This window comes from Doryrhamphus excisus, linkage group LG3, assembly GCF_037039965.1.
Source record: "Doryrhamphus excisus strain RoL-2023G ecotype Guam linkage group LG3, RoL_Dexc_Guam_v1.1, whole genome shotgun sequence".
NCBI classification, from domain to species: Eukaryota; Metazoa; Chordata; class Actinopteri; order Syngnathiformes; family Syngnathidae; genus Doryrhamphus; species Doryrhamphus excisus.
The window spans coordinates 9,455,266-9,599,444 of NC_136359.1; the positions used below are offsets into that span (position 1 = coordinate 9,455,266).

Genomic DNA, 144,179 nt, shown 5'->3' on the forward strand with positions numbered 1-144,179 from the left:
AATATTATGAGCCTAGTATTGTGATACGTATCGTATCGCCAGATTCTTGCCAATACACACCCCTACTGTTATGTCACACAATAATATCCTAAACACAGTGTAACATGCCATGGGCATTGACATTGTAGTGCTGTTGAGGAGGTGTAGGCTGCAACCATGCCAAAATAACATCAGCAAAACTTAGCTATTCTCCCAACAAGCAGGTTGGGCATAGGTATCTATTAGATTGGAGACCATTATTTCATAAAATATTGCCTTTTCAGTAGGTTTACTGTCACAAAATATAAGGGCATAAACAATGTCACATTTATTCGCAATGTTGAAATGTTTAGCAGCTTTTTGTCACGGCTGTGCATGTCTTTGTTGCGGTGCGACCCCAGGATGCAGAGAGCAGGACCAAATAGCAGGTAAATAATATTTATTTTTGCTGTAATAGCAGCGGCAGAAAAGGCAACTTGACTTGCTGGCGGACAAACGATAATAATCCCACACCGGGAGAGGCACACACCTGAACTAAATAGCCAAATACAAATTAGGGACAGGTGTGGATGAGAGAGGCAACCAAGGAAGACAGGAAGTGAAATACAAAATAAGAGTCCACAAAAGGGAAACCATAGCCCAGACAGAGAACATAAACAACTGTCACACACAAACCCGCACAGGGCGTGACAGTACACCCCCCTCAAGGACGGATCCCAGACGTCCGAAACAGTTCAGAGGGAAGGGTGGTGGGGGGACCGGAGGTGGGTCGCCGACGGGACCCTTCAGGGGGCCGGCCGGGGCGGCAGGCCCGGCGGAGCCAGCAAGACCCCTCCACGTGATGGAGGGAATGGTTGGGTCGGTAAACACCCTCCGGCCAAGGTAAGGTAGGTGTCCTCAGGGGGGCGCCCTGGGTGCAAAACCAGGGCTCCGGCCGAAAGTCTAGAGGCCGTCCGGCCCCGACGCGGAGACGGCAAAGAAGCAGGCGTCCGGTCCCGACGCGAAGAAGCAGGCGTCCGGTCCCGACGCGAAGAAGCAGGCGTCCGGTCCCGACGCGAAGAAGCAGGCGTCCGGTCCCGACGCGAAGAAGCAGGCGTCCGGTCCCGACGCGAAGAAGCAGGCGTCCGGTCCCGACGCGAAGAAGCAGGCGTCCGGTCCCGACGCGAAGAAGCAGGCGTCCGGTCCCGACGCGAAGAAGCAGGCGTCCGGTCCCGACGCGCCGACGGCGAAGCAGCAGACGTCCGACCCTGACGCGCCGACGGCGAAGCAGCAGACGTCCGACCCTGACGCGCCGACGGCGAAGCAGCAGACGTCCGACCCTGACGCGCCGACGGCGAAGCAGCAGGCGTCCGACCCTGACGCGCCGACGGCGAAGCAGCAGGCGTCGTCCCTGCCAGAGCCTGTCCATCTGCTCCAGCAAGCCCTGCTGCTCGTCCTGCAGGTGGAGTGGGCTGTGCCTCCTCACTCCCCTAGCAGGTGGCGCCATCCTCCCCTTCCATCGGCGGGCTGGGCTGTGCTTCCACCGTAGCCCAGCAGGTGGTACTAGCCCCCCCTCTCGAAGGCGGATCCCAGACGCCGTAATCCGAGGGAGCCGAAACCAGGGCAGGGAGGAGGGAGGCTTGGAGGAGGGTCACTGGCTCCTCCAGGTCAGCAGTCCTGGCCACAGCCACTTGTTCGGGCCTGAAGCTGCGCGGCTTGGGCACGGGCGGGATCAGGGACGCCGCGCAGCTTGGCATGGGAGCCGGGTCTTGAGAACCCCTCGGGCTGCGCGGCTTGGGCATGGGCGGAATCCGAGACACCTGAAGGGTGTCGGGCCTGAAGCTGCGCGGCTTGGGAACTGGCGGAATCTGTGAGGCCACGCAGCTTGGCACGGGAGCCGGGTCTTGGAACCCCCTGGGGCTGCGTGGCTTGGGAACTGGAGGAATCTGTGAAGCCACGCAGCTTGGCACGGGAGCCGGGTCTAGCGAACATCTGGGGCTGCGTGGCTTGGGAACTGGAGGAAACTGTGAGGCCACGCAGCTTGGCACGGGAGCCGGGTCTTGGAAACCCCAGGGGCTGCGTGGCTTGGGAACTGGAAGAATCCGGGGAGCCTCGCCACTTGCCACGGGAGCCGTCAGGGAACGCCCGACGGGCTGTGACTCGGCAACAGCGAGAGGGTAGTGCTGTGCAGTGGCGTGACATGGCGAGGCGGAAGAGGGCGGCCATACCTCTTGGCGACGTGCCATGCGCCGGCGACGCCGCCGCGTCGGAGGGTGTGCAGCGGGTACCGGGAACACCGACGCCATGGGCACTAGGGTGCCGTCCGGCCCCCACACCATGGTCTCTAGTTCCTCTGGGGTGTACCTGGCACACTCCTGCTCCATCGCCTTAAAAAACTGCCGGGTCCATTCGTCGAACTCCGCGAAGTCGTCGTCGGATTCGTCGACACCGGCAGGGCATGAGGGCGGGTGCACCTTCGCTTGGAGTGGAGGGGAGGACGAGCTTGGCTTCGCTCTGTGGCGCCGCGGCTTGCGTCGGCGTCGCGGAGGCTTTGGCGTGTCCTCGGCGGGTCCGGGATACAGCCACGCCGTAGCGACGAACGTGTCGTCCGGACCGCGCACCAAGTCCTCCATCTCCCACGGCGGTATCGCCATCTCTTCATCCTCCATGGCCTTGAGGAGCTGCCAGGTCCGAAAGTCGCTCTCCGCGAGGTCGTCGTCATATGGTGGGATTATTCTGTCACGGCTGTGCATGTCTTTGTTGCGGTGCGACCCCAGGATGCAGAGAGCAGGACCAAATAGCAGGTAAATAATATTTATTTTTGCTGTAATAGCAGCGGCAGAAACGATAATAATCCCACACCGGGAGAGGCACACACCTGAACTAAATAGCCAAATACAAATTAGGGACAGGTGTGGATGAGAGAGGCAACCAAGGAAGACAGGAAGTGAAATACAAAATAAGAGTCCACAAAAGGGAAACCATAGCCCAGACAGAGAACATAAACAACTGTCACACACAAACCCGCACAGGGCGTGACACTTTTAACAGTACAGCAGCACTTCCTGTATAAATTTTGCTAAAATGTCAGCTTTACAAGCTGCCATGCCTGCTGTGTAGTCTGTGTTGTGGTAAAGACACATGGCATTATCAGTCAAAGGCATACTAACTATAGATTTGAGGTCCATTTTATACCATTTTATTTTACCATTTTATTTGCATGTTTATTTGCCTTAAGGCAAGGCAACTATTTGATGATGGTGTTTTTTTTTTATTTAGTATCACAAAAGTGCATAAAGGATGCCACCTATTTCTGTGTATATTCGTTCAGCAGCAACACAACCGAATGAGATCTTTATGTCACTGCATCCATCTTTGAAAGGAAACCAATTTGCATCAGCGTGCACAACAACAGAGGGAGATGAATCCACAACAATAGAGAGCATGGTTTTGAGACCTTGAGAAGAGCTGCTAGCATTATGCGATGTGTGCTCGCTGGAGAGTGAGGGAGGGAGAACAGCGTGACCGTTAAAGAAAATACAGGGGGCGGCCATTGTAATGTGAATTCAATGTCTACAAAATTGTTTTTGTATGTTTGTGTGTTGCTTAATTTCAGTGCGAAGTAAATGCAGACGCAGCCACCTGCAAGCAGGGCTTGAAGATGATATTGTGGCTTACACACCATATCATAATAATAATAATAATCATGAATTATACAGTATATTACAATATATAACATGATGACAAGCCGTGGTACAACAAAATTGTACGTAATAATTATAATGAAAACAACAGCACTTTTTGTACAGGAATCAAGGAAATTAATTCAATATGAATTTTAGCTATGATCAAGGAAACCATGGGAGTTGCTATATATACAGCTCTTAAATTAAACTCTTATGAGCTATTTTTGGGCTGCACGACAGTGGAGTGGGTAGACCTCACAGCTAGGAGACCCGAGTTCAATCCCACCCTCGGCCATCTCTATGTGGAGTTTGTATGTTCTCCCCATGCATGTGTGAGTTTTCTCCGGGTACTCCGGTTTCCTCCCACATTCCAAAAACATGCTAATTAATTGGTGACTCCAAATTGTCCATAGGTATGAATGTGAGTGTGAATGGTTGTTTGTCTATATGTGCCCTGTGATTGGCTGGCGACCAGTCCTGGGTGTACCCCGCCTCTCGCCCGAAGACAGCTGGGATAGGCTCCAGCAACCCCGTGACCCTCATGAGGATAAGCGGTAGAAAATGAATGAATTAATGAATGAATGAGCTATTTTTGTGATCATCATTATATTTGTCCAAACAAATGTATCTTTAGTTGAACCAGGCGTTAAAATGGATCAATAAACTGTAGAAACAAGGGTGGTTTGTTCATCTAACGCACACAGAACAATAAACAACTTCATGCTGTCGACCACCTTTCTTCTGCACTGTACTTAGAGCTTCGAGCACATTACGTTACAGTGTTTGCCGCTAGTGTATTCAAGCCTTTTTACATTTTTGTTCCTGTACCCCCTACGGCAGTCTGCACACCCCAAGGGGCTAAAGGATACTCAACCCTATTTGTGTGTAGGTGTATTTCCTCACGTCAATTAGCGCTAATGGCGCCCTATGCCAAGCAGCTTGGGAGCGCTGGAAGTGGTTCAAGTGAGGGAGATGTTTTCAGATTATTTTTATTCTTTCATTGCGGTCATGTGATTCTTGGAGTAAGAATTGATACGGCCTCTGAAAGCTTTTTACAGTAATGGCGAAATGTAGGGCTCTAATCGTCCCGGCATTAACTCCATGGCAACAGAAACCCCACATACTGTATATGGTGGAAAGACAATACGAGTGGGCTATAATTGAGATCAGTGGCAGGGAAAGTAGTTTTCCCTAGATGGAGCATATCATCTGAAGTAAAAGACTAGTTTGTGGTCTACTGAGGAGAGCGAGTTCTCCCCCAAAGGAGCTTATTATCCACATATAGACACATCACTTCCCTTCAACGACATGGAGGACTGGCTACGCTAGAGCTCACACATGCACAGTCAGTGAAAGCAGACTCACTACAGAGTTGTCAGCACCCTGCTAATCTAAGATGATGAAGTGTCGATGGCAGTGTGGTGTGGGTGTGTGGTACAGTACACCAGTGTGTTCATAGTTCTCTATGTGAGTCTTGGTACATTTTGTAAGGGCTGTTTTCCAGGATGTTTTCCATGTCGGTTCAAATAGACCTCAAACGACTTCCGCTGGAATGTCAGATGCAGACTTTTATAGCTTCTCCCGGAAAGGATGTTTGGACTAGTGACCTTGATAGTGACCTCTGCAGCAAGGACGAAGCAGGTTCTTTTCTAAGTCGGTCGCTGAAAATGATTTTCCCATATGGATAGTTACAATCCATTCAAGATGCCCTTGGTTTGTGTTTCCTGCAAAAATCTCCCTCATTTAGACTTTTTCACATTGACTGCGCACATTTCAGCCAAATCTCCTCTGGACGGAAAACAGGATCTCCTATTACCCACGTAAGGTGTGGGAATATTCGGTGTAAATAATGGTAATGAATAGGATTTATTCATAGTTGTTAGGAGGAAACTATCCAGGGTAACAATGGAATGCACCAAGGACTGGCTTTAAACAGTATTTGGAACAAATGTGCATATAAACAAAGCCAGTCATGGAAACTTTGCTGGAGCGTTTTGTTTATCATTGTTTTGCTCCTTTAAATGTATTCATTTATTTTTTTAAACTATTGTGGATACAAGTTAGTTTTCATGGGTTATGCCTTGGACTTGGCTTTAATGACTTGGCTTCAGTGTAGAAGGCATGGGTCAAGACCAGAGAGTATCTCTTATGTTCTTATGTTTGAGAACTTTGCTTGGGTTCTGGGAAGACACATGTTTGAGAACAAGGATCCAGTCTTGTCTATAGAGTCTTGGCTTGCCCTAAAACAAGGGGCTCAGTCTATAAGAACTTGACTTGGCTTCCAGTTTGAGACAAGGAATTTAATCTGTAAGGACATTACTTTTAAAGACTTTTCAATGGTTCTTGGAGGAAACAGAGGTTGAAAGCCAGGGGTTGGCTTGGGGAGTCCTTGAAACCAGTTGTTACATATTTTACTTTGGGTACTTGGCTTACCATCTGGAAGGACACAGGCAAGACTGAGGGTTCAGTCTTTAAAAACCTGACTGGAAGGACTTGGCTTGCAGCCTTGAATGACACATGTTTTGAAATGAGAGGTTCAGTTTTGAAGGACGGAGGATTAAGACCAATTGTTCAGTATGTAAGAATTTGACCTCACTTACTTTTTTGGAATTCTGTGAAGAAACCAGTTTGAGATAAAGGGGTCATTCTGAAGAACTCATTATATGGCCTTGATCCACACAGATTTAAGACAAGGTATTCAGTCCAACTCTTCTTTAAGGACTTAACTAGCTGTCTTAAAGGACATGGGTTTAAAACCAAAAGTTCACTCAGTCTGAAATAATTTGAAGTTAAGGACTTTTCTTGGTTCTGGTAGGAAACATGTTTGAGACCAATGGCCCAGCCTTGAAGAACTAGTTTTAACAGATTTGATTTGTGGCCCAGAATAATACGCGTTTGTGGCCAGGGTTTCAGTCTGCAAGGACTTGACTCCTAAATACTTGGCTTGGACAATCCTTGAAACCAGGGGATCAGTCTGTAAGAACTTTTCTGTACAATCTTACTTCAGGAACTGGACTGACACAGATTTGAGACCAGGAGTTCAGCTTTCAAGAACCTCAAATACTTGGCTTTTGGACTGGAAGAACAGTTTTGTAACTTTGGGTTGAGTCATTCCATTCCGTAATAATTTGGCTTGTGTTGTGAAGATATACAGGGTTGAGACCCATGGTTTAGTCTGTTAGAACTTAAATGACTTGGCTTGCAGTCTAGAAGGACAAATGTTTGAGATCAGGGGTCCAGTCTGGAAGAACTTGTCTGTACAAACTTACTTTGTGGACTGGAATGACACCGTTTGAGAACAGGAGTTGGGCTGTCAAGAAGCTTGTGTTGTGAAGGTACACAGGGGTGAGAGCGATGGTTTAGTCTGTTAGACATTCAATGATTTGGCTTGCATTTTAGAAGGACAAATGTTACAGATAAGGGGTTCAGTCTGGAAGAACTTTGGTAACTTGTGGATTGAAGGGACGCGTGATTCAGACCTGCGGTTCAATCGGTTAAAAACTTGATTTGGTTTGGGAAGTGTCAAGAGTTTGAGACCAGCTATGGACCCATTATGGAACAGTGAGGAAAGAAAAATGGTGTCCGTCCTCTGTCTTCACGTAGAAATCTTTCAGTTCTTACTGCTGCACACCACCTGTGAAGCTCAATAAGCAGGTGTAGAAAATGTATGAATGGACGATTCATGCCTCCTGCTGCACTACCCTTGATTTAGCAGCTCATTGAGCATAGGGAGTATGTTAAAGTAGCATTCTCCATTCTCCAAAGACCTTCACTGGTTCCCTCTTCTTGTGCTTAGAACGTCTCCAGTCTCCTCGGCTTAGTCGGACCATCAGTCTCAATTAAGCAACTCTCTCCACTTGTTTCACTGGAAATGCAGCGTATTTAATTGGTGCTGTCCCAGCACTACGGGGTTACCTCGCACTAAGCAGCACAATATAGAAATAAACGACGTAAAAGGCCCATTATCTAAGGTAGGGCATTTAAATCCTCACAGCTTTTGCGCCCATGATGATAATAAAAACAACGCGATGTGAATTTTTGGACTAAATCTGCAGTAATGGTGCACATAAAGTAAGGGTTGAAGACTAGGATTGGATGGACTGTTTGTGATTATAGCCCACACAGTCAGCTCAGCCTCACACATGTTAAAGCCATTCATTGCCAAAGTCGTACTGCTTTCCATCATGTGTCGTCATTTCGGTTTTTTAACGCCTTCCGATTAAAAAACAAGTTCTTTCATTTTATTGTGCAGTGAGCTCCATGGAGGTCTTTACTGCTTTCAATTAGGTGAACATAGCAATAAGAACCCTTCTTATTTTTATTACTGCCGTCTTATTTCACCAATTTAGTCATAGTAACACATAAAGTGTAATGTAAAAATCAAAGCTATGTAATGATGATACTTGTCCAGTGATGTAAGTCAGATCAATGATGTGCTTTAACCGGATTTTGCTCGGAAAAAAAAGATGTCTCAAGACCGAAGTGGAATATCATTTATGGTTATTACACTTTGTAAAGCACTTTTAAAACAGTACGTTAAAAGTGGAGTGCAGATACATCACCCAGACCTTCCCAGCTCAAAGGTAGAAGACTTAGTTATACAAATTAAGTCAGGCCAAGTAACATTTATTTTCCTCTTTTGTCACATTGCAGATAAATAATATGGTAAAAGTGCATTGCTTTCCAAGGGAGGAATAAGGGTAAAATCAATAAGACTATTAAAATTCAGGGAATGAGCATTATTTAGTGGCAGACATGAACATAAGTCATCCACCCTTTGGGACTGACGCCAGATGATATCACAGCGACTCTAGAGCATCAGCATTATAAAGCATCATGAGCTCATTTGGCTTGTGTTTTTTTTGTTGTTACGAGAGAGAAGGCAACTTTTCTCATTATTACATCTTCAATGTAAAATTTGCTTCCACGTAATCCACTTCACACATTACATTTACTTTCAATTCATGAGTACAGTTACAGTGCGACATGATGGAAAAAAACATGCGCACATTATACATGAAGTGAACCCCTCCCATTTCAAACACGGCTTAGTTATCTGTCTCCATTTCATAGAAGCATACCGGTTTTATCCTTGATGCATTCAGCCGAACCTGGGTTCGATTCTCCGCTTGGGCATTTGTGTGATGACGTAACTGCACAATTTAAGAAATCATGTTTGGTGTAGTTATAAGCCGTAAAACAACAGCCACAAGGGGGCAGAAGTGCTTTTAATAACACCTCGGCCTGCATCGTTCTTATGTAATAAAGCACTCCACAGGAAGGGAAGTCAAAAAGCATGGAGCTGTGTAGCATGCACAAGGTGAAGCATCGACGGGAATTTTTAATGCTTGTTCTGTACAGGAAAACTGTAAATAGCTCATGGTGTTATATTTGTAAATAAATTGTTATCCATGCACACACCCTCATCATGGAAAACATACTAAAAAATGCATAAACACAAGCGTAAACACGCCATGGTCCTCCATGGAAAAACGTGCCTTCACTTTTGTGAGTTCTTCAAGTTTGGAGTTTTGCTCTCACGTTATTGCACTTTACTTGTGGAATGTATTGCAGCCTTTTCGTGGAGGTGAGCACCTGCCCGTACAAAGCATATCTGACTGTACACATCCACACTGTCATCACTCTGTGCTAACCACACACACTTATAAGCCACATTCCAGGTGGGTCACTGAATTTAATATTCTGCTTCTGGTCGCTCGGGTCTCTTTTGTCCTTGACCCCCGGTGCTACTGGCGGTCACCTCTCACGGGGGGGCGGCCTGACTGGCATGTTTATACCTACACAGGACACACATAGGTCTCCTAGATAGTGCTAGGTAACAGCTACATTGGTCTCATTATTTAGTACCAGTTGTGAAAATTACACAATGGCTGAACTTTTTGTATAATTTTCTACAAAGTGAGATTGTAAATCCTTTCAACCAGGTAGTTAATAAACAAAATGCGTTGATATTTTATTGCTGTAGCATGCTGACATGACTAATTTGACATCAGGGCGGCATTTCTAGAGGTGCACAGCATAAACGTTGTGTAATGTAATTGTAGCTCACACACAAAACAGTGACGCTTGTCAAGGAAACATCTGTTCTTTCTGATCCCATCCTTGCATCCCAGGCCGTCAATGACTAAAATAGTTATACTCATGGAAAACAATACATTTTATGAAAGGTAATTGGATTATTGTGGCAACAACTCGCGGTGACTAAATGAATCACATTGTATTTAATAGTGCCGGATTGAATACCAAAATCAGGATGCTGACTCTTCTAACCTTTGATATTTTAGGACTCGGCCTCTGCGGGCTATAGTGGGGTTCTTGTCAAGCAGACCAAAATGTCATGATCAGCAAAATGGACATTCATGTATGAGTAGGGCACATGTTATCTGTGTATTTATACTATGGTAATGGTAATGGTTTTATTTCATTTGAACATGCATCAGATTACAATTGAATGCATCACATAATCAGTTCACAGTTCCACATGTCCAAAAGGAGTAGGAAGAAGCAAAGCTTATTAATTCCTACCCCTCCATCTGGTACTTTTACAATCAGTAACTGTTACATTTGTTCACTTCCTGCTTTCCTAATATAGTTCTAAGATTTTTTTTCTTTTTCTTTTTTTTTGTCACGTACCGAAGTTCGAGGTGATATGACCATCCAATGACATAATGGGTACCATAGTAACTGTCAATATAGTGATATGTATAGCACATCATGACTGGTTCAAGACTCTTCATCCTTGTATTTAGCAAACATCAACTGCTTGTATTGTTTCTTGAATTGGCTCATCGTTGTGCATTGTTTGAGGGTCTTACTCAATCCATTCCATAGTTTGATTCCACATACTGAAATGCTATGGCTTTTTAATGTAGTCCTAGCATATAAGTGTTTCAAATTTAGTAGGGCTGTCAAACATGTCAATGAGAATGACTTTGGTCACGCGCCACTTTGCGGTTCAAGCTTCATCGTATCAAAAACATATTAATGAATAAATAATGATATTTTATGCATATGGACACATTTTTAGCAAAATTGGGTACTTAAAACTGGCATTCAGAAGATGCATTCAAAGAAGCTGTGAATGTAGTATTCTACACTGGTAACTAAGTGACAGCAATGTTACTTTATTGCAGGTTTGCAGGGACAAAATCCCTACAAATAAGAACACAGGCTTCTGTTTAGCTTTAATCCATGCCAAGCTAAAACTCCTGTCAGCTAAGGAACACATTTATAGAACCAGTGTTATTTATTGGCCTTATTGTGTCTACTTTAATGGGTAATAATAAAAGTGCAAAGGTGAATGTAGGGGTGTTAGTTCATGTCCGGAGGGCTCTAATAATGTTACAATAGCTCTAACTATGAAAATATCCCATTTATAAACAAGGAATATAATTAAAGAAGTATAATTTAACAGCAAATGTAGCTCCGATATGTGAGGTGATGATGCGATACCTCAAGTAGAAGAAGAATAAATGTCTGTCCATAGCAGCCTAATTAGCTTGGCTTTCTTTTACTGCCACTTCAGAATAATGACATGACATAGTACCAACCACTCGGTTAATTGTAATTGTTACGGCTTAATTTGGACATTCCTATAATAGATCTCCAATTGCTTCTTCATGGAGCTATCAATTTAAAGATCCATGCTAATATATAATTATAAGACTATCCATTCAAGTAGATCATTTGAAGCGTTACACAGAAAGCGGGATTGCTGTGCATTACAAACGATGGCTTAGTTCATGATTAGGAATTTGTGGAACGTTATGACAAGGCTTAAGAGCCCCGATGAAAAGATGCTCTCAGTGTCAGTCGACTCGTGCATTAAATTTAATTGCTAATCTTACAGCTCATCTTTTATGAAGAGACACCGAGGGCTCCTCATCTGTTCAGCAACGCACCATGGTGAAAGTTTGTCTCTTTTGGAGATTTGAAGTGTCAAACAGAGGGACATTATTGTGTACGATGGAGATGGAGTCAACGTTTTCGGTTGTGTTGATTTTATGTCATGCAGAGTGTCAGGTTAGAAAAGGTGCAATCACCGGATACGATCCTTCACTTAAGCAACACAATGAAATACGACGCTATCGACGACAACAAGGCTAGTGCACCCCCGTGTATGTGGTAGGGAAATGAAAGAAATGGCAGGGCTAGCAAAGTGAGATATTGTCAGCAAAGACGAGTGTTAATTCAGAAAATGAGATTAAAGTTATGGCAAACTTCATGAATAATGCAGCCGACATTAATTTCTCCTGGAAGTGAAGTGTAAAACATTGCGAGCGCTCTCTCCGCTCCACTCTCCACTCTCTGCATTTCATTCCCACTCGCTAATGATGGATGCCGCTGAAAAGTAAACTAATTAAAACAGAAAAGAGAAATTAATCGCGACAATATTTCTTTCCATCACCATCATAATGGGGAGAGTGTCCTACTATTTTTGCCATCAGAACGATTAAAGGCATAAATCAAAGCTGGCGAAGGCAAAAAGGAGAAAGTTGTTGTTCTGTCAGAATGACAAAATCATTAGAATGTAATTGATAACCTTCAGGGCAAAGACTTTACAGTGATGTAGTGTCGCTATGTCATTGTAATAACCCTCTTATTGCTTTTGTGCCTCATTCATTTGATGGCGACTGGCAGGAATTACTTTACTTTGATTAGTCACACTTATTATGAATAGAAAGAACACCTTTGGACACAACTGAGGTTTTGTCCTCCAGAGCAGACACGTTCAAGTGTTTTGACGATAATACACAGCAATAAGACGGATACCTTTTTTTAATGGCTGCATTAAAAGCATTGTAAAAACGAGTGACTTTCAGTAATCCCTAGTTTGTCGCTGTTAATAGGTGAAGTAAGATTCCTTATTTACTAAAGAAAAATTGTCATAGCACATAGACAAACTCTTTACGACCTTCTAAACACATTAGTGTTATGTTATTACATGAACACGCATATAGTCACCTTTACACTCCATCCATCCATTCATTTCCTATGCTGCTTATCCTCACTAGGGTTGTGGGGGGATGCTGGAACCTATCCCAGCTGACTCTGGGCAAGAGGTGGTGGGGGAATGTGATTGGCTGGACTGGCACCAGCAAATCACATTCACACCGATGGACAATTTAGAGTCGCCAATTACATGCCGGAGGTTATGTTAGCTAGGCATGGTTTATAGCTCATTGAATTTTACAGTAACTATATTGACACCTAGTGACCAGTGTAAAACAAATAACCGTCCTTGAATGCATGAACTGAAGAAACAAGGGCGGTCTAATTTATTAATTGTAAATAAAGTGTATTTGTAAAAAAATAAATAAATTTCCAACACTGTACAAAAATCTTGTTTACAATGAAAAAAAAGTTTTCCCATCATGCATTGTGTCTGAGCAACACATTCATTGAGTGGCTGCAATGATGTCAGCCTCCCTCTGGCTCCATCTAGTGGACAGAGGCAGCATCGCTGCACCATCCATCCATTTTCTATGCTGCTTGTCCGCCAATTAAATGTTATAAAATGATAGTTTTCATGTGAAACTGATATTGGCACATGTTTGTATATCATAAGGTTTCCTTTTTTTCCTGATGCCCTCCCGTTTACAGTTCTGCATATTTTAACTTTCATGTTTAAAAAAAGCCATGAAAGATAAAAGGTGTGAAAAATAAACAGGAGGGAGTCGGGCAAAGAAGGAAACTGCATAAAAAACAAAAGAAGGTTGACAGGTATGAGCTCCATGTGGAAGACTTTTGCATGTTAAGTTGCTGTGCGATGAGTTTAGTGTTTTTTGTAAGATAAAACCCTGTGTCTGACCGTTATATTGAGTAATGACCTCCTACAATACAAGCTCATGGTGAGTTTTTTCATTGGTCATGTTTGGCTGCCTGGTCCTCAAGGACTCTTGTGTGTCACGTGGTTCTGTCTGCGGGTCGGTTTACAGACTAACATTAATCGTTTTCACTCAGTGATCCATTCCTGTCTGAATGTAACCGTTACAACAATATTTAATATTTTAACACAACGGGAATCGGCCATATCAAAGATTTTTTAAATAACAAAAAGTAAGTTTTAATGCTTGTAGAAGTACGACTGAGCCCCTGCTTGCAGCAGACTTTATTAATGACATTTTGGCTCTCAATCAGCGGTCTCTTTTGGGTGTTGGATCAGTTTCCTGAGTGCAAATTAGCTGTCAGTTCAAACCATGAAACCCTCATCCTTGTTGAATATTGAGTGCAACACGTCCACCACAGTGTGAATGAATGTGTAAAAACATGCCGAGAGATCACACAGCATCTTTAGCACGTATGCTGCAGTCATGCTGACTATTTTTCTCTCTTTTACTTAACACTTGATGATAACGCTAAGAAGTGATTCTCGGCAACAATCCCCATGTTCTTCTTCCCGGGGCTGCTGCCATCTCTCTCAATCCCTGCATGGTGTTTCCTTCAAGGTGATATTTGTAGTGGCATCACATTTTTTAGTAATCCTCCTCTGGATTGGCTGCAGCTCGTCATCTCTCAGCCCTGAATGTCAGCATGTGAGAAGCATGGGTAAAATGCACTAACCTGTAAGAAACATCGTGCCCAAGGAAGTCTGGGTATTGATTGAAAGCAAAGGAACAAATAGTAATAGAACTCATCATAAATAAATTGCAAAATGCATACTGAATCAATGTGATCGGTATCGGATCATGGATGATCAGTATCGGAATCAGCAGCATAAAACCCTGATCTGAGGATCCCTAGTTGCAATAGTAATCCTGGAGGATTATGGACCATAATATGGATTATGGACCATTTTAACATTCATTCATTCATTCATTTTCTACCGCTTATTCTCACGAGGGTCGCGGGAGCCTATCCCAGCTGTCTTCGGGCGAGAGGCAGGGTACACCCTAGACTGCCAATCACAGGGCACATATAGACAAACAACCATTCACACTCACATTCATACCTATGGACAATTTGGAGTCGCCAATTAACCTAGCATGTTTTTGGAATGTGGGAGGAAACCGGAGTACCCGGAGAAAACCCACGCATGCACAAGGAGAACAACTCCTCACAGAGATGGCCGAGGGTGGGATTGAACTCCTAGCTGTGAGGTCACTATCTTAACACTTAAACTCAAAATAGCCTGGAATAAGTGAATTCCGTGATGTAGGTAAAACCCCTTTACCGTACACTTCATATACTTTTCTCATAGAGACATGAACAATTTCTCACATTCCTCTCTTGTTTAAACACTCAAAAACCTCCGACCTACATTGCTGGACACAGAAATGATTAACTCATCATTAACTCATTTTTCTAAAGCCGTCCCTCTCGGTTTTTGATCATTCTGACTGATTTTTTATTGTTTTGTCGAGCTATATAGACTTTCTATATAGACACAGTATATTCCAAACGAAAGATTTGATTCTCATCTTTCATCAGGAAAACAACATTTGTTGCTATCTTTTTCCGTTCTTTAGTAATCAGCAGTAGAACACAGGCAAGCAAATTAGCAGTTCTCAACAAAAAGGGCTTTTTGTGAAGAAAGATTTCAAGCATAACTTTCGCTTTGATACAAATTTAAATGTCTAAACAACGAGGCCTCAGCATAAACAAGACAATAAAAGAACATTTATTTTTTTACAAATATGAACTGTTTACATTTTTCATACTGTGCGTAACGCACTGCAGCGGTTTTGTGTCCTTGTTAGAACATATTGCCCCTTTTGTTGTATTTTACCCATATACAGTATGTCTACGTATGTACTATTTTCCTCCTCCTTCTGTAATTAGCGCCCTACAGCCACAACTTCTTCTTACTCGCCCCAACTTTTGGGTGCGACTGCGTTGTTTGGGGATAAAACTTGCAAATACACAGCACAGTCACACTGGTTGCGGACATTTATGGAAATGGAACACTGTACTGCACAGGAAGGCACAGAGATTGATTGACAATAGTCTTACCCAATCAGGACGCACAAAACACCCCACGTTCATATGCTGTATATTAAAAAAAGCACAAAAATATTCTGCAAAAGGTGAACCGCCATGTATTACATTTTGTTTTAATTTTAAGCATTTCCCAAATTTATCCTGAAAATTTACCAGAAAGTGCCAAATGATTGCAGTTTCCATCCCCCTTGATATGTTTTTTTTTTTAGCTTTTTTTTCCAACTCTGTCATGATGTCTCCTTCAAATAATCATACATTCTGACCTTGAATTATGTCCTGACTGTAAAATATACCTTGCTTATGGGTTATTTCTGGCGCGATAAGCACCCTCCCCCCGCAATAAATACCAGGTTGACGAAGTTGATATGGCTTGGAGGCCTTTTAAATATTACACCCCTTCCCAAGCCTACCACCAGTGCTATCACTTGAATATCTATTCATAAATAGGGGCGGCATACTGTTATGTGTAATTTATGACCTTTTCACACCACTGGAGCGATGAAGTGAAGACATCATGCAGAACCGTCAGTCAAACCAAGCGTTTGCATGGAAACACAACTGAACGCGACTAAAAAAAAAAAAAAAAAAAAAATTGCTTGAAAGAGAACCTTGATGTGTCCTTTTCAGAATGGCACAGAGGAGCACTCTGGCTCCTTCATTGTGATCATAATTTGATGGTACATGGAGGAGACATCTTGACATCAAGCTATGATTTGCAGCCACGTAATGACTGGCAGCACATTGGTTGTCTTTCCACACACACCTGCATCTCCACAACTCCCAGCAGGAAGAACAACTTGAGGCTAATTGGCTCATCATGTCGAGTGTCTTCTTGCATAAAGCGAGTCTTCCAAAGCCTCCACATTTTAGGAAAGTCATCGGAGAGCTTCGCTTCCTGTGTGTCATTTGGGCGTTAAAAAAAAAAAAAAACACAAGTATGCTCCATCCTCGCCTGGAAGAAGATGCACTTGTACCCCTTTAGTGTTATTTTAATCAGCCCTTCCTTCCACTTTTAATGCACCTCCCTAAAAGATTAGCATCGCTGGGGTCCAAGTGGCTTACCAGGGGGCCGTCATCCCCCTTTACTTTGGCCCTCTAGGTGAGATGGCTCTCAGTCTAATTAGTAGAGATAATGGACGGTGACGCTAAATAGCGCTGATGGGGTCCAGCAGAAGGTTATTAGGTGTCCTCATTAGCGGCCCAGCAAAGGGAAAGTCTTATTCTGATCCTGATGGATGGACGCTGGCCCTCTTAAGTCTGTCTTAGGAGACCTGTGGATGGCTTGGCATCAATACTGAAACACGTGTGTGTGTGTGTGTGTGTGTGTGTGTGTGTCCACGCTAAGACATAATGATGACTGAGTGTCACAGGAGTTTGTTCATTCTCTCGATTAGGTGGAATCTTTTGCTGATGAGCATTTGATTTAATGGCCTAACAGACGCCAGCACATGCTTTCAATCACCATATATATTAGCATCAGTGGCGTTTTTATGCTGGAAACAATTTGCGGGGTGTCAACCACTTAGTGGGGCTAGGATAAAGAGCATTCTTTCTCTATTTTGAATCCCAATTCCAGTAATAGTATTTATTATTTCTCTCATAAAAGTACAAAAACATTTTTGTATCATAACATTGTAAATGTATTCTTTGTTTTATGTTTCCCATATTCTCACTTTTTTCCTTTACTTTTTCAATTTTATGCAATTTTTTTTAATATTACTTTTCTGTTACTGTTCTTTTTTCCCCATTTTTGCTGTAGTTTTTTCAGTTTACGTGTGAAAAATGGCAATAATAAATTATATAGTATACATACTATAAATCGTATACTATAAATAATACTGATTACGACTACCATGTGAAGTTTTGGAGTGAAAAATATAACAGCAATAACAAATACTATTACTACGATCACTACAAAACTGAAAAAAAACAACAAAAATGCAAAAAAAACCCTGTATTTATTTTTATAAATACTAAATATTAAGAGAAAAAAACAGCATAACATTGAAAGATTAATAAGTAATACATAATAGTATCAAATCATATGGTAATAAAGTTCAAAGAAAAAAAATATCCAAGAAGGAATTTGAAATATTTGGGAAAAAAACAGCAACAAAGTGTAATCTATCACTGATATCACAAAGCTGAGATTGCGGTTGTTGCTTTTCTTAAAATGCAGATATAAAAATCTACCTATGTACATGGGTTGGTTTTACAATAGTATGTAAAAGTGGCCCCCGCATTCTTTGATTTTTCAGATATGGCCCTCAGTGGTTTGGACACCTCTTGTACTTGACTGGTGGAATGGGAGCTTTTCCATTCATTACCCAGAATAATACATCCCTGAATAAAAGTATTACAGTGTAAAAAAAACCCCATCATAAATCACCATGGTAATGTTTTTCTATTTTATTGTATTACTCATAGATGCTCAGACACGTGTATATACAAATACAGATACTTTTTTTTTAAATCAATTTTTCCGTTGTTTATATACTGTAAAAGAGCAGGTTTGGAAATTGTTGCCCACCGATGACAAAGTAGGCCAGGGTACAAAGAGGAAGGACAGCGTGGGATGTGATGTGGTGGATGCGACACAATCACGAGAAGACTAAAATGAACCAGGGCCACACGGCCTGGCGGTATGCTTTGACCCCTGCTTATTGTGGAGGAAGGGAGTCCGGGATTGTTCTTAAATGAGCAACATGGAGGCCAGATAGGAGGAGGGTTGAGGGTTATTAAAAAAGGGGCTAAGAGAAGTGAAGGGCTTGTTTTGTTTGACCTGTAAAAGCACAATGGCGGAGAGCGTCTAAGGCATGGGAAACGCTCTCGGCTGCCAAAAAAGAGGGGAGTCGCTTCCCATTTACGGCGGCAGCACCACATGAGAAACACACACACACACCAAAGTCACGCTTTTGTAAAACTCACGTCCATGTATGCACTCCCTCTGTATGCACTCCTCCAAAGAGCAAAGTAGAGAGTCAAGTCTTTCTCAAGGAATAAAAAAAAACAACATGGCCGTACCCCACTGCAACATCACAATGTTTGGTGTTTTTGTACAGCACTTACAAGGCTCTGTGACATCACTCCGATTCCAGGGATGCAAAATAATGCACAATATGAGCTAAAAAAACAAAACAACCTAAAACACTGTAAAGAAAATAAGCAAAACACCCCCCCCCCCCGTACATGTCATTAAGTTCATGCGCATGCCACATCATGAAACTGTCCACTTCTTGTCTCATGCTTCCCCACGCTAAAGGCAAAAAAAAAAAAAAGGCGTCCAAGAAAGTCCAAAGCATCCTCCTGAAGAAGGCGTAGGTTGTGGTCTGTCCAATGGCATGTGTGTAGAGCTCCGACGTCGAAATATTAGCTTCATTTGGGCATTGAGGATTGCAGCACAATGCATTGTTTCAAAGCACTCAACAAAACCCAGAGATATTACCAGATTCTATTTTTCTTTCTTTTTTTTTCTAGAAAAAGACATAACCAAATTAATACTTTAATATCAAACACTATTTACAACAAGGAGTCCTCCCTAATAATAATAATAATAATAATAGTCTTAATCATCATCATCATCATAACAGTAACAATTATACAGTTTTAACAATTATTTTTTTTTCTTTTGTCCTCCAGAAGGTACAAAACAGACGCGAGAAGCTACCACTACATGTTTGATGGTTGAATACCTCAGGATACACAGTATCCACTTTTTAAAGTTGATCCTCATTTCCCAGGTTAGGCTGTGTACGCAATAAAACGCGGTGATCGAAGCAAAAACCAACTTAAGTAAGAGGCAGAGAGTCAACTTGAAGCTGGTTTTGCGATAATAAGGTCTGTTGATCTGCCGAGAAGCCTTCATTCGGATTATTCAATAAATGGTCTGCAAAGCCACACAGACAGCGCTACAAAAAAAAAAAAAACACAAAAAAACCCAACAACAACGACAAATGGCAAAGATAAAGGCGGTTTTGCATGGGGAGGAAGGCAGACACATTACGAAGGAGTATTAGGGCCACCTCGAGAAGAAACAAAAAAAAGTACAATTATGAGAATAAAGTTGTAATGTTACAAGAAAAATGTCGCAATAATAAAAATAATGATGCTGATTGCAGGATTGATAACTTGTAGGCGTCTTAAATATGAACTTGAAGTGGACTATGATGAGAAAAGTCAGTTATAGTCACAATCACAAGGAAAAAGCATTTTTTCCTGTACAAAATGTCAGAATATTACAGAAACTGTTTTAATATTTTGGGAATAAAGAGAATAAAGTTCTAAATGTAAAAATATTACAAAAATTAAGTCCTAATTTATTTTTTTGAGAAAGATGCAACTGTTTTTCTTGTCATGTCTTGGAAAAAGCACCACTTTATTAGACATTTTTATTAAAAAATACAACCTTCAATAATATAGATATTTTTCCCAGAACATTACAACTTATTCTTATGTTGTTATGACAGCATAAGATATTTGTCCTATGTAGTGTGGCTCTAACACGCCTTCGTACTTCAACACACTTTTGTGATTCTTCCAGAATTGATGTTAAAATTGCAATTATGGATTTTTCTCCACGCTCTTCTACCTCACGTGTCTCCGGACCCCTCCCTTGGAATTCCATTTATTTCATTCACCACTTCACTCAAACAGCAAGGTCATTGGTGCCTTAAAAACCCCCCATGGATGAAATCTACACCCCTACTCATGAGACCCTCCTCCCTTGCCCCCTTCCCCCTTCCTTCAAGGCTTCCGCTGTCTATTTTTAATACCAGAAATAACTCCCCCTTGCCGCAACATGGGGTCCGCATGCCTGTCATTTTGAACCTCATTAAAGAGTCACTTAAACCAGTAACACTAGGAGGCCCAGGCTGGACATACGTTTTTTTTGTTAGCACACAGGTCTCTGACAGGAAGTTGTTTCATTGGGAGGATTCTTGGTATTGAAGTTGAAGCCGAATGAAGATGACCGTCCTTACACAGGGACGATATCATTGATTGTAAGTGCTATTGAAGCAAGTAAACACAACAATGCCTCAGTGCTGTAGAAGCTGCTGCTATTAGTCTTCTCTTCGTTCTCTATCATTATGGCGTTAAGTTCAAATCTTTGGATTTGAATATGCAAGCTGGCAAGGAGAAGGACTGCCAGAACAAAGCAGAGTTCTTTGTCCAGCTCGCTAAACACAAAATGAGTGTGACCGCCGCCGTGAAATTGCGACTTCTAAAAGACATCGATCCCCTGTCTCCAGGTGGGAGTTTGAATTTCTCCGTTTTATGAACGTAAACGGCTCGCTTTTTATTTTTCACTAGTGACAGGCATAATAATCAATTTGTCGATGAACTGATTGCTGAGTGTCCTATCCATTGGGTGTGGGTGAGTTAGTGTCAGCTACATCCACCCGATGGCAACTCCTCTTCAGTAGGAGAACTGTCATGGAAGCAGGAGTTCAGAACATTCAGGGAGAAACAATATTAAAAAATCGATTTCACTCAACAGCTGATCCTCCACCATCTTACTGAGTGCCGTGGGGATCAGAAGGTTAAAGTGCAGGCCGCATACAATCCCCTCCCCCCCGCTGTGGTTTCCTGCTTCAACCAAGGGTGGCCAACCTCCAGCCAAGAGCCGTATACGGACCGCAAGAGCAATTGATCTGGCCCGACATGCAATTCTAAAAACACAAGAACTGTCATAAAAAGCCCCCACCCGCCCCCTCCCAAATAATAAAAATGTGCTCAATCTTTGCACAATGAACGACTTGGATGGCACCCTGACTTCAATTAATTACACTTCTTTTGTCATCTCTCATTTGCTGGATCGATAATCCCGACACAGCTGCTTCTTGCAACGTCTCAAGACAGCTAGCTACTTGTTTATGTACAAGTCCTTCCCTAAGCGCTACAGTCTTCACTTTCCTACTGCTACTGAACACAACTTGGTAAGAATTGTAGAGACTTGAGTCCGTATCTGTGTGTGTACTGCAATGATGAACCATGACGCTGTTAAGGGAAAAACACCAAGTGTCAAAAGTAAAAAAACAACAGGATTTGGCATCTTAGGTTTGCAACAAAAAAAGGGGCGCCATATCCCCCGCTTTTCTCCCCCACCACTCACATCTTTAAAACTTTGTCAGGGGGCGGAGGTGACAGAGATTCCTTGGGATGTCCAATCAAGCAAACACCTGCAAAATCCCGCCCCCCCTTTCTTTGCAACCTCGGGCAGATTCATTCAGGCCACGCTGGGTGTAATAAATGTGCCCCTCCGGGACAGGCGGGGGCGCTATAAGAGTGCTGCCAGGCAGAGCAGCAGTGACGCCACAAGTTGACTCGATATCGGCAGGCGCGGAGATGCGTTCGTTTCCTCGCTTCGGGAGGGCTCGGCTGGTTCGTGGCTTGTGTCGTCTAAAAGATTGTAAAAGGAAAAAGCAACAGGGTGTAAAAATACATTTCAATATCACAAGCAGAACAAACCAATCAAGCGTTTAGTTGTTTAAAGCTTTTCTCTAGGGATTACTGGTACACATTAATGGCTTTATTAGACATTTGGTGGATTAGTGGAGTCTGAGTTGCCATATGAACTTGAGTTGCTATATAACACTGTTATTCTCCCTGCTAAGTGGACACCTCCTATGAGCCGGGGAAAGAAGCTGGACCATGCAAAGGGTTCGTTAAAGCAGACATAACAAAGCTTTAGAGCAGAAATGTGTGTTGCGGGGCATAGCTAATGTTTTAATAAGCTTCTTTAGGCAAGCGTAGTGGAGGAATGAGGCATGCAAGGATAGGAGAGGATAGCAAGGAGAGGAAGGTGGTCATCAGTCACGTCCGCATGTTGTCTTGACATATCCATATGCAATGCAGCTATCAACCAAGGTCAGAATTAATCATTAGGGTTTGCAGTTTGCATCATATTAAGGCTTTATTAGTGTTTTTATTTTTGTAGGGAAACTTAGCAAAATCTATCATCTAAAATGTAACACATAAGCACGTTTCTGCTATAGTAAACAATCAACAAACTATGGCGGGTCTAGCTGTGCTTGGTAGGTCGTGTACCACTGTGTGGAGGGTGCCAACAATGCTAAGGTTGTTTCGGCTACCGGGCACCGCACCAAACTCTATCAACTGGTGGAAGACTCTCAAGGCTGTTTCCCTGAAAAGTGGAAAAAATCTGAAATTCCACACCTTCCATGTCAAATGAAAAAATCTGACAACGGCAACTACAAGACTAAATAAAGTACTGCAGTTGGCTGCACGGTGATGGGTGGTTAGCACGCAGGCCTCGCAGCTAGGAGACCCGAGTTCAATTCCACCCTCTCTGTGTGGAGTTTGCATGTTCTCCTGCATGTGTTGGTTTTCTCCGGGTACTCCGGTTTCCTCCCACATTCCAAAAACATGCTAGGTTAATTGGTGACTCCAAATTATCCATAGGTATGAATGTGAGTGTGAATGGTTGTTTGTCTATATGTGCCCTGTGATTGGCTGGCCACCAGTCCAGAGTGTACCCCGCCTCTCGCCCCAAGACAGCTGGGATAGACTCCAGCGACCCTCATGAGGATAAGCGGTAGAAAATGAATGAATGAATGAATATACTGTAGTTTCAGTTTTGTTCAGAACATTTCAAGGAACACACTTATGTGTTGAACACACTTCAACACTTATTACTGTAAGTGTGATATCGTGTTTGATGCGAAGAAGAAGAAACATGTGGAGAGGCGTACGAGCAGCGTGAGTAAATGAGCATCATGCGGGGCTGTGAGAGGAGAAGACAAGACAAATGAATGAAGTAGAATCAAAAAACAAAAAGCAGGAAGCCATACTAACCTCGTGGTTCTAACGTATTGTCTACTTTGTCGTTTACATCAAAAACACGGTCATGTACACCTATAGTTCTCACACAGCTGTCTACAAACAGAAGATAGGGAGAGTGAAATCATCATTATTAGATGTACATAAACGCCAGATAGACATTTGAAGGCCCCCTCTCAGCCCCTGTCAAGCAACAAAGCTCATGGCAACAATCAGATGATGTTTTGTCCTGTTTGTGTGTGTGTGTGCGTGTTTTTAATAAACATCTTCTTAGCGAGTAGCAGCACTTTGTGAGACAAATGAAAGCGGCATGTCGGCACAGTGAGCACAAGCCTCATCTCAGACACAAATTGTCGACTTCAACGGGATCCGTTTACAAAGCCTCGCACAGCACTTACTTGATGGTCGGACGAAAACTTTCAGCTTCAGGCAGGTTTTCTTCCCGTTCTCAGCCACGGTGGAGGCTGAAAAATACATGCAAAGTGGAAGAGGGGATTATGGAAGTGCATGATACGTCACACGCACACTAGGTAAAAAGAAATACATACATACAAACTAACCATAGTACTTAAAAGGGACATATTATGCTTATTTTTCGACCCTTTGTATGGAGTTATGGACCTATAGAGCAGCTACACACAATAACTCGAACAGGCATCGTTTTAGATCTTCCAGAATCTGCACCTATTCCAGCTGTATTTCCTTTCATTTGTACTTCCTGCCAAAACAATCTGTTTTAATTTATTCCACCGGGCATGCCCACTCCTTTTGAAACAGAACCCTTCCTTCAGGGCTAACTTCCAAATCTTTATCTGAAACTTTGGCATGGTTTAACACGAGAATACAGCATTCTAACTACATTTATAGGTCAGAAAAGTGGAAAAAGCATAATCGGTCCCCTTTAAAACTAAAATACCTTAAACAGTATAAGACATGTTGCTATTAATAGTACAACTTTATAATAATATCTTCATCCTTGATTAATAGCTATGTAATACAATTTTTACATTATTTTTTAGAAACTAACTAACTCCTTGTAATATGAAAAATGTATTATAATTAAATCATGAGTTAAATCTTACAAATTTATTATAATTAAATGATGACTTACATCTTGTACTATTACAACTTAATTATTGGAAAATTAAGCCTTTTTTTCTTTTAATATGAAAATGTTTATGAAAAAATGAAAAATTTAATATGAAAACTCCTAAAAAAATTGTTATTTTAATCTTGTAAAGTTAGTACGTTTTACTGCAATATTTTTTCCCGTTTTTTCCCGTATCAAATGTATAATATTTTAATAATTCTTTAATAATTCTAAAAAAACATTTTTTTCTGAAACGTTCTCCGTCAAATGTTGACTTTATTTTATGAATTATTTTTATGTTATTTATTCTGGTAAAATTCTGACTGTGAAATTACAACTCTATTAGTTATTTAATATAATTAATATAATAAAGAAAGCAAAGTTTTGAACCAGCGGTTCATTTAGACAACAAAAAAGTATTTAATTATTGTTCAAAAATTTAAAAAAAATGCATCCAAAATCCAGATAAGTAAAAATTTAATAAATAATAAAAAAAACTAGTGATTTTTTTCTGTCCAGTATAGTACAGTACGTAATGCAAGTATGTGTAAATTGCTGAGCTGTGACAAGAGGCTGTATGAAATGCTCTTAAAATCCCTTCTGTGATTCTGTGATTCTGTGTGTGTGTGTGTGTGTGTGTGTGTGTGCGTGTCGTCCACTAATGGTCATGCAGTGAGGCACCAGGTGTTGTCTCCTGTAAGATGAGGATGGGGGGGATCAAACACATGTCAGTCGGAGAGCGGCGAGGGCACAATGTGTGCATCCATCACGATGAAGGATAGTAAAAATACACAACAGTGCTTTGTGTCAGGACCTTGCATTAAACACACACAAAAATCAGTGCGCTGATGAAGAATTCTTTCAGTTCCTGATGCTTATGGGTAAAAATCTCCTGCTGATTTGCACATTTCTAATTTAATAGAAGATCTTGCAGACGTTTCGTATCAAACGATTTCTATAAATTTCCACAGCTCATCAAGCCTCCTCCTCGCTGGCTTTATCCCTCACCACCGCTCTGTTAGCGTTAATGTTGCCGCTACATCAGCTTTTATCTGCTCCTCGGTCACGTGTCAGCATGCACGGGAGGTGAATGGAGTTCAAGATGCTTTTTTTTCCCCACAGTACACAGCCGGTAAGGCGAGGCCTGATTATCGTTATTTCTGCAGCCGACGACACGCTAATGAACCTTGAGATCCTTCCACTGTTGCACACGATAGGTAACGAACATGCACACACGCCAAGCCTCCAGATGTCTTATCTTCATCATCATCACCATCGTCGTTGTTGAGTCATGGCCATCGACACGAGCTACTTAGGGACAGCAGCTGCTCATGAGAAAGAAGTATGGCGGCGGCGAAAAGGTTCCAGAGCATGTGTAGGAGTCTCTGTCATGATAGTGCAAGGAAGCTGCTGCCTTATTTATATAACACATATTCTTCAGTTAATATGTTACAAAAACATAACAAGAGGGCTCTTTAAATGATCCATGCATGAGGTGAAAACGTCCCACAAAGTTGGAAGCATACAATTGTTTAAAAGGTCTTAAAAAAGATGGAGAATTAAGGTGGAAGGTGCAATCGGTAATGTGCATACAATTGATTTGTCCATAACAGCTTGATATGATTCAATGAAATATATTCTCCCAAAATGTTAAGATATTCCATTAATTATTATTCCATTAAAAGTGGTAAAATAATATTTAAACAATATTCTTCTTATATTCAATATAGGTTGTATGTTACTAGTTATAGCATTACAAGTATAATACTATTTTTAAATATTTATTTAAATGCAACTTTTTTTTACAATATATTCTATAATTATATTTAAATATTTGATTTAAACCATTTATATGATGTACTGAATTTCATTTGATTGATTATATAGAACTACTTTGAAATGCAAATGTATACATCTTTTTGCTTATTAAATGATATAGAATTGTTTTTATTCAAATAGATAATTCATTATATTTGCTAAATTATGATATTAAACAAAGCCACAAAATATATTAAAATATGAATACAATAATTTGATTATTTCCTATACAGTAAATGGGGGCAAGCCGCTCTTGGCTTTGATTCAGGGATTGTGGGAAAAGTCCACTTGCTAAGCCCGGATGTGCGGCTGTCTGGGATGCTCCACATGACTGGGATGTGTTGTTGCCTCTACAAAGGAAAGATGACGCTTTGGCTCCACATGCCTGTCTTGTTAGCGGAACCTCATACTCTGATGAGGATCCGTCCGCCCTGAGCCCAAACGGCCCAGTGCCTGAGCCTGTTTATTTTGGATTAACATGCTGCACAGGGCCGGCTTATTGTTCTTGTGGGCTCTAACATCAACACCTGCTATTCTGGTTCCCATCAGGCCCAAAAGCCTCTACCATCAATCCGTCCAGAATGAGCTTTGAGGAACACAAGCCCTGGAATGGTGTCTCAGAGATGGGCAGGAGGAGGGAAGAAAGGGGGTGGGTCGGTATGGATGCTGGATCGGGTTACTTCTTGAAGCCCATAGCTGGTAATGGCCGCTCCCTGCAGTACGCTGCATTATGCATCAGCATTAAGGCAAATGGAATGAAGCAGAATCCAATTACGGCAGAACAAACAGGTGGGCTCAAAGCGGCTTAGGTGCTGTATTGTTTCAATCACACACACCAAGCCAAGCCTTATTGCATCTGTAATGTTATCTGGAAAACACATTTCCTTGACCAGTCCTTTGGAAATTCAACCAGACACTCTTCTGCACTGGTTGGAAACCCAAAAGGTTGCACTAATTCCATTCAGAGGAATCATTTTCTACATCGAGACTAATAACGCTAAAAATTAGCCTTTTGAATTTTTCACAGGCTTTGCTAGCGTTAGCGATGACAACTAATGTCGACATTTACACATAATTCCACATCAGGCATCTGCAGTTCTTTAGGGTGTGGCACCAACGTGAACACGGTAGGAGTTCTGACTAAAACTGAAATAATCAAACTGGTTTTACTTCTGTTTTTCTTAATTTACCACATGAAATGGCCACATTTCCCCAAACAGCTTCCACTCTCATAAACGTCATGCCTCAGGAAGAGTTCACCTCGAATAGTTCCTTCGGGTCTTCCTACCCGTTTTTGAACTACAAGGATTTAAAGAATATATCCGCTTTTTTGGTTTTTGCATATAAACTTTTTTCTTACATTTTTTCTGTTTTCTTTATAGCATGTTTGAAAAAGATCAAATGATTATAATTTATTACTTTGAATTAATGGTTAAATTAATTAAGTAATGGTGCCTGCTCTGGCTGAAATGATGTCCCCTCTGCCTCCCACCGGTGGACAGAGGCAACATTGCTGTAGCTTCCATTCATTTTCTATGCCACTTGTCCTGCTTTGAATGTTTTGCTTGGATACCATGCATTATGGGAAAATGTTAAAATTGTTTTTTTTTAAGTTATATTAGTATATATATTTTGTTTTGAGTGTTAAGCTGCTGTCTGAGTATTTTAGTGTTCTTTGTCAGATGACACCATGAGTCACACTGTTGTACTGAGTAATGACTTCCTGCAATTTCCAATGAGTTGACAAGCTTGTCATGATTTCACTGATAGCTTGTACGTTTTCTCACTGACTCGCGAGTGGTACCGTATTTAAAGTATGGTACCAGTACTTTAAATATTAGTTGGAATTATACAGTACAGTGAGACGCCAGGAGATTTGAGCCAGAAATTAGCTGCATTGCCATATACGCCACAGGTTCGAAGTGTCGAAATGTCGCCTCAGAAATTAAAGTATTCTATTCATAGGGGCCATATCCTACATGCCACCGTGCCATGTAGGATGAATTGTGACCATGTCAGTCAAAACACATTGCTGTTATGTTTGTAAGAATGGCATTTTTCTGCTGAAGCTCTTTTGATAGTTGGCATAGTGCGGGTTAAAGAGAACAATGCGGAACATTCCGAATCGGCTGGCTGTGCCAGCTCACAGGAGAAAGAACAGCATGTTGGTTTTGGCTTTGAAAAAATGCCGGGTTGTTGTTTAGGAACTGCAGATTCCAGGAGTCTGGGTTTAAATAAACCAGTGTCCAAGAGAGAGCACCAATACACACAAGATGTTTCCTTGCAGACTTCTTTTTTCTGTACATTTCCATTTACTAATGAGATAGTTTGCTGGTAGAACCACAAGCTGATTCTCTCTCTCTCTCTCATACTGTAGCTCCAAGTACAGATGATCACCTTGAATCTACATGCATACTTGTGCTTGTCTGCAAGCTGTGCAAAAGAAGGAAGATGGAAGAACTTCCACAGTGCTGAGGCCCATTAAGCAGATGCTACTTGCGGTGAACGCACAATAGGAGGGGAATGATGAAGTAGGCAAAATAAAAGGACTTGGAGTTAGGCAGCTGTGGAAACATGAACGTCTCCCAACATCTTGTAGCTTCTGGCAAACCAAAGTTATCACTTGAGCTGCTGTTGACAAGGTGAAGAGGTCAAGCCAATAACAAGGGAGAAAGAAACGAAAGGAGAATAAACCCCAAACTTGTAGAGGAGGCACTTTTTAAGGAATTATCATATCCCACCAGAGTAAGTTAGGGATAGAGGTCACAATTTTAGTAAGCTCTTCTTCAAATTTTGTATTTTTGATACAAATTATTATTTCCAGTGCAACCTCAGTTAGCATCCGCCCTTTTTTTTGGTACAAAATTCACGCCAGCCTAGAATCATATTAAAAATAAGGGTTCGTTTGGGGATCAAAGCAAGAAAACTACTGATTTTAGAGGCATCTGAGTCTTATCAAATATTTGTCATAAAATGTGGCAGTTTCTAGCGCCCTCGTAATTTTAAAGCAATGCTCAGACCAAAGCATAATATGTAGACTCTTGACTCGCGGGACTGATTGATTTGACAAAGTTGACGGGGGACCAGACTACATATTTTATACATATAATTCAGTCCACCTGGAATTACTGTATCTGTGAAAGTGTCATGCAATCTGCTTATATGTGCTTGTGTCCCTTTTTTCAGAAGCACTGAAAAATACGGACGGGCCGTATTTAAACAGCTAGCAGGCCGGATGTGGCCCCTGGGCCGTAATTTGACCATCACTGGTCCAAACAGAGCTCCTTCAACACATTCACGCTTTCATATTCAAATCACAATAAATACCCCTGTGATGATTTACATGCATGAGATGGAGTTGGAACTTCTGAAAGCATCCAGGACACAATAAATCCCAGCAATAATGCTTCATCGCTGCTCTTAAGTCTACCATAGCCAAGAATCAAAATATTGTTGTTGTGGCTGAATGTGCAAGACTGTGCAAGTGTGCATCGATAAGTATGATGACTAACAACAATTTTATGGGAAATAAGCAATAAGCAACTTATTGCATGTGTGTCTATGGTTGTGTTTGAGGTGAAGAGGAAAGAATGAACATGATATCTGCGGTAGAACACCCGTCTGTCCCTCCATCTATCAGAATTATAATAATGTACTCCAGACAGCATGCATCTGCGTTCATACGTCACCTGTATACGGCATGCAGCACAAGCAGACGTGCGTGAAGTTTTGAATCACATAACTAACATGCTGTCATCTCACTCGTGAATGCCAATGACAGCCTTGATTCTTCATGTGAATAGATGACACTCAGGTTCCATTCTTTGTGTTGCCAATGGAACGGTGACTGCTCTTTGTCACTATTAGCCAGCCTCCTACAGTGCTAACAAAACAGACTCTCCACAGATTGACAGTAATTTGCATGGCAAATCGCCTATAAACCGGAATTCCCTCATATAAATATTGAGAAATGAATTATAATACTTACAAAATACAATTTAAATTATGCCGGATGTGATAACAATCCCATGCAAATCTGCCCTCTAGTGGCTATAAGAAGTATAAGGATGGATTTAGATCTGATTGGACACTAAGTTTGAGGTAGTGTCTTGGCATCATTGCTTTTCCATGTAATTAGTCCAAAAAAAATCCTATATCAAACATGCAGTGCAGATGAATGTCTGATGGCAGCTGTGTGATAATTTAAATATTTCCAGGTTTCAGTGTGTGTTATTGGTATTAATAGTCAGCCCGTCTGATGTTGCATTTTGCATATCAGCTTGCCGCTTTTTCAAACTAATTAACATCTTGGAAAATGCCATTTTGTATTATGGTACAATAGTAAAAAGTGTTTACACTACACATAAAAGAGATTTGGTAGTTAAGGATTGAGGATGTTGCAGCATGATGCAACCAAAATAACAAGCGTGTGGTGAAATAAAAAACCCCATTAAAGTGTCAAAACAGCACCTCCTTAAGAGGTCCTTGACATGATTCCTCAACTTTGCTTAAAAAATGTTCTACATTGTTTGTAAGTATGTTCTACATTGTTCAAAACACTTCTCGTGGTAGATTGTTAAGGTCATTAAAATAGCAGTCATGCCAAAATGTTGTGTTGCTGCTGGATGTTAATGGTATCCGAGTTATACTATAAGTTTGTTTTCTTTTCCAAGACAACAATGGATGAGGCAAGTTCACAGAACGAGAGACAGATGGACGCTCACATCAGTTCCGTCCTTTGCAATGACTTTTTCCACTGACGACTTCTTTAAGGGAACACCTTAACAAGAAGCATTTGTCTTAAAGTACAGTAGAAACACATTTAGAAAAACAAAACTAATCTGCCAGTACACAGGAAGGAAGAGAGTAAGTCATGTCTTGTTTACATAATGTCTTCTAAACGCTATTCCACAATAACAACAAGGCTGCAAAGCGTTATACATTGTTATAGAAACATCTTTTTAGAACTAACTGCCTACTGTGGTAGGCAGCGGTGACAACGGCGAATCAACTTGAGGCCACATGTATGGCCATTAAGACTCCCGTAAGTTGATTAAATAGCCGATTTAAAATAATAATTAATAAAAGGATAAGCAATTTTAGAGTAATTTCCGCTGACCATTCTGTGCTTAAAGGGATGTTCGGATTTTGTATATATGAAGATGTATGACTTTCCCATCAGCAGTGTAGTGCATCAACCGTGACCTATGCCCCTTTTCGTCCCGTGAGCTGAGCTCTGGTCAGTTTTTGGTGTTTAAGAAAGTAGTTCCGGCGAGTTGGTGGGGTCACTTTAGCTCTGCGGTTGTCATCCACGCATGTAAACACTCTGAAACACATTGTTGATGCACTATACTGCTGATGGGGATGTCATACAACATCACCTCAAAAAATCCCAACTCTCCCTTCAAGGCATATTTTCAAACACACCTCTCAAGTGTACCTAATGTTGTGACTTGTGAGTGTCAGCACCTGACCACATCATGTAGCTTCTCAACTGGGCTCACTTATCTGCTGCTGTGGTATTGGATTCCTGCCCCCTTTTCAGATTAAAATAACTCAAATACAAGATTGTGTCCATAAACATGCTTGCATCAGCATTCTGGGAAGATGGCTTTCACTTAAACCGCCGCAGCTCTGTGATCTCTGAACTGAGAAGTGCTCCTGCTGTCCTCGCTTATCTGGCTTGTCTGTCTAAGAATCTCAGTCACCCACTAATGCTGCCTTTTGCTGGAGTGCCAATGTTGTATGCACTAGTACTGTATGTACGTCATTTTGATCATTTTTATGATTACGTTACTAATTATGTTTAAAATTGACTACTGATTTGGAGCATTTATTGCGAGCTCCGCAGATAAATCATCACATTTTGCTCCATATTTGGTATGTTTACAATTTTGTATAGTGCCACAAACAGGTTTACCCACGACACATAGAAATATAAATGTTGCATAAAAATACACCTGTCATGAAGTGTGCAGTTTATTTTTCAAGTAACGCAGCTGGGATGGCAGCACCCTAAAGCACCCCCGCGACCCTGAATGAATGAATGAATGAATGATGAAGGCTTACTAAGCAGTTTTTTTTTGTCAGATACAATTTGTTAGCTACAGAGAAAGACAGTCAATAAAACATTTCAATAAAAATTGTAAATATAATATGTTTTGGGCATTTTTGCTGAATTTCAAGGCCGACAGAATATTGTGTTTTAGGACTACCTAAACATTGAAACTATGTAAAGAAACTTTAGACCCTATTCTTTCATCAGAAAAAAAGAGTTTGTTTCTAGCCTTTTTAGGTCTTTATGAATCAGCACTAGTACATAAGGTGGTTTCAGTGAAAACACCAGATTTTGACCGAAAAACAGAGAAAATGAGCTTTTTCTGCAGAGAAGCAAATCCAAGCAGAACGGCGACATCCATCTTTTAGTTTTAGCGACATCTCAAACATCGGAACAGATTTAGTATATAACACAAAACTTAACACAAAATAATCATCTCTTTCCAGATGTTTGCATGTGTTTGAAATATGTACAGATTACCTATTTATAGAAGAACAACAACGGCCTCACCAACATGTCCCATCCTTTGCGACACCCACAGATTCACAGCCAGACAAAGTCTGTGCCAGTGTAAACTGCATGTACTTTTGTCTCTGCTGGATTTGTCACCATTTCCCTCTGTCTGCGGGCATTTCTGCAACTTCTGTCTTCTTTTCATATCCAAGCTGTTGCTGCCGATCGGAGGAAAATAAAACTGTTGCCCCCTGCTGGGACAGAAATATATTGCCTACAAGTCTGAAATTCAGACACAAAATGTGATCTGAAGCTCCCGTGTTGGTGTGACATCACAGTAATTCAACTTTAGAGCTTATTCTTACGTTCAAATGTATGAACTTTCCTATCTTCAATGAAGATAAGCGGTGCTGATTGGAATATGTATTTAGAACATTCATTCAAAAAAGAAAACACATGAAATGTTTGCGGGCGGCACGGCGGTCTAGTAGTTAGCGCGCAGACCTCACAGCTAGGAGACCAGGGTTCAATTCCCACCCTCGGCCATCTCTGTGTGGAGTTTGCATGTTCTCCCCGTGCATGCGTGGGTTTTCTCCGGGTAGTCCGGTTTCCTCCCACATTCCAAAAACATGCTAGGTTAATTGGCGACTCCAAATTGTCCATAGGTATGAATGTGAGTGTGAATGGTTGTTTGTCTATATGTGCCCTGTGATTGGCTGGCGACCAGTCCAGGGTGTACCCCGCCTCTCGCCCGAAGACAGCTGGGATAGGCTCCAGCACCCCCGCGACCCTTGTGAGGAAAAAGCGGTAGAAAATGAATGAATGAATGAAATGTTTGCAAAGTAGCCTGGTATTAAACAAATAAAAGAGGATGACCTCCATCTGACTACATTCTCAATGTCCTGCTAGAGTTGATTAATCTCTCTTGTTTATCGCTGCAGAGAAAGACATGTCTTATTTAATTTCTTCAGATGCAACAAAAATCACTTCTCAAAATCTTGCAGCCAATTGGAGGGGCAGAAAAACATCATTAAGAAGCGCTTTGACGTCTTAATTCTAATCCACAAACGAGAGAGCAAATCAATCATGCCACTGACAATACATTTTTCATCGGTGTGTTATGAGAGAGGAGAAAAGGACGATATTCTGATATGAAGACCGTTTATGCATGCATAGATTACATGTATGCATTCGACTTCAAATGAAGACCAGCGGGTTAGTACGTGAGGAATTATTGATTGAAATCTAAGCAGCAGTCAGTAGACATAATGTATGCCATGAACGCTTTAGATGAGCTTGTTTTCACTTCTATACGCGAGGCCAGCATTTATGGCTAATGTCTGCCTTGTGCATTCAAGTAAAGCGACCTCTACTTCAGGACACATTGATATTTGTGTCTACTGCAGCTGTGTGCGGCTAATGATGCATACAATTTTCTCTGTTAGCTAAGCCAAGTTACATGATGCACTCGTACAATGTCGGCAAATACGCAACAAGGTCTCGGTGTAACTGCCTATCATGGCTTTCATAATGGGAATGTGAGCAACATTAGTACTGGATCATAAGATGAGGCTTGAAGGGGTGATGCTTGTTGGTAAATTGGAAAGATACGTAGGTCATTGATTATGCCACTATGTGCCAATCACATAGATTGGACTCCAATAGGTGGACTCCTAGCATTACATTACTGTCTAAAGTTGATGTGCATAAACCATATACGGTAAACCCTCATTAACGTGGTCAATTGGCTCCAAAACTGACCGTGATAAGTGAATCTCCGCAAAGTAGGATTCCTTATTTCTTAGTGAAATATTTTCACAGAAAACATTTTTACGACCTTCTAAATATGGTTTTTAACATTATTAGAGACATGAAATAACACCCATATAGTCACCTTCACATTTGTTTTACCCAATGTGGTAGATAAGAGTAAATAATACTACTAATAATAACTTGATGGAGTGAAGTTTGGAAATTCTGTATTGTTAACTGTATTGTTACTTAATTGTTACTTAATATTGTTACTTAACTTACTTAATTGTCGGGTTGATTCCGGTTCAGATTTTCATTTTGATTTTGTTCCTAAGGATTCTCAAGTCTGATGCTTTTACAGGGTAATAAAATTTGCACGGCAGAAGCCCTTCAACTTGAATATAAATGTGATTCACGTTTCTTTTTACAGGACTACACTTTTACAGAAGATGTTGAAAAGGAGTATACTACTTTGTTTGCTGCCTCAATGTTGGTGTAAGGTAGTTTTTTTCATCACATGTAAACAGGATATAGCCCAAAGCTTATTTTGAAGGCTAGAAGTGTGTAGTGTGGGTTGAGAAGGTCCTTTGATAACCGAGCTAACAGAGACTGTGCAAATGAATTCCTTGATTGTGACTGCTTAAAGCAAGCCCAACGTAGCGCATCAGAGACAAGATACTATGTTATTTCTGCGGCATGAATGTGTGAACATCAATCACTTTGGTCGTGAACCATTCTTTGCATGATGCCATTGTGTTGCAAATGTTGAAGTTCAGCCAAACGTCTTCTTCTTTTTGATATTGGTATGTCTTCCAATCAGAGAAGTAGGTATCAAAAATAGCAATTGAAATGAAAACATTTGAATGGGAGAATGGGAACGTTAGTCCCGGTTCACATCGATGCTCGAGACTCGATACCCGATCCTGCATAATTTATCAATTTTCTAAAGTTTCACGTCACAGATGTAGAAATAGTTGCATTATTACAACTCTTCTCACCTGTTGTTTAGCAACAATTGGCCCGAACGTGACCTTGTTAATTAAACCTAGCGAGCATATAAGCACGCACTAGCAAATGGTGAGTGTCCTGAAACAATATTTAACACTCAGATGACCATAACACAAAGCCAGCAGACCTGCCGGTGGCACACAAACAAGATTAGCTGCAGATTTTCTGCAGCTGCGGCATTCGGTTGTGCTCTTTTAAAAGGATTAGAGATGAAAGATTAGAGATAATCAAGTCTAAGCCACTGTTTTTTTTTCTCATGTTTTTCCACCATCTTAACTTTTGAATATTTACAATAATGGCATATTAAGTCCAAATGTAACCTGAGAGAATAACAGCGTTTATGCTGCCTGTGTAGTGCTTTGGTTGGATAGTTGTCTTTATGGCTGGATGATTAGGATTAAATCGGCGAGCGCAGCCATAATGCTAGAAACAGACATAGCAGATGCATGGGAAACATACATGTGGCGTTGCCATCATGTAACGACCTCTCTATCTTCCTTCAGCTCTACATTCTGTCCACCAAAGAGACAGTCCAATCTGTCAGCCATCGTCCCGCCTGCTTTTTATGGACATTGGAGCTGGACACAATGGCGGCGGGAAATCACATGTCAGACGACTTCATGCTAGATGACTTTAATATCCGCCGTGGTAGCCAGAGAAGCTGTATGCTGGAATCATTCAATAGCCAATGAAGCCGCGGGCCACTAAACCAATACGGCGGTGCGGCAGCCCAATGGATGTGTTCCACGGAAGCCTTGTCGGTCGCAGTGTAATTTAATCCGGCCCTCAGGACAAGCATCTCTCTACTGCAAAAAATAAACGGTACAAGTCGAGACGTGAGCAAGTGGATGACGTGTGTAACCTGGCGCTAACCCCGACCTCCATTTTTCCTCTCATCTTCATTAGCATGACACTCAGTGCAATTTGGGTCAGGATGACAAGGGAAATATTGCATTTTTTTTATAAAGATAAATAGCCAAATAGTGCATTTGTAAGGCCTCTATTGTCGGTTTTCCCAGACCCATTAAGGGATATTGGAGATGGAACACGTACACATGAAATGAAATAGGGATAAAAATCTAGGGTTATGAGTCGGTTAACTGCTTCACAAAAAATTGCCAATCTACAATAAAAGCTTCACAGACATTACAGTGTTACCACAAAATTGGAATTCCACAATGGTAAGTTTTCAGGGAAAAGGTCAGAGGTTAGGGGGTTGCAGTTAGTTGGATGTAATCAAGTATCCAGCAGAAGTCCAGACAGTGGAATCCCCACCTAACGTTAGCTGCTAGCTGGCTGCTATTCATCCTTCTTTATTATTTTTTATGAAGTGGTTCATTTTTTAAAATGATGTCAGGTAGCATACTTATTTGTCATTAAATTTAAGCTACTTTTTATTCTAAAGCCAGGGTGGCCACATTCAGAAATACTGTATGAAAGGTTGTAGGGGCCTCAAATGGCCCCCAGGGCGGCACTTTGGATACCCATACTAAAGCACTGTGAGTAACATATTTAGTTAACTAACTCATTTACACACTCTGTCAGATAAGAATGTCAAAATGTTAATTCACTTTGTCTGTACAGATAAAAACGATTTTAGGTTGAAGACAGTTTGAAATAAGTACAAAGTCAAAGGTCAACCAGCGCTAAGTAACGAATTCCGGTCAACCTTAAAGAGCCCCTATTATTCAAATTTTCGGTCCTTTGTATTAAGTTCTGGACTCCTATAAATATTCAATAACCTACATGTTAATCTTGCTATTTCCGTTGTGAAATATAACATTGAAAGGCCTTTTTAAATGTGTTAAACGTGTACTCGAATGTTAAAATATCCAGTCTGAAGGAGGCGGGGAAAGTGACGTCTTAAAAGACGTCTCCTAAAAGACAAAGACAACATCCAGGAAATGCATATAAGGATTGTTTGGCCCTGCCAGCCCTATACCATTGTAGTTACTTATGCCGTGTGAAGAATGTTACAATTTATCACTTCCAGTGCAACATAACATTTCATCATTAACACAAAATGCCCACAAACCTTCAAAGTTTCTCGCCAAATAGCTGAATCAATAATGCATAAAGCAGACCTGAAACTAATGGCACCCATTTCAGAACATGAATGTGCCATCAATTTTCTATTCCTCCATCAAATTTGTCATACGGTAGCAACGAAGCCCACTCCTCCATGTCCCAGGAGGACAAAGTCTTTCGTGGGAGGAAGGAAGACAACTTCCCTCCATCACCTAATTTACATAAAACCCAAATTTCCCAGGTGGTGCCTTAACTTTGCCTGAAAAGACTTTTTTGGTTCAAAAATAGATACTCAGATGTATATGGATGATTTCCTTACATATCGATCACTGTCACATATCAAATAGCTTTTTTTATTGAGTGGTTGCCTATTTAAGAGGATCAGTTCTCTATCCATCACATTAATGTAACATAGCAAGGGTGATTAGAACGCTTTTTAATTAAACATGCCATATGAAGACATTACGGATGTATTAAAGGATTAGGAGGCCATTCCAACTTGAAATTCTATGAATCCACGGTCTATTTCTCCTGAGCCACAGAGGTTTTGCTCCCCTGAAACCTTGTTCAACTTGAGATAACCTCGCTTTGACTCCGTTTCTAATGCCAACACGACTCAGACAACTGAACGTTTAACAGCAGTATGGCAGAGAGCGTTTCTTTTGAAGACTCCACTATGATGCAGCTGGAGAATGGAGCTGGAACTTCCTGGCTTGGCTCATTAGAACTCATCTACACACTCTACCCAACTTGCATTCCTTTGCTGTTTTAGGGGAGAAAGTAATGAGTCGATGCAAGAGTGACACATAAAAGCGTCGACTTCCACACACAGTGAAAACATGGCTGATGGATTGTGTGTTTGCTTTTTAGGTATTCTTCGTTTGTCCACTCTCCCTTTGGGAACAAACCAGCCTTACAATGTAAATCAATTTTTAGGGTGAAGACTTAAAGACTTAGGTGAAGCAGGAAGTAGTGGATTAGACTTAAGTCACCAGGAAATTGATCTCTCCTCCACTCCAAATATTTTATTATCAGAAATTGGAATTATGGTAGAAGCATGAAGAATAGCAAGCAGTTTTTCTAGACAGCTACATTTTTTAGATCTCCATTACAACTCCTTCAAAACTAAACCAAAATGGGATGAGACGAGTCAAAAGAGCTCACTTTCTGACTCACTTTCTGGCGGACTTCTTCGGCATCTTAGTGTTTCATTAGGAAAAGGCGTTTGACTACACGTCTTTTATTGAGTATACAAGCAAAATAATTAATATTGTTTGAAATGTCTCTATTGTAATGTTCTGAACTCCTGTTTACATGCCAATAATGCTGCCTTGAGGAGTTATAGCATAGGTTGGCATGTTCTTCTGTATCAACAGCACCCCTGCTGGTTGCAGCCATGCGATTCACTCTGTGCCTCAATGGGATTAATCAACTATTTATTGATTTTTTTGTCCATCCATATCTTGTATACAGAGTAGTACGTTTTATTATTTATTCATGTATATTTTATGTACAATATTGTATATTCAATCTATCAATTTTCTATACGGCTTGTCCTCAATAGGACTAATCTAAGGGCACATACAAACAATCACCAATCACACTCACATTCCATCCAATTAAAATGATTGTAAAACTGTGATTGATAACTGTAGGGGAACTGGAGAAGCAGCCATGTCTGTTACGTTGTATATCTCTCTCTGGCAGCCCCAACTCTGGTGTGGATAAAACCTGTTGCTCTCCAAAATGGCGTCCATGGCCCACAACGCATTGCGCCATCATGTGCCCTTTTAAGCTCTATAAGCGGCAAGCCCTCAGAAGAGGACATGCATGTGGTTCCGGAATCAATTAACTGCAATAAACGAGTGTAAACAGTATTTATATTCTAGTTTAGAATTTAGCAAGGCTGCACGACGGACGACGGCCTCACAGATAGGAGACCCGAGTTCAATTCCACCCTCGGCCATCTCTGCGTGGAGTTTGCATGTTTTCCCCGTGCATGCGTGGGTTTTCTCCGGGTACTCCGGTTTCCTCCCACATTCCAAAAACATGCTAGGTTAATGTGAGTATGAATGTGTGAATGGTTGTTTGTCTATATGTGCCCTGTGATTGGCTGGCTACCAGTCCAGGGTGTACAATGCCTGTCGCCCAAAGACAGCTGGGATCGGCTCCAGCACTCCCCGCAACACTCGTGAGGAAAAGCGGTAGAAAATAAATCAATGAATGAATTTAGCAACCCAAAATTGAATGATGCAGTATACCCCAAAAGGTAAAAAAAATGAAGACTCACAAATGTAGTAATATTCTCTGCCCGGTCTGAACTCAAAGCCCAAGGAGAACGGCGTGAAGAGCTGGAACTTCTCGGAAAACTTAAGCGGCCCGTTAGGCGAGTGCGGCCTGTTGCACTCCCAGCGTTTGAAACCCTTGAAGGTGTGGTCGCACGTGCTGTAGCCGTCGTAGTTGACCATGTAAAGGACGTAGCGTTCCGTTCGCTCCTCAGGCACTGAGTCTGCATAGTGCGGGCAGTAGACATCCAGGTAGTCATTTATGCAGACGTCGATGTGGTAGTCCCCACGGTGGAATCTAGACAGAAAAAAAACAAAAGCAAAAAGGTCACATTGACGGACGAGATGCATGAACAGCCACTCACATTACTGAAAGTGTTGGAATTGAGCACATATGCAGCGAACGAGCCGCACTCTGTCATTGTGGTGTGGAAATTTACTGGCAACCGCGCTCTCATCTTCAAGCTTCAATAAATTTTTTTACGCAAGTTTGTTTATCTATAAATCTGTCAATGCGACACACATGTCCACCCACATTGAGGGCGAAATGAAGTGCGGGAGAAAATATCTTCGCTACAGAAGAAAAACAACTTGAAAGATCTTTGCAAGTAAAGCCAAAGTATCACAAAAGATCACTGGGGGATACACGGAGGTCCAGATGAGAAATGTCATCATGAAGAGGCCACATGGAGGTCAGAGGGCTTCCATACATGCTGATTCATCACAACAAACATAAACACACACTCAACACATCCCCTCTGCTGTGGAATTCCCTAAATTAGAGAGCAATTCCCACGAGGGTCTGCAGCGGTGTGGTTTTAGGGGTCAGGGAGAAAACATCCAACACCTGTAAAGCACACTAGTGTGTCTTTTAACACACTCTTCAACTCTCTAAATGTGACAGTTGTGGCCTCTAAATTACAAATGGACACTCACATACACAGCTGCTGCTACTGATACATTACACCAGCAAATCCAGCTGGCCAAAGCGTACACTGGCAGAGCTGGACTCATGAGAAGTAGTCTAATCCTATTCATGTCACCATTTCAGAATGATTTTTGGATTCTCAAAAAATGAGCAGACACATCAGTATCCAGGCTGGGCATTTGTTATGTTGAATTTACAACAAAACGTGGTACAACAATCACACACACCATTATCCGGCGGGTGGAGAAAAGTGTCAGGCGTGATGTGTGATAGAAGAGTTTCAGCTAAAATGAAAGGAAAGGTACACAAAACCGTGGTGAGACCAGCCATGTTGTTTGGTCTAGAGACATTGCCACTGAGGAAAAGACAGGAAGCAGAACTAGAGGTAGCAGAGATGCGGATGCTGAAGTTCTCATTGGGAGTGACCAGGATGGATAGGATCAGGAAGGAGTACATCAGAGGGACATTACATGTTAGAGGCCTCGGAGGTAAAGTCAGAGAGGCCAGACTGAGATGGTTAGGACATGTCCAGAGGAGAGATTGTGAATATATTGGTAGAAGGATGCCAGGTAGGAGGCGTAGAGGAAGACCAAAGGAGGAAATGAGGGTTGTTGGTGTCAAAGAGACGGATGCAGAAGACAGGGTTGGATGGAGGCAGTTGATTTGCTCTGTCGACCCCTGAAGGGAAAAGCCGAAAGAGAAAGACGAAAATCCATACAGATATCAGCATAAAAATGCAACATCTGTATCAGATTTTTCTTTCATTTTATGCTGAATTCATTACAAAAGAACTAAAAATGCATTTTTAAATCAAATTAAAATGTCTATTAAAATGGTTAATCTTAGAAGGCTTTTCTTGATAGTGTTTTCATTCACACACATGACTTTTTTAGTAGTTGTTGATTCGATTGGCTCATCATGGATAATACTGACAGAATGATCATCTAAACACCTCCTGATTTCCTATTTGCAGTCCCTGCCCTTTTCCAGTCAGTTTGTGTTAACCTTTCCTTTAGTGGATTTGTGAAACAAACCATCTGGCATGTCGGATTAAACCCAGTCTGTAAGACTCAAGCAAACTTTTAATTGAAAACGAACGCTGCAGACTAGAAGAAGAAGGGTTTCCTCAAGACTGGAGACTCGGGATTAACATATATAAGAAATGCACACATCACAGTGAGCTATTTCTGTTACCGAACTGTCTACTGGAACAATTCTTGTAGTTGGACTGAAAATGCATTCTCACTTTATACGCTCTCCAATCCAAATCTCTCTAGTTGCATCAGTGTGGAGTTGCGACTCAAGGATGGATTTTGTCGGATCAAGACGCCGCATATGTACTGGAATGCTTAAGCGTCTCTGCTCTAGGACGACATAGACACATAAGCTCAAAGAGCAATTCCGGCAATCAGCTTTGAGCGCCTTTCACATGTCACTTCATTTGTGTTAAGAAAATGGAACGATTAATGTCACAGTTAAGTGGCAAATGTTCCCCACGGCCATTCCCCCTTTAATGCGTGCATCTGTGTCAGCTGGTTTTGCTTTGCATATTCATTTCTGTATATGTAAGCAGCAACTGTTTTCCCCTCCTCCTCTTGTGTTTACTCTTGCAGGGTAAATACCCATGTGAAGCGTTTACAAAGCATGAAGCAGCTCATCTGTAACATCTCATTTAAAACATGTTGGTGAGGTCCAAGATGAGCCACGATGCATCTCTCTCTCTCTCGCTCTCTTTCTCTCTCTCTCTCTCTCACTGTTTTCAAATGTCACTGACTTAATGGTCACATCCGTATGTGATGGAGACGAGATATAGAATGTGTGCTGCCCTTCTCTCCAACGCCTCAGCAGTCACAATAGTGGTGGATGGCCGGGACTGCAAATGAAGCAGAGGATGCTTGTCCTGGTGTGCACATAAAAAGAGATGAAAAAAAAGCATTTGTAGTGTATAATGCACACATATGCACACCCCGGCACTTTGAATTCAAGGTGCTTCTTTGGCAACGGAGCCGCACTGAGACAGAGCTGCTAATGGCACCAAGTGAACAAGCGTACGGGTAAGAAGTTTAAAAATAGTAGCGCTAACCTTGCAGAGAGTCTTCAGTTATAGCTGTTACCGCATGCATTTATTATGAAGAAGACTATCAGTGCAATGAGTGCATGGATGGATGCAGAGGCGTAGTTACTGCACAGTGCTTAGCTCAACCTCACTTCAAAGTCATATTGAAACTTACGACGCATTGAACACATCAATCTGAACAAGACACACAACAAGATGAATGAGGGGCTCATGTATTTGCAGTACTTCTCAACAGTTTATCCAAGTGTAGATACTATGAAGTTTAACACTGAATTGAATCATTCATTCATTCATTTTCTACCGCTTATCCTCACAAGGGTGGCGGGGGGTGCTGGAGCCTATCCCACCTGTCTTCAGGCGAGAGGCGGGATACACAGGGCACATATAGACAAATTCACACTCACATTCATAACTATGGACAATTTGGAGTCGCCAATTAACCTAGCATGGTTTTGGAATGTGGGAGGAAACCGGAGTACCCGGAGAAAACCCACGTGTGCGTGGGGAGAACATGCAAACGCCACACAGAGATGGCCGAGGGTGGAATTGAACTCAGGTCTCCTAGCTGTGAGGTGCGTGCTAACCACTCTTCCAAGTGCAGCCCTGAATTGAATAATTTGAATATAATTTGAACATTTTAAGTAAGCAAGCTTGTGGTTTGCCTGGTCACTTGTTGCTAGGCTGAATTCCTAAAGCAGAAAATAATTTGATGTGGCCAGGAAGTGAGACGGACATAAATAAGGAAATAAGAATAATGCTCCAAAAACAGCAGTATATGTACATTCACTTATACAATTCAATGATTACTCTGTATTAAATCTAAAGTAAATATTGGAAAGGAAAAAAAATCATCGTGCTGGCAGCCTATATCTGTCTTTTAAGCTGTCTCTGAACTTGGAGAGGAAGTCGTACATCACCACAAAAATCGACATGTTTAAATATACATCAGCATCTGTATGAGACAACGTAAGCAGGATTCAAATGAACTGTGTCAGCCTAGATGAGTGACATGGAGACAGGGGATATGCAAGAGTAACACCAGAGAGCACGGGGAGCTTGGAAAATGTTTTAAATAGGTGGGAAATGCAGTCGCAGATGTTCTCCCTAAATACTCTTTTTTTATGCAGAAAACACAATCAATTCACCGTAAGTTGGTAATAATTAATATACAATGTATGTGATAATAATAACATTAATATAATAAAATAATTGTTATTATTATAACAATAACTTTTTCTGCAAATGTTCATCCAAAATCAGAGGTCAGCCTCGACGTCAAGCAAGAAGTGTTTGTAGGATTCTCTATGCTGCTTATCCTCATTAGGGTACAATGAGGGGATATCGCTGGGATATCACAGGGATATCGCTTATCCCAGCTGACTTTGAGCGAGAGGTGGAGTACACCCTGGATTGTTCACCAGCCAATCACAGGGCACATATAGACAATCATTCACACTCACATTCATACCTATGGACAATTTCACCATTTAAAAGTTGCCAATTTACCTCACATTTTGGAATGTGGGAGGAAACCTGAGTACCCGGAGAAAACCCACACATGCACGAGGAGAACATGCAAACACAGAGATGCCAAACGGAAATTTGAACCGGGGTCTTCCAAATCTCCTGACTGTGTGGCCAAGGATCTACTGTACATGACACTGTACACACATTTGGCCAATAAACTTTTGTTTGAGTGGTGAAACTAAGAGAAAGGACTCACATGAGAAGGTTTGTTCTTGGAAGAACAAAACACAAACACATTTGACCCCGCCACTACATTTATTCTGTCTGTAATTTATAAACATACTTTTTTTTTTGCAAAGAAGTGGCAAGGCATGCCAGAGGAGGTCTTTCTGGCAGTAAAACAAGTAATTAAGGAGCAGAGTTAAACGGCAGGCTAATTGTCAAATGGTGATAATTGCATGTCTTTGTTATGGTGCAGCTGTCTCAGCAGGCTGTGGGTCACGCCACAAAGTCAGGCGAGCACAGACATGGGGGATTTGCATTTTTACAAAGGAGGGAGGGTGAAATCTTTATTACCACATAGGGATTGCAACTGAGGGGGGTCAAGAAACGTCCACGCAAACATGCGCAAAATAATACAAAAACGAGTGAGAAGACTTTGAGGACGAACGAGACGGAGACATAAGCGCAAGGCGGCGTGGCTCGCCATCTCTGATTGGCTCATTTCCATTTCAATTACACAGCCCAGTGACACTGTGGGGAGACAAATGCACACCTATCTCTGCACTCCCCTGCCCCACTCACACACTGTAATGAACTCCCATCAGGCACCTCTCTGAGAGAGAAGAGCGGAGCAGTCCTCAAACTGAGATGAACAATTGAGCTCCGGCAGCAACTCGAATAAAAAGAACTTTCCAATGTGGTCCACTAAAAGATGTGGGATTAAAGAGATAGCATATGATGCTTTTAGCATTTTTGAATAAGCAAAGTGTGGGAATTTTCTCCTGTGGAACCTAAGAAGTTCTGGTAATAGCACGCCTACACAACACACTACACAAACACACAAACAACAGCTGCTGTCGACATGTTGTCCTCACGTGTGGACAGGTAAGACAAAGTGCAGATTGTTTTTAAGAACAACTGCAAACAATCCATATTCTCTTGACAGAGTGATTGCTCGCTCTCTACCTGAGCAGGAGAACCCATCTTTGGAGCTATAGCTTTTATTTTTCCATTTTTTTTTTACACCCGTCTGATTTCTTTCCCCCTGTCTTGCTCGTGACCCCGAATCAGATCTATTTACATGACTTCACCTCTCCCTTACAGCAGATATATTTTCAATTTTATATCCTGCAGCACTGTTTTGTTTGGCTGATAAATCAAATCAGCAGCCAAGGAAAGTAGAAATGCACGAGAGACTTTAAAAGGGGAAAAAGGTGCAATTGTTTTGTCCCAACTATTTTTTTTTTGTTTTGTATTTGTATTCATGGGACGCTGCTCCCTATGAAGGATCGTTTGTTGATTTTGATCCGAAGGGAAAATATATCAAGTAGGGGATGAACTCTGACTGAACCCGGATTTGGATTACACATGCAAAATCTATTTGGGATCTCTCAACACGTTTTTGTGTGCTGCAGATGTACAATGCAAACACACTGTGGTCGTTTCTGCAGATGTCTAATTATGCACAAATGCTGCGATATCAAAAGGAGGAAAGAGTAGAAATGGAACCTTTAAAGTCATTGATGGTGGTCCATACTTCATCTGTTGCCATAAAACGTACAAGTCATGTTTAAACAAATATATATATATATATATATATATATATATATGTATTACAGGCACACAAGTGTAGGAATAAACCTAATCTTGGCGTCACACATCTTATTTGTTAACATTCTTAGTTGCCACACAACCACTAACTGATAACACAAAACAATGATTAGGGTTATTGTTAGATTCTTAATGGATGTACAATTCAAATCATGCAACAGCTGAGGTGTAGAATTTTAGTGTTTTTGCTACATTATATAGCTTTAAGACAAAATACTTCATGAACGGTAGCAGAAATTGTCTTTTGCATCACAGTTTCTTGGAAACTCCAAGGCAGATCATTATAAGCAGCTGGTGGCAAACCTCCTGAAGTCCAAAAAAGGCTACAATATGTCACTGATGGGCACGGGGAACGATTCCACCAGGACGTCGCAGATATGGAGAAATGATATCAGGGAAAGTGGAATCCATCTATGCTTGATGACTACTGTTGGAATGTGGTCAGGGATGACCCTGCTGCTGAGTATATGAGACAAAAAGCCTAGTTCAGATACTGAATAAAGGGAGTTTTTTTTTGTTTTAAGTGATACGTTTTTCATAAGATATTCATCACCTGTTTATGTCTTGACCGATAAACAAGTGCGACTTAAATATTTTATTAAATACCTAGTGATTTTGATGTAAAACAATAAAATATAATCATGAAATATCTTGAATACATTAGCTAAACAGCACAGTTACCAATGGTAATTCAGATCATCAAAATAAATGAGATTTAACCACTTTTATCTCGGAAGCAGATCAAGTCCAACAATTTGTAGGCCCGTGTAATTACACCGTTCTTGTAGATAATCACAATTAATTAATGACATTTAATGCGACTTCTGAACATCTTTTTTCTCAAAAACCCAATGATATGAAATATTCAACCCTACAAGGTGTTGATCATGTTATTCCTGATGGCAGAAGTCTATAATGAAGAGCAAGGAGACGCTGAGCAGCAGATAACCACATTCAATATTTCCACTCCACAATCACTTCTGCTGTTAAATTAAATTCCTCACACCCGCCCGACATTTCAGTAAGTCTCTTTTCTTCAGAGATGGGAAGTATTTTTTCGTTCTTGTCTTTTTGTCCAGGGGACTGACAAGAAATGACAATACCACCCTGAAGAATTCTCATATAACAGTCCGTGATATAAAACAGACTTTGTCCAGCCATCTTAACAATCACACCAAACTGTGCTCGGGCTCAGACACGGCTAGGTGAGATAACAGCAAAGAATGGGAAATGAATATTATGGAGGGTATGATGACATATCTGAGAAGAGAAATACAGATTGTAGACATGATGACTGTTTAACCAGGCGACCTAAAGTCAAATACTGGTGGCAACTTCTCATCGAGCTGTGCTCTTTGTTGTTTTCAGTGAGCTTTATCTTTGACAAATTAGAGAGAAAACAGCTAAATTACATTTTTTTATATGCCCTACGCATTGTGTATGTTATTACCTAGGAGCGGTTTTATCAGAACACAACAACAAAGGCGGGCTACACCCTGGACAAGTCACCAGCTAATTGCAGAAATATTTAAACCTCATTCATTCATTTTCTACCGCTTATCCTGATGATGGTCGCGGGGTGCTGGAGCCTATCCCAGCTGTCTTCGGGCGAGAGGTGGGGTACACCCTGGACTGGTGGCCAGCCAATCACAGGGCACATATAGACAAACAACCATTCACACTCACATTCATACCTATGGACAATTTGGCCAATTAATCTAGCATGTTTTTGGAATGTGGGAGGAAACCGGAGTACCCGGAGAAAACCCACGCATGTACGGGGAGAACATGCAAACTCCACACAGAGATGGCTGAGGGTGGAATTGAACTGGAGTCTCCTAGCTGTGAGGCCTGCACATATTTAAACTTTCTTCTTGTAATTGTTTCTGTAACGTTTTGACGCTACATTTTCGTTGAAAGCCCCAATAAAAGGTGTGGACACGAGTGGACGTTGTTTGTGGTTACTGTCCACTTGCAATGGGGCCAACTTCAGTCTCATCATGTCCTCTGTCGGCATCAAACGAGATGTCAGCCCTGGTAAGTTGTGCTCCATTCATGCTGATGCATGAACACTGGCATAGAAACCGGAGTTAAGAAGATTCAGAGAGATTCTAGCATCACTAACAAGTTGTTGATGATTTTACACTAAGTATGGCGTAACAAGGACACGTAGTCCCTAATGTTGAAATGAATTTGTATACCTCAGAATGACTGGTATTGAAACTTAGCCAATGCAGGAGTAGTGAAGTCACAGGATGAGCATGCATGAATGCTGCTACTTACAAGAGTTGACAGACGAATTCCGCCTTGGCTAACTGGCCAACTGGCCGATAGATTTACAGTCTCGGTGGGGCTTTGAGAAGAACACACGACAAGAGACTTAAAGAGTATCATATATAGGCGCTAATGCCTTGGCTGTTTAAAATATGTCTTCACGGTTATTGCACATATATGTTATAAAGACGGTGCATTTTACAGCGTCCATGTGGGGTTGCTTTATTGGGGGGTATGTACGCAGAGAGGGAGCAGGTGGCCTGGCCAGTATAATATAGCGTCTGTCAGCAAAGAGGGACAGCTACTCATGCATTCCTTCATCCCGCTCACTTTCATCCCACTCTTCTCCTCATCTTCCCTCTGCTCCTTCACTCGTGTCACCAGCCGACGACCCCCACCTCCTCTCGACACCACCACCACCCTGGACTGTGATCTTAACGATATTCATTTCTGCCATTTATGTCTGTCAGTGCTCACTTCGCCCCAGGGAGACAATGAATTAGGGGCAGCGACAGACAAGTTCTTGTTCTGTTCTTCTGCGTGCTCGGGCAAGTTGTTTGATGTCGTCCACATCGGCGCGCTGTGGCGCAAATCCAAATCAGAGATGGGAAGGGGGGAAAACGAAAAAGCGAGACAGATACTTCCTCTGAGCTCCACTAGTCTGCCAAACAAGCATCTTTATGGCTGTGAAAGACTGATGTGTAGACGCTATATACAGTACGGAACACCCTGTGTGTGGGGGGTTTCTCTGCGTAAAAGGGTTTCTTTATGTCTCCCTCCCGTCACCAAGGGAGTCGGGAAGCAATGACACATCCCCCCACAACATCCTGTCAGACCCTGGGGCCATCCTGCTGAATTATAGCCTCCCCAAACCCACTTCAGTGCCTTTGTAAATACCGTATGACTTGTGACCAGAGTAGGCGTGTGCGCAAATGTATGCGTGCTCACAACCAGTGTCAGGCAATAGTCAATTGACTTGCAGACAAGTTGCCATTAATGATATACTGTAAGATAAAGAACAGCACTAAAAATGGCCTTAATAGTGCCATCAGGGTGAGGACGTCCTACAACGTCAAAGATCACATCAGCAACTTTTACAGTGTCTTTAAAGGCGAGCTTTTTCCTGGCTTTTTATCCATTGTTGCGGTGGACAGTGGAGAATGGAGAGTATTTCCTCTATAGAAAAAAGTCAGTCTCAATTCAAAATGATGTGTATCCCAGTATAGACATGACCGTGTTGTTTCATGTTCTAGAAAAGTATGCATTCAAACCAACAAGGGCAGCCAAATGACTCAATCAAGTGGGAGCTTTTCTTCCTAGAGCTCACACACATCAGTGACCTGTAAAGCAAAGAAAAGTGTCTCGAAGTTTGGGCAAGTGTGCCAACAACATAGGAGGCTGATAATGCTGATGAAAAAGATCGAAACACAGGTCGTCTTATGTTTGTCTGTTGCGGCAATATCGCACAGTAAATAAATCAATGCCGGATATACTGTTTTGTGGAATCTCCTGCTTATTTATTCTATTACCCGGATAGTACGCTTGCATTCAAATAAGATCCAAGAGAGATTGCTTACAAAAGTGTTGGCAGCAATTAATACATGTCATGACTGAACCACTTTAATAGAAAAAGCATGTAAACACAAATACAAGTTAACATTCCCATGCGCATGTTTGTAGATGCGTAAACAATGCATAATTTCAATGCCTGTGCAAACTACTAAGACATTAACGGGTCTATTCAAAGCAGGCGACTGTTATTAGTGGGGAAAAACACACCTGGTTCTGTTCTAAATATAAGAGACACTAATAAACATATTGTTAAATTCATCGGTCTGAAACTGTCTGTCAAAACTAAACATTATTCTCTTTAGAAAAGAAGAACAGATGTGCCTAATAAATAGTCCCGGTAGGTAAGTAAGTACTCCCTCCTGCCCTTTATAAATAGCCTCTTCCAAAGTGGAGAAAGTGGTCAAATTCATTGTGTTTTCAATTGATGCGTTGGGATTGTGAAGTGCTGCACTTGTTTTAAATAATGGAGGAGAGTGACTTACATCATCTGCACCGTACATAACCGTTCTCTTTGTCTCTACTTTGTTACAGACTTTATATAAAGGAATGTCTTCTGTTATTTCTTTGAAAAAAATCGGGATGGAAGAACTCACCAAAAAAATGACAATCAAAAAATACAACACACATTGGCATCCCAATGCACATAGACAAAACAGGCACATGCACAAACACATTCTGACCTTCAAGGAAGGTTGTCATGGAACTGTGTCGGGATGTTATAATGGCATCGCTTTCATAAAACCTTGGACCCTTTCACAGTTCATAAACTGTTGCCGGTATACAGGCATGCACACTCAAAAACAGAGAGCACTGAACGGTCATTAAAATGTATACAAATACTTTACTGCCACAATTTGCACTTAATAACAGAGCTGTTATCTTGAGAGGGTAGAATAAATAAAATCAGCTCAACACCAATTTTATATTTTAAACACTATTTGTATAATGTAAAAACAACAAAAAAAAGAGTAGCATTTTGCAAGTTTTACAAGTGTAAAAATAAGTTAAGCAGTCGGGAATACATTTATTTATTAAAAACTTTTTTTATTCTCTTCTCACATTCTTCTTCCCTTAAGACCTAAGGTTGATGGTGTGGCAAAAGAGGCAAAGAAAAAGTAAATGATGCTCACTGAGCTTCCATGAACTAGGCTGGAGTTTTGTGTGATTTGTGCATATACTTACATATGATGATGGTGGAGCTTTTGGACAAAAGTATGTAAATAAAATGTAAAAATATGTAAAAATACAAAGAAAAAGCAAAACAAGTGCATGGTTAATTTAGGATGTTTTCATGATGTATGCTGGATTTTGTGGAGTTTGCATGTTCTCCCCGTGCATGCATGGGTTTTCTTCGGGTACTCCGGTTTCCTCCCACATTCCAAAAACATGCTAGGTGAATAGGCGACTCCAAATTGTAGGTATGAATGGTATGAAAGGTATGAATTTGAGTATGAATATACAGTAAAGTCTCCTTATATCGATATCGGTTATAATGAATTACTGCTTATTACGATACTATTTTCATTTCCCGACATTTCTAGTCTTTTAGCATTTTAGTCTTTTATGATATAATTAGTTCCGTTAGTACAATACGGTTATTATGATAATCCGGTTACTACGATGCCCTTTTCATCTCCCGCCAGCCAATTTGGTCTGCTTATATCGATACAAAAGCAGCTTAAATCAATCTTTGCTTAAGGATTTCAATACCAAAAAAGAACACGGCGAACGGCTGCTTCCAGTCAACTTTATTTTTCACACTTCCACCACCAGAGCGCAGCACACACACCAATTCCCGCACTTCCTGGTTCACAGGTCATGCTCAACCCGCCCCACATAGCTGGCCAAACACATGCCTGCAACAGAAGAACCAACTGACATAGCATACACACCTATTCCAACGAAGACACAAGCGTACAAATACATGTATTTAATTGTGTTGTATTCAGATATCTTTGCAGCTCTGTTGCAGGCATGTGTTTGGCCAGCTATGTGGGGCGGGTTGAGCATGACCTGTGAACCAGGAAGTGCGGGAATCAGTGTGTGTGCTGTGCTCTGGTGGTGGAAGTGTGAAAAATAAAGTTGACTGGAAGCAACCGTTCGCCGTGTTCTTTTTTGGTATTGAAATCCTTAAGCAAAGATTGATTTAAGCTCCTCGACATTGTTCTATACTATAGAACAATGTCGAGTGCATTATTGCCCACTTTTAATCGGATATATAGGATCGGATATATATCGACAGTCCGGTTATATCGATATTTTTTCCGACTCCCGACAATATCGATATAACGAGACTTTACTGTATATATATATATATATATATATATATATATATATGTACTACCTGTCAAGATTCACAACCATATTATTTGCAGCTTAGTTTGTCTCGAGTCATTGGCTTGTCTGCTGCCATCCAGTAATGACAATATTTTACAACAGCATGACACACTAACCCTCCTATTAAGCTGCACACTCGTTTCGCTGGCAGCACAGTTTATACTCTTTGGAAGGCAGGGTTGACGTGCCACATCACATAATATTAAAACAACAGTATTTCCTCGTAGATGTCCACCCACTTGCTCCACAAACCTTAAAAAATATGAAAAAAAAGTTCTGCATCATAATGATGAGTGTGCTATCAAAATTTGATTAAACAGGCAGCTGCTGCCTCTTAAGAGAGATTTTACATTTTAGGAGAGGAGAAGAGAGGGGGAATAATTTTGTTTTTAACAAAACCTGTGTTTGTTAATTCATTCATTTTTCTATCATCTCTTCAATTATATATCTTATAAATTATATCTTAAATTACATATCTTCCTATATGAGAGGGTTTGTACCATTTAGTACACAGGAAGTGAACAAACAGTAATTGACACTTTTCACTTTCACTTTATTAAGCATGTTAAAAACAAAAGAAATCATCATCATCACTGGCCACAACATTAGGAACATCTGCACAATCTACCAATGCAAGCACTGCCTCAAACATGATAGCACCTTGCCTTAAGTGTGTCTGCGTATATAGAATGACTCTTAATGCACACTTAGAAATGTCTGCAGAAGATATATGGAGCCAAGAAGACATAGTGAGGCGGTCAAGAGGACAAGGCGAGAGCCGTAACTCCAGACGGGACAACAAAGCTTTTTGTCAGTGGTGAGCTGACATATGGACCCCGCTGCTGATACCTCACGCCTGTCAAAAAGTTTGCCGCTATATGTACAATATATCTGTACAGACTGGGAGTCTGTGTTAAAAGAAGCAATGTGTGTGTGTTTGGTATGAACAAAGCATTTTCCAGGACCTTCAGGGTCAGCCTCCCACGGAGAAGCTGTCAAGGTCCCAGGCGGGGGGTTAAGTGGTGTGTCGGGTACTTTGACTGCGTGTCTTATTGCGGACAGCGCCTGCCTTCTATAAGGCGGCAAAGGTCACTTGATAATATAGACATGGGCGTGCGTGCACTCAAGATCACATACAAATCTCCATGCATACATATACAGTGATACGTCACATTCATGTACATGTGTTCAGGGCCAATATGCACTTATCCTTGTGCCGCTCCCGCTATAGATGTCTTATAGCCATCAGACCTTGCTCATGCTTGTGTTGATTTCAGGCCATGTACAATAGCAGCATCGCCATTCACTAGATTCAATGAGATGAACTATGTGCTTTGTTAAGGACCTTGTTCACAAAAAATATGTTGTATTCTCACTGTCAGGGTTATATTTACACTGGAGCCGATGATTCAATACTAACACAATTAAGGCGGCTCTCAACAGCATTTTTGATGACCTTACCGTGAATGAAGTGAAAACGAGAGTGAGCAATAAGCAGATTAAGAAGAGGTGATATAGTAGGAAAACGAGATGACAACAACAAAGAACACACCTCTGGACGAAGAAAGTGGAGTGTTTCACATTTATGGCTTTTATACAGATGGGTTTGGATTGTGACTGGCGACTGATCAGTGGTGTTGTAAGCAAAAAACACAGTTCATTCATTCATTCATTTTCTACCGCTTATCCTCACGACGGTCACGGGGGTGCTGGAGCCTATCCCAGCTGTCTTCGGGCGAGAGGCGGGGTACACCCTGGGCTGGTCGCCTGCCAATCACAGGGCACATATAGACAAACAACCATTTACACTCACATTCATATCTATGGACAATTTGGAGTGGCCAATTAACCTAGCATGTTTTTGGAATGTGGGAGGAAACCGGAGTAAACCCACGCATGGACGGGGAGAATATGCAAACTCCACACAGAGATGGCCGAGGGTGGAATTGAACCCCAGTCTCCTAGCTGTGAGGCTTGCGTGCTAACATGCCTGAATTTTGTCCTTAAGCTTCATGAATTATTCACTTAGAACTTAACTTGCAATGTAAACAAGGGTTGATAATGACTCCTGGATCTACACCAACATGCAAATCCTTGTGATTATTTGTTAATTCATGCCCAACACCTTCTATGAACAAAGTTTAGTGAAAATAATCACAATAGTATTTGGATAATCCTGCTAAATAAACAGTACAGAATTTAATTGTGTTTTAATCTGGACAGCAGAACTTTTTCTCCCCAAAATCAACTCAGAGTGTTTCTTTTTGGGAACGTCTCATGCCCGCCTTTGATCCCTATATCCGTTGTTTAAAGGAGACACTTTTGCCTTGCAGGAGCTCTGTCATCTTAGCGGAGATTTGTGTCATGTCAAACTAGCGGGATGCTCGGCGTGTCTTTTTACACTGCTGAGTGAGCCACGGGCCATTTAGCTTACAAGTAGGCAGCGATGGAGGGTTGTTGACCTTGCAAATGTATACATAAACATACATCGGTGCTTTTCTGCTATTGGCTGCTTGGCCTGGAATGGTTTTCCATTGTTTTAGTTCCCTCAGAAGAATTGGATGCTGTTTTTTTCTTCTGCATCAAAGGAAGAATGGTCCAAAAAGGACCTAAGAAGGCAGAAGCAGCAAAGGTCCAAGTTCTTCTTGTTTCACATTCTCAGCTATTTGGGACTTTTAATAGGAAAAGAAATAGAGGAATGTCTGTGTACCCACACACAGAAATACATACCCAAATGATAATTACATGACTTGCTTCTTCATTCAAGCTAATTGACCCGGTTGAATTTCCCCTGAGGACACAAGACAGAAGCTTTTCTGTTTCCGAAACAAGGTCTGCAGGTCGCGTCCATACGGGGCGCAAGTTTCACTTCCAACTGCGAGTTCATGAACCTGTGAACTCGGCAGGCGGGGCAGGACATTGACACAATACGCTTCTGGAAAGAAAATGAAATATCAACACTGGCACAGGATTTGTTTTATTAGCAAATGATGGTGGCCCCCTTTTTTGCGTTGTTTATCTACATGCTCTGGCCGGGTTGGGCAAACAGTGAGATGTGCACACACTCACAAAGGGAGGTAGGGTGATGAGGGGAGGGGGTTATGAAAGCATGTGTTGACATGCTCTGGACAGGTTTTGGGACTTTTACCGACATGTGTGCTCTAACTTTAGAACACTAGAATGCGGTCCACAACCTTTTAGTTCATCCATTCCGACGAACATTCGCTTGGGCGCAGCTGTCCGCTTCATCTCATCCTTTGACCCGAGCTGTCTGTCTGTCACTGCCAAGCATGGTCACTACTGCATGGCCTGCTATTTGGATAGTAGTATTCAGCAACAAGGCTGGGTTCTCAAAACCAAAGCACTTTGCCAGCACAGGTTTTGTTCCACCATGCATATTGCAGCAGTTTTTCATTTTTCAATGTGTGAATGCTGAGAGACCAGAATGAATGCTTTTGTACTTTTTGTTATTCTCCTGCTTGTTGCTATCATGCTTAATAGCGGTGCCCTTGTTAAGCAGTTTCATGACATAAAAGAAATATGCATCTTGTTGTAGAACAGGTGACGTATTGGTTTGGAAATCGGGAACTCAAGGTCATGGCATTGCTGGACCTCAGTCACTAGGGTGCGTATTTACATACTATCTCGGTATCACTGAAGTACAGAGTCAGGCAAAATGATCTGACACATTTGTACATTAAATAAAAGGCAAATAAAGTAAAGAAACAAAAAAGTGTTTTTATTTTGAAAAGTACATATAATGCCATTTTTTCATATAATGTCATTTTGCTTTGTTTCTTTATAATGCCATTGTTTTTCACTGTTTATCAAAACAAATTAATCTGTAACTGCAACACAACGAGCGTTCCGTTTGCATTTCAATCTTGGTAGACATGATACTGTAACAGCTCGAAACACCATCTTGTTATGGGTTACCAACTTCAGAGCTACTGGATCTGCATTAAAATTAAAATCAGTGTGTGGACAATAATGGATCCGATCTGACTGATTTAATTTTTAAAACATAATGAAACAGAATGGCATTATATGTACTTTTCAAAAATGAAAACACATTTTGTTTCTTTACTTTATTTGCCTTTTATTTAACCTACAAATGTGTCAGATCATTTTGACTGACCCTGTATAATATGATTTGTTAACCAGCAGGATAAGCCTTAATTCATTTATTTTTGGCCTGGGTACAACATCTTTCAGCGTACACTCCCAATTTCTGAGTGACTTGCAATTTTCTATGCTAGTCTGTAGCTGGAGTTGCCAATCATGTCACTAATTAGCCTGTCCATCAATCCGTCTTTAGCCATCTCTCTTCACTTACTTGGCTGGTGTGTTGAAAGATGAACTCCCCAGCATTGATGTCCTCTTTCAGAACACAGCAGGGGCCCCTTCAACAGGAGTGGACATTGATATGCATGCATGCATGCATGCATGCATGCTTGTATGTGAGTGTGTGTGTGTGAGTGTGTTTAACCTCCCTGGCTCGTTCCAAGTGCCATGGGTCAATTCAAACTCAATTAATTCCATGCACTAATCCATCCGCATGGCTTTCACCTATACATGTTTCACACTTTCCGGCACCACGCAGCCTGTGAGAGCTTCCGTCATATCTCCCACCTTGTTATTCCTCTGAAAACTCACCCTTCAAGCGTTCCAGATAAACACGCCAATTCCCATAAATACCACTGACCTTTTGTTTCTCTTACAGGCAAAAAGAAACATCAGGGACTGAGCAGGAGACTCACAGATAAAGATGACGTTATCCAAGACAAACCTTTTATTGCCGCCATGAAAACAAAACATCATATTTCATATGGAAAAGAAGGGTGTGAGAGTAAGACATGAAGATGCAGAACGCCATGAGGTAGGAGACGGAAAATCATATGATGTTCTCGAAGTGACCATCTATGCATTTCAGCACATCAGCATACAGCATGGGGATTGCTAATATCAGACATTTGGGTTTAGTTCTGTTTCGGATGACAAGGGAAGGGAAAAAAATCCACAGAGTGCAATCTTGTTTAAGCAAATGTGACACAAGACGATGGATCAAAGTGACACCAGAAGCAATCAGCGTTTGACTAAATACTACCAATGTTGAAGCCCGTCAGCTCATGTCGTTAACGGCCCTTTTGGACACGCAAACACCACAATCCATCAGCAGATGAAATGGAATATAATAAGGAGTATTTGAAGAGGCAGTCTTGATGAATAAACATCGGAGGAGATGATTGGCTGGAGAAGATTATTTATCAGGAGAACGCAGGGCGCTCAGCAAAAGGGGAGACCTGGGATTTGGTGAAAGGGATTGTGGGAAATATGTCCACATGCTTCTCAGTCACACTCGGCTGGCCATAAATTAAACTGGCGGGCCGGAGGGCGAAGCGACACGCGTGCAGAAACACACATGGGAGCTAAACAACATGCATAATTTTAAACGAGTGAGTCAACACTTGATAGACTGACTTGTCTGTACACTCAAAAATATCCCACATCAACACCGAAGGGGGAGGGGGGGGGCTTACATGTCGGTCCTGCAAGTGGTGCATGCTCTTGCATTAAACATCAAGCATCTTAAGTGCTCCTGCTGTAATCATAGCAGCCCCCGCACCACCATAAAGGTCCATCTAGTACGAAGAGCATCCCTTAATCAATAGACACACTCATTAGGTTGTATGCTGTAGTGAGCAGTCTGATGATGGGAGTTCAAAATGGTAATGCTGGAAAGTGGTACCAAGCGGTACCAAAGTGATAGCACTAGGGTAAGCTCATGCTAGCTGATGTGTTTATTTTTGTCATTTCTAGCAGTGTAGGTTCCAACATGAGACTCAGTTGACCAGGTACTAGAAATAGTACCTTGTAGGACTTTTCCTATGAAAAATGTAAATGACAATTCGTTCATTAATTTTCTACCAATTCCTCATGAGAGTTGCGGGGGGGTACTGGAGCCTATCCCAGCTGTCTTCAGGCGAGAGGCGGGGTACACCCTGGACTGGTCACCAGCCAATCACAGGGCACATATAGACAAACAACCATTCACACTCACATTCATACCTATGGACAATTTGGAGTCGCCAATTAACCTAGCATGTTTTTGGAATGTGGGAGGAAACCGGAGTACCTGGAGAAAACCCATGCATGCACAGGGAGAACATGCAAACTCCACACAGAGATGGCTGAGGGCGGAATCAAACCCGGGTCTCCTTGCTGTGAGGCCTGCGTGCTAACCACTTTTCACCGTGCAAGCCCGAAGTGGAACTCGTACCAAAAATGCTTCCTTCTCTAAAAATTTGCCCAAAAAACCCAATAAGCAAACCACTAGCCAAAGATCCTCTATATTACAGGAGCAGTGCTGATTTTAAGGAGTCACTGCAAACGGGCTAGTCAAATATCCTCTATAGAAATCTAGATCTAATCTTGAAAATTTTGAACGGAACTCAGTCGGCCAGTCTGATATTTTTACAGGCTGTATTAAGCCTGCGGGCTACTGGTTGGATAGCACTGGTGTACACACACATACACTAACACATGCATGCCTTTACAGTTGCTAATCGAGTGGTTTTTGTTGTGTGCGTTTGCTTGTGCGGTTGAGGGATGCCCAAGGGAGCCATCCTTCATGACCCATCAACCAGGCTGGCAGACAAAAGTGCACACACACACACACACACACACACACACACAGATACGTGTGCAAACCAAAGTGCATCCTTAATGAAACCTTGTCAGAACAAGGGTTAGAGAGAAGGAAGTTAAAGAGAGAGAGTAGAGGTAAAGATGCTGAATGGAGGATGGCGGGGAATGATCCTCCGTGGACCATTTTGGCCTTGAGATCGATCGCTTATCACTGTCACCTAATCTGTCCATCTCTACCTCCATTTCTCTTTCGTTCTTCCTCGCCGCCCTCCTTCTCTTTCTTTTTCTGAGGCAGAGGTGTAGAAAAAATGAAGGGCAGACAGAGATATAGGGAGACAGAATGATGGAGTGTGCACCTCTCATGAATAGGATTAGAGAGGAGAAAGGAGAGGAGAGGAAGTCGAGAAAAAAGCAAAGGCAAATAAAGACCAGCAGAAAGTGAAGTGGAATGACAGAGAGAGGGGGCTGTGTTTGAGGGTGGGGGTTTGTCAGGCCTACCGATAAATCTACAGTAAATCTGTCACAAAGATGACAGCAGGCGTTAGAGACACGAGGACAAAATCATAAAAAACAGAGGTAGATTGGAAATATCCCACAATTACACTGCAGCACCACCATGATGTAACTTTGCTACCATAATGGTACGTATGTGCAAAATGTAACCATACACTTTTTTCAGATGCAGAACAGTTTTTTTGCAACGCAAATAACGGAAACAGAAATGATCTGTTTCAGCGTCAAACTGTCACCATTATAAAAGCTTGATCTTGTCAGGCAATGTTTCAAGTGACATTTGTAGCAGTCATACAAGGATAAAAAGAAGTTTAAATGACCATGAATAGGATTTTAAAAAGCAGTACTATACTAATACTAATATGAATAACTTAGCATAGAAGCATACAAGCGTTTCATGTTCCATCATTTTGTGGAAAGATATGGGAAATATGTGTATTATTCTTGCAAAGCCTGCTGCCTGACTGGGTGAACTACCAGTGGGAGTGTAATTTTGAAAATGATTAAGTGCCTTTTGCCTTTTTAGGTCAGACTAATTGGATGGGATCAGCTGGTCGCGAGTGGCTAAAAGTCCCATATCAGCACAAGGAATCAAAAGGTTTGCAGGAGGCACCAACTGCACAACAAATTGACCTAAAAGCAGATAGGAGCTGTACACGATGTGAGGGCATCCAATGCATCAGCTGTGGTCTTTGAGGAGCCACAGCACAGCGGGTGAAAACCATCACTTTGCACATGGGCTCGCATCCTCGCCTCCTGTGTCACCCTCCCTGATCACTTCCTCCCAGCTTGTCGTTTTGGCGCCACATGAGAGATGACAACAAAGAAACAAGAGACAGATGCGGCTGGGGGGGAAAAAAGTGACCCCGGCCCACAGTACAGTGCACTGGCTGCAGCTAATGACTTTTACAGAGCTTGTGCAGGAAAAACTGAAGCAGTGAAACCGAGAGAGAAATGTTGGAGTTCTCAAAGGGTCACTTTAAAACAAAAGAAGGCATATTATAGTGTACTGTATGACTAAAGGGTGCTCAGGGTGGTGTGAGCGCTCCAATTACTTAAGGCGGCAATTAAAAATGAACACCTATAACCCCACTTCAGGGTGGCGCAGATATAAAGCTTTCATACCGTGCTGGACTTCCGTCTCCTTCTCTTTGCCCCCGCTGGCATGCTGTACGGTTCTGAATAACAGCAAAAATTTTAAAGTTCACTAGAATTAGACCTCAGCATCCTTAGCGGTGGTCGAGTGATTAGCATGTAGGCCACAAAGTCAGGAGATCGGGAAGACCTGGGTTCGATTCTGTGCTTGGGCATCTCAATCGATCAGTGCATTCTTAGTTAAGAGGGTTGTTTTTGCTCAGAAGAAACATAACCATTTACATCTACAAGTTATACATGGATGATCTTGCTATAAAAGTAAATGGGAGACTTGAAATTGACTTTGATGACCTTTTAGCTGACATTATTCCGCTTACTTGAATGTATAGCATGTGTTTAGCAACCCTCAATACCGAGGTCTGGCTTTGAAAAGGTTTTTACACTTGTATGACAGGAAATAATGTTAAGTCTGTTCAGTTAACATAGGTTTAATGGGGACAACAGTTTGACCCAGTGAGGGGGTAAAATTTTTTTCCTCAGTATGACCAGCGTCTTATCTTTAGCAGTTGTGCTGCATTTGAAATTCAATTGAAAAAGGATTAAATCAGTGACTTTTATCTCTTTCCTTAGAAACCCCAAGCCACTGCTCACCAAACAGCAGAAAGAAAGGTGGCATGGCCGCCTTTTTGTGCTGTTTATGTACCTAATAATGCACCCGTGGAGTGAGTGCTTGTTCAACAAGCAAACAAAGAAGACTTAAGTGTTGCCCCAATGAGATGGCACCATGGCACACCTCTACAATACAGATTTATTGACACACAGTGATGAAAACATTCTGTTTTGTTCTCATATATATCATTGAAACACTTCATGTCTTTACATCACACTTGTCCACCCCCGTAATTGCAGACAGGAAGAAAAAGTATGCACACACAAACACACTATTTGGAAGAAGACAGCTGCACACACTCACTGTAAAGTACAGTGCATCTTTGTGTCGCTGTGAATTGAAGTTGTGGTCGTGATTAAGTACCTGCGTGAAACGACTGCGACAGGCAAGATGCGCTCTCTTCTAATTACCTACCAGAGCTCCTGACCTCCATGTAGGCGGTGCAGTCATTAAAAAACATGCTTGACATTTTCATTTCTACAAAACACATTATTTCAGTTCACCTTACTGAGGGTCTTGTCATTGTATTTAAGACATTTGCATCTCTATAGTTCTACTAACACACAAAAGCATAACCATAATGCGATTTGATTTGGTATAAATCCTCATTCAAAGAGTGAAGGTGGACTGTGGTGAGAGTAAGAGCAAATCCCCGTGGATAGTGACCGACTGCAGTGAAAGCGTGGCTTTATCAATTGGTGCACAGGCATATGGCCAGTCAGCTCACAACAAGCCACTTCATCACACAAATAAACAAGCAGATGACAAAGATACAGCAATATGACTACTGTTTACACACACGAACCACATTAAAAGCATTTGTTGGACCGTATATTTGTCTCATAAACAAACACGGAGGCTCTGGATGCAGCGTTCATGCTCCCATATTACATTTTTAAAACTTTCTGTTGCATGGTTACAGATGGGATTTAATACATTATACAGTCAAAACAGCCCTTTATAGCTGACTCTTGTTTTAGCTCCCCGTATTGTTGTAAAGTAGAATTTCATTTGAAGTAAAAGTCAGACACGACAAGACAGTCAAATCAATACTCAGTCACATTTTATGATCATTTCAGTGGGTGAATAATGTGAGCACTGATGCTAACATGAGTGGTGTCATGGCTGGTTCACCAATATAATGGAACATTGATTCTTCTTGAATATTAATAAACTGAATGTTTCTGTAGTTATAGCAGATACAACCTGTTTATGACCTTCTAAAAAACACTCCTATTCTTCTTTCTTTACACCACGTTGGCAAACTACGGGATGACTGCATAGACATAAGACACAGACGTCGCTGATAGCGTATATAAAGCTACCGAGCTAACTAGTTAGTCTACAATTTGTTTGTTCTGAACTTGTGTCAAACAGAGTGGAGAACGTAAAAAGGCAAAAATGTACCACTTCCACACTAAACTGTGATGGCAAGCGGTGCAAGCAAAATATTGGTGGTACTTTGTGTAAAAAGCTTGAGAATTATTGTGACTAAAATAGGTGATCAGGGTTTGCTATGACAGCAACAACAGAGATGCTATTATACTTAGTAGCTTTTAAACTGTAGCAATGTTGTTAATTTGAAGTTGAATTGTTGCATACTGTTGCTTTAAAAAAAGGAGGCAAAAATAACAGTTGTGTGGTTATTGCCACTGGGGGAGAGCACAGAGAAACAGACAGCTGAAAGTGTATTTTATTGGACATCTCATAAAGTCCCCCACATGCCTGTCATGCTTCCACATACCTGCCTCAAGCGGGGCGAGGGGAGGGGGGGACACTGGTGTTGATCTGTGTAAAATGTGCATGAGACAACTCCCGTTTTCTCATGCCTTATAAACAGGGAGGAGAAAAGAAGGGCGGCAGGGGGGAATACAGACGGGTACCCTTTTGGGGAAGGGGCGGGGGCACTCTCTGGCAACACAACCATCTGCATGATCCATCTAATCTTTGCCTGGTCGCATTCAATCCATCCTCGGCTCCTCTTAAGCTCCCAACAGCCTCCAGGAATGCCACGTGCTAATCTGTTAGCTTGTTGTGTTGCGTGACAAACATTGTCTGCAAAGAAACCTGCAGCGTTTATTTACAAACTCCAAACCAGGATCAGGCTAAGGCCATATCATCCAAAAGATATTCCACGGTGTGGAAGCAAGTTTGACTGCTTTTGCACTTGAGCAGCCAAGAAAATTGCAAATCAATCAGAAACAAAATGAAATTGTTACACTTAGCTGCTTTAAGAAATTGCCAAGGAATCTTGCAATATTTATCTAGACACTTTTTTTTTTATTCAGCTGAGGAATAGAACCTATTATTCTCCGGCGTCTCCCAAACTGGATAATTGACAGAAAGAACAGGGAGTTGGCTATAGACTTTTTCATAGCGCAGGTGCTTACAAATGCATGGATTTCTTGCCAAAGATTATTCATAAAAGAACATCTTCAATTGGCCTGAGGGGTATGTGTACAAATCCCACCCTCACCTGTGTTTCTCCCCCCAAGCCCTTGTACTTATTGTACTTCATCCATTTCTGTCATATCTACATTTCATATCATTTTACTCCCATTTACTCTCTATTGCTATACCATATTTCATGAAATGGATGCCTCAAATCTGCTGGAAAAAAACCCTAAACCAAAACAAAAAGACATTAAAGTGCATTTGAACTCTGTTGCTAACCAAAACAGCAGCACCTGCCGAGGTTAGGAGTCATTCAGATTAATGAAAGTACTGAAGTACTTGGATGTTGGAAACGACTTCCCCCACATAAGATTAAAATATACATGCTATTAGAATACAAATTTGTACATACAGTATGTTGTATCCTCTTTAATAAACACTTTACTCTGTAACAGATGCCTGGTCCTCTCTGCAGCTGAGTAAACAAACACCCCTGCCCACTATATGAGAAAATACTGTTATTCTTTTATTTCTCTCTGCTCACGTCTCCTCCTATGTTCCCCCTTCCCTTCATTCCACAGCGTGGTTTAGATGAGGTTCGAGGAGGGGGATTAGCGCAAACTGTCTGCCATGTTTGCCTGTGGCACAAAAGGACTAAAAGGGATTGGGACGTTTACACTGTTGCACCATTCACCTGCATGTGTGTACAGAGTACACATACACACACACCTGTATAATGAGTGTGTCACTGAGCCCCGGTTATGAACTGAATCAGCATAATCCCTTCACACTCTATTAATCAAGAAAAGGGTGTATAGTGTCACACACACAAACACACTTATCTTCACCTTGTGTGGTCTGCCAATTTTAGGTGGGCTGAACCAACACACACAAACACACACACACAAATGCATGCAAACTCTACAGGTGGCAGTGTGTGTGTGTGCATTTTTTCTGTGCAATATAGTCCAGGCTGAAAGTAACCCACTGTGCAAGGATATTACAGTATGAATAGCCTCGTTTACGCAACACAGCCTAACAGAGTTTGGCATCATTGCTACATTCAATATCTTTCAATGACTCTCATTTGACCTAATTCCCCGCAGAGATGATTGTGAGGCTCGCGCTCGAGCTTTTAATGAAGAAATTAGACCTCTGAATTTACGTTGTAAACATCTGAAGAACAGAGCCTTGGCACTATATGAGAGGGCTGCAACAGGCTGGCTGTACTATACAGCACGTGTCAGCCACATCACTCCTCACTGTGCCGATTACAGCTCCAAAAATCTGCTATTGCTCCAGTTTGAGAATATACCAGGTGCTTTCATTTTTAGAAAAAAAGTATGCAAAGATACTGTGTGTCAGCAAGACTGGGACACCATGAGATTAAGTTAGTCAGACTGTGAAAGCTGCATAGAAGCCATTCTTTAGGAAGTGGATGATGTCAATGTGCTGTGACCAAATTAGTCTGTAGACAAGAGGGTGGAGAGCCTGCAATTCAGGCTGCTGTGGAAACGACTAAAACATGATTAAACATTGTGAATGCGGTGTTAAATTTTAAAGAAAGAACATTCTACTGGATTAATGAAACTTGGCATAGACTGCATGGTACCATGTAAGACACATTTTGGGGAAAATATGTTTCAACATTATAACAAACTTAATCTTAATCACAATTACTACTTCTGGTGTCAAAAGAACTACACACACACACAGCAATACAATAGATGGATAAAAACAGAGAATGCAGTACCATCGTATAATGCAGAATATTATTAAATATTATTGTTGTGCAAAAACTGTACAACAGTTGTAAAGATTGTCTTTGTTATGTAGTATATTGTAGGGGGTCATATTTCATTTCTACCACTAAGCCATAGCAATGTTTTGTTGGCAACAATGGCAAATCACATATTTGCTTCAGCAAAAATTTGATGCGCTTAAAAGTGTTTCCCAAAAATAGCATTCCAGACACAGGTGATGGGACCACCCGAGATTTGTGCAAGGCTCATCATCAGTGACTAAAAAGAAACAAAAGCTTTCCAAGCTGGAGACCAGTCGTCCAATTGGCTTGGAAAGGCTTTGGGGAGCTTTAGGCAGACTGATGACAAAGCCAATTAAAGGTGCTGTGATGAGTACAAATCCATTCTTGGTGGAGCAAATTAAGGTGACTAATGCTGACCTCTAACCCATGGAGAGCCGGGAGAGGCGTTTTGGTGACATTTGGACCATTTCATATTTATCATAACTGGTTCCTGGTTGACATTTGCAGCTCTTCAGTTCATTTCAGTGTAGGGGCTGCTTTTACCAGATCATTTTGGCCATTCATTTAGATGACAACTACATTTTGGAGCCTTGAAACACTTCAAAATGGGAATCAAAGCAGATATATATATATTTTTTTTTTACAAAAGACACTGCTCTGTCTAAATAACAGCTAAAATCACCATGTGTAAAAAAGTGTGCAACCAAAACAATAACGGCGGCCCTCAGCTATTGTGTTGAAAAAATTTTTTCAAGAAACAGTAAATTTACAAAACCACCACTGCATCCAGCAGAAAAAAACTCAAACTCAGAAATACCTACAAAGTGCAAAAGGTAGTAGTTGGTGTGCATCCATGTCTAGCATATCACACAATTTCAATGTGTATTTTAAACAATTCCATTCATAACATTCCACTATATGTGAACAGCTGTCTACACAACCATCCATTAGTCTGTCCATCCTGAGTGGACGTGACTTCAGGGCTGCATTGTTCAGCAGTCCAGAGCAGGCTAAAGTAATCTAAAGCTGCTGTCACCAGGGATCCACCCCTGCACTGCTGCTGATCAGGTCTGATATGCAGCCCGGTGGGCAAAGAGCCACCGGTGAGGGGAGCAGGGGTGCCGGAGTGCAGCAATCAGCAATGTCCATGTACTGCACTGGCTCGCATAAGTACACGTTTATGCAAGTGTGAGCTGCACAAAGTCATATAAATGAAAACAGACTGATCCAGCGGGTGGGCAGAGAGAGAAAAACTGAGTTAGCGAGCAAACCAAGACAGAGAAAAAGACAATAGAAGGTAGAGAGGTAGTTGGGCAAACTGGAGGGAGGACACTTTTTTCGTATGTCGCTTTTCTAGCCCCACACTTGTAAGTCAGGGCCAGCAGCCAGGCGGCAGAGCAATGTGGGTTGAAGAAGTGTCAGCTAATCTTGCTGTGATTGATGGGAGACTCCAAAACTGATCAAAGTTTGATTCCACAACCCAGGAAGCCTCATGTGTACACACAATACACAAACAGAAAAGTGTTCCTGATGGATGCATCCAGTCACGGATGCAAAATAGCCATAGACTCAGCCTTTTACTGCCAACCCAACATGTAGGCGTGTGGAGGGAAGACACTAGCCAGCAGTTGGTTTGGTTTGGACTGGTCAACGGAGATGTGGCCTTCAAATTCACTATATTTCCCCAAGCTTCCTCTAACCCAGTGGTTCTCAATTATTTTCTGTCATGCCACAGAAATGACTATGTGACCCCCCCCCCGACCCCTTCTCCCCAATTTGAATTACTATTAAGAAACTGATAAAATCTATTTATTTGTACTGTACAGGCTGAATTCGAAACTGAAATCAGTGAAATGCAACAACATCGAGAGCAGTGAAGCATAACCGTATTCAAGAGTCAAATTACATGCAGAGTACCACAAATTCATACTACACTAATATTGACGGTCTACCCATGCCGTGGATAGATATAGCGAGTTGGCTTGTCAAAGACAAACCTTAAATACGATAAAAACACACAAACACATCTACGTACAGTGAAGAAAATAAGTATTTGAACACCCTGCTATTTTGCTATTTCTCCCACTTAGAAATCATGGAGGGGTCTGAAATTTTCATCGTAGGTGCATGTCCACTGTGAGAGAGATAAACTAAAAAGAAAAATCCAGAAATCACAATGCATGATTTTTTAACAATTTATTTGTGTGATACAGCTGCAAATAAGTATTTGAACACCTGAGAAATTGAATGTTAATATTTGGTACAGTAGCCTTTGTTTGCTATTACAGAGGTCAAACGTTTCCTGTAGTTTTTCACCAGGTTTGCACACACTGCAGGAGGGATCTTGGCCCACTCCTCCACACAGATCTTCTCTAGATCAGTCAGGTTTCTGGGCTGTCGCTGAGAAACACGGAGTTTGAGCTCCCTCCAAAGATTTTCGATTGGGTTCAGGTCTGGAGACTGGCTGGGCCATGCTAGAACCTTGATATGCTTCTTACGGAGCCACTCCTTGGTTTTCCTGGCTGTGTGCTTCGGGTCGTTGTCGTGTTGGAAGACCCAGCCACGACCCATCTTCAATGCTCTGACAGAGGGAAGGAGGTTGTTCCCCAAAATCTCACAATACACGGCCCCAGTCATCCTCTCTTTAATGCAGTGCACTCGTCCTGTCCCATGTGCAGAAAAACACCCCCAAAGCATGATGCTACCACCCCCATGCTTCACAGTAGGGATGGTGTTCTTCGGATTGTACTCTTCATTCTTCTTCCTCCAAACACGCTTATTGGAATTATGACCAAAAAGTTCTATTTTGGTCTCATCTGACCATAAAACTTTCTCCCATGACTCCTCTGTATCATCCAAATGGTCATATGCAAACTTAAGACGGGCCTTGACATGTGCTGGTTTAAGCAGGGGAACCTTTCGTGCCATGCATGATTTCACATCATGACGTCTTAGTGTATTACCTACAGTAACCTTGGAAACGGTGGTCCCAGCTCTTTTCAGGTCATTGACCAAGTCCTGTCGTGTAGTTCTGGGCTGATTCCTCACCTTTCTTAGAATCATTGAGACCCCACGAGGTGATATCTTGCATGGGGCTCCACTCCGATTGAGATTGACCGTCATGTTTAGCTTCTTCCATTTTCTAATGATAGCTCCAACAGTGGACCTTTTTTCACCAAGCTGCTTGGTAATTGCTCCGTAGCCCTTTCCAGCCTTGTGGAGGTGTACAATTTTGTCTCTGGTGTCTTTGGACAGCTCTTTGGTCTTCGCCATGTTACAAGTTAAAGTCTTACTGATTGTATGGGGTGGACAGGTGTCTTTATGCAGCTAACGACCTCAAACAGGTGCATCTGATTCAGGATGATACATGGAGTGCAGGTGGACTTCTAATGGGCAGACTAACAGGTCTTTCAGGGTCAGAATTCTAGATGATACACAGGTGTTCAAATACTTATTTGCAGCTGTATCACACAAATAAATTGTTAAAAAATCATGCATTGTGATTTCTGGATTTTTCTTTTTAGTTTATCTCTCTCACAGTGGACATGCACCTACGATGAAAATTTCAGACCCCTCCATGATTTCTAAGTGGGAGAAATAGCAAAATAGCAGGGTGTTCAAATACTTATTTTCTTCACTGTACATGATGGACTCTAAGTGTGTACTTCTAACTGCAACTGCACTACATCAATATGTGCATGTATATGCTGTACAATATGTCTTTGCACAACAGCACGAGATGGAGATTTTGCATTATATTTTGCTTGCTTTGCTATTATATTTGTTATATTTTTGCTCTTTACTGTATTTGCTATTTGTACCTTATTTTATTTTATTATACTATTTTACATAGTACCATGGATCTGTGAATTTCTTCTGTGAACTTGGAGATTAATAAAGTATCTATCTATGTATCTATCTACGAGTGAGAGAACACAAAAAACAAACAAAATCGTCTTTCCTTCAACAATGCTGTCTGAATAAAATGTAACCTGGGCCACAACCAACAAATATACCCTCCCTTGTTGATGATGTCATCTGTACCAGATATAAGCAAAGCCAAGTTTCCCATGTTTTTTTAGTAATTAATACACACTTCGTTGAAGTAAAACATCACAGTTCTAACCTTGACAGAAATGACGCATGATTATCTACCACAGCATTGTCCCCAGAAATCTTTCCAGTCAGACTACTGCCAGTTGTGTGAGTCAATAAGAGTATCGAATTTAAAAAGCCAAGAACATCCACAGCCGTCTGAGTGATTTGTTGCAATTATGCCAAGGCTTTCTGGAGCGATAGTTGAGGACATTCTTAATAACACCAGGTTTGGATTTCAAACCTGATTCCCGCATCACATGCACCGTGCAAACCTCCTGCATAAAGACTGCTTCTGGGGGATTTTTTTTTTTTTTTTGTGCTAACCCTCCAAAGTGAACATTATGCAGGAATGTCTTTGTCGCCAGTTAAACTAAATTGAGATTCCCACATACGGACATTGAGGAAGTACACAGCTTCTCTTTTTTTCCTCTTCCCCAATTAAAACTTTTCACGGCCTGGCACAAAACAAAGAGACAAATGCAAATTCTGAAAGGTACCTAAACAAATCCTTGGTTGGTCCCTACAACCAAAGTGTTCAGATCCGAAAAAGAAGCTAACGACATTGACATTCCGCACGATGGTTGTTGATGGAGGGAAACCTTGGCTTGTTCTGCTCGGCTGGGCTGTGATTCTAATGAGAAGCTATTTCTCTGGGAGGGACTGCCATTCCTGGAGTGTTTTACAGCAATTCAACTAATTCAAATTGAGCTAGGGAGTAGGGGGAAAGCAAAGCTGCATTCTGAATGCGTGCACACAAACATGGCAAACAAAGTGACCTCCTGCTCATCATGGGATGCTGGATGAGAGGATAACAATGGTGAACCTTGATGGGTAAAGGAGTTAAACTGTGTATTTGCTGTTTATAACCTGTATTACCTCTTCCTGAAGGATACAACAACCACAATATTTTTTAATGTTTTAACTACAGATGACTGCATAAATGAGGCCAAGCCAGCAGTTGGCAATTGTAAAGAATCACAATGCATACACTCCCAGACTACCTTTTTCAATCAAATTGACGTAAATAACAGCACCACTTTCGCAAACACGCACTTTAAGACCATTTTCAATTGTTACCAGATCCCAAACATTTCATGTAAACAAACCGCTAAAACAAAGCAATTTTATCAGTTTTAAACTAAAAGTCTCATTTAAGTGTCTCTGATGATTGAATATTTTCAATCAGATCTGTGTGGTACTCACCGAGAAATGGAGGAAAATTGAAAATGAAAGACAGAGAATCAACTACACCACCAAAACAATGCAATTAAAAAAATGCTCAGTGTAAATGGCTCTAAAATAAAGTTAAAGAAAATGAAGTACAGGCTGCACGGTGGCCAGTGATTAGTGCGCAGGCCACACAGCTAGGTGACCCGAGTCAATTCCACCCTCGGCCATCTCTGTGTGGAGTGTGCATGTTCTTCCCGTGCATGCGTGGGTTTTCTCCGGGTACTCCGGTTTCCTCCCACATTCCAGAAACATGCTAGGTTAATTGGTGACTCCAAATTGTCCATAGGTATGAATGTGAGTGTGAATGATTGTTTGTCTATATGTGCCCTGTGATTGGCTGGCGACCAGTCTAGGGTGTACCCTGCCTCTCGCCCGAAGACCGCTGGGATAGGCTCCAGCATCCCCGCGACCCTCGTGAGGATAAGCGGTAGAAAATGAATGAATGAATGAAAATTAAGTACAATAAATGTTGAGGTTTCGCAATGTTAACCACACCAAAATGAAATGGAATCTTCCATGCTTTCAAAATGCTTTGTCTGCTTTAAAGAGGTTTTGCATAATCTGTGCTGAAATCCCAACTTTCATGGCCAAGATTACACTAAAAAGTGGTTTTGATAAAGCAGCAAATACCAAAAAGGAAAATAAGCAAAGCACAATGAAATGTGGATTTATTCCAAAGCTCTTTTTCCGCACAAAACGCAGCTGTGGTATTTCTTTTCCTTAAAAGAATAATCTTATAATCGTGCATATTGATTGTGTGTCGTGATGCTTTCATCAAAACACCTGATTGGTTCTCGTCGGCTTCCTTCCTGCTCTCAGCTTTTTTCCTGGTGCGAGCAAAGTAATTACTAGAGACTTCTATCTCGGCCCTCGGGACAGGAAGCAGAGCAAACCCTATCAGACGCACACACACAAACACACACACACACAAAGAGAGGAGTAATACTGTCCGATTTATGTTGCCATCTCCAGCTCGACGGCGAGTGAGTGACAGTCAGCTGATGAGCTAATTAGAATCTGATTCACCCGTTTAATGAAAAAAAGAAAAATTAGAGGGACAGGAAACATTTATCCACGTTGCATATACACTCAAACAGTCATTGGGTGTTTTGCACCTTTAATCTAACTAGTTTCCAAATCACATTAAACCAAATTACTCATCAATTTAGTCCACCTTGCCACTGGACTGAGAATACAATCACACAGTAAGTCAGTAATTTGGAACAGTTCCTTGTTAAAAGCATTGACCTCAGTTTTTGGTGTGGTACACTGACATGTACGTATATGATTTACATCCTGGACATTTATTTATTTTGGAGTCATAACATGAGGGATTTCTTCAACTTATACATGAAAAATTGAACTACTGAATGCAGTTATGTGATAGGAAATAAAGGGAGGAAGCCACTGTTGATGATATGGAGTATTAAGCAACATATGAAACAACCCTGTCACAGTTGACGGTTTAATTGTAAATCCTTACTGGATTTATGAACGCGCTCCATATTGTCATAGCGGATTACGTTGAACTGCTGTGCGGCTGTGTTTGAAGCAGCCAGCAAGGCAGCGCTTTAGGAAGATAAGAATGAAAGGAAGCATCCATGCTGTGTTTATGGAATAATCCAAAAATAAAGAGCCTTAAACCAATACATGATGTCTCTCACAATTGCAATAATATAAAAAGATGCAAAATGAGCAAAATCCGTAGTTACTGGCATTTACCTTTGCATTAAAGTTAATGTAAAGAATGCATTGCTTACTGTGTTCTCAGGGCATTGGATCGATCGCAGCTGGACTGCCCAGGTTGCTCAGGTGAATCCATGACCATAATTGCATCTGAATGGGATGCTAACAAAGGTAATACAGACCCAAATGACCATTGTTAGTCAAACCATTCCTGTCTGGACATGCCTCCGCCTTTAGAGGGTTCATAGATTAAATCTTGCACCAATATCTCAGACTTGAGCTGTGCTATCTAGTCTACATTCACACTGCAGGTTTGTGTGGTTGTTCACATCACCAAACAAATGTGACATGTTAATATGAACACAAAGCGTCTGGCAAGAGACGTGAATGTTTACGGAAGTAAACATAGTGATGTGTGATACCATTGATTTCATTTCCAAATCGATACTGGGTAAAAAGTTAGATACAGGAAATCGAAATTGATCTTCTCAGACGAACGCCTTGAATCAAACCACACTACGAGTTATTATTGTATGAGTTTTGCGTCGACTCAAAACCCTTCTACTCGAACTACCAGCTGGAAGTTGGAACAGAGGGCTCTCAAGGACCAAGTTGCTCGTCCTCAGTAAGTTGATGGAGCGTTCACCTCATGCCTCATTGAGTCGAGTCTTAGTAGCATTGCAGAGGATAGAGCATATGGGAAGAAATAAATAAACAAATGCCCCAAGTGTCCTCTCTCTCTCCCTCCATCTTGGCAGTATGTGGTCTCATTGCCAGGGGCTGTTTACCCCCCTCGCACACCTCACTCCGATACACACACACACTCATTCAGCGGGCCAGGCAGCCATTGGGGTGCTGTGTTGTGTATCTGTCATGGTGCATCATCATGCTGGATCAAGCACTCACCCGGATGCCTGGAGAGCAGCCTGCCCGCATGCGCTGCATCCCAGAGAAATCTGTCACAGTCCTCTCCTCGTGTCGACTCGCCTTCTCTTTTCACTTGCACACCTCAAACAATCTGCGCCTTCTTTGTCGTGCCCTGCGGCGCGCTGTCAGGTCCGCCTCACGCTGCCAAGACAGCTAATACGAAAACACAAGCTACGGAGCTGCTCGGGCCAGTTGGAAGCCAGGGCGGCTCTTCAGTGTGCGATCAGGATGGGTAAATAGAGAGTTGTGTCCCCGGGGCAGCTGATTAGTCACTAACTGACAAGGCATGTGTGCATCACATGTCAGGTGTGCAGTCACTTCCTTGTTCCTGTTCATGCCTTTTTCATCACAGCTTCAATGCATGGCTGTGTGTTCAAGAACTTATTCAACTCAAAGTTAGCCCCCGAGCGCCATGCTGGCTCCGTGTCACACCACTGAGAAGGGTAAGGCAGATGAAGTAATTGGCATGAGTGTGTTTACAGTAAACAAGAACAGGGTATGGCAGGCTATTTACTTAGGAATGCACCCTCATCTCCATCCAGCTTTGACTCTGACTCCCGGACCCCCTCCCCATCCAAATTGATGGAGCACTTACGGCTGTAGATTAAAAAGCTGCGTTTTAGATCAGACAGGGGTACCAAACCACAAGTGTAAATACAGCCTGCGTGTGCCCCGGATCACAAAAAGTCCATCTTTCTTGTTATGATGCTGATATGTGAATGGTTGATTGAAAGGGTGTCCCTGCATTCAACAGTTACTTGCAAACTTTATGGTCCAAAACATACCACATCACAATATCACATCAAGACAGATGGGCTTGAAATACATACTGTGAATGCAACTTTTTGAAGGAAATGGCAAAGTACGCAAAAGTGAAGGTTGGCTACAATTACGGTGTGGCAAATCCGAACTTGGTGAAGTCCAAGGGCTACAGACATTGGTCAAACATTGCCTGCATTTTTTTACATGTTCCCTCCAAGATTGAAAAATTTTAGGAACATTTACAGTAACGTTATTTTGAGACACTTACAATGGAGGGGGTCCGGATAAAATGGCTATACTTCTCAAATGGTTAAGTGTCATATTTTTGTGAAACTTGTTAAACTATAGCTGAAAGTCCACACATAGTTTTAAATGCATTGTGGTGGTGTCAGAATCATAAAATCTCGTCATGGTCCAAGTATTTCTGGACCTCACTGTAGAAAACAGGGTGGTGCGGTTGCTGTCGTTTATAATTAGCATCCCCTTGACAAGATGTCATCAATCAAACCAGAAACAACAACACAAGCAGGTAAAAACTGGCCAACCACCCTTTCATTCTCTCATCCCTTCCTGTGTCTCTTTTGTCCAACCTCCAACTGACTGTCTGTAGCCATGATAATAACTCTGAAGTCTTGGGTGGTACCGACATGTCAATCTTGAGATACGATCCAATCTCTCCCCTCTTCCGCCGCGTTCCTTCTCTTATGGTTGTCATGCAAACATGACAACAGTATTGAGGGCTATTTTGTGACCCCTTTGAAAAATCAGCGTCCATGTTGATAAGCCCGATGCGAGCCCCGTATGCCGCCGGAGTCCGGCATGCGGCTCCCTCGGGCTAGACGAGATGGAAAACACACGGAGGGATCGCGCATAAGCTCGCTCATACATACAAGATGGGTTTTTCCCTCTGATCTCTGAGCTTGCGGTGCGCCACTCGCTCACTCGCTCGCTCTCAGTTTGGATTACAGGAACTTTTACTGCTATTCTAACAAAAAACAGCATCAACAATGCAAGCTGAACCATTTGTCTGACTGTTTGATGCCAAGATGCTGCTCATGTTTATTTAGGATGATGCAGCACAAACACGTACACTGAAACTGTTGGTTTGTTTCTGACAAGAGATCTGGAAGATACCTGAAGATGTGAAACTATTGAAACTGTTCTCCCTTACCACATTCCTCCTGAGCTTTTTTCCTTCCTATCTGACTCATCCATCAGAGCTCACTCCCACCTAAATGTGTCCAAAAATGTGGTATAAAATATCTTGCTGCAGACTTCTAATGGGGCATCAGTAGCAACATTTTAACAAAAATCTTGGACAAATAGTACCTAAGTAATGACTGACATCATTGGGACTTTGTTCCAAAAGTTCTACGTCAGGCAACGCTCACGTTTATTTGCCTCAGGCTTTGCGTACAGTATTCCGAATTCCCCTATTCTATATAATTCTTAACAGTAAATGATCGACCTTGAAGGTACCACGAGACACTAAATTCATAATGCTGTCCCTCTGTTGGCCCATCTTCTAATCACTATCCCTCTTTCCATCATCTAAATCAAAAAGAAAGAAATGCATAGCTAGATGTCGTTGCTAGGCGACCCTATGCCCAAGCAACAAGATGCTATTCTGCAAGCTATCTTATTTACTTCATTACCTATCTACACTTTTTCTTTCCTTTTTGTATTTTGATCAAATTTACCTGCAGAGAGTTTCGCTGTTTATTGACGTATTACTTCATTCCTTACTGTCTGGGGATTAGGGAAAAAGCCAAAACAAGAAGAAATCACAAATTACTACTAAATAAGACTTCATTCCCCCAGTTTTCAACCTGCAATATCAATATTTATTTTCCCTGTCAGGTTTCTTTCCTCATCTGTCTCCACTCCCCTCCCCTCTGGTCACCTCCAGCCCTTCCTCACTGTATATTATTATGTCTGACAGCAGCACCAAGGGGCTGGTGTGTTAAAGAGAGCTGTGGTAGCTATTAGCCATGCACCCCTAATCTGCCACAGGGCTGGAAGGATAAATGAGGAAGACGAGGATGATGCAGAGTGTGGCTGATCCAAGATTATCTCAGTTGCATGTTTACTCCCTTCTTCTGTTTCGTGTTGTCCTTCCCCCTTCATGTTCCTAATGACTTCCTAATGACAGCTTGCAGGCATCACACACGCCCGCCATTTATAGCCATCATGTAGACACAGACTAGGGGCGAGAGTTGAAAAGATAGGATGCACAATAAGGAGCAGCTGCACATCAACATACCTTGGTGTGTGCTGCCCAAGGTGGCTTCACACACTCGGCACAGTTGCATCCTATTAAGAGCTGTGCTGGCCACATATTGAACGACAGCCATTAGCAAAGATGATAGTTTGCGTGAATACCCGGAGGATGTTTTTAGATGCAGAATCTGCTCTTTCTGTTCTTGCAGACAACAACAAACCAACACTTTATATGTTGGTGGATCATGACAAGTTTGATGACTTCTTGTAGTTCAACAAGCACATTTTTGAGCATGTTCAGGATCACAGGTAAGCAGGGGACTTTGCTAGCTGACTTTTGGGCAAGAGGTGGGGTATGACCCTTGACTGGGAGCCAGTCAATCACAGGACACATATACCACCATTTACCATTACATTCATTTTCATACCTATGGATACTTTCTTCACAATCTCTGTTCAGAAATGAGACCCAACATCTGACATGACGGATAGTCTTGTTGAATGGACATACTGGTGGACCTGTGCAAACAAGATGGATTGGTGAGATATAATACAGCTATTACATCAGACACACACAATAGCAGTCACATCATTTATCCGAGGGTGGGCTCTGTTGGACACCTCTTTAGAACTCTACCAAAAGCTAATGAACACTCTTTGCCCACAGCGGAGTCAGTCGCGGCCATGCGATCACAGTGTTGACAGCTCCCCAAAACACCTCATCCTTCTAAAAAAAAAAAATGCATGAAAAAATTGAACATAAGAATAAGGTGACGAAAACAAAGGTAAGTCGAGTATGCAGGGGAAGAAAGCCGAGAAGGAAGATGAGATAAAAAGAAGTCGAGAATGGGAGACAATGGAGGTAAACAGAGAAGCTGGCAAGCCGTCACAATGCACACTTCAAAAGCACTGCTCTCCGAAAGGGTGGGATCAGATATTGAACACTGCGGTGAGATTGGAAACTTAACCTGCATCTTCAAAAACACAAGGTAACACTGCTGTGCTCGTGTCAGCTTGGAGTGACAAAGGGATGTCCACCGCACATAAAAGCAGTCGTGATGGGGTGCATGATAATAATCACCAAGGGCATGCAGATCAAGTGTTGTTATTATTTTTGGAGGATGTCTGTTGAGTTGTGTCAGCTCCTTGCGTTGTCTGTCTAATCCTCTCTTTCAGCATTAATTCACTTAACATGGCAGAGATGAGACAAAAGCGCTGATAGGTGAGATAATGGAGCTGACTCACGGGCCTAGCTATGCCAAGCGTACAAATTGATCCGGCGCTGTACATCCTCTTAAACGTGAACACCACAAAGCGAGCAATAGAGGATGGAGAGGATAATGAATCCGCTTCTGACCCTGTCCACTTATGATGCCCCTGTCCATTACCCAAATGGACACCACTCACTCCTATTGATCACGGCCTCGTCTCGTTCTGTTCTCAATTGCTCTTGTCGTTTCTCATCTTGTTACCTCTTTGCTCATCTGCATCACTCCGGTGATGGCTTTCTGAGCCATTCATGGGACAATATATCAGGGGCAATGCCGGCGATTATCACCACCGAGACCTACTGAGCACACACTTCTCGACCCTGAAAAGCCAGAATGTGCTCATTTGGACCCCCTAAAGACTATGGATGTTCAGTGGCCACGCATCCTTTGGCTGTGCTGTGTGTTGAGTGTCTGACTGAGGACTTACGAGATCGGTAATATAATCTCCCACCTCTATTGAGGTCCTCAGCCTTCCCCCTCCATGTCCCATCAGCCATGAAAGTGTCAGCCATGATGTAAGGGGGCTGCAGCAGGTTTATGACATCATCAGTGAGCTGCCACCACAGAGATATTGCTCACCAAGTTCCATACCTGTCCAAGCCATCCAAAAGGTCTTGAGTCATGCAAACAGTCACAAATTCTAGAAATGGGACATGTGCGTCAAAACTCCATTCTTCCTCAAACTGAAGAAAACTCCACTCAGAGAGGTCTGAGTCTGAGCCCACTGACTGTGAGGAAGATGTGATAACCCCGCATCCCACCATGCAACCCTTTTTACGTTCATAAAATGGATGCAAACATGAAATGCAGAGACCAAACGGATGATCAGACTATGACATCAACAGCTTGACAAAAACATATAAAATATATGTTTCAAATCTGCTAAACTAAGTTTAAAGAAAAATTTACAGAATTTTCCTCCTTCCTCAAACTACAGAAGGAAACACTTCAAATATGCAAGCAGCACAGAGAAGTGGTTTCAACTCAATCAGAAAGTTACACATGGAAAGCCAAACAGGAAACCCAGCAGTGCATGGCAGCAAAGTCCAGAAGACACTGGATATATGCGTTTTTCTGTGCCACTTACTTGTGCCACTTTCAGGTGCCAAGCCAAGCAAACTGAGGCTGCAATCGGACCAATCACATGCAGTATGATACAATTGAAACTCCAAACCATTCATACAGGCAGGAATGTGCACACAGACACTTGGACATACAAACAAAGGAATCCACAGACATACACGCAGTGAGCAATCTAACCCGAGGCTCCCGAAACATCTGGTTCTCTCCACTACGTCTGCAGAAATCAAAGTGGATGTGCTTATGGAAATGCTGTTTCCTCTCACTGCCAGGGGAGTATTGCAGACACACAACAGGGACTCAAACCCTTGGTGGTATCTAATTTAATAAGTGGGGAAAAGCGCTGTTTCCTGTGTCTTGCATAGACAAATGAGGTTGTTATTTAGCACTTGAGGCGTCATTGATTAGCTAATTCTATAGTTGATACTATCACGAGTGCTGGAGATTGTAGTCAAACCTCTTTGTATCACATTGTCTCCATTCATTCATTCATTTTCTACCGCTTATCCTCACAAGGGTCGAGGGGGTGCTGGAGCCTATCCCAGCTGTCTTCAGGAGCGAGTGGCGGGGTACACCCTGGACTGGTCGCCAGCCAATCACAGGGCACATATAGACAAACAACCATTCGCACTCACATTCATACCTATGGACAATTTGGAGTCGCCAATTAACCTAGCATGTTTTTGGAATGTGGGAGAAAACCGGAGTACCCGGAGAAAACCCATGCACGGAGAGAACATGCAAACTCCACACAGAGATGGCCGAGGGTGGAACTGAACTCGGGTCTCCTAGCTGTGAGGCCTGCGCGCTAACCACTCTCCTCCGTGCATCCACATTGTCTCCATTATAGAAGAAAATTAACAACAAACATAATCAACATCCGCATTGATACGTATACAAGACAACCTCTTTCTTTCAAGACCCATTTAAGACAAAATTATTTTTTCAAACAATGTTTCCAAGATCAGGAAAAAATTGCAGTAGATTACAATAAAAGAAGGATATCATATTTCTTCAACACCTCCTCTGTATTATTTGCTAAGACACTTTGCAACACATTTTTTTTGCAGTGGGTGTCCGTGCCACAACTGGTGTGGGTGTGTGTGATTGACAGGAAGAAAAGCTTGAGGAGAAGTAATTTGGTGATACCTGCTGGTTTGCATGAACTTCAATGCCAGTGTCATACTCAGCAAAGTTGTGGTTGAGAGTTATGCAAACCAATAAAGGACCGCAAACTGAATAAACAGTGCCTCCACTGGTTGCAGCCAGGTACTGCATGTTGTTTTGACTCAATCGCTCTACCACACAATTACAATTCAACAGTTAGTCAATGACAACACTAGAGCTGGAACACTTAATCAATGAATCAATAATGAAATCGATTGTCCATTTAGCCAACAACTACCTTGGTATTCAATTAATCCTTTTTTGGATTGAAAAATGTTTGTACATTAAATTATTTGGTCCATATAGTACGTATCCGATTACTGTCCTATCTGAATTTCTGTTTAAATTAGTACAACATAATTTTACAAATTATGAAGATTACCGTATTTTCCGGACTATAAGTCTTTTTTCACACGTTGGCTGTTCCTGCGACTTATACTCCAGAGCGACTTATGAATGGAAAAAACTGTTACATAAACAGTTACACTTTTTCTGTTCATGTTTATTTTTGGTGTAGCTGAATAACCATTGTGTTAGCATATCTTACACCTATTCAACCTGTTCTCTATTCTTTTATTGTTGGAACTTGCCTTCCAAGAGATGTAATGTCAGTTTTGGTCAAGTATTTTGTAAAATAAATTACCCGCCAAAAATGCGACTTATACTCCACTGCGACTTGTGTATGTTTTTTTCTACCTAATTATACATTTTTGGCCTTGTGCGACTTATAGTCCAGAAAATACGGTAGGTCTTCCTGACAATGACACACACCAACTACATTAAAATGGTGGTTAACTCTTAACAAACGTAACATAATGTTACATTTTCCACAAGGTTTCTTACGTTACTGCAGTTTCCAACATCATTAGCGATTCCCTACTCGGGTCTTCCATAATATTTGAATACCTGAGAGGAACCGCAGGTGGAGAAATAATGATGGCTGGAATATTGAGAAATTAAAGGAAGAAGGCAGACATAGATGCCATCAAGACGGGAGAGCGCTCGGGAGCAGAGTCAAAAGCTCTGGATAGTGGTAAATGATAGGGTACAACTAAATGAGGGTATGTAATTTGGGGTGTTTAGTAATTATACCAGTTTGATGGAGGTCTGTCAACCCCTCCCGATTTGATCCTCCTCAGTGCCTGCTTCTCCTTCTCCTCATGTTTTCCACATTTAGCCCTCTTCTTCTCACTCTCACGGCCCCTCCCTCCCATTCCAATGGCTTTAAATGCTCCAGTCTGCAAGCATCCGTCAGAAAGTTTTACCAGCTGTGCATCCTGTCTACCAACCCCTTCCACTCCCCAAAACTGTGGAGGAAAATGCGCATGGATGTTTTGTCGCTGCAAGCTATGAAATCATGGTTTGCCAAAGTCAACCTGGCAAGAGTATACCTTACGGTGATTTATTTCACCCCAAACGCATATTATTTTGAGGAGTGAATGTGTGTGCAAGGGACCCAAAGCGGGATCACCCGTGTCAAGTGGGTTTGGGTGGATAGTCATACAGAAAGGAAACATAACTGTTCTCTCAAACTACAATATCATACACACTGAGTTGATAAAATCCACATTAGCCAAGCAGGAAACCGGCAATAAAAGCTAACACATGGAAACAGTCAGGCTCTCTTGACACAGTGCATAGTGGAACACAGGCACTCAGATGAGTATGAACCCTGATGATGAAAGCTTAAAAAGAGAATAAAGTCCAGTTGAGATTGATTAACATTTACATATAGTGCAAAAGTTTGATTTTACTGGCTATAAACAATAGCCGATATCATCGAGCAATGGGTGAAAGAAAACAAAGTCTAGTTTCTTTTGAGTATTGATGTTTTTCAATCAAAGCACAGTGGAAGCATTTGTATGGTCTGATAATAAGGCAAAAGGTGCATGAAGTAATCTGGAAAGCACTGAAACGTGAAACTCATTCCAAAAAAAAAAACAAAAAACTAGGGATAGAATTTATTTGATTGATGATGGGGAAAATATTCAATCTGCTAATTGTTATTTTTGAAAAATATTGACGAGGAGCTGACATCATGCTGTGCTTCTTTTGACAGCAAACTGCTCAAGACTGAATTAGCACCACTCCTGCTGGTTGCAGAAGTAATGCACTCCATTTTTCCTGCAGTGTTATGGCAATGTTATTATTGCTGTGATGAACTGGAATGAAGAAAAACACTGATTTTGTATTTAATCTTGCTAAATTAGCATATTAGCATAGCCAATCACAATGATTCTCTTCAATGACAAAGAAAAAGGTCCAACATTTATATCGTGAAGTGATTGACCCTCAGTGACACACTGTTACTATCCCAGAACATGTTTTGTCTTGAGAAAACAAGGACAAAATTTGCCCCTTGGACGAAGTACAACAGTGAAGTGCAGAAGGGCAATTCCCATTCTAAATGTTAACAATCAAATAAATATATACAGCTATGCATTGGTTAAAACTGCTGGGTGCTGGTCCATCCCTTTATTACACCACCACAGCTGCTTTAACAAGTGCACACGGATATAAACACACACCACAAACATACGCAATACCCTGCTTCCCAGTTCTATCCGACCGCCCCGGGCCCCCCGACAGTGTTTGAACTATGACCTTGTCACATTCGAATGAGCCTGAAGGGGGTGGGGTTGGAATCCAGGGGCTTCGATTTTACATGGAAGAGGTCACAGAGAGCTCGATCAGCAGACAATACCTCCGCTTGTGGTGGGTGTCTGTGGGGTCAGGGTGGCTGACAGCAGGGTCAGTGGGGTCAACACCATAGTCTAACCTTCGCTCTGTTCTTCTCTTCCTCTACTCTGCCCATCTCTCTTTTCAAATGAACAATGGTGGTCACCTGCAGCTTACCCTCGTCCCCACCGCCATCAACATCCCAGCAGTTAAGGGTCCTGATCAAGGGTCCTTCTTTCTACTTTTTTTCACTCACTTATTTTCCACTGGCCTCCCTCTCCAGCTGGCACTACAGGCTGACCCACACTCAGAGGGACATATAGGACAATATATTCAGGATACAAAAAGGGGAGCCTTGTTCTCCTTTCAGCTGTAGGTTAAAGTGAAGCCTCCCCATCATTCTTTGCTCGTCCGACCCATCGAGCCCTTCCTGTCGCACCGTAGCAATGGGGGCTCACGCTTTGTACAGTGTCGGCCAATCTGGGTTCAAATGTGATTAATTTGCCACATTCATTGGGGTTGTTGTGCCCACACAATAGAAATGGGCTGTCAGGGAGTCAATTAAAAAGCCTGACGAGCCAGAGGGCCCCCATCCTGGGCACTTGGCAACGAGCAGGAGGTCACTGGCTGCCATTAAAAAGTTTTTTTTAAAGGGGTGTGAAAGGGGGTATGTACTGTTTTGTCTTTTTTTTTTAAACACCAGGTGAAATAATATTTTGATAGCCCTTCAGGTCAGAATATTGGACACTGTGTCCTTAAAATAAAGACGCATTCTATGGTGTGACAGCAGTCCATTCATTAATTCATTCATTCATTTTCTATTGCTTATCATCACGAGGGTCGCGGAGTTGCTGTAGCCTATCCCAGCTGTCTTCAGGGGCGAGTGGCGGGGTACACCCTGGACTGGTCGCCAGCCAATCACAGGGCACATATAGACAAACAACCATTCACACTCACATTCATACCTATGGACAATTTGGAGTCACCAATTAACCTAGCATGTTATGACATTAAAAACAATACCTGCATATAGACATACTGTACATACACATGCATGCATATACAGATAAAGTATATACACAGATATATATAATATACCGTATATATATACAGAGATATATATAATATAAGATACACACATATATACGTAAGATACACACATACGTATATATAATTATTGTGAGACTCCATGTTCACTGTGACTGGCAGCGCTTTTGTTTCTCTCGCCACCTCTGACTCATTCACTGGAAACGATTGTTGTAACAATGTGATAATTAGCACTGATTGATGTAGCATATTAATCAGCATAGAGGATTCTGCAACTCTGGCGACTGTGTGGGTGACTGATACGACTGACCTGCATGCTAGAGTGAGCTCGCAGCCACAGAGAGATACATGAACCCACTCAAAGTGGGGGAAAACAATACTGTTTTATTAGGGGAGAAAGGAGAGTTGCGAGTAGAAAAATAAAAGAAAGGGTCAACACAACAATACAAAACTGTGGTAAACAACCATGTGCAGTCAGTGTGAGGCAATTGGTAAATAATTAAAATACAGATTTAACATTGAAGAGTCACTACAACAAGAGCTGACTTTCTGTTCAGAGTTGCAATTTGCATATATCACTCACTTGTGTCATGGCATGGACATGGAAAAACAATCCCTAAAAGTTCAAGGCACTTGGGTTGGTGTTTTTGTTTGGAAAAGCCTTAAAAATAAACTTTGAAATGTATTTGTTGTCAGTGTCCCCAATTCATATAGCAGCAGATGAAATAGTATCCCGTAGGTCTGAAAAAGGTTGGCTTGCAAAGCAGTTTTTTAAAAGCGCTGACAGAAACAGATACATATTTGACACTGAATCTCAGCAATCTTCGTCCTTTTTGATGCGGACATCACTCAATGTATTGGAATTTTTATCTGGAAAAACCTCATATTGTGCCAGATATTTGTCATAATAAATGTTGTTTTATAATTCATGAAGAGGACTGGGTGAATTCTGTCTTTCTGGAAATCATATACACAAAATCGATAGTGTTCCGTCTTAGACACGAAACAACATCAACAACAAGAGGATCAGCAAAAAAAGATTTAGATTAACAACCGAAAAAGTTTGTCTATGATTCTGGGAAAATATCAAAAAGAAACTCCCAATCTATCTGGTGCCGAATATCATTCACAATCAATACAGTTATTGCTTGGACATAAAAGAAGGAGAAAAGGACCAGTAGAAGAATGCAAGCCGTTGGGTGCCGAAAATAAACCTCTATAAATCTGACTCAAACCAAAGCCATCACATACTGGGAACTACAATAAGAGTATTTGCCACACATGTGGTGTCAGAAATATGTAAGCGACGTGTGATATTTTAATAGTCTTACTGGGGATGATGCTTCCAATTTCTTTGTAGAATTTATTTATGGTGTAAATGTTTTCTGACATTGAATAACGATGCATTCAAAGTCCCGAATTGTTTGTTAAACACGTAATGTGCAGCCTGTGATTAGGCTCAGAATACGGCATTGTCAAAACAGCATTTCTATTGTACACTTGTCCATCACAGTTGAAAGTTTACATGGCGGTTGTACAACAAAGCAGAGAAGATTACACGGAGTACATGCGCTGATACTTAGCAGATCAGAGTAAACACACTGAGTGGGAAAACAGAAAGAAGCTTAAGATTTTTTTGTGCAAAAAATAGATCGTTTTGCATTATTTTTGCCTGTGCATAAACAGCATTGTCTTGGTGTTGACACATAGCGAAGCCAGTTAGCAACATTGCACCAATGAGGGGGTCAATTATCCAGTTTTGTTGAAAACATGAGACATGTTTTGCTGCCCGCTGGGCTCTCTGAAACCGCTGCAAGCAATTGTGTCTCCTTCAAACGTTATCTTCTCATTCTAAGTATAGAGTTACAACAAATTACATACATTTGTGACCTTAAATGCACACAAGAAAACCAGTTGCTCCATTTTTTTTCCTCGCCTTTATCTTATATTGCTGTGATAGAGTCAGACCTCGTGAAACAACTCCAGGCTCTCCGCAGCTTACAAATCCCGAGGGTTCCTGCGCCGGCAATGAGCCTGGCCCGGAGGCTCCATACCTGGGGCTCTTGGCTTTAGATGTTCTCTTAAGGGACCTAGAGATAAGTCATGGAGAAAAGCCGCAGGGACAAACACAATTTTAAAAAATCTACTGGGGGGATTTAAGAGGTGAGTGTTGTGAGATATTTTTTCCCCATGTGGGTTGGTAGGTATATGACTGGGCAGGATTCCCAATATGCAAATGAGGACAGGTGATTAGGGAGGCTTTTATTACGAGGAGAATGGATTGCTTAGGATGCTTTTTACTTTTGTTCCTTTTCTGCTGTATTCTACTTTCAACTACACCTTGGATATTGCCAAACATTGTCTCTGAATCTGCATAACTCACACATAAATGTAATGTAATGTAAGTCTTATGCAGCAATCGTGCTACTATTTGGACTGTTTGGACTCTGATACAAAAAATATATCTCATGTGTTATCATCAGAGCTAAGAAGTGATGCTGAGAACATCGAGTGGAGGTGGAGTTGCAAGGTTTACAGTTTGTCGTTATTTGTTGTGCGTCAAAAAAATCCACGATCACCAACTGAATGGCTGGAGTACTGGGTGATGAAGAGGATAGCTCAAGCTAAATGGCTAACAGAGAGTGACGACAAAAGAGCGAGGGCGACTGACAACGTGTATGATGAAGAAATTTTGAGACTGTTGAATTTTGAAGCTGGAGAAGAAAGCTTCAGTAGCTTTAATTCCCATGAGGAGGATGGAGACAGCAATAAATTACTTTTCTGACAGGCTACTGTTTAACTAGCCATGTTACACAAACTGTTTGGCACATACGGATGTGGCCTATATATGTACAAACATGTCACATGTCAGTAATTTGAACTCAGTAGTTTGAAAACATACATTTTGTCCCCAAACCATGACTAAATTCCAATTGTGCTCATTGGTTGTAATGACTATGCATATTAAACATCATGTACTATTGCAGCTTTTTGAAACCATCATGAATCACACCGTGGTGCACCCAGGGGCTTCCTGACCAACTCTGTATTCGTTACAGTTCGGAATAAAGGGAGCTAGATGCTTACTGAAAGTAATCCTCTACCTTTTGGCTTAGAGAGCAATCATCATTGCAAATATGTTTTTTTTTTTACCCAGTTTTTTTGTTGCGAAAAACATTTTGGATAAGAAGCATATTGTATTTGGGCATGGCAAGGCGTTCATTGCAGAACACTAAATAAATAAGTCACATTCTGCTCAACGTAATGATGATATGTCCAATCATTCATTTGGAAGGAAGATGGTGAGTCAAACCTGCAGAGGACTATTACTCATGTATAGACTTTTTTATCACCTGTTCATATTATATGTTCTCTGTGCAGCATATTATGAATGACCCCCGTCCTGTATTTGCCTAATGGGATCAGAGAGATGTCACACACACACACACATAATGAGCATGCGTGCACATGCGCTTTAAAATGATGGTTACACTTGTCACACTGTTGTTTACAATGAACTCATCAGCAACATTCATGCTGGCTGAGCAGTTTGCTGCTTTCCGCTGTTACAGCATTGGTTCTGTTGCTGTGTTGTTGGAGTATTAACCGTGTGGTCAAAAGAGAGTGCCACCCTTTTCTTTCCACTTTCTCACTGTATGACTAACACAGCATCTCTTTCTGCTATGCTCCCAAATTCCCACCCTTCACCAATGGATAGCCCAAATCATAGCATGAGCAGATATGAACATTAGAAGGAAATCAGTCACCACTCGCATCTTTTGTTGCACGGCCACTCATTTTTCAATCTCCTGGATCAGGGGTGTGCGTGCAGTGGTAAATGTGATTTATTCAGCGTGGAGGTGTTGTTTGGCAGTGGCTGGAGCTCATAGTCCGACTCACAATTAACACTGATTTATCCGAAAGCCCCGTCAAAAACTCTGAATCAGCAGAGGCGGCCGTAACTCTGGAGGTCAAAGCTGTGAGTGGAATTCTTAGTAGGAGCCCGAGAAGTGATCATGGGGGCGAGGACGTTATTAAGTCCTTTTGTACTGCTGATAAAGGAACCTAAGTTATTGGATATTTATTTATGAATATTGGATTTCAGATAAACCAGATATCAATATTGGATTGGGACACACCAAAGTATATCTTCCCAATACAATGCAATGCAGGCCAGTCTTTGGCGAGCAGGAGTCATGACTATTGATAACTCCAAGGAGAAGACAAAGCTTGAAAACCATCTTCAAGAAACTTTAATTTCTCAGTTCAAACAGTTACTGTTGCAATTGCCTGCATCGTTGCACTTTTCTAAAAGGAAACGTTCAAAACTGATCACTTCTGCGGTGACTACACACCAACACCTTTTGTTACATTCATAGCCATCCATTTATATTCATATTCAGTAATGGAAAGGCAGGCTCAGGGACATAATAGAACACAAGACTGTGCTTGTGCAAGACGCTGTCGGCAGCAAAGTCAGACGTTTAGCGCGACATCATTAGAGGGGGATTAGAGCGAGATTTTGGCCCAGAAGAAGAAAGGCAGCACTGGAGCCTTTAGCCGCACTAGGTGTCATTTAATAACAATAATACAGCTCCAAATGTACTTACTCGAGACTCTTTATTTATATATTTACTCCCTTTATAATATTTTCTTGTTTTTTCAATCCTTTCAGATTCATCCCAGCCTTTAAAAAATACAACCAATTCAGTTGATTGTTCTCTGTAGTTATAAACATGTCATTGTCACATTTTTTTTTCTTTATTTCCCACCCACACTGTTTTTTGCTGATGCTCGGTGAGAACAAGTCTTTTTTTGGCCAGAGAGTTAAAGGTTGCAGGACTCAGAGGGGTGAAGCAGTGTAGATTTTAATCTAATCTACGCCTGATCTGCCATTGCACGAAGAAATGGAGGGAGCGGGTCACGTCTGGAGGTTAGGTCAAGTCCCCAATGTAAACCCTGTGACATTCTCCAAACGCTAATGGAGTTTTGCCTTTCTGCTTGTCGCTGAATTTGCGTGCTCTGTGCACTTGTGTCACGTTTTTCTCACGTTGTGCCATATTAACTTTTATTTTCTTGGGTCCTGGGGGTCTCAGAGGGCTTTGGGTGTATACTAAAACCCTCATAAAGGATCGTGATTGTGAACGCTTATGTGAGAATGTGTTTATGTATGTCTGGATGAGGCGCCGACAGGGCTCGCTCTCAGGGCGGGTTTTAATTCCAAATGGACGTGTGAGGACAAGGAGTGTGAAATGCATGTGTGTGTGTGTGTGTGTGTGCGTAGAAGGGGGTGGCAGAAGTGGAGAGGTTTCTGTGTTCTCGGGTCTTATAGATGCAGCGTGTAAAATAGTTATTGTAGCATAATTAGCATGGTGACCTGACTCAGCGTTAATATTGAGGAGTTTGACCTTTTTATGTTGGTGGGAGACGAGGATTGCCCTCCATTCCCTGCTGCATTGTGCCTGGTGATCCAAACCTACACAGACTAGGGAGAGAGGTACACACCATAGTCATTGTAATGATGTACAAAGCCAAGTAAAACCCAATTGTCCTAGCTGTAACACAGTTTACCCAATATGCATCAACCCTCGCCTTGAATTCTTCATCTTAAGTTAATAACCCAGCATTTTTGTAATAATGATTTGGACAGCATGACAAAGTAGAATAAAATTTATCCATGTATTCATTTATTATGTACCTGTATGTAGTTTTAAGAAGGTGCTTAGGCAGAATTAAATGTTCATTAATTAATTTTTTATGAGTTAATTGTAAATAACAGTATGGCGTGGCTTTTCATTTAAAGCACATGCAGAGCTAGATAAAGCTGCTGCTGATCCCTCATGATATTTCAAGTGTCTCGACTGCCATATTGTGGAGTTAATATAAAACTACATCAGGCGGTTGCCTCCAGCCACAGGTTCGGTTAGTTGAATCAAGGCATAATTGGGACATTTGCAGATTTTCTAATGTAGAATTTCTACTTCAGCGCCTGTTTTTCTTCATATTACATTTGCATTTTTGCATTATTGAAAGACATGTATTTATTTATAATAAATGACTGACAAGGACAGTGAGATAGCAGGTAAAGAAAAATCTTTTACATTTTTGTCAAGCTTAAAATTGCATCAACTGTGATTTTTTGTGTTTGCCGGTGGCTGTTCAGGTGCTTATGTAGATTCCAGCCTCTGGTTGCCAAGGTAAAGCCCTTTTATGTTTCTCGGTAAACAGCAGCTTTTTGCTTAAGTTTTACACATATTTCACATGGCATCCCATCAGTCACTGGGTTCCTGGTAATAGTTTCAGAGCGCAGCAGCCTCAGTTTAATATTTGAAAGGCAAGAACGTACAAGAGATGTCATTATCTCCTCTCTACTGCCTGACCTCCATACTGAATCAGGGGTCTGTCAGAAAGTACAAGGCCCAAAGAGAGTACAGTTTCCTGGGTTACCTTTTTCTCCCCTACAAGGACCCTCCAAGCAGAGTCCCCTGTGGGGAATAAAAGCCAGGAGACAGATGAAAGAAGGGATGACCGCCACCCCCCGCCCCCTTGATCCCCATCCTGTCTTCTCAGTCACCCACACACCCACAGGAAAATGTAATAAAGTCCACCTAGGACAGAAAGAAGGGGAACACATGAAAGAAAAAGATGGCAGAATCGAGCGAGGAGCGATGGAGAGACGGCGGTGATGACTGCCTCCCATGGTGTCATCTCTGACCTTTGCAAGTGTCACTGAACCCCAGAAGCGGCATGAAAACACAACAATGCAACACACATACGTGTACTTGTAAATGAAGACGCCGTTTTTAAAATAACATAATGCTATTTATTACAGTCTCAAATACAAATACAGCTATCCCAAAGCAGAGTAAATTGAGATTCTCAATTGTGTGAGTCCAGGGTGTACCCCGCCTCTCGCTGGGAGAGGTTCCAGCATACCACCCTGATAGGCGGTATAGAAAATGGATGGATGGATATTTTTTGTCTTAATATTAACTACGGTTAGGTTTAGTATGAATGGGAACAATAAGAAAGAATGAGCATGATGTGTTTCTTCCTTTGCGTCTTGCCTAAGTCTGTCCTCGTTATGTTGAACCTTGGGGTCTTTGTGAGGCACATGTTGGGATCATGGTTCCTGCAGACAACAACCCACGCTATAATATTAACATGTGTCCGCTTTCATAGATGATTACTCCCAGCAGGAGGTTTCTGTGTGGTGGGGGTGTTTGGGGGTCATAGCTGTCCTGTGCACTCCCATGTACAGTACAATGATGATGAGATATATAATTCCACAAGTCAGAGTGGATGTGATAAAGAATATAAAAAAAGCGCACGTTCTTCCGACACACTTGCAACCATGAATCAACGTTGTTTAATGCGTGTGTCAGGTTGTGTCTAGCAACAGATGGTGTCTAATCCATGGAGCCTCCCCCTCCTCCCCCCCTTTATTCCCCCATCGCCTTAGAGCACAGCGGGAGTTAAGGACCTACTCATTAAGCACAAATGAACTTCCTCTCTCAAAACAACAGCAACACGGAACCTGTAACATGCTATTAGTAGCACAATGGACCACTCCAAACAAGCATCTGAAGAGTCTGCTAAGAGAACAAAACCCCTGCTTGCAGAATAGCCAAGTAAAAAGTATTTCACGTAAGATTTTAGTGAGTATGCCTCTCTGTTGTCAGCCAACACGAATGCAATTCATTGACTCCACAAAGGGATTCCGAAAATAAACTGAAACTTTCAACTACTGTAAGTGGCTTTTTGAACGACTATTTTCTTAGGTGCTGCTGGTTTAACATTTCATGCATCCGTCATCTCCAAACAACAAGAACAAAACAGTATGTGAAGCTTAATATTAAAAGGAATCTAGGGAACGAAATTGGGGTTATTGGAAGTGTTTTCCACAGCCAAAAGTTCAGCTCCTGTGCAGACTTTTGTCATGAAATATCTGCCTATCCAATCTGTTACAAAATGAGGAATTAATTTCCTCACTCCTAAGGTCAAATTAATATGCATGGTGAGCACAGAAAATGTTCACTCTTCACGTACAAGACTACGAGAAATGTACTGTACATAAACCGTATGACACCTAAGTCTTGTCATGGCGCCATGTTCTAAAAATCAAACATGTACATACTGTACTAGAGGATCCCCATTGGTATGACACGTGAAGCCAATTTCCTGAGCAATACACAAACTGCAGTGGAGCAATAATAAGCAGTGAAGAAGTAGATTCTATCCTGGTTGCTTTCCCTCCGCTCCAACTATAAAACTGTTGTTCAGAACGTCCGCTATCAGCTTTTTGAAATTCAGATGAAACAGGCAAGCACTTTACACTATTAAACCCTCCTTCAGCCTGCCGCTGCAACGTCTCCCGCCATCTGATCCCAAGATACGGGTCATTTGTCATCAGAGAGGGGAACGCTAGGAAACAAGTCCACCCAGCATGGGAGCTGCACGCTGGCCCTGACAGCACTGCCATGCTGTTCCACACATGCACTGTGACTGAGATGGAAAAGATGCGTTTGGTTTTAGGGCATGGAAGGATGCTTCAATGTGACGCATGGGGATAGAGGCTGGCCGATTACTTTTCTATCATGTACGAGACTCAGGATAGAGCATTGTTGTGATGTTGGAGCAGTGGTGCTTTTCAAGATGCCCAAAGACTCTTAACAGACGAACAGGAGGCCTAGTAATGTGCCAATGATGATATTACACAGTAAGGTTAAATATAATGATGATAATTACCCCTTTTAATTTAAATGCAGAAGCATTGAGCCCTAGTAGCACGATGCGTCAAAGGAGAGGTGCCCTCTTGTGGCCATACTATGTAAAATCAGTGAAAAATCTGTAAGATGTTGCATACAATTCTACATGGGGAGGATATAAGGGTTGTGGTTTCATGTTGGAAGACCACTAATTGATAAAACAGATTGCCCACTGACTTTTCCCAAGCTGCATCGAAAAAACGGTCGCCTATGAAAGCGAGCACTTAAAGTACAAAACCTCTGACCAAGCTTCTGAATTTAGAACATCGGCAATGAGAACATTCCGAGCCTCATTACAAGCCATCTCAAGGATGAAGAGGCAAACAGGGGGAAGAAAGGGCTGAGGGGGTAACTGTAAATGCATTTCCAATCTCTTAACTTTGTCACCCTGCTGCATTACGTCTTTGCCGTGATGAGTGGGAGCTTGCGTGTAAACTGATTAAAGTCGAGAAGGGCGGCGGGCGAGGTTAGAATAGATGGACGTTTAAAAGGAAAATGTGGAGAGGGTTAACGGGGAGTCACACAGGGACACACTGAGCTAACGAAAGACACAAAAAACTACGATGGGCATGGTAATGTGTGATGACAACTTTGCAGTACACTCAACTATTATGTCTAAATACAGTACCTGGCAACACAAATGAGTACCAAAATTATTGTGCCATGCCTACAGTCAAGCATGGTCGTGGAGAGGTCATGGTCTGGGGCTGCATGAGTGCATACGACACTGGGGAGCTACGGTTCCAGCATGTACTGTGACATTCTGAAGCACAGAATGACTGCGTCCTATATTTTAAAGATAGTAAGGTCAACTGACTGCTGTCTTGACGGCTTAATAAAACAGGCTTTCATCAGTCGTTGACTGACTGATACGTAGCTTTATGGATACAGTCCTGGAAGAGATAACGATGTGATACATTGCAGTGTGGGTATTTTTTCCCCATCCGATGCATATGTTTAGCGGAATCCAACAATAGATATGTGTGCTTGTATTTTATCCTGAATTATATGCAGGTACTGTATTGATTGTTGACAATGGCATAGGGGTATTAAATAAAAGAAAAAAGGAAGCGGAAAGGATGAGAAAATCTATTCTCTTTGCTTTGATGTTAGTTAAGAGTAGAGTGTTGGTTGTTACCATACAAGACAGGCTCATAGTATATCTTCTTTCTCTGCAGCCCCCCACCCGTAAATACACAGTCATCGTCTTTTGTTGCTGGATGCATTGTCAGCACATTCTGCCTCTTGGTCTGCAGAACCTTCACCTTGCTTTCTGTTGTCAATAACTGGGTGTTCGTGAAAAGGCATGCTTGGCTACACGAGCAGGTTCGTTACTGAGTGTCTGCAAATGCAGCCTGCACGTAACGCTGCGTGCCAGGAATCTTCTGGGAAGATCTTTTTGTGGAGTCCATCACGTGACATTGACTTCCAGACATTGACCACTTATCTACACAGCCTTTACACTCCTCCTCCTCCTTTTCCATGAGCCACCCACCAACCCAAAACCCATCAACAAGACAAGACCAGGCAAGCGTGAAAGAAAGGCTGGCTATAGACACCGAATGCGGCACGAAATGTAGAAAGGGAACCCCCTTGGACCCGCGGAGCGTCAAACACATAAACGTCTCAAGCCTTCAAGCCCAGGCTGCAGTGTGCTTACACCCCTGGCATGCCACGCACAACCAGAGGCAGCTGTTCTTAAGAGACGCCATGGCTGGGTTGGATGGAAAGAATCTATCTGGTGTGAGAAGGGGGTTATGCATGCATGCAAAGTAGGGGTGCAATGGTACGCCATTGGGTACGTAACTTGGATTTAAGGTCACACTTATTTATTTTCTTTAAGGTAAGGAAACAAAACTGCTTAGCTTTTGTGTGAAATCAGTTGTCATTATTTTTAACATGAAATGTTAAAAAATGCAAACTGTGAAGAGGTCATTGTACAATAAACACACCGGTCAAATAAAAACAAAATATATACTTGAAAAATCAATACATATAAAAATCAATAATAGTTTACAATGTTTCTTTTTGGGAAAGTGCATCAGTAATTCAACAATAGAATCCCTGTTCCCAACCTACTGTTTACATTTCGTACCAGGAAAGCAAAGTGTTCCCCAACACTTAAAGGGACCTATTTGGTCATTGTATGAAGTTGTGGACTCCTATAGAGCAGCTACACACAATAACACACACAGAAAGCATCTTCCAGATGTTGCACCTCTTTCCACGGACTTCCTGCTTCCGACACAAATGTTGTGGTTAATTTACAATCAAAAACTTCTTTCAGGGCAAAACCTCATTATCTGGCGCTTTGGTATCGTTTAACACAAGAATACAACATTGGAACAACATTTATAGGTCAGAAAAGTGGAAAAAACATAATTGAAACAATGTAAGAGGGTTATCATGCTCTGGCCTCTAATTGGCATGATCACGAGCCAAACACTGGGCTGCACGGTATTTGTTTACGGAATAGACACGGGACTATATTGCCAGGGAATTACACTTCCAGTCCCTCACTCAATGTATTTCCTGTGGGAATTTGGTAAGCCTCTGTACCGTACCAAAAAATCAGATGAGAAATACACATACCGCAATACCCTTCATGCATAATGTATGCAATCAAATCTACACTAATGATGCTTTATGGCCACGATTCAGCCATGCACTATTCCTCATCCGGAGGGTTGCTAAAATAACAAGAAAATTACATCTTTATGTCAGCGGGTGGATTTGGATAACCTTTACATTGGCGGTGCGGGTGATCTCCTGCTATTCTGAAACACGTCCCCCTGACCTTCCAATTAAAGCTCAGTACCAAGCAGAGGCTACACTCTAAATCTTCCCCGGGCTGCACTGGACACTGGTATAAAACAGCCTGCTATAAAATCATTATGAGACGGTAAAACACTGGAAAAAAATCACAATTACACAGGCCAAACACTACAAGTAAACAAAGCCAGAAGGAGAGGAATTATTTTGAGTCTGGATATGTGTGAGTATTTGCATAAAAGATACAATAACATGCAATGCACTTGTCAGGTCATTGGAAAATACAGCGTTTGAAGTTCTTGAAAGTAACAAAAACGCGCTTTGGAGATCTGATTGTTTGTGAAAAACGTAGGTGTTCAATTAACCTGGACTAACAGCATCTGTGTTTTCAAAGAGAACACTATCAGAATTGTGTGGTGACATTTAATTAACTGTGCCTACACGTAAAAAATGCAGATAAATAACACTTGATCAGCCAAAAAAAGAAGTCGTTTATCCTCAATCATCCATCAGCTGGTGGTAGTTAAACTAAATGGCATCTGCAGGCTTCAGCGGTGACATTTCTTGATTAGAGCGCGGCTTGCTAATTGCGCTAAATTAGCCTTAAATGTGAGGGTTCATTACAGTAACAGAGAATAACCACATTGCAGCTAGTCTATGTAAACGCATGGCTGATGTATAGCTACATTTAAATATGCAAACACAAGTCATTAGTAGTGCCATTACACGCAGTCGGCTCATCTCGCCGTCATACACTGTAATTAGTGACACGGTAATAAGATATTTTCTCGTATTAATTGAGGGGCCGGTGTTTTAATGACTGGAGGTTTTGGTCAGCACGCACAAGGTCACATGATCTCATCAGATTGGGACGAAAACTGGCTTCTTCAAATCCACATGCACGTGTGAAACCGTGGGAGAAGGATTTTCTCAATTAAGTTCACAGTGAGACAGAATCCATACCTGCTGGCGCTGATAGCGGGCCCAGGATTGGCACGCAGAGCCACACTGTAAATAAATTAGAACAGCAGCCCAACTGAGCGTAGTCGCACACTCCAAACGGGGGAATGACCAAAATTGTATTTCACAGGAGGCTGCCTGTTTTGTTTCCAAGCACTCGAACCGCAATGCTTACTTAAGTGCCACACGTAGGACTTTCAGTTCATTAAAATCATTTCTAAAACTTGATTACCCTCCCCTTAAAAACAGAAACTAAAATGCAAAGAGGTCTTCTCTCAATAAGCCAAACGTGGAATTTAGATCCAAAGCGTCTATTGAGGACTGGGAGAACATTTCGATGCATCGTTTTGCCCGCAGGAAGAGAACAAAAGCACAAATCAATGGTAAGCTTGTAAAACGCTGCAAATTTGAAAAGGGGAAAAAAGGGAGAGTTGAATTAGAAATAAATGCTCAAATGCCAGATTAATAGGTCCTCTATCACTTATTGATCCACATGTATTGCTTTTAAATGTGTGTAATTGGGAAGAGTTTGGTGCAATCTTCTGTCTACATCTTTATAGGACGGCTCTGCTAGGTGTATAGGCCTTAAGTGCAGTCGTAAATTGCTTTTTATGACTTTGCAAGACATATCGCTGGTAATGTTCCCATCCGTCGGGTTCACAACCATACTGGAGCAACCCAGATGACAAACAGAGATGAAGTGACATTATAATGATAATATATACAGAGTTTTCCAAGGTCTTCCAAGGTTAAAAATATGTTTTTCAAGTTGTAGCTGCGTAAATAGTTTTTAATGTATATTTGCAAACAAGAGGCATTTTCAAGGCCAAATTCTCTTGAATGATGATGTTGGCTTCTCCATCGCTTGCCATTACTTTCTCTCCTATCATCTCAGTGTTTACATGTGCGGATGAGGATGCGCTGAGACGCGAGCGCCTCATGTTTGAATTTTTTTCAATGCAAATGTTTTGAATGCATATTGTTTTGAGAAGATAAACTGTTTACTTGCGGCGGTCGCATCCAACCTGGAAGGTAGCGCTACCCCACACGAGAGGCAGAGGGCGCGGACACGAGGCACGCAGTGGCACGGCGGGCACACACGCATACGGCGGGGGGTTAAGTCGGCGGCTCCGTCCCCGGCCCACCACCCCCGGTCGTCCCCCCGGACAATGTCACCGTTGATGTAATACAACTTCCAAAGTCCAAAATTGTCTATGTCAAAAAAAATGGTAACTATCCCTTTAAATCATAAATACACATACAACTAATTGAATATATAGAACATAAGGTAATGGTGATAGGTGGATACAGTTCAGAATAAATGATATCAGACAGTACGGTTCTCAGCCTTCCTCTTCTTCTAGCTTGTAAACACCATCTGCTTGTAAATTTTTTGCTTAGCAGCATGTTTGGTGCTAAAAATGCATATGAAGCACTGAAAAGTCTGTCAGTCAGTTCTATTTGTTTGTGACGCACGATCGAGGGGCTTTGTTTTTCGAGGCTGGAAAAACGCACCCACTTGAACAAATAAATTATTTTTCCAGGCGATTAGTGACGCAAAAGCCGATTTAATCAGCAAAATCAGGAGACGCTCATAAAAGGGTCCGTAATATGATGGTGTTAGTGTTTGTCTGAGGGCATTATACTGCACACTCCCTGTATTATGCTCCACATGTACTTTCATGCTCTGTAAAAAACGGGCGGCATTCATCGGCTGTTCTACTTCCCGCCATCCGATCCCTGCATCAAAGCAGGCCACTTTGCCAAACATGATCCTCCAACCTCCTGTTGTGTTGTTGGTTTAGTTTCAAGGAAGCAGATTAAACGGTTCCCACCGCCGACTGTCTGATGTGGTGGACCCTATCTCGGGTTTCTCTTCTCGGCGTTGCCGGTGCGATGGCGTTATTAGAAGCTAAAAGGCTTTGTTATGAAACACAAAAGGCAGGGCTCGGCGGCAGTTAGTCAGGCTTTGTTGAAGGTCGGAGAGGTGTTAAATAGACTTCACCTGGGGTCGTGTTAACACCTTCACCTGAGACGTTCACTTGTGATAGTTTTAAAATTAACCAAAGCATTGGGAAACCCGACCATGGGTCACGGAAAATATTTGGGCTGGACAATGTTGATGTTTTTTTAGCGCCACAAGAATGTATCATGCAGTATCCATCGGCTTTATCTACCTCTGCATGCGTTTTAAAATGTCCGTCACGGTACTCAGCGTGAAACTCACGTGTGTTACACTTTGCGTACTGTTGTTTACCAATATGAACTCCATACTGGTATTTATCCTGGCAGAGCAGTTTGTTCCTTACCACTGTTGCAACATTGGTTACTGTATGTTGCTGGCTGTTCAGTTAGGTTTGCGGTTTGATCCTTGCTCCCTCCAACCAGTCACTGCCGTTGCGTTCCTGGGCAAGACATGTCACCCACCTTGCATGCAGTGCCGCCCACACTTTTATGAAAGTGAATGAATGTTGGTGGTCGAAGAGGCCGTAGATGCCAATTGGAAACCCCAGGGCAGCTGCGGCTACAGATGTAGATGACCATATAACAGCCTTACATATAACATTGCTCCATTATTATCATTAAACGCCTGATTGAGCACCTTGAACATTGCTATATGATGCCTAGCTGCCACTACCTTGGGGATAAAACTATACCCCACATGCGTAAAAAAGTAAATGAGTGAATAGTTCCTCATACCTACTCTTACGGACTGCTGTTCTCTGAATTTTAACACTTGATCAAACCTTTTCCAACATTCCATGCTACAAAATAAATAATAAAAGTATGTGTGATTTGTGTTGATACCGGCTCAATATTGGTACTGGTCGATAATCAAGGCTGCAGTATCGATATCAGAAGTGAAAAAGTTGTATCAGGACACCCCTATTGTATATAAAGAGAGTTCAAATTACGGGAATAACAGCCTCTCTCCAATTATTGCCTGCTTCCAATTAACTCCTTGTCCTATTTGTGGTTTAAGTTAATAAATGATCCAGTTATAATTACAGCAATGATAATATATTCTTTAAATGCAAACAATATCAATCTTAACAGAAAGTCACGGGTGAATGTAAGGTATTTTATGTGGTTTTGTCTTACATTTAAGAGGTCACCACAGTCAATTTATCATTGCTTCTCTTCTCTTTGCTCTGGCACAAAAGGGCAATGACTCTTCTTAGACCAAGGTTGCTCTTTATTGATGTCAACACCAGAAGATTTTCAGGGCGGGTCCACGACTCCATTGCACATCTACTGTGCAGACAACCCGTCCAACTTTTCCAATCACGATCTAATTCAGCTGGGCTTAAATGTTATTTTCACACACAGCTGTGTCCTATAGAGCCACTTTTGGGGGAAAAACGGACCACATTCTAGGCCGGCTCAGCGTCAGGCCTCGTTATTTTGGATCTCCCGTCTCCCTCCCACCTCTTTTCATCCCCATCTTATCCCCTTTTTATCCAGCTCCCCCGTCTTTGCTTGTCTGGCTGGGCTACATACGCTAAAGCCCCGTAAAGGCCGACACAAGCTGGGTGTAAAAAGTCCTATAGGGGCCCACCTCCATCTCTACCCCACCCGCTTTCCCTTCTTGTGCTGCCTGACTAAACTTTCGCTTTGCATTACTTCTGCTATTCTAACTTTTCCACTCCTGGGCACTATCAATTATGCACTAAAATAACAGAGGGGCCCGGCTCTAGGCAGGACATAAAGGCCGATTATGAGTGTGAATAATTCAACCACTTTCGTGCCCTGTTCATCTTACTAGTGATACAGGAAAGATGGCTTTGCTCAGCAAATGTAAGTTTAATGTATGAAATTTCTCTGGATGTCTAAGGCAGACAAAACGTCTTTAGTCAATATTACGCCAAACTGCAAGCATGATTTCTTCCATTGCATCAGACTTGCTGACGTACTCTTGTCAATATATTACCAAGAATTCCACTGTTGGGTTTCATGTTTTCATCCAACCTGACATGTAAAAACAATAACAGACAAGCTGCCATAACCTCTGTGCTCAAAACATGTCTACCTGGACCTCATTCCTCGCCAATGGCGTGCAAAGGTTTGCAAATGCATCTTCTCAGACACCACAAACAGCGATGAATATTTCATCAGCCCCGCTTCAAGACAAACATGCCCTCTATAATCCAATACAACAAATAGGATGCATCTACTCTCCCGTGGGCTAATAACATTATAACATCAGCTCTGCGCCTCATTAAGAACAATACGACTGAAACATCTGCAAATTGTCACAGAAAAGGTACAGTGGCTGTTTCCTATTTGGTGTTCCTGAGCAGAGGCCAGGATGGCAAGGTGCACGACTTTAAAAGAGGTGCGGGGGAGATGAATAAATAAAATTATGATAATGGCCGTGAGAGGGAAAACATTTTTCTCACAGGAAACAGGAGGAAAATAATTGATTAGTTACACACTGCTGGATCACAAAAAGGTAATACAAATATTTTAGGAGAGGGGGAATTACTGTAATAAATAGGTGTTATCTTTCCAATTAAAAATATGAATCTAATTTTGGAAGTAAAACTAGTATTAGAATTTCTAGTTCAAGTTTTATATTTTTGGAATTTATTCTGCCATTTCTTTTCTTTTCTCCCCGTGCATGCGTGGGTTTTCTCCGGGGACTCCGGTTTCCTCCCACATTCCAAAAACATGCTAGGTTAATTGGCGACTCCAAATTGTCCATAGGTATGAATGTGAGTGTGAATGGTTGTTTGTCTATATGTGCCCTCTGATTGGCTGGCGACCAGTCCAGGGTGTACCCCGCCTCTCGCCCAAAGACAGCTGGGATAAGCTCTAGCACCCCCGCGACCGTCGTGAGGAAAAAGCGGTAGAAAATGAATGAATGAATGAATGAATGAATGAATGAATGAATAAAACAGAATAATAAGATACAATAAAATAAATAATTTGATTTAAAATAACTAAAATAATATTTAGTGTGAACAATTTATCCAAAATTGTTCAATATCACGGAAGGAAAAAAAGAAAACACACAACTTTTGCTTCCATTTGCTATTCCATGCTTTAATCTCGACTGGAATGTCAGATGGCCTAAAGAACAGAACAGCGGGTGAAACGGAACCCTTGGGAGGCTGCAGTGGCTTTTTTTTTCCCAAATAAGTTTTGCTGCACACTTGCATTAAAAAAAATATATTTTCATGTTTCCGCTTCCGCTCCACGACAAATGTCTGGTAACAAAACAAACAATATGTAATCAAAACACAAAATGCTTTTTTCTATAAGAGACAATCTGTTCATATGGGCAGATTGTTAAAGATTATAGATTATTTAATTAGGCTAAGAACGTTATAGTCCTTATTTACTTTAATGCTGCCTATTTTATGCGTACAGAAATGTTGATATTCACACTTCTTTGTGTCTGGCTCCATTCCATTATGCACAAATGTTGAGTAGTTCTGCTTTCAAGAATGCAAGTGTGATATTCACAAAAAAAGGGCAGACAAAAAAATGGGTGCGTAACAGCAGGTGGTCACCCGTGTGTCTTAAGTCGCAAGCTGCAGCCACAACACAGAGGCTTGGCAAGTGGCCATGCTGGGTCACCTCAGCAGGACCACCAGAGCCGATGACAAGGACAGTCCAGTTAAAGAGTTGGTAATCCTCAAAGCAGGAGGAGCAAGGGCAATATGGCACTGGGAGCAAAAGAGTGGGAGGAAGCCAAATGGCCTATATTCCACAGGAGCAAGATGAGGGTATAGCAGAAAGACAAACTGTTAAATATGCACGGCTGCCTTTTAAGAGCACAACCAAAGCACATTTATAACCATATTTAATCTTCACCTGCCATGACAAAGGATGTTTAGCGTCTTCAAGCAATCCTTAGTGGTAGGTTTGCATTTTTAATCTCCAAATCTTCCTTGTTATAGTAATAGAACCTCAAAGTCTGAGGCAGGCAAAAATAAAGAAAAACCTTTGTTTTCCAGACTTTTAGTGGTTTGGTTGTGGGTTCAGTCCCTGCTGAGTGACAGTGTGAATGCCTGTCTGTCTCTATATGTGGGTCGTCGTTGACTGTCAACCAGTCCAGGGTGTAGTCCGCCTTTCTCACTAAGCCAGCTGGAAGAGGCCCTCTGCTTGATGACCCTTAACAGGATGAGCAGTAGAAAATGAACAGGTGGATTTATATTTTTAACGCCCCTATGCTAACTTCAGGTACTGTATGTTTAAAAGGAAAAATTAATTAGATTTTCGGTTCCTATAGAGTTAGAAAATGTACCAAATATTCATTCAATATTCATTTTTCACTTTCGGGCGAGAGACGGGGTGCACCCTGGACTGGTCGCCAGCCAATCACAGGGCACATATAGACAAACAACCATTCACACTCACATTCATTCCTATGGACAATTTGGAGTCGCCAATTAGCCTAGCATGTTTTTGCAATGTGGTAGGAAACCGGAGTCCCCGGAGAAAACCCACGCATGCACGGGGAGAACATGCAAACTCCACACAGAGATGGCCGATGGCGACCAGTCCAGGGTGTACGGCGCCTCTCGCCCGAAGACATCTAGGATAGGCTCCAGCACCCCTGTGACCCTCGTATAAGGATAAGCGATAGAAAAATAATGAATGAATTAAGGTCCAAAAATATTCAAAGACAAGTCTTATGTAGTATCCTGGTCGCTAGGCATAGTAATGTTTCATTGATGAGACATTGCCACATGAGGCCACAGGGGGTGGACTACACAACTGACCTGAAGATCATTTTGTCTTGATCCTGCTCCTCTTGTGACTAGAAAGTTCTCCCGTAGAAAGTTGGTCGGAAATCACAATGGCAAGCTTGTGTGTGTAAGAGTGTGAGTGTGTTGAAGACACACACATCCAAGGATGTAGCCATAGGCAGCAGCACTCACCACATCTGTTTATCTGGAGGGCTTAGGCCACTTTGGGGACTCCCCTTAAGTCTCACTTATCTCATTAGACCCTTAAAACTGATGAATATGAATACTAGCAGAGGCCAGCTCCAGGCATTCTTAAGAAAAGAAGGAAGGAGGTAAAGAGAACGATGGGGAGGGATTTTAGAGGAAGGGTTTTTTAGTGTGTCTCAGGACAATGAGCTGATGGCTTTTTAAGCCTCTCAGTGGCTCTAGGTTAATACCCCAGGTTGAAGTCATGGGATAGGGCACAGTTCAAAGGCTGCTGTACTCTCCAGCTCCATGCTCACTGATTCACACCACGAAAATCAGCAGTAGAAACAAACAAAAACAATGCGAGAGGCTCATGCAACTTCAACACATCACTTGAAATAATGAAGTATGTCTCACAAGCCACAGCTGTGTGTGTGTGTGTGTGTGTGTGTGCTTGTTGGTCTGTGTTCATGGAGCTGTCATATTTGGTTATGCGGAGGTGATGTTCAGAACAAGCCCGACCAGTCATAGCAGGACTCAGGACGGGAGGGTTGAAATGGGATTTATCACATGTTGTGCGGTTTGGTCATTTTCGTGCACGATCACCACAAGTGCACGCACGACATACAAACACAGCTTCACAAAACTTCATCAAGACGCTGTCGTATGAAAAGGAGGGTGTGCAGAGAGAATTGGGTCAAAAATTGCGCTACCATGGAAAAGAGTTGGTGTGTTCCTGCTGTTTTGTTAAAACAAACTGGGGGTCATGACAACACACATTGACCTGATCAAGGATTTAGTGGGATGTTGTACACAAATTAAGGTAGATAGTGCTGACTAATCTACATAGTACATTTCATTTGTCACTCGTAACACGCACCAGACTTGATCGCCAATAACAGCCTTTTATTGTTTAATAATCGTTTACCTCTGATGATGACGATAGCAATAGTCATCATTATGATAATAATAACACAGGGTACTGTTGTGGTCGTGCTACCTGACAACACACAATAATTATATATATATATATACACACATATATATATATATATATATATACACATACATATATATATACATACATACATATATATACACATACATATATATACATACATACATATATATACATACATACATACATATATACATACATATATACATATACATATATATATATATATATGTAATTATTATTTGTTTATTTATTTATTTTATATATTATTTTTTAACTAACAAATACAAAAAAAGACTGGAAGAGAAGTGGTTAGCTCGTAGGCCTCACCGCTAGGACACCTAAGTTCGATTCCACCCTCTGCCATCTCTGTGTGGAGTTTGCATGTTCTCCCCGTGCATGTGTGGGTTTTCTTCAGGTACTCCGGTTTCCTCCCACACTCCAAAAACATGCTAGGTTAATTGGCCACTCCAAATTGTTCATAGGTATGAATGTGAGTGTGAATGGTTGTTTGTCTATATGTGCCCTGTGATTGGCTGGCCACCAGTCCAGGGTGTACATGGCCTCTCGCCCGAAGACAGCTGGGATAGGCTCCAGCACCCCCGCAACCTTTGTGAGGATAAGCGATAGAAAATGAATGAATGAATGAAAAATACAAAAAGATTCCCAATGAGATAGCCATGGTTTAAATTACAACCATGCATAATTAGTCACATTATTCATCACGATGACAAAAAAACAGTCCACTCTGTCTTGCCAGATGATATATTTGAATATACAGCATTTGGGCACTGAGCCCATCTATTAAAGCGCTACATTACCCACGCTGTGAAATATGCGTTTTGGAGGCAAGGGCACACAATGCAATGTGTCACAGTGGCTACAGCCCAAGATGCAACTATCACCCCCCCCCCCCCCCCCCCTTCCAAATAAACATAAGGCTGTGAAGAGAAAACAAAGCTAGCGGTCTGAACCTGAGGAGGCTTAATCCTGTCTCTGCAGAAAATAACCCCAGGGTCACTAACCACAAAGGCGACACCTCCACTGGGTGAGGAACCGGAGTCTCCACCCCCGAGGGACCACCACAACCAACCTCAAGGGAGCCGACCATCCGCATGCATCTTTAAATCTCACCAAAGACAGACAAGGATGGAAGCTGAGGGAGGATGGACACGGCTGATTGCAAATGAGGGGAGATACCCCCCCCCCATCCAATCCCACCCTCCTCTCCATTCAAGCTGTCCTCCTCACCCCCAGCTACTACAAGCATCTCCCCCTCATGTCTGGCACTGACTTTACTCCCGTTTTCTTGTTAGTTTTTTTTTTTTACTCCCAGTCCAAAAAGTGCACTCCAAGCTCTCAGTTTCCCTTCACCATTCACCCCGCTCTCCCTCGCTCCCCTGCCTTCGCTCCCCCTTTCAGCCTCTATTTAAAGTGCATGCATTACTTTCAGCCCATGTAAAGTGGACAGGGGGAGAGGAACAATGACCACCTTTCAGCAGAACAGCCCAGCATTGGTGACGATGGTGAGTGTGTGTGTGTGTGTGTGTGTGTGTGTGTGGTGGGATGGGGAAGGGGGGCAACGTTGGCTGCTTGTAGTTTTTTTTGTGCTCAAGCAAGCGAATGCAGCAAACTTATTATTGGCTAGCTTTTGTCTTTCTATGAAAATAAGTAGTAGAAAATGTACATATTTTAGCTTAATTAAAAAAAACACAATAATCAACCTGAATTTATTAGCATTTTGTTATTAGGAAAGATAACAAAATAACAACATTTTGATTGTCTGGGTTGCCGTGTTGTTCTTGAATTCAGTTTTAATTTGCAGGTTTTATCCAGCAGGGATGGATATTTGACTAATTGTATTTTTATTATTAATAAATCATAATTTTAATGAACCATGAGAATGTCCTGAACCCCTGTTTCTGTGCCTGTTGAAACAGAAACAACAGCACCTCTTCTGGTTGCAGCAAGTATTCCAATTAAGTTTGCCTCAACACACAATTCATCATAAATCAAATTCAGGCAATATTTGATCAATTGCAACAGTCAGCGAATGTCAATTTCATGCAAATTCCTGTTTCACTCTGAAGTGTGTCAATGTGTTTTCATAGTTAATGCCAGTGCAGACAAACTGAAAGTGTGTTATCTTAAGGTAAGTGAAATAATCCCAAATGCGAAGCGCTATAGAAGCTGTTGCAATTCCAAAAAGGACCCCATAAACGTGCCGTCCGACTGTTTCCCAGCCTGTAAAGACGAATAAGCACACGAATCATTTACAACCCGGCTCAAACCCATCAATTAGCTCTTTATTCACAAGCTGGGGATGTGTTCCCTTCTGGGATCCATTCTCCACACTGCAGCCCAGATAGAAAAACATCCAGTCACTACACCCCCGCAGTTAAATAAGGGAAATGGTGGAGAAGGTCCGAGCGCAGCCAACCACGACCAGAATTATCTGAAGAAAATAAGTCTGGTTTAGAAAAAATGTCAATCTCACTTGCTTCACTCACATTTTCCAGCTGAACGGTGACAGAAAGTAAAAAATAAAATAAAATTGGACTCCATTAGTCGTTTCAGCTTCTACACATGGGTGTGGTTCCTGTAAATCCAATAAAACTAGGGCAGTAAATGAATTTAACATGGTCAAATCAGCCATAGCAGAAATAGCTGGTTAAAATCAAGCAAAGTCATTTAAAAATGCAAAAAACTGACAAGAGAGGGTGGGTGAGATTAGAGGTCCCAAAGAGGCTTCCTCAGCAGCACCGCTCTCTGGTCAGGGGTGATAGCTCAACCAAGCGTTACTGCAGGAACAGCTGCTTGTGGGCCTCCATCTTACTGAGCCCCCGCAACAACACGCTAGCGCCATTTGCAGCCATTGGACAAGGACTCTACTGTACAATAAGTGACAGTTTTTTTTATGTTGAGAACAATAAAAAAGAACAAAACAAAAAACAACCTAGATAGATAATACAGTCTATGTGTGGGAAATCTACACTTATGACACTTTTGAAGGGCCATCACCCAAAGCAGCAACATAGGAAAATACTCTGCCCAACATTGACATTCACCCATCAAGACGCAAATGTACGCTAAGTAAAATATTAATCTTTGCCCTGGACAAGAAAGCCATGAAGGTGCAGCATAAGTGGCTTAATACCACGCAATGTTTCCAAGTTCTTTACAAAGGCTTCAATGCAAGATAGATTGCTCCGCTGATAGCAGCGTTTCAGCACTCCATCTGACCTTGGAGCGATTACTGTGAAAACAAAAACCGGGGCATTAAGATCTGGGACCCAGTCAACGCGGGAGGGATGAAGGGGCGTACATACAAGTGAAACGAGACTGCCTGCCATTAAATGTCATCCATATTTTTCCATTTAATATGGCATCCCACCCCAGTGAAAAGGGCTCTTAAAAATGGAAAAATCCAGCCAGATTGTGTGAGGGAAGTGTAGACACTCACCAGACACAATATTAGGTACACCTGCACAATCTAATGAATTGTACACCTTCATATATTAATCCATGTATTAAGATTACTTCATGATGTGATACAATTAGCGATATATGGCTCGTGGTAACGATAGTATCTCGATACGCTGACAGGATGAAACAAAAATATTTGTTTCATTTTTGTTTCGTTTTTAGCATTTGAATCGAAAAATCAACATGCACCATGCATTAAAAAGATATGCCTAGACATTTCTAATAAAATGTGAATAAAAACTAAGTAAAACGTTATGATAGGGATCTCCAACTTCTTTCTTATGGAGCTACTTTTAATTTTACGATGCTGGTGCAACTTTCCGTTTAACTTCACTGCTCGCATGCTCCGCAGCGCCGTGATTTGAGTTTTCCGCTCCGCAGCCTCTGCCCAAATTGTGCCACTCTCAAGCATTACTTTCACTTTGACGCAAACATTTTTTAGTTTTAACATAAACAACACAAAAATAACAAAGAAATAAATATAACACCGTGAACCATTTACAATTTTCACATTTCACTCTCTCACTTCCTACTTCCTGTAATATGTGATTTATCCATTAACATGATCCCCCTTGAGCTGTTAGCAAATGCACTTCTGCCACCTTGTGGCCATTTGTATGGTTTAAAAGTGCTCTGAAGTGAAATGCATTATTGGAGAGGTGCATCATCACCTCTTTTTGCCTCTTGCGCTAAGAAAACGTAAAAGACGTATGAAATACGTTGTTGGGATCGGCGGTCAGGATTATAAAAATGTATGAATTAGGGTTGGGTAATATGGACCTTATCATATATTACAATATTTTTAGGATGCATCACAATATAAAACTTACAAAAATAATAAATTCAGTAGCGTGCTACAAAAAACTGTCTAACTTTTCCAATGAGATGTCAGCATTTGCCTTTTTATCATTTATACCGTTATAAGTCATTTTCTCATCATTGGAAGAATCTATACCACTATACCGGTACATATAAAATATCGCCCAACCCAAGTATAAATCTGTGTTTGGTATTGAATGAGTTAAAATTTATGTACTATTTGCAAAGAAATTAAGCTAAATGTAAAAATGAATCCTGCACCAAAATATAGTTTGTTTGTTAATAAAATCTGACAAATGTTCAGTTGGATGAAATTTAACAATACAGTATAAAGTTATTGTGGATGGAGTTTGCAAAGAGCGTACAACTGCACTGCATCATATTACAATCCGTACCATATTCGGCTAAATGAGAGGAACAAAATGTGAGAAAACTATCGAGATTATGCAATTTACTCCAATTAAGGGTGACCCATGGGCCATTAACAGAATGCAAGAGTATTTAACCCGACCCAGTCATGCAATTCTAAGAACAGACAGAACCTCAGAGGAACTGTTATACTGTTATATTTCATAGTAAATTTCCTTTACATGAGCAGGATTAAACATCCCAGACTAGCGTCGGACCAGCATTTCTTCAGCGTGCAGTGAAGCAGCTCCACGAGGGTCACGGCCAAAAGTCTCCGTGGCTGCCGCACACCCTAAAAGCAGCTGCTCTGCTGAGTACATTGACTGCCGCCTGCCTGTCTCGTTTTCTTGTTTAATAGGGAAAAACACAACCTAATATAAAGTGAATATACATATGCAGTAAAGGTCTGTGGAAAAAAACAACACCTTGATTAAAAATATAAATATATATTTCAAATTTAAATAATGTCTCCCGACAAACACAGCCTTTGTTTTGCCGTGTCGCCTCCACTTTTGGACCTCGCTACTCAACACCGCCGCTGGTGGCTGCTGGTCCCGCAAGCCAAAGAAAAGACTGACTGGGCAGGGGTCATTAGTGAGAACTAATCAGTCCTCAGATGGCGAGTGCAGTGAAGAGAGTTGAAATTTGAAGGGGGAAAAGGCACAGGACGGAGAGATTAGCCTAGTCAAAACCTTACTTATTTAAGCCATGAAAGCCAAAGGCAACGTCGTTTAAACATTTTAAGTATTCTAACCATAATCTCTTCATGCTTTCGACTATCTATGGCCCACTCAGACAACACATTCAAAGGGAGAAAACTGTAAAACTACACTTGGAAACTACAGTAGTATGGTTGTGGACATCCACAATATATACAATTCTCTATTTTTTTTAGATAATATATAATGTACATGTACAATACGCAATCGGAATTTTTACGCAACCTCACATTAACTAACCTTTCAATTTTGGCTGGAGATTGAATTTACCAGTCACTGTGTAAATTCATGGACGTGTTTTATTTCCCTGGATTTTTGATAATGCACATTACCACCATCTAGTGCGTAATTAGCATCTATGCACTTGGTTGTTCTGAATGATACATGCTAAAAATGACTTATTTAATGGTTTATTGTCGATAAATTCAGAATTCAAAAGAAATGTTTTTACGTCATTAATTTAGGTTTTGCAGTTTGTAATGTACCGCAACCTTGTTTGTTGAGCGTTTTAGTTTGTTTGTTTTTCTTTGTTATTTTACACCAAATTCTTATTTTGCATTGATTTTTCGGGTGTGGATTTTTGGAAGGACTTTTTCTGTTTTTCCAGAATCAGCAGCTGGTGGTGGACACACTTATTTTGCTAATTTTTAATTTGTATTATGGGGAGGGGTCTGAATTTTTTTCGACTCCTTGTCAGAAAATGCAATAACACCGGCAATCATTTTATAACATGTTTTTACAGAAATGGTAAAAAGCTTTGTGACAAAATACTATGCAAGGAGCATTGACTGCACGTATAATAAAATATTTACCGTTTATTGTGGAGATGTACATAGCGCAGTACATTTTGTCAAGGCACAAACAATTAATAATCAATTACTATAACCATTGCGAATTGAAAGCATCGCAGTCGCACTGCATTTGACAATGACTGCATCACAAAAAAATGACATAACTTTTTCAAAATTTAAGATTCTTAATCTAATTTCTACTGCCGCACAGTAGGATTTTAGACACAACAAATTTCAATGCGACTCGTGTGACCACAAAAAAAAACACGAGAAACAAACGTTGGAGATTCATGCATTTCTTCATTTCTTTCATTTCCACCACAGTACTGCGCTTAAGCGGCAAGTCCCAGAACAACTTTTCAACAACTGGCAATTGTGCAGTAAAATACAAGAACATAACTCAGCTATCAACTTGAGTAATCCACACTCACTGCTGTAAATAAAAACCGTCAAGGAGAACAGCAAACTTTTTGCTTCTTCGCCCTGTGCTCTCTCTGAGTCGTCCTGACCTCTGAGAATTCACCGTCAAGTGCAGAGAGACTCCTGAAATATCTAATTGTATTCATTCATATTCCAGTACTGGACAAGGAGACACAGAGCAGGAGAAAGGGGGCGACAAGGGAGGAAGGCTTAGGAGGGACACGTCGGGAGAAGAAAGGGCAGTAGTCTGTCCTCTCATTAGAATAAATACTCACAAGCAAAGGCAGCCGGCTGCATCGCAGAGGGCAGACGCTCCCTGAGAGAAATGTCCCTTTATTTCGAAGACATTTCAAGCTGAGACATGCATTAAAACTTTTACTCTCTGGACCGAAGACGGAAGACATGTGGATCAAGAAATGGGTCAGTAAAAACGGTTCTCGTGGCGGGATTCAGAGACAAAGACAAATTGAAGCCAACTAGGAAATCCCCTCAGACACCATTACTGAACATCCAAAGGCATTTAAACTTGGGTTAATGCTTTGAGTCCAGTTTTGGTATTCTAATGGTAAAGAACTAAAAACTATAAAAATGTACAGAAACACTGCAAAATTGACAAATAAGTAATAAATAAAAGATGTATAAGTTGTTAAAGTCTACAATGATACAGTACATCTAATGAATCTTTGTATTTCCACATCATAAAAAGTACGAGTGGTCGCATTGGGAGTATGAATGTATAAAAATTGCACAGATTTCTCTCTGGTGATGAAGTTGGAGCGTTTATGTGACACTTGAGGAACGGGATACGTCCAACTTGGGCACAATAAATCAAAAGGCAAAGAGATTTTCAGACAAACCAAACACATTTGGAGTGATTAATTCCCCCAACCTAGTCATTTTCCAGCCGGGAAAGACTATGAGGTTTTGTCGGGTGGAAAAATGGATGGCTTTCTTCGCAAGAATGTCAACTTTTTTTTCCTTTTTTTTTTAAGTCACCTGCCGCTTCATTTAAGACAACCTGCGTGGTTTGATTGGACTTGTTTCAGATGTGCTTAACAAGTTATATTGAGGTGCATCACATGTTTGCACGAAGAGCAGGATGTCTCATCAATTCCTGATAGTTTATTCACCTCCTGCATTTCACGTGTTAAATAATAAATAAAGAGAAATAATTCAAGCCTCTCAGTAGTGAGGGTCTCTGTGTTTGTCAATCAGACAAGTTTGGTCAGGAAGCTGTTACAAATACCTTCAGGGGACGAGAGTCAAACAAACTGCATTGTATATGGACCGACTGGTATTAGCCACACAGCAACCTCCAAAAAAACCTGTTTCCTGTCCTGAGGCTACTTCACTGTAAGTCTAAAGAAGATGCACAACACAAACCGGGCTTGGGTCTCGTATCCCCACCATTCTCCCAAGATTAGCGCCTTTTGCTTCAATTTCTCCTTATGAGCCCAAAGTGGGAAAACCTGTCAGCACATCTGGAAAAAATCAAGTGAACCCAGCGTCCAGTCCAGGCAAAACTTTTTCTATATGTGAAGAAAGGAGGCGAAAACAAAATACAGTCCAGCGAAAGGATGTCTGTCAACAGGGGGAATCGAGGTCAAAAATTATGTTGGCGGGGAAGGCTAAAATAAATAAGTAGTGTCAGACTTAAGGATATCAATCAACACATCAACACTAACTGCTAGGAGAAATCTGTGAACTTCAAGTGGAATATGTGGTAAATTGTATAACATTTGTCCATTGATAACTTGAGTGAAAAAGCTTTTTAATGGAAGAGTATAGACTTGAGACAAAGCTGCTTAGTCGGACCAAAGAAACGAGGGGAAACGCCTGACTAATATGTTTGCAACACGGCAAGATGTAATAGAAAGTTGCCAATGGTTCGCGCATAGCAAACTTCTTGACAAAAAATGACAAATATGAACACTTAGTCTTGTTCTACAACTCCAAACAAAGAAACGGTGAGACTTTAGAGCTAACTATGAGCAGCGACAGCAATACGTGCATGCATGAATATGTCACCAGAAGGTAAAATCCTACACATTTTGAATGTAGGTTTGTATTACAATGCTTATAGGGTAAAGCTAGTGGATTTGTCGTTTTGTTTAAGGAACTTTTATGCTGTTTAATTGCTGGAAAAAAAAAATTAAGTTAGATTTCTACAAAAAAAACACATTTTCAGAGGGTTTTGTTTAAAAAAAATATTAAATGTAAATGTATTATTAAATGTTTGGCAACAGATTTTAAGTCAGGTTTTATGATTTTTAAAAGTTGTGACTTTTAAAAGTAAAAGCAAAGTTTGAACAACACAAACAAGAATTAGCAGGACTTTTTATAATTGTTTTGTCATTTGGACATTTATAATTTGTGGATATATGAACATAGTTCAAGGTTGCTTCTGTCACAAATTAAAAATGAAGTTAAGGATTATTGTAGGTATGTATTCATAACTAACAGTTAGTACTACCAGTAGTTAATAATTCCCAGTTAATAAACCCTGCTGCCCTGCCCTGGTACCGTACTACTCCTCATGCACAAATGCCAAAATACACGCCAGCCTGAGTTGGAATTTTCATATCCTCCACTAAACAACATCTACCTGCATAAAGTGTTGCCACATTGCGGTGACAAACACACCCGGTCCCACCCTGGAGCCCCACCGGTGCACAGCGCTGGAGCGAGGCCGGCTCGGGAGGCTCGGAGACGGCGTACTTACTTGGCGTTGGTCCGGTTCCAGAAGACGGCGTAGCGGTCTGCCACCACTTTGGAACTGGGCTCCTGGCTAAAAACACACATCCACAGCACCAGGCAGACGACGAGAATCATTTCCACTTGCAGCATCACTACAGCAAAAGTTGACGACGTATTCCCCCTTCTTCTTTTTCTTGGTAGTGCGGACTCGCTTGGCTGCAGCAGGTGAAGCGTCTCATTCAAATCAAAGCGCTGCTCGGTTCTGACCGGTCCAAATGTGACGTGTGTCCCCTTCCGAGCTGGGATATATGATGTCCCCCTCCCCTTCTTGTGTGGATCTGCAGGGGTGCGTCAACAAGGTGAATGACGAGAGCACCCTTGGGTGCTAAAGGGGGGGACAAGTCAGTCACACACGCACAAAAAAAAGACCACAGGAGAGGGATGGTCCAGTGACGCCGCGTCAGAAATCCACAGAACTTTTTAAAGCCATAGTCACTTGGAGGAGAGAAGGTAATCAATCCACAATGGGAAGCAAGAAGAAGAGTGGTGTCCTCTCGTCTCGGAGGAGACACTTGTTTATGTCCACATCCCGCCGTGTCCTCCTCATGTGCGATGAGCCATTTCAAAAAGCAAATAAATGCGTCACATAGGCTTCTTCTTCTTCTTCGTGTTAAATATGTAAGAGTGTGCGTGTGTGTGTATCTATGAATGTGTGTTGAGGAGCCTCCGGAGAGAGCGATGACGGGCAAGTAGCGCCAGACGCCGACTGAGAGAATGACTTTTCTCTAGCAAGCTACCATTGGCTAGGTTTCATTACATTGGGAGGAGCCCCAACGCAACGAAAACACGCCTACTTCCTTGCTTCTCTCACACTAGCCCCGCCCTCTTCCTCTCGTCCCCTCCCAACCGCTCAAAGCCTAATTCAATTACAGAGAGGTACAATACAGTTTCCCATAATTGTGGGAATGCTTGAGAACAGCCGCATGTTGTTGTGCACCAAATGTTTTTATTATTATTGACTCGATCTACTTCTTCTTTTTTCACTTGATTGAACATCAAAATGTTCATCTCATGCAGTACATGGTGGCTATCTATTTTTAACATGACAACAATGTCTGGTTTTCCCAAAGCTTCCTGAATATTCTCTGAATATATTCTGCCTTGAAATTGAATAAAAATTCCTGCTTTTTTTTGCATTCGTCAACCGATTAAGGATAACAATTTCCAAAAATTCCCATCATTACAGACTGTCTGTAACACTAATTGCCTCTGAACTCGACACCTCTTACTATATGTTGTAACTGCCAACCATTTGTCACATTCTGAAAATTCCCACTTCTTCTAGTCATTCCACATTTCCTGTATTTTTCACCAATATGTAAGTATATGAGTAAATATATAAGAATAGTGTCGTGCAGTTAACCACTATTGCAACCACAGTTACAGTAATAACCATAGTGTCAGTGTTGAGCCTTTTTACCTTTGTAAAGGCAGCTATTGTGTTGGATCTTATTAGCTGTGTTTTTGTGCTAGCCAGTGAGTATATTCTACTATTTTTTAACAGTGTCATATTCCTTCTATACATGTCACATAATTGACTTCATGCAAAAACTGGTGCAATTATCACAGACATAACTAATAGGCCACATGCAATTCATCTACACTGTAAATATTTCATGTTCTTTATGACTGCACAGTAAAATTAAACTAAATCAACATATCGTAAATAATGTCATTGCGTGGTTGGAACGTAAATGTGAATGTGGGTGTTTGTGTGTGAGCTGGGGTAGGAGGTTTTTCAGGGCAGTGCTCCAGCGACCAAACGCCCCGCAGTGGCAACCAGCTGGGATCGCTGACTCAGCCAGGACCCAATCCAAGTTTGAGTCTGCATCTGTCATCGACCTAAATCAAGACCAGCGCTCACAAGTGGAATTTATTAAACTTTGAGGAAACAAGGAGCAGGCCTAAGTCGAGGAGGGTTACAAACAACATGAATTCTTATGGATACATGGATATACTATATAACTTTTTCTGCTAACTTTACCACTTCACAGAGGACAGCTATGTTAATGGCTATATTGTAAACAGTGATGTGTGGGGAGGTTCACGGATAGTTCATGGCACTGACTCCTTTGGAGTTCTTATTTATGTTAATACAGGTTGCTCTTTTAGATGATAACTAAAAAGAATTGAATACTTCACTTTGGTTTAAAAATATGTTTTCATGTTTCATGTTATGTCTTATGTTTGCAGCAATCATGTTTTGACCTGACAAAATTTTATGAAGAATTATTACAGCTTCTGTTTTGACTGCTTGGACTGTGGCAGATGTTGAACTGATAAAAACGCCTCACGTCTCATTATCAGAAATAACGAGCGACGCTGGGAGCATCAAGTGGAGGTAGGATTGTAAGTCAATATTGACTTATAGTAAGTCAATAAATCAATAAAACTAATCAATCCGCTGTAGCCTATCCATTCATACTCACATTCATACCTATGGACAATTTGGAGTCGCCAATTAACCCAGCATGTTTTTGGAATGTGGGAGGAAACCGGAGTACCCGGGCAAAACCCACGCATGCACGGGGAGAACAGGCAAACTGTGTGGAGATGTGATGTTCAGTGTGAGATGTGTGGAGAATCGCCGCAGTATAGAATCGTGAAAATGGTGTGTGATGTGAGGCATCTATTACATTAAACAAGTGCAGAGTTAGAGTGTATATGTAAGAAGTGGATAAAGTACACATTCGAGCTTCTTGGAGCTACACAACTACACAAAACACAACTCATTAGCATTAAAGCTACAGACACACAAAACGGCATGTTCCCAATCAGGTTTACTGAAAGCACTTTTATACTGCTAAAATCCAGTATCGAGGTTAGATCTTCGATTATAAGCAGGAGTAATTAGATTTAGTATCATAGTTTGATGACAAGAAGAGGAAGAAAGACCTTTGTGTGTATATGCCTGACAGGTGCCGACCGCCTGCAAAGAGAGCAGGAGTTGGACAGGGAGAATGGATAGGGGTCAAAGGTCAGCTAATATTTTACGATAATCCTCTTGACCTCTTCTTCTTAGGCCTGTGTAAACTCAGGGGACATTCCCTTGATGCTTTCAATAATAACACACACATTGTCACAAACACACTTTATCCTCAAGCATTTTGGTAACACACACACATATATAGAGGACACTATCAACTATCGGGGAGGAGGGGTGGAGAGGTCATCCTGGAGGTCATTGAACATGGCTGTTTTCACACCCACTTTACAGCTATGACTACATTCCACTCCTGCTGTGTCCAGTCTCACACACACACACACACACACACACACGTTGATAACAAGCATATTTGACTGACTAGAGGGCAGCACATACACCCCATGCTGCTTTCATTTTCTCTGGCATAGAAGCAGCTTTTCTCCCCCTCCTGCTCCCATCCCCTCCTTAACCTGCTGTCACTGCCATAATGGGCTGCACTGATTACTTCTCATCCAAAAAAAGGATGGAACAGTACTAGGGAAAAATAACTATCTTTGAATATTGGTGATACATCAAAGCACTTTTTTTCAAGACCAAACATAATAGACACGTCCCTGCTGGTCTGGTGCACCAGCATACCAGCATATGTATTCTGGTCTATGCTGGTGATGAGGGTAGCCAGTCTATGCTGCCTTTATAAAGATAATAATGACAAGCTGTGGTTTATATTGGTCAAAAAGAGGTTTATTATTGTGTGTGGAGGCAATAGCTTTTATTTTGTGGTTCAGGTGGCACCAAATTATTTCTCCCCCAAGCAAGTCAGTGCTTTTCTTCCAGCCACTCACATGCGCCTGACAGCCTGCTGTTAAATTTTCTTAAAATATAACTACTTAAAATAAGTCTCATGGTATCCCATGACAGTTCCATGATTGTGTATTGGAAGTGTGTTGTGTTTGTTTTGTGTGTCTATTGCTTTAAAGCTCATGAGCTGTGTTTGTCCACCATTGCCTGTGTTTCCAAGAAGTACTTGATCCACATAATAGACATAATACGTATTACATACAACATAAAATTAACTAGTGAGACAGGACAGGACACTAACAACATCACAATATTACAACATGCTAACATTACACTCACCTTTTAACAACAATATCATGCTGCTGAAGAAAAATAAAATGATCAAACCTCCAGCTCCCATGTTGCCAAATGACTTACAGATAGTTGGCAGAGCACCAGGCTTTATTTTGAGATGTGTAGTGAAACCTGCATATTTATTTATTTTTTTTTAACTGGGGGGCATATACACAGGAGCAGGTAGAATATTTGATACAGCTCTTTCATTGGATCATATAAGAGAGTATCCGTATTCTAGCCAGTGGCAATACTGTATTTTTTCCTTTGCCTTTTCATCTATTTTTTTATTGCCCATATGTTGCAAGGAATGTCTTTTTGACACAAGATAAGTGGCTTTACAAAGAGCTTTATTTTGATGTATAGAAGTAATTTAGGCCAAATTGACACAGTTCTGGCATGGAGCCTGACAGTCCTCCTTCTGTCTCACAGTCAGCGTATCCAGGTTGTAGGAGGTTGAGAATGGGGGGGCCGGTTAGCACCTCTTGTCAAAAGGCCACCATTCTTTTGCCAACACGACTATTGAAAGCTGTATCATAACACAGGCTCATTAAAAAGATGTGAGAGAGTGGTGCTTTCTTTGTCTGGTGTCAACATGGCAGCTCGGGCGGGCCAGCAGGCGATTAAAGGACATGAAAAACGAATAACAGTACAGATGGATGACAAATCAAAGGGAAACTATGGGACAAATGCAGATGGTTCCAGAAAGAACAGAGAGAGGGTCGCTGAATGGTCATTGGATTCACCATTTGGGACCAGTGTGTCCACCTGTTTTTGCACAAGGCCCAAATTAAGATTCATGCTTTTGGCCACACCAAGTGTTATGGTACTGTATTCAACCCAACATAAGACAAGAGTCTAATAAAGAGTTGTCGCAATGTTTTTTGCAAACCAACAAAGTGTCCTAAACAAGTCAAAGCCTTTCTTCTTGCCACTCACACAAGCACACTAGTGACGCCTTGCTGGCTGAAGAAAGTCTCAAAGGTTATTAACAATGTAGTAAACAACAGACAAGGAGTTATGAAGCTAATTTTAAGGCAGTTGTGGTCAATAAAGCAGAGTCAAGCAGCTAACAAATAAAGTCTAACAAATATTGTGGCTCATTACGTATGATTCAATTATAATAAATTGAATATTTTCGAAGTCAGAGCATAGAAAAACGGTTTATGACTTTCTAAATACAATTTTTACCATAATTAGAGCCTTGCAGATATGAAGTAACACCTCATTAGTCACCGTTACCTTCCTGTTACTCTTTGTATACACAACATTGCCCAACTGTAACACACAGGCCACGATATCACTGCAGGGACCCACAAGACAACTACCGCTTTAAACATAGCATGCTAGCAAGCAAAGTATTTAGCCTCCAATTTTTTATTTTAATTTCAAGAAATGTTCTCAAAGTGAAAACAAAGGAAGAACAACAAAGAATCCAAAAACCTACCACTTCCACATGGAATGGGAGGACTTTTTCTTTACAATGTCTCGTCAGACATTACATGCCAGACTCCATGCAGTGCAATATTACTGACACCACTTGTCTTCCAATATTTTTGGACTAATAATAGGTCATAGTCAACCACAAAGCAGTGATGTCCAAACATTGATATAGCCAGGGATGACTACAATATTTTCCATTGATAATAAAAAACATAATTTTAACATGTTCAGGGTCATCTTATATGCGAGACAATCAATACAGTAAGTGCAGTGGCATTTGTAGTTCAACAGGCTGCATCTCTCAGTGTCAGTTTAGTATACGTCTCTTGTATTGGACCACATGAGACTATGTACCTAATGAAGTGTCCAGTCATGTACATTACTGTGTCACAGAGGAGCAGTGGGGCAATGTATATTAAATCAAGTAATGTAATGGGAATCAATGTATTGATCGAGCGCAACACAGTAGCTTCATCAGTATACAGGTCACGCCATCCATAAATGCATCGCTCTCTTGTATGCTTAAAAAATGCACGTCGTGTCCTATTCCCGCTATTATACGCTTTTGACTGTAAGCACAGATAAGGAGGAAAATCGAATTCCTTCTCTTTGGATGTGATGTTTTCACGGCTACCTTACTGGAAAATAATCATAGACAATCTTGTCCCGCGCTAGAAATGACACATTCATCATCCAGGATCAAACAAGAAGGATGCCCGACCTAAGTAACCATGTCCTGCATAGTCCTGAAGATGACACAAACATTTCTCATTACATCAAAGCTCATCTGGAACATAATATCCCGGTCCCTCACTCTCCCTTTTATACTCCTCCTCCCTTCCTCTTCTGGATGCATATTAGATTAAATATTTTATTGTCACACTCAGTGCACTTAGAGCGTTGGCAAACTAAATCACAGGAAGACAGCATGTCATAGAGGAGACACCTTGCCTTGACTAAGTCATGGGCGAGCTGGCACTAATCGATGAGATGGACTAATCGGATGGATCTGCCCGGGCGGGCCCTGTCCTGAATCCAAATGATGGACACCAGATGGGGAGTGATGTTGCCATTAGTACAGCATCAGTGTGGCAGCAGTCTGCTCAGTGTATGGACAAGTGCTTCACTATTCAACGAGGAATACATTTTTCAATAATGCAAGCTGAGGTTGTTGTATACGAAGAATTGCGATGGCTGCTTGGAGGAATTTTGTGTGTACTCTTGGTTATGAGGTGCTATTGGTTACTTTACTTGGCAGTGCCAAAAGCCACTCGAAGGACAGAACAGACTTAAAAATGAGTAAAGAGCATCCACTTTAAGTACCGTATTGAATAATATGAAACAAAAGTCTGAAAAAAACAAGTTGTCTGATATCTGGGGTGTGGAGATTTATACATGCAGGTGGCCTAAAATGTGGTTTAATAAATATACAGTAATATATAAAGGTCATTAATATTTATTCATTCATTCATTCATGAGGGTCGCAGGGGTGTTGGAACCTATCCCAGCTGTCTTCGGGCGAGAGGCGGGGTACAACCTGGACTGGTCGCCAGCCAATCACAGGGCACATATAGACAAACAACCATTCACACTCACATTCATACCTATGGACAATTTGGAGTCGCCAATTAACCTAGCATGTTTTTGGAATGTGGGAGGAAACCGGAGTACCCGGAGAAAACCCACGCATGCACGGGGAGAACATGCAAACTCCACACAGAGATGACCGAGGGTGGAATCAAACTCGAGTCTCGTAGCTTTGTAGCCTGCACGCTAACCACTCTACCCATTAATATTTAATCAAATAAATACTTTATTTACTTAACTTTAAACATGTCATTAGGTGCTGCCATGAACCACTGAAATACACTTGAATGGTATGATATAAATTCATATTAAAACATAATTTTGTTGTTATTCAAGGTAAATTATGCTTTAAAATATTGATTAAAAAAACAAAAACAATGTAACCACTTGCTTTCCAGGTAAAAATAAAAAAACAACAACCACAAAAGAGGCTAAAAAAGCAATTGACATGGAGACCTTGAGATAAAAAAAAAAGAGCAGTTTTGTTATTGGGAAATTTAAGGCAATATTGCCATCTCTATCGACTTTAATTTGGTGTTCCGTAATGTAGATACGAAACACAATGTGAGAAGTTCATAAGAAACGAACCTACCTAACCCTAACCACTACAATTCTTCTTAGTTCTTCATTAGCTCCTCAGTAACTACTGTATATTTGTATGACTTATTGTAAAGTGAGGCCCAAGAGGCCCAATATGAAAGATGAAGACTTCCCTCCTTCCATGTGTAAATGTCTTTAGTTTCTCAATGGAGGTCAACCAGGGGTCGGTGCACTTGTGGGAGTCTCCCAGTATATTCATACACATATTTATGAATTCAAATCCACTGTAATGTGTTAGGGAGTTGTGTTTAGCTAATCTTGAATCAAAAAGTCAATAGTGTAAAAAAACATGATTCCTTAGTGGAATATTGTCTGGAATGTTGCTTGAGGGACTTGAACATTCCTGCAGCTGATAAAGAATTAATAAGAACATTTCTTATTCCTCAGCTGGACACTATCAGTCAACGCTGGTGTGAAAACAGCTGTTCTATGTCTGACCTACACCCAGTTTGTCAGCAGGCTTACTGTAATGCTGTTTGTTTTCCTCTCTCATCTGGTCCGTGAACACACACACACACATTCTGACATACAGTACACCACAAGCTGAACAGATTGTCTAAATGTTTATTTGGCCTGTAACCAAAGTGTTTTGTCTCCCAAGTTTGATCCACAATGTGTAATCAACTGATTACATTAGTGTATGTGTGTGTGTGTGTGTGTTTATGTGTGTAATGAAGGTGTGTAATGTGGTTATCAACCACAAAGTTTTGCAGTTCAGCTTAGTGAAGTTCAAGGCCCAATGGGATCCAGAAGTTACCAATTAATGTCTCAGTATGTATGCCAGGCCAGTAGTTGGCAGTGTAACCCTGTTTACATTGGTATATACGTAACTATGGACTATGTCAAGCTTGAATTTTCACACCTGTACAATTCAACTGACAAACCTTAAAAATAGTAAAAAGGCCATTGCTGTAAAAAGCAGCACCTTTGCAGCCCCTCAAACTGAGTCATCACCAAATGTGCTGCACAAGTTAGCGTTTAACCACTAGTGAGATGGTGTACTTCAACTATGGATTTAACTATGAAAAAATAATGGACTATACTCCACAGAAATACGGTGTAATTCGTGATTTCATATTATACCCATATATTCATTTTATGGTTCTATGGTCATCATTACACTTTTCCTAGCCCTCACAAAAAACATGGCGCTGAAGCCTTGGAAGATTTTATGGCATATTTTTCCAGGAAATACTGGCTGATATCCAAGTTATAGCACTTTTGGGGCACTCCACTATAGACAAATACAACATATGATAATACTTGATAGAAAAAGATGGGATAAAGGATAAAAATATGTTTCTATGGTTATCATCACACTTTTCCTAGCCATCGCAAAACCATGGCGCTGGAGCCTTGCAAGATTTGATGGCATATTTTTCCATTAAATACTGGCTGAAATCCAAGTAATAGACCTTTTGGGGCACTCCACTATAGACAAATACAACATATGATCATACTTGATAGAAAAATATGGGGTAAATAAAATAAAAAAATACATTCCATAAAGTCCAACATGGTCTCATTACCAGCACCTGAAGAGGAGCAAATGACAAATCCCAGTGTGTGATAAATAAAGGTGACACTGTGCATAATCCTCTGGCTGGTACCCATCTCATCATTATGAATGAATGTAATAAAAGTGAATTAAGACAGGACACCGCTGATATGATATTATGAGCGCATTGTACCTTCCCCATCGTGAGCTGACTTCTGCGACGAGGGCCTCAATTTGTAGAGGCCATCCTCAACTGTGAGTAATACTTACATGCAATCATGAGCAAAAAGGGGAGGGGAGAGGGGTGGTGCGACTATCAAGTCCTCTTTTGTGCTCTACTCTTTCATTATGGCAATGATTGTTTCATATCCTTGGCTGTCTTCACTTGTGCGTCCTCACGTGTCACTTTGAAGTCAAAAACTGATGTTTCACTGTCTTTTTAAGACTCTTCTGCATAAAAAATTATAGATCTGAAGTTAATAGTCAGATGCTCCAAGTGAAGTGGCACGAGTCACAGCTCTTTTTAAACTGTACTTTCTGAGCTTCTCTTTGTCATCGCCACCACTCCATGGAAGAGGAGCTCAGTTGTGCATCATTGATGAAGCTACAAGCTTAGCTTGACAATTAGCTTAGCCTACAGATTGTCAACAACGTACAAAAACGAAAGTTTTCCAATAGTCCCATTTGTCATGAAAGCCCATTACATTCACGTCACAAACAGAATGTCTAACATTGACAATGGAGATGACCAATGACTGGCTATACACAAAGATATTTCCCTTGTGGTCTTTTATCAGTATTTGTGATGCAATACACATTTGTAAAAGGAAACATTGAAAAGTGCAACGGAACCTCAAAAGTAAAAAAGTAAAAGTTCAAATTTGGCCTATTATTGGGCAAAACTTAAACTCATTGCTTTTGTCACACTCCCTGATGATGCTGGTGTGGTATGTTGCTCCAGGTGGAGCGTCGAGCTAGTTTTTCCTTGTTTGTTGTTATTATGTGTCTCCACCTGAAATTGACATCAGATCGGGTTGTGTCCATAAAAAGACAAAGAAACTGCTTGACACTGTTTCCCCTGTTTATTCAATGTGTCTGCAGTGGTCTGGGTACCATGCCCTTTCAGGAGAATCAACTCTGAGGTGCATGAGGAGGATGCACGAGTTGCAACTGAATGGCAAAGTTTCACTCCTTTGTCCTAGAAGCAAAGTGTGTTATTGATGTGTCTTTTAACTTTTTAAAAATTTTAAAATCTCTATGGAGTATAAAAAGTATACTATAAGAATGCATGTAGTGATGACCCTCCCATCCAGATATCCTTCAATAGCAGGAGACGGTTGTCTCTTTGTGTTCTCAATTTGTCTTTGTCTGTCGAAGGAGTGACATTCCGTTCCAGGAGTGACGCCCTTCACACTTGTATGCTGTGATGTCATTAATTCTTTCTGTGTCCCATGACGTTATGCGGTGAAAAACGTGAGATCAATCCCAATACTGATTTTAAGATAAAACCGACTCAGGCTACTCAAGTCATGAATCAAGGGGAAGTAATAACACAACATCAGATAGAATCCTGACAATATAGTGATTGATACTACCAGTAGAGAAAACACCCTTAAGGCTTAGCAAAGGCATCTAGACTTTTTAAGGGCTCGTTAAAGATGGTGCAGCTTTCATCTGAAAAACCTTTAGTTCTACACAACACACAAAACGTTCTACTTGAAAATACAGCAGCAGCAGGAAACTGTCGAAAAACACTTGAAAAAACACTTTCTCATTGAATACAACACGCTATCAAAGAACAACAATGAAGAACAATTGTCAGTAAAAAGAGCAGCAAGAAATACTACTTTCTACTTCGACAAGGGAAACACATAAATTGTGAGTAGGTACTGTGCATTGGAAAAACAACATAACAGGAGAAGTGACCTGGCTGGTCCACCAGCAGCAACATTAGGCTGTGTCCATGTTTGAATGTCCGGTTCGGTACTCTGGTCTGGATGATTCATTCATTCATTCATTTTCTACCGCTTATCCTCATGAGGGTCGCGGGGGGTGCTGGAGCCTATCCCAGCTGTCTTTGGGTGAGAGGCGGGGTACACCCTGGACTAGTCGCCAGCCAAACACAGGGCACATATAGACAAACAACCATTCACACTCACATTCATACCTATGGACAATTTGGAGTCACCAATTAACCTAGCATGTTTTTGGAATGTGGGAGGAAACTGGAGTACCCGGAGAAAACCCATGCATGCACGGGGAGAACATGCAAACTCCATGCAGAGATGGCCGAGGGTTGAATTGAACTCGGGTGAGGACAACTTGACAAATTGAATTGTGAGGACAACTTTGAATTATTGTGGATTTTCTGTCATTTACTTAGGGTCAAAATTATACACAGGCTCATACTGTATGTAGTCCTTCATCGCCGATTTCACAGCTTCACTCTTTGAAAAATATACTAGTAATAAATCATGCTGTTTCACGGTTGAATATGGCCTGTCAAAACATGCATATTAAAGCTACTATTATACATGTATTGCCGAAATGAAGCATTTTCAAGCATAAAAACGGCTAAAGAAACTAAAATACTAATATAATTAAGAAGCATTCAAAGACATTGACTTAGTGTTCTTCATTAGTCACTGGGTGGCAGTAAAGTTACTGTAATATTTTGTGAGACACAAAGTCACCAGATTTCATTGACAGGCTTTTATTGCAGGTTTGAGTTATCTCATAACAGGCAAAGCGCTAATAAATACACTGTTTAGTGTTGCGGCCGTAACCTACAGCAAGATGAAATTCAGCTCTGAACCTCCAATGTCACTTCCTGTCAAACCTGCCACTCCGCTCCTGTAGGTAACATATATAACTATTCTTTCTGTCTTAAATTGCTTATTTACTCTTCTAATGTCTACTATATTGGGTAATACAAGTGTAAAAGTGACTGTAGGGGTGTTCTTTTTTTGCAGCTGTTAGTTTCTCTTTGGCAGCATAAAATGATTCATTTGACAGCAATCATTGGATCCACCAATGCTCTAAAAAATGGCCGGGGAGATCTAAGAAGGAGAATTGTAGATTGGTAAAGTATTTTGGAGCCATTTCCGAACAGCTGCAGATCCCAACAATTGCATGTTTGTAGTTTTTTTTAGATGTGTCAACACTTGCCGAGATTGCCAGAAAAAGACCCTCAGATCCTCAGATTGGGATTCCTGCCATGAACTGGAAAGACCAGCGTCGTCATCATCGTCACCATCAGATTGTGGTCGGCCATCAAGTATAACTAACAAATGCAGCTAATGTCGTTAATGAAGACTTTTATAGTTATTTTAATGCACCCACATTACCTAAATTCAGTGCTTTGTCTTTGTTGACTCCATGAACAGTATTTACAGTTACAGATTCATCTAATACCAGGCCTCGGGGGGGTTGACAGTGCAACTCTGCTCCATTCATGTGTGAATGTGTACCTTGCCTTATCAAACTGCTATGAGTGCATGCTTGGGTTGTGACTGTTAATGCGTTAATGAGCTTGCTGGTGTTGTTAGCCTTGTACTGCTCTGCATGAAGTCCAATAAAGCCACCATAGTGGGGGCAGGAGGAGAAGCATGCTCTCTGACTGCAAGAATGAATTAACCCCAAAACAGTTAGTTAGGTGACACTCCCTTTCTCTGGTGTTTATAATTAATAATGTACATCAAATGAATGACATAGTATACAACACAAGCTAGTCAAGTATTTTAAGAAAAAATAACGCAATATTAATATTGCTATTATTGATTGATGTCGAAGTCTATATATTTATCATTGAAAATTTATGGCTATGTTCCTATCTTGTGACATCTCCTATACTTCACTATTACTAATCATTTAAATACGGTGCCGAAGAATGAACTCACAAGCTTTTCAAGCCATTGGCAATTGCAGGAGGTCATTGCTCAATATATCAGTTGGACTCACTGTTATCTTACACAAAACACAAAACTCATCAAACTCAAAAGGTACCTAAGAAATATACAATACAAGTACAAATTTGGGTTTAAAATCATAAAAAATTTAAATGTTTCCCATAATGCATTTAGTCCCAGCAAAGCATTTCAGTTGTTATTCGCGCTGGGGAGCTGCAGTGATGTCAGCCTCCTTATGGGGGGACATGCGGCTGACTGGTTGCTGCCAGTGTCAAACAGCAATGTCTGACAATACATGGGTTTCGGTGAATGCTAAACATTTAATCACATCCAGAGGGCTACTGGGTCCAGCCGTGCCGCCATCTTATCCTTCAGAAATTATTTTCATATAATATCTTTGGCAAAGGTCCAACACCCAGCACCAGTTGAGCATCACTATCCCAGAGTTACCGAAGTCTAAGCGCAATCTCAGAGGGGACAGAAACTTCCACTATTCCATATTTTTATTGGTTGGCTTTTAATTAGAACTGGGCAAAGGTGTATGAACCAGGAGAACACTACATTCCCTATGATGCATGTAGTCACCATCTCCATGTAGTGGATTGCAGGGCCCAATATCATTCTTAGAAGCCTGTCAGCCTGAAGGAAGAAACCTCAGCGCTCTAAATATATGTTGTGCAAAGAAACCTCACATCACCTATTTCTGTGGCATGCGTCACATCGGAGCAGCAGTAAAAGAAAACACATTTGCCTTTGTGTCAATCAAACTCACATCACAAGGAAATTCTTAGATGAAAGGAGACGAGTTTTTCAATATGTGAATGTGCACAAGCGTGTCATGATTTGCTCACTATCTACCACCTAGGGAAGTATACTGTATGCTAGTCTCACCTGTATCGGCATTTCCTTCGCCCAGCCCCTCGCCCCTCTCATGCTTCCCTGCCTCAGGCAGGACATGAGACCACCTGACACGGGGCGGCAGGAACACAGGCAGCAATGACAGCTCTCCAATGGATGTGTGCAACAGTGCAGGCCTCAGGGGGTTCTCGTAGAGGGAGACAAGGGGAGACGGCGAGAGACGAGCATGTGGTCCAACACAGGAGATATGACAGAGAATCATGCCAAGAAATTACTTTGTAACACAAGTAGCATTGGTTATTTACCTCAGATTGTTATTTAATGTGTGTATGAACTGACTGTAGGTATTGTTCCCCACTTTCTGTAAGTAATGATTTTTGATATAGGCTCCATTGAATCTGTAATGGCTGCACGGCGGACGAGTGGTTAGCGCACAGACCTCACAGCTAGGAGGACCCACGTTCAATCCCACCCTCAGCCATCTCTGTGTAGAGTTTGCATGTTCTCCTTGTGCATGTGTGGGTTTTCTCCTGGTACTCCAGTTTCCTCCCACATTCCAAAAACATGCTAGGTTAATTGGCGACTCCAAATTGTCCATAGGTATGAATGTGAGTGTGAATGGTTGTTTGTCTATATGTGCCCTGTGATTGGCTGGCGACCAGTCCAGGGTGTACCCTGCCTCTTGTAATAATAATAACAACAACAACATATAATAATAATAATAATAATAATAATAATAATAATAATAATAATAATAATAATAATAATAATAATAATAATAATAATAATAATAATAATAATAATAATAATAATAATAATAATCATAATAATCATAATAATCATAATAATCATAATAATAATCATAATAAAAATAATAATAATAATATAGTACACAAATACAATGAAAATATATTCCAGTATATTTCTATCTACTCATTTAATTTCTACTACGTTACTCTCTTCTGTACTGAGTGTATGCTACTGACCTCACTGAGACAAACAGCCTATATGACTGACAAAAGGGCTCACTCCGATCATGAAGTTGTTCTTTGGAACAAACATGCCAGGGTGCTGAAACCATTGCAAAGAGTGAACTCTCTTCCTGCCTATTTGAGACAAGGAAAACAGCACACGTGTAATCCACCCGACAAAATTATTGCATTCATTTTCATTTATTGCATAATTAATTATTTTTTTTTTTGCATTTTTTTACTATTTTATTATTAGCCTATGTACAGAGATTACATATATTTAAATGCAATATAGAAAATCACCCTAAAGGTTCATTAAAAAGAAAGGACACTTTCAAGAAACATTGACATTATGGCATTGCAGGAATTTACTTTGTGTTTCCTAATCACAGCCAGTCATGGTTTCAATTTAACAACTTTAAAGACGTTGAAATGAGGCTGAACTGTGGCTTTTCTCTTTAAAGGATGACGATGTTACATCTGTTGTGAAACAGATGAAAATCAGCCCTTTGGCTAACCTTGGTGAAATTAATGCAACGTTTATTAATGTGAACTATTTATGGTTTGTTAGACATTAAAATGAATGCTAAAATGACCAAATGAATTGACCGAAAAAAGGCAAATGTGTCGTTTGGCCACATAAGAACTCCCACGTTTTCTCCCAAATCCCCCAGCTCTAACAACATCACTATCTAATACAATGGCTATAATGGCTTGTTTTACACATTGTCAGCTCCTCTGTCTCTGTATTCCCTTGTAGGCCAATCACAAGCTGACAGGAGATTTATCGCCTGTTTCATTACTGACATGGCACTGGCTATATTTCATGTGGGCCTGTGAAACATTGTCACATCAGACGCGCCACATGTTGTTTTTGCGAAATTAAGTAGAATCAGCTGGGAGTTGTTCTCCTCCGGCTTTCAAAGTCTTGCCACCCTTATGCGACAGCATTTTTTCAGGTGTTCAACACAGTGTGTACATGCAGGTGAGTAGGTATGCTCCGGATCATCATTCTCTTTGGGCTTTTCCCTTCAGGGGTCGCCACAGCAAATCAATCTCCTCCATCCAACCCTGCCTTCTGCATCTGTCTCTCTCACACCAACTACCCTCATGTCCTCCTACAGTACATCCATAAACCTCCTTCTTCTACGCCCTCTACCTAGCAGCTCTAAACGCAGCATCCTTCTTCCAATATATTCACTATCTCTCCTCTGGACATGTCTCAACCATCTCAGCCTGGCCTCTCTGACTTTATCTTCAAGCCCTCTAACATGTAATGTCCCTCTGATGTACTCCTTCCTGATCCTATCCATCCTGGTCACTCCCAATGAGAACCTTAGAATTCTCATCTCTGCTACCTCCAGTTCGGATTCCTGTCTTTTCCTCAGTGGCAATGTCTCTTGGTACACACTTTTAGGGGACCGACAAGCACAGGGGGGTATGCTGGATCCTATCCCAGCTGACTTTTGCCTGGAAATGGGGCACCCCCTGAACTTGTCACCAGCCAATCGCAGGGCACACTGACAAGTACACATCTGTAAAATCTGAGCAAGATTGGTTGAAAAATATGGCCTCCATCAAGCAAAATATCTACAGGAGCCCTGCCTGGACTTAGCAACTATTTGCTCAAAAGTCATCTGTCTAATGATTATGAAACTTTATGGTACATGTATCCGAGTATGTCTTCCAAAGCATTTGGAGCAAAACCCACAGGAGACGCCACAAAAAATGGATGAATGGATGAATAGGAGAGGACAGATTGAGGAGGGCAGGATGGGAATGGGGGATGAGGGCCAGCAAGCTCATTGTTTTGGCCAACCAACAAATAATGGTTAAAAGGTTAAACAATGAATGCCAGAGTAGGGTGGGGGGGACTGCTAATTAAAATGTACTACATAGAAGGATGTGATTTCAGTCCTGAAATATGTAATAAAAGGGCACTTTATGAAAAGCTTTCCCATTGTGTTGGTTCAGTATGATTGACATGTCTGCAGAAATGCCAGTTCTCTTCATATAGGCCTATGGTCAAACACTCCTGAGGTCACATGATACTTGATACATGACTTTAATGCAAATGTTTGGAAATATTTACCAAAAAATAACACAGAAATAATAAATTATGCTGTTTTTGTTCTTGAATACGTCCTATTATTAGTCAAATGATATGCATATCTAAGGTAATAACACATATTTTGGGGCTAAATTAAACACGGTCAAGCATAAAAAATTTACTGAAGTACTTTTATTGCAGGTTTTACTGATCTTACAACAGACACAATGTTCTCTAACAAAATCCCTAATAAGTTTCTACTGTTGCAGCCGTACTCGCAAGCTGAAACTCAACTCTGAACCTTTGACGTCACTTTTATAACACATTTATAGTGACACACACAGGCACACAAGTCTTTAAAGGGCTTATTTACTTTTACCATGTCTACTATATTGGATAATATGCATGTCAATCTGACTATAGGGGTGCTATTTCATGCCAAGAGGACTCTAATAATGTTAAAAACATATTCAGAAGGCCACAAACAGAACTTGAACTACAAAAATATTCAATTTATAAGGAATAATAAGAAATCCCAATGCTTGGGTCTGAAACCAATTGACCACAATAAAGAAATGATGACTGTACTATATACGTACTGTATTGTAGGCTGTGTATGACTTCTGTCCTCTGTTTCCCCTATTGTGAGCAGGTGGTCTTATGAAGTCAAGGCTCTCTCCAATTGTTGAAATTGATGCACACCTGTTGGTGCGTGCATGTGTGTGAAAGGAGCATATTGTCCGCATGGAGCAGACGCTGCAGGAGATGCAGACAGATCGCAGCTTTCTACACAGTGGCGCCAAAGGCAAACCATTAATTAAGAAAAGCAATGGAGGGATTGTCCCAGCTGGTGGTACAATCTATACACATGAATACACACAGCCACATACAGTATGTGAAGTAAACACTTGCATAATCGTGTATTTGCTACATCAACATACGTACACAGACAACAATCATATTGCCTGCAGACAGAGACACTTTATGGCTGTATTCTGCTAATTGTGTCTGTATAGCTGACTTCACAAACTCCTCCCCTCTGCTCTTCAATCTTAGCCCGCTGGTAAAATATAAGGTGGCCTGCATGCACGCTTGCTCACGTCTGGGGAGTTTATGGCTTGGCTCCTGCGGAGTCACCGTAGATTTGCTTTAGCTCTGACTTTACATCTCTGTACCACATCCATCATGTCAAAGGCCGATAGTGAAAAGCTTTAGTCACATACACAAAAGCGTCTCTGGCACATTTCCACCGTCTACCTGCCCACAGCTACCTACTCTTTTTGTCTCGCTACTCATCCTGGAGGCCGTGGAAAGAGGTTAAATCAGGTTGTTTAGATTGGCTGTCTCTGGGTAAATCTTCAGGGCTGAAACCTTTGGAGTGAGGTCATGGAAGAGCAGTCAATATGGATTAAGTCAAATTGCAGGGTAGCTTATGGGAAAAGAGTCACTATGGTTCAGGAAAACCCTTTGAAAAAAAGTCATTTTAATTCAAGCAACACCTCAAAACATCAGTTGCATTTGTTCTGGTTTGTTCTAATTTGGCACATGCTCCAACAAGTTTCCCAGAAACCACTGTGGTAGTTTAAACACAATCTTGGAAATAGACTCGCCAATGCAGGCCCAGCAACAAGCCAACGCAGGCAATAAAAACGACCCTGGTGGGGAGGACATAAACATTTTACATTTAACCCCAACACACAACACAAGCAGGCCTGCTGCAAAGCCAGCACACCCATCACACACACATTGAGAGCAAACACACAGTCATAGCAAACACACATTCCGACATTCCCTCTGGTTCTGATTATCTGGGCATCATGAGACATTTTCTTGGGTGACATTTCCAAAGATCTGTCACTAGAAACCCTTTCAACTTCCCCTTCGGAATGTGGGGAATTATATATATTTAGAAAGAAAAAAATAGGTACCAGGTTGGGGGTTTTTGTTCACACATTTAAAAAATTCCATAATGATAATTACTCTCCAGAACATATTAGAACATGAATGGCCCACAGATGTTGCCTGATATTTTAGCGTTTTAAAGATGGCGGTATTTACTGGGATGGCTTTAAAGCAATTCTCAGGAATTTTGGACATATATAAATAAATAAAATATATAGAAATACAAAATATATACAATATAATATAATATTTTATTATATTAATATAATTTATATAATATATAAATTATATATATATATATATATAAAGAAATCATGTGTTTCTCTAGTATGCATTTAACACTTCATTAAAAGACAGATATTCCATTTGAGAATCTTTCACGTACTTCTCAACATAATGATGAATATCCAAGAATTAACAACGGTATAGGTAAAAGCCAAGTTATAACATTATGTATTTAAATGAATTAATATAACCTTATTAGTGTTTTGGCTAAAATAAAAGGAAAGGTATACAAAACTGTGGTGAGACCAGCCATGTTGTTTGGTCAAGAGACAGTACCACTGAGGAAAAGACAAGAAGCAGAACTGGAGGTAGCAGAGATGAGGATGCTGAGCTTCTCATTGGGAGTGACCAGGATGGATAGGATCAGGAAGGTGTACATCAGAGGGATATTACATGTTAGAGGCCTTGGAGATAAAGTGCTGTTAGGTAAACTGCTAGGTAGGAGGCGTAGGAGGACCAAAGACCAAAGAGGAGGTTTATGGATGTAGTGAAGGAGGACATGAGGGTAGTTGGTGTGAGAGAGACGGATGCAGAAGACAGGGTTGGATGGAGGGGATTGATCTGCTGTGGTGAAACACCGAAAGAGAAAGAAGAGTCATTTTAGTAGCATAGACTTGAAATATTAAAAATAAATTGCTTTTTAAAAGTCACAAGAACAAAAAAAGCAGACATGCTTTTTTCTTCACATACATACATTGTGTGCATTAACCTTTTAGCATATTTACATGTGTTTGAACACCCCTCCTATAGACCAATACGTAGGTGATGTGGGGTTGCCATGACAACTGATGATATGCTGTCAATGTTACTGTATGTCAGTATGCTTTTGAAGACATAATTTCTAGGTAAATAAAAGATGAGCATTGTTTTGCAGTTTTGTTTCTGCAGCGAAAATAAAATCCAGATTGAGGTTTCTCTCTATTGACATTTGAAGAGGCTGAAAAGATCTATTTAGCCCAAGTATGCAGGACCTGTAGTCCATGTTTGTCTTGGCCTCAGCTGCCAAGTATATGCCGATTCCCTTATGTTTCCTGTTATTGTTGCCATTTTTTAAACCCTGTGGCGTATTCAAATTGTATTAACTCCGTGTTGGCAAATCAGAGTGACCTGCATGCTTCCTTCATTAGTCATAAAAACAGATTGATGCAAATGTGTCATTCTGTGTCCATTGCATTTAAATAAATATGTTATTGTTTAAATGTTGGCCAGGTGATCTTCTCCCTCCCTACCCCTCTCCCCCTCTCGGACACACAGAACAGCTCAAATTACTCTCACTGAATTGTAATCGGGCCAATTAAGGGATCACATGCTAAAGCTGTCCTCGCGCAGCATGTGACTGACATTATGCCACAATCTTCAGGAAGGGCCCTGGGCTCCATGGACTAATATCCATCACCCATAAAGCATCACGGCGGCCCTGGGCTGCCCATCACAAATGGAACCATCTGCCTCTTCCATCTGCACCCACTTTGTTAATTATTTTTGAGCCCAAAACAATCCTTTCCTCCATTTTCGGGCTCACTCTTGCAACATTTGTGGTCATTCTTACAGTTGGGTCCAGACACCGATGATATGGCCTTTTTACACCACAACAATGGATTTGTAATAATACAGTCAACATGTGATTGAAGTGTAGACCTTCAGCTTTAGAGAGGTTTTGCAAAAATATGACATTTGCTATTTAGTCATTACTGTACAGTCATGTTGTGCATGGATTTTTTCAGGCATTCATTAGGAGGTGGACAAACCATATATTTAATACTTGAATCCTGAAGCCTGGAACCTAAATTCATCACTAAAATCACTAAATTCAGACACAATATGCCAGGCCTTGATACTTTCACGTTTGTCTTCAGTAAGACTTTTTGAAAACCAATTATTCCTCTGTGGGTTGTTTGGCTGATATCAAGCCAATAGAGCGATATTGCTCTCTTCACTTACTGAAGACAAAAATGAAAACAACAATCAAGCTGGCAAAGCATCTTCAGGAGTGTTGAAAAAACATCTTACCATATTATCCAGACTACAAGTCTCTTTTTTATAGTTTGGCTGCTTCTGTAACTGATTTTACAGCCTTTAAAGGGACATATTGTGCTTTTTCCACTCTTTTGACCTATAAATGTATTTAGAATGTTGTATTCTCATGTTAAATGATGTTGCCGGAATACCCGCAAAAAACCCACGCATGCACGGGGAGAACATGCAAACTCCATACAGAGATGGCCGAGGGTGGAATCGAACTTGTCAATGGCGCTAACCACTCGTCCGTCATGCAGCCAGCATTATATTCATTTATACTAAATGATGAAACATGTCCACATGGCAAACAGGCAAAATGAACAGTAACTAAACAAGCATGTTATCCATATGAGCCTAAACACAAGATACGTATGTATATATATATATATATATATATATATATATATATATATATATATATATATATATATATATATATATATATATATATATATATATATATATATATATATATATATATATGTGTGTGTGTGTGTGTGTGTGTGTGTGTGCTGGTTTGCATACTTGGACTTTGTCGCTGGTATCTCAGCATGTTGTCGCTGACCTTAAATCCGACCATCTTTGTCTTTTATTTGTGTGTAGCGCTTATCCGTTGTGTTCTCCTCAGATAAGAATCCCAGCTGTACTCTTGTGTCTTTCAACATCTTAATAAAGTGTAGATTGCATCACATGGCTATATTTTTTAATCAGCCAAGCCCACTGTATCACTCAACATCTTCACATGTGCAGCATGTGTCTGTATATTAAACTCTATAAAGCTCCAGGCTCTTATCTGATGGAGAAATTGGTGTCCTTTTAGGTCATATGAGCAAGGTGGTGGTTCATGTGCATATTTTAATGTGGACATGGTTTTTCAGCCTAGAAATCTACCTATTTAGTTCTGCCCGATCAAGTAATGTTTAGACCTTTAATCGTAGCATTTGAAATGACCCAGCTAATGACACATTTTTCAGATTGTAACCCTATAAAGAGCAAGGAACCGTATTTAGTAACTTCTATTTGTGATTGAGATGAACATTCCTCACTACAAGGCAGTTGAAGCGTGTGGTTTCTCCCAGCCAATCATTGAAGTTCTTTACAATATGACTGTATCTTCTCATGGAATGATAATATACTATGAGTAGTCAATGAATCACAGCTCTCCAATGCCTGCAGGGGCCATAACCAAACCAAAAAAGTCAATCGCTGTCTTCATCTTGATCCTGAAGCAGGATCCGTGTTGAAATTGAACAGCCTCATTATTCCTTCATCACACACTTTGTCAGTCACTCTTTCTTTCGTTGTTGGTTTCAGTGTCACTTTCATCTCAAGGCACATTAGCCACATTACTGCAGTGTTCCAAGTGTGAGAAAAAGGTAACGGCTTACACATCGGAAATTAAACTAAATTGGTGCTGTAATAAAAAATGAGTGCTGAAGTAGGAGGTGCTGTGCTTACTTTTGATAGAAATTGTATTCCGCAATACGGATGTGACACACACGGTTATCCTGTCCTGACTATCGGGAAGACCTGGGCATCTCTGTGTGGAGTTTGCATGTTCTCCCTGTGCATGCGTGGGTTTTCTCCGGGTACTCCGGTTTCCTCCCACATTCCAAAAACATGCTAGGTTAATTGGCAACTCCAAATTGTCCATAGGTATGAATGTGAGTGTGAATGGTTGTTTGTCTATATGTGCCCTGTGATTGGCTGGTGATCAGTCTGGGGTGTACCCTGCCACTCTCCTAGCATACCCCAGCGGTTTCCTTTTACACTTCTTTATACACTTGTATAACAGCTACGAATATTATGTTATGGCTGAAAATATCGCCTGTACAGTCAATAAAGAATGGATTATGTTAGACTGAAGTCCCACCAGCCCAAATGCAAACACACAAATCTAAATCCGTCATCATTGTCATTATGGAGCTCAATAAAAACATAAATTGCTCTATATACTGTATAATATACGTACAATATGAACCTGCGAATGGATAACTGGGCTAAATCTTGGAAACTGGCTGTAAATAACATGGCCCCACAGCCACCTGTGTTTGGAAGTAAAATTTTGAGATATACAGTCAGAGTCGAGCTCGGGAGTGTCACATGCGGAAGTTTTACTGCGCTGGGTATCGACTAAAGGGCTGTTTTATTAAAGTTAACGAGGGAGGGCCACGGCCCCTTCTACCGCCCATGCCCAAATTTAAGTGCTTGCTAGCCCGTTATTCTCCAGATGTGTAAATCTGCCACCTTGTACAATAAAGCGCTGGTGCTGGGTGGGGTGCTCAGGGATCAGCGGGAGCATTTGTGTCTTGTCTCCTGTTTATGACAGCACTATGTTCTGCTGTAAACACACACTCTCACACACACACACACACTATGTTGCTGTGATTGACTCCCCTGACCTCGTCCTGTCACAGCCAATATGCAAAGGTTGCCATCCAATTTGTGAGCGTGCAAATAGATGAAATCAAGAAAAAACAGGGGTAAAAGGGCAAAGATTGTACAAACGGCTTGTAAAGATGGTCGTAAAAATACGGTGTATACCGTATGTCAAAGTGAGAAGGGTTGTTGGCCATCTCATCTGAAGTGAGTTGTATAAAGTCTTGCGAGGCGTTGCAATGCTACCCCATTAAAAATAAAAATGACAGGAAAAATTGATCATTATAGACGAGGTGTTGTGTCTTTGACATTATGATTTCTTGAAGTGTACAGACAACAATGATGATATTTACTGCCAACATCTATTGTTATTGTAAAAGAAGCCCGGGTGTTAACAGTAGAAGAACCGGAGATAAGAAAATACTGTTATTCCTCATTTGTTGTGAATTTCTCCCAATTCAATAAACAGAATGTTTTTGTAGTTAGAGCATAGAGCATATCCAGCGACCAAAGTAACTAGTTAGCCTCCCCAGTTTATTCTCAACTTAAGAATATGTTTCAAACTGAGTAGGGAATAAGAATGTACTAAACCACTTCCACATGAAATGTGAGGATAAGCTTTTTTTTTTCAATTGATCTCAGCCATGGCATGTGGACTCGTCTCTGAAGTAGTGTCATCTAACATTACTGGTGGCTAGTGAACACAACACTACACTGAACCACGGTATATCAACACATAAACGTTTCAGACAGGCATTACCTGAAATGACTGAACTAACAAAAGCATCAATGTTTTGACCCTGAAGACCTGATACTGGAAGTATAGCGTACAGAAACAGACTTCCCAAATTACTGACAAGTCAAGCATTACATAAAACGATCAAAGGGTGTAATGGCTAAAAAAAACAACAAGTTTGTGTTGCACATTTTCATGCAAACTGTCTGGATACAAGAAGTGTGAGCTTGGAAGAATGTGCATGCAGGGAGACCTAGACAAGTCAGTAGTGTGTTAGTATAAATACAACAGGGATTATACAGTCACTCTCTTCTGCTTTCTGCGCTCCATCTCTTGTGACAGAACAGAGAGAAAAGGGCTTACTACTGACTCATGCATCGCAAAATGAATGTGTGCGTGTTTGTGTGTGTCCATGACCATTAATAACATCTTTAAGTCCTGCCGTCACGCGTGTGTCTGCAGGCCCGTCCCTGGCATGCACACCACTGACCTCAGTGGCTCTCGGTCTATTTATCCACCTCAGCACATCACAAAATGCAAATGAACATATTTTTCCCTGTCCGTCCTCCAATACAACCCACAGAGTAATAGCAGTCTGGCTCAGCTCCAGAATTTGATTCCACTTGTGGAAATAAATGACAAAACACCATAACAGTCGATAACAAGCTTTTGAGATGCAATTTCATATCAGCGAGTTTCGTGGCTGTCTGAAATGTTTGAACGAACGACTCTCACTCGGCCCGGGGCTCTTAAAAGCTGCGGGCCCAGAATGAACAATGCAAAACGACACTCAGGGTTATTTAAACGTTATTGATTTTGTGCCACAGGAGGAGAAATATCACAGCCTTACAGTAGATTTCATAAGCACACATTCAGATGTTAACTAAATGACGATAAAGGCTGTTTGAGTGCAAGTTGCATTTACTGTAGATTTACAGCATCAATGGGTGTAAAGACTTTATATGATGGTCATTATGACAGCTGTTGGATTCAAATCGTTATACAACTACCTCCAGACACGAAGTATCAATATGTCGTCTACCGTAAAAGTAGGGGTGGGCAAACTACGGCCCGGGGGTCATATCCGGCCTGCCAGACAACTACCTCACCCACGGTGCCAAACCTGTAGCTTAGTAAAATTTCATTTTGTTATTTAATGTGGTCTAATTATTAAAGTGCTCCTGAAAAAACGGCCATGAACATACCATGCACATAAGACAATATATTTACACCTTGCAGAAAAAATTAAAAGGTGAAACATTTTGCTGCATGCTTTGAATGGGAAAAAGTAGAACTAGCTGATATGATCCTGCTCGCTTGACGTTCATGTTTTCTTCCGATATCAGCTCTACATTTGTAATAAAAGTGTCCTGTCTTTAATGTCCGTAACAAGCTCAATGCATAATACCTTTCAAAATATAAACGCTAAACTGTGTAGCAGTTTTGACCTGTGTACAAATATAATTCAGAGAGAGAAAACTCAAAAATCAATACACACAAGAGAAAATGTCCTCTTTATGCAGCCCAAAAGATACCAGCGTTTTGAAGCAAAGCGTGTGAATGTAAAAAAAAAAAAAAAAAGAAGCCAAGTGGCTCAGAGATCAATACAGCATGCACAGACACCTCTCCTCATTTATGGCCACAATGACGAGCTCACACTCTCATGGCTCTCAGTCAATAGTTCATCCCATCCATGATGAGCTGGGCTAATCAGAGAGAGTGCATTGACAGAGTTATTTTGTCAGCTCAATGAAGATATCATTGACGGGCATAAGTAGCATGACTTCCTGTGTCGCGTGTCAATGACACCACCGTTCATTTAGGTGGGACCCTTGCAAGCGGATTTGTTGTTAAACGCTGCACACTTTTATTGGATGGAGGGATGGATGGATGGATGGATGTCAGAGGTGAAAGATTTTAATCAACTGACCTATCAAATGTAACCTCCATCACGCCCTTTGACATGACAAAAACTTTATTGAAATTGTCCCTTTGCAGGACTATGCTACTATTATGTGAATGAATACAGTAGTGTGAAAAAGTGTTTCCCCCTTTCTTTCTTTTTTTTGCCTGTTTGTCACACTTAAATGTTTCAGATCATCAAATAAATTTAAAAAAATAGTCAATGACAACACAGATGAACACAAAATGCAGTTTTTAAATTCAACATTTTATTATTAAGGGATAAAGAAAATCCAAAATTACATGGCCCTGTGTGAAAAAGTGATTGTTCCAGGTTTTTGGCATTTGTAGGTAATGGCTCTCACTGTGGTTTGCTGGAGTCCCAAAGTTTTAATGGTTTTATAACCTTTTCAACTCCGATAGATCTCAATTACTTTCCTTTTCACCTTAAATCTTGCATGATGTCTAGCTTTTGAGGATCATTTGGTCTGGTCTCATTTAAGTGATTTCTTGATTGAAAACAGGTGCAGGGCGTAGCTAAAGAAATTAAACTGAGGTGTGATAAACCACAGTTATGTTATGTTATTACAGGACGGCAATCATTTTTTACACAGGGACATGTAGGTTTGGATTTTTTTGTCCCTTAATAATTTGAAAAGTTGTATTTAAAAACTACATTTTACCATAGTCAAGAGATCGGGAATACTCAGGTCCGATTCTCCGCTTGGGCATCTCTATGTGGAGTTTGCATGTTCTCCCCGTGCATGTGTGGGTTTTCTCCGGGTACTCCGGTTTCCTCCCACATTCCAAAAACATGCTAGGTTAATTGGGAACTCTAAATTGTCCATAGGTATGAATGTGAGTGTGAATGGTTGTTTGTCTATATGTGCCCTGTGATTGGCTGGCGACCAGTCCAGGGTGTACCCCGCCTTTTGCCCGAAGTCCGGTTGGCTGCAGCACAAGCGGTATAGAAAATGGATGGACTTCTTTCAGTTTTCGACTCCTTAGTACAATATAAATATGGAAGGCCTTATCAATAAGGCTCAAACAGCCTTAGGTAGAATCATGAGGTTAAAATAAAAAAAGGAATAAAGTAACACCTAAGTAATGGATATGTCTGCAAGTGAAAACTATGAGAAGCCCACTTAGACATTAGAGTGTACCATCCACCCACAATGACCCCGTAGACTAACACTTGCCAATCACAAACAATACCATTTGTCTCCTGCAGCATCACATTATACGTGTTAAGGCTTTAGAGTTGTCTTCTTAAGAACAGTGTCATCCTGACGTCCTACCGCCAAATGTTTCATCTCCTTGTCAATCACATCTATTTTTATACTTAGCGTATCCCTTAATGATTGTTTTAACCCGCTAAGCCCAAGACGCACAAGCGGGTGTGATGTTTATTCATCATTGCGTAGTACATGTATAAATGATGTCAATCAACTCTCTATTCTTTGACAGACAGGGGAAAAAAACATAAATACAAACAAGCAGGCCTCACTACATCATTTGTCGTGTTCACAGGGATTGCTGCAAGTGCTCCACATCATGAGCTTTACAGTTTACGCCTTGGAATTGATGTAACATAACGTTATCGTACGGTAATGAGGATTTGGTATGCAGAGCACAAGCAGAAAATCCGGAATGTCCGAAGATTACTTTTTTGGAAGGTGAAGCATCTCGGGTGGAACCCCTGGAAAAATTCTGGGGAAAACAGGCCTCTGAAGTTGGACAAAAATGCTAGAGTTTACGATTAAAACTTTTAAAAGTTGATTAGCTGTTATGTTTTGCAGCTTCAGACAGTTTTCTCTCATGGGTCGGGGGCTAAATGGCTCTTTTGAGAGTAAAGGTTGCTGACCCCTGAGCTTGGTGAACTTATGCTAAGAGTCCACTGGGCCGGTGCCAGTTGGTGCCAGTTTGTGCCAATGCAATTTGCTGTGGCACTTAGTGTCACCAATAAGGTGCCTAGTGGTGTGCAGTGGCTCAAACTGCCTACCAACTGGCTCCTGGTGGCCCGTAACGGCGGCAAAAATTGAGTTTAAAATCTTTGTCGCGCCACTTGCATCAAGCAATCGGCGTGAAGTGTCCACCAAGTGGAACCAAATGTTGCAAACAATGCGCCTATTGGAATCCACTGGAATGTAATGGTGCGAGCCAAGTTGCGTCAATGAAGCTAGGAGTCCACTGGGCCGGTGCCAGTTGGTGCCAGTTCGCGCCACAGATGATGTGATTGGCGCATAGTGGCTTGCTGTGGCGCCGAATAATGGCAACATGGCAACAGGCTGAGCAAACATTAATTCAGCGCCACAACGAGCCACTACACGCAAATCACATAATCTTTCACGCAAACTGGCAATAACTGGCGCCGGCACAGTGGACTCCTAGCATAACATAAATGGCTAGAAATGCCAACAATAAATACAAATGTTAAAGTTAACTTACTGTTACAGTTACTTACTGTTGCTGTGCCTGAGTTTGGGATGCTGCAGTGTTGTAACCCCAAGTCTCTGCTTTGCTGATGTAGGCCTTTTTTTGCTGTTGATGTTGGATAAAATGTGCCTCATTACATCATACATGCAGTACAGGTGAGCTTTGTTCTCCTCCATTGTAGTTTGTTAGCATCTGTGATGCGTTCAATGCAACCTGGGTTTTTTTTCCCACTGAGCTGAAATCTTTGAGATTTATTTTTCCCAAAATGTATATTAAATATCTAAAATACTCTTAATATATTCACCCTCTTATCGACTTCTCATGCAAGAGCAAAGCGCCTAGGCTACAGTATGTATTGTGCACTGTACACCATATGTACTACATACACACTTAGTATGAACAGTGCAAGGCTGTAAAACACGAGGTAGGATACTAGCATGGCACCGCATGACATGCGAGTCACACTGTGACTCATTGCAGCGCTAAAATTGCCGTCTGAGAGCAAATGTGTGCAAGTGATTTCATGCCATTCCAGTCATTATTCCCATACAAGGTCTTGTATGCAATCCACATGGACTCTAAATGAACGTAAGCCTGTTGACATCAATTTCCCTCGAGGGCCATACGTTAGCACTCTTGTATACGCCGAGGATGTTATGGGGAAGCCTGCGATGTTTGCGCTGAGCTGAATAAACACTATAGCCTTGTTGATAAACATTCATTTTCACTTTTATATATCAGCTCAAGCCGTCGGCAATCGCCTTCTCTCGAGGAGATTGCTTTGTTCCTGTGCGGGAGCTTGAGTCTCAGTCCTAAATTATTTTTTCTTCCTCTTTTAACAGCCCGATTGTTTCACATTTCGGTTAACCAGCAGGGGAAAAGGAGATTTCTTCTTTTCAGTAATATGGTAATGGTTTGATTTTTTCCGACATGCTTAACAAGTAACATTGGAATACATCACATTTTTTCACCTGCATAATTAAAGGAGTAGGAAGAAGTCCAGCTTACTTAATCAGGGAAAGAAAATAATGGAAAATTTGTAGTAAAGTAGTTTCAATAGCCACAATAAAAGCACTTAAAGTAATAACACAATAATTAATTCATTTATTCATTCATTTTCTACCGCTTATCCTCACGAGGGTAGCAGGGGGTGCTGGAGCCTATCCCAGCTGTCTTCAGGGGCGAGAGGCGGGGTACACCCTGGACTGGTCACCAGCCAATCACAGGGCACATATAGACAAACAACCATTCACACTCACATTCATACCTATGGACAATTTGGAGTCGCCAATTAACCTAGGAGGTTTTTGGAATGTGGGAGGAAACCGGAGTACCCGGAGAAAACCCACGCATGCACGGGGAGAACATGCAAACTCCACACAGAGGGTGGAATTGAACTCGGGTCTCCTAGCTGTGAGGTCTGCGCGCTAACCACTAGACCGCCATGCAGCCGTAACACAATAATAAGTAAGTAAATAAATGCATAGAAAATGCTTAAAAATCAATAAAGATAAAAGATAAAAATAAATAAATAAACAAAAACAGGGCCTCAAGGTCCCAGGCTATATTGACCCCACGGTCAAAACATGGCATATTTGGGTGTGTGCATGAGCTCTGTTTTAATAGTTTGTGACCATATTACTGCAAAAACAAAGTGCAGCATTTTCACATATTCCAGTGCAAATACGGCACACGGTTAATTCATTCTACTGGACAACAAAAGGGAAGAAATGAAAGCCAATGTGTGTCTGTTGAGTGTTCTGCATGAATGCGTGAGTATGCATGTGCATGTGTTTATTAACCTTTCACCCTCATCTCTGCTTTATGTCTTTTAAGTCCCACAAGCCCGACGGTGGGCTACTTTTCACACAGAGGAAGCGCACACACTGACATGGCAGGATATGACACACATTACACGGAGAAGACCAACACATGGAGAATGCCTTTGCTTTAAGCCAGCTGTCACTTCTGCTTTTATAATATCCACTACATAGACACGTATTAACATACGCTACCTGGAAAATATGGGCTTGTCCTGCTTTGCAGCTTCCAATCTGCCGGGAAGACTTCCCATGGAAATATATGTACTGGTATGTTCAGTTCACCAGAAGAACATTTGTGAGCGAGGGCCTGGCTCAGGTCTGAGAGCTGTTCTAGTTCTGTTCA

General features: G+C 41.3%; 1 protein-coding gene across 2 annotated transcripts; it reads right to left on the reverse strand.

Annotated features, from left to right (window-relative positions):
- Nucleotides 1-20,291: 20,291 nt before the first annotated feature.
- On the reverse strand, nt 20,292-114,080 carry efna5b (ephrin-A5b). 2 transcript variants are annotated; one of them, XM_058069727.2, is made up of 5 exons: nt 113,345-114,080; nt 39,903-40,195; nt 23,804-23,869; nt 23,421-23,501; nt 20,294-22,004 (listed from the first exon to the last, which is right to left on the reverse strand). In XM_058069727.2, exons 1-5 carry the CDS (start codon nt 113,467-113,469, stop codon nt 21,883-21,885), a joined length of 687 nt encoding a protein of 228 aa, XP_057925710.1. In that variant the 5' UTR covers nt 113,470-114,080; the 3' UTR covers nt 20,294-21,882. The 2 variants fall into 2 exon arrangements, with proteins under 2 accessions (XP_057925711.1, XP_057925710.1); XM_058069728.2 differs by lacking the exon at nt 23,421-23,501 and having other exon boundaries at nt 20,292-22,004.
- Between the last annotated feature and the right edge of the window lie 30,099 nt (nt 114,081-144,179).

Coding starts and splice junctions, on each gene's coding strand:
- efna5b (XM_058069727.2), bottom strand. CDS start 113,469: ATGCTGCAAGTGGAAATGATTCTCGTCGTCTGCCTGGTGCTGTGGATG. Junction 40,196..113,344: donor TGGAACCGGACCAACGCCAA/GTAAGTACGCCG, acceptor TTTTCTGTCTAG/ATTCCACCGTGGGGACTACC. Junction 23,870..39,902: donor CAGAGAATATTACTACATTT/GTGAGTCTTCAT, acceptor TGTATTTTTCAG/CCTCCACCGTGGCTGAGAAC.